The sequence below is a fragment of the Pteronotus mesoamericanus genome, unplaced genomic scaffold, assembly GCF_021234165.1.
Source record: "Pteronotus mesoamericanus isolate MK-2021 breed Mesoamerican mustached bat unplaced genomic scaffold, CSHL_Meso_final contig_702, whole genome shotgun sequence".
Taxonomy (NCBI): domain Eukaryota; kingdom Metazoa; phylum Chordata; class Mammalia; order Chiroptera; family Mormoopidae; genus Pteronotus; species Pteronotus mesoamericanus.
Window position 1 is genome coordinate 3,292,367 of NW_026555239.1, and position 139,443 is coordinate 3,431,809.

Consider the following 139,443-nt stretch of genomic DNA (forward strand, 5'->3'; position numbering starts at 1 on the left):
GTATTCCTAACGACCCTACTCGCTGACTGTCGCAGCCCTTTCCAGGAAGAGATAAAGACCCGTGCCCCAGCCTGAAGCTCACGGGGTCTGTGCTGGTTTTCCCGTTGCAGGCCACCCGTTCTCACACAGAGCGGAGCTTACTCCTTAAGGACAACGCTGCACATTTCCAGCCATGACATTCGCGACACAGTAGTTTCTGGGTAAGTGCTTAGAAATGCCTTGACCGAGACCTTTGCCAAAGGGTTGTGAAGTGAAAATTCAGTCACTGGCAAATTGAAGCTAATTTCTAAGATAAGACCCAGCTCTGGGCTGCCCGTGTGTGCGCGGACACAGGTCCGTGCAGCACAGTCAAGCCTCACTGTCCTCTGCGAGCTGTGGAGAGAAACGAAGACCCACCACAGGAGAAAGGCAAAGGCAACCTGCTCTGAACTTGCTGTGGCAAAGGAGTGGGAAGGCTTTCCCGCGGGGGAAGGGAAGGCTTCTGCTTGCCCTGATTGGAGGCTGAAGGCCTGGGGAAGCCGCAGGCAGGCTCTCTAAAAGCCCGTGTCCTGGGTGGCTGGTTAAGAGGACCTCTTTGGCTTTCCCTGGTTGGTCCTTAGTTGGAAAGGGGGGACAAAATTAGGGGAGTTGTAGGTTATTCATCTAGACCTGGCCATTTTGGCTCCATTGTTATAGGAGTTGGTTAGCTCCCTGGATTGGCGCCCGAGAGAGGAATGAGCCCCCCTGCCAAGTCGGATTGACAATCGGCGGGCTTCCTGGGCTGTTTGATGGCGGTCGGGGGATGGATGGATGCTGTCCTGGGAGGCTGCTGCAGGTCGTGGGCTGGAGTTCCATTTTTAAATGTGGTCTGGCCATTGTCCTCTTGCATATTCAGTCTCTCGTGATAATTATGTAAGAATTGGTCAAGTCCATCCAGCCTTCTCTTTGAAGGGTAAATCGGTCCATTCAGCAAGTTTAAAAGGTGACCTTATCGAGTAGAAATTAATCTGCTTACTACTGTCAGATCTCAAGCAACTTCACCAGAAGCACACGCTGGCGAAAAGCCGCTGCCTCACACAGAACCACGGCTGCATGTGGCAAAGGCACGGGCGCTGCACAGCTGGCCTGGGGAGAAGCCAGGGCCTCCCCTCGCAGAGCGGGGGCTTCGGCTCCGTCCTTCCCGCCTTCCCTGTCCGCGCCCCGCGCGCTGTCCCACCAGGCTGCCGCTGGGCGGGTTCTGGTAAAGGACAGACAGTTAAGAAAAGGGGGAAAAGGAGCTTGTTAATACAATTTAGAAAGCCACAGGCTCTCCTCCTACATTATCAGGGCGAGTACGTGGGCAAAAGACCGCCCGGCTGCCGTGGGGACGCAGTGGGCGCTATGGAAGTCCCCGCCTCAGTCTCCTGCCTGGCCTGACCGTAGCGATGGAGGTGACGCGCCTGGTTCTTCAGCATCTGGCCCACTTCAGCGCCCTGGACACTCTCCTCTGTGACGCCAATTCCAGATCGTTGGTGCCTTCACCTCCTAACCCGGGCACGGCCGAGGCCGTTACTTCACCGTGGTACCACGTTGCAAACAAAAGCAAGAAACTAGACCAAGGACAGGAGGCCGGGAGGCCGTGAACACAGGCCCTGTGCGGCAGCGGTGGCGCCAGAGGACCCGGGCTTTGGCCCTACTTTGCCCCCGAGTCAACCATGACTTCAGGCAAGCCCTTTAGTTCATTTCCTTCGTTTCTTACCGGCACAGTGAAAACTAAAATAACAATTTTTTCCCAGCCATTCTTTCACTGACGATACATTGAACACCGATTGGGTGCCAGGCTGGGTGCTGTGCAAGAAGGACAAGGCCCCACCCTGAGGATCTTCCAGCTACAGAGGGACAGGTGCATAGCTAATCAGCGACCGAAGGACCCGGGAAGTCCGAGAAGGAGGCCTCGCCTGCCCTGCCCTCACCCCATGTCCGGTCTGAAAGCAAATGCTTCCCCGCTGCCTGCAGACTCCCGGCCCCACCTCCACTACGAGGGTTCCTGGGGGACCCTCGGGGCCCTTGCTGGCCTTTCCTTCAGTTCCCATCACCACCACAACTAGAGCAACCCGTTCCAACGTAAACCAAATCACACTGCTTGGCGCAAACTCTCAGGGAAGGTCGCACCAACCTGCCCCTCTCCTCCCCGGGCGCATTCCTCCTCCCACCCCGTCATTCGCTGTGAGCCAGCCACCTGTCCTCGCTGCTCGGGGACCCTGCCGTGGAGGGGTGACCTATGTCCCGGTGTGTGCCTGTTGGTCCCGCTGGGTTATTAATTGTTCCACTTCCACTCTCAAAGGCCCTGGTTCGGATGATGAATTGCGCAGCCGCCCTGGCCTCTACACCTGCTATTACGTTTTCTGTCCTCTGCCTGGTCTGCTCTTTCCCCGGAGAGCTGCCACCTACGCTCATCTGCTCCGGGGCTTCGCCCACAGGTCACCTTCGGCGATGCGCTCGTGACCGTGCCATTCACACGGCGCCAGCCCTCCTCCTCCCAGCTCTGCCTCCCCCCCCTAGAATTTCTCACCATCCGCTACACTGTTTGTGTTTCTTTTTCGTTTACTGTGTCCTCCACCCCTACCCCCATGTAGGCTCTGGAAGGGCGGGGACTTTTAATGTCTCCCGATGCAGTAGCCCTAGGGCCTAAAACAGTGCTTAGCACCCGGAGGTGCCCAAGGGAGGAATGAGATGAGGGTGGGGTGGGGTGCGACTCAGGAGGGGGTGGGCCGAGAAGGCTTCTTAGGGGGGTTGGCATTGAAGTTAAGACCCATGTTAACTTCCTATTGGTTCTATAACAAAGTGCTACAAATGTTGTGACTTAAAACGATATAAATGTATTACCTGATCATTCTGGAGGATTAGAAGTCCAGAATGGGTCTCCCTGGGCTGAAATCGAGGTGTTTGGCAGAGCTGCGATCCTTTCTGGATGCTCGCGGGGAGCATAAGGACTTTGCCCTTCCCACCCACTGGAGGTCGCCGGCATGGCTTGGCCCCCAGCTGCTGCCTCCACAGCGGTCAGTCAAGTCCTTCCCACAGTGCTCTCTCTCTGGTGCTGAATTTTCTGCCTTTCTCTTCCCCATTTAGGGGCCTTTATGATTATTATGTTGGCCCGCTGGCCAATCCAAGATTATCTCATTATTTTATTTGTTTAAATGTTTTATTTATTTATTTTAGAGAGAGAGGAAGGGAGGGAGAAAGAGTGGGAGAGAAACACCAATGTGTGGTTGCCTCTCACGCACCCCCCACCAGGGACTTGGCCCACAACCCAGGCATGTCCCCTGACCGGGAATCGAACCAGGGACCCTTCAGTTCACAGGCTGGCACTCAATCCACTGAGCCACACCAGCCAGAGGTATCTCATTTTAAAGTCCGTTGATGAGCTAGTTCATTCCATCTGTAACCTTGACTCCCCCTTGCATAGAACATAATCCATTCAAGGGTCCAGGGATTAGGATGTGGACATCTTTGGATGGGGGCGCTGCTGAGCCTGCCACACTGGGGGCGCTGCTGTGGATGGGGAGAGCTGGCATTGAAGGCCACATCTGAAGGACAGGAAGGAGCCAACCATGTGAAGACCCAGAAGTTTTTCAAGCAGCGGAAGCAGGATGTGCAAAGGCCCCAGGGCAGGGGAGAGCTGGGCATATCAAAAAGCGGAAGGACGACCAGAGTGGCTACTATATATTGAGCACGGGGAAGCGGCCCCGGGTGAGGCTGGGGAGGGAGGGAGAAACCGGACAACGCAGAAATAAATGTCTCTTCCAGCCCCCCGGGCCGCGGCATGTTACCATTGCAGCCTGCGCTGACCAGGGCGCCGGCAGTGCTTGGCGCTCCTGAGTGTGTGGCTGCATCTGTCTTCACATGGCCGCCTACCCTCACGTCAGGGTCTCTGTGTCCAAATGTCCCTCTTATAGGGATACCAGCCATTGGGTGAGGGCCCACCCTGCGCCAAGTGAACCCCATCTTAACTTGATTCCATCTGAGACCCTATTTCCAAACAAGGTCACGTTCACAGGATCCAGGCAGCTATGACTGTTTGAGGGGCACCTGTAGTTCCGGGGGGCCCTCCCTTACGACGCCTCTCCATCCTCCCGCCCCCCCACTCTCCTTGAGCTGCCCTCGCCCAGAGCCACCTTCTCAGACACTGTTCTTTGTCGTGGGTCTGCACACAAGCTACCCTTCCTCTTCACCCACCACCCTTTCCCTAGCCTTTGATTCCAGCTACAACTTCTTTTTTGAATCAATAAGTCTTTCTACAGTGCGTTTTCCCAGCAGACTGAATGCAGTTTAAATCCTCTAGATACCTTCTTTCAGGTCTAATTCTCTCTGTAAAGTGCTTATCTTAGAAAATCTGGGTAGAATCTGAGTTTGATCTTGATACCAACTAATTAGTATACACGCCAGCTCCCTCGGCGCACTGGTTATAGCTACCGGAATGCTGGCTGGCTTCAGGCCACGGCGCACCGGCGGCTTGGGGAAAGAGGACCCGAATGACAGCGTGTTGTTCTCCTTCGCGCCCCGGCCTCCTGCTGGTCCGGCAGCCCTGGAGTCCCCGGACACCACTGGCCATCCTCCACCGGGAAAAGGAGGTAGTGGGGACCGTGCAAGTTTACAGGTCTTCCTCAAGGCGACAGCAAATATACGATGAAGGGAAGACTCTGGAATCCCTCCCCTGCCTCTCTCTCCACCTCCTACTCCACCTGGGCTAGGCCGTCGGCACCCACGTCTTGGAAGGACTTCCCATCAGCCAGGGCGGTAAGATGACAGCAGCTCCTGGTCGTGCGTGTAACAGCCCAGAGTCCCGCCCCCAGTGAGCTCAGGCCCTAGGAAATGTGCTCGCTGCTTCGTGCCACAAGGGGCCGCAGCCCCAGGGGCATGGCATGTGACCGCCCCTGGCATGGGTACAGGACAACGAGGGGGGACCTTACCAGGTGTTTAAATTACGTGGCACCCCGTCAAACACTGCCAGCTTTGCCTGAGAGCTCCCATTAGTGGGCTCCTATGTTTTAGGTCTTTTCCTCTTTCAAACGACTACACAGCCATCGGTCCCCCTACAGTTGAACCGTGATTTCCTCAGCAGGTGGGTCTAGAACCCTCAGACCCTTAGTAATGAGCGCTTTGCAATAAGCAACTTTTTCCTCCTACTCATTACTGCGGCTTTAAGAGAACACAGGATCCCTGGCTGATGTGGCTCAGTGGACAGAGGTGCCGGCCTGAGAACCAAAAGGTCGCTGGTTCAATTCCCAGTCAGGGCATTTGCCCGGGTTGCAGGCCAGGTCTCCAGCTGGGGGAGCACAAGAAGCAAGTGATCAGTGTATCTCTCGCACATTGCTCTTTCTTTCCCTTTCTCCCGCCCTTCCCCTCTCTCTAAAAGTAAGTAAATAAAATCTTAAAAAAAAAAAACAAAAGGTGACAACGACAAGGGAGCCACCGCTCTCACCCAGCTGCAAAGAGACACTTGGAAACCTTCTGCAGGAGGCCTCTTTGTCACCAGCAAAGACAATAGAATACATTTTGAACGCCTTTCCCCTCTCTGCCAAGCAAAAGCGTTCGAACCCCACAGGAATTCACTCTACAAGGAAAGAAAACATTGCCGAGCGTCTCCGGCCCTGCTGTCTGCGCCAAGTGCGCCCCCGCTGGGGACGCCGACCCTGAGGTCGAGATCATAGAGGCGGGCCAGGATGCGGGCTCCCACCAGCGGCATCACTGGGCTCAGGAAATGCAGTTGTGCTCTGCGGTGGCTCAGACTTTCTGTTTTGAATGCACGTCTGTTTATTCCCATTGAACCCGCCCTCCGCAGAGGACCCACACGATTCAAAGTCTCCGGAGCGCCGCTCAGCGCTCTGTTCATCCCCAAAAGACTCCAAGCGCCTTTGGCGCGAGCTCGAAGGGTGGGTCCCCGCGCTGTCTCCAGCATGGAGTCCCCAAGGGAACGCCCACCTCTCACGCTTTAAAAAATTCCTCTTGGAAAAAAATTAAAAAGTCACCAAAGATTCCAGCCAACAGGTACTTTAGAGATGAAGAGCCTGGAATTACTTGCTCGGAACGTATTAGTAAACCAGCAGGGTCACTCTGGTCGCTGATCTGCACACGAGCTGGGTCAGGAACCACTGCTGCTCCTAGTTCAGATGACAAGGGGGTCTGACAACTAGGCCCACTCGGGGAAGAGGCCAGTTTGAATCACTGAAAAGTCTGAATTAAACGACGTGTAAGAATATGTAAGCGCCTGAAATGATCTCTTTACAATCTGATTTTAAACTATTTAGGCACACTGTAAAGAAAGGGTTTATTATGGTAAATTTCCGGGTAGCCCTTATCTATCAGATGTGGATGAAATGATGGTCTGACTCTTGCTATAGATACAAGTGGGAACCAAAGTAAGTCATTTTAATGCCCATCACTGCTCAGGAGGAGTGAACATGCAGTATTTACGATCAAACAAGACAGGCATGTAAATGAAGTTTTTCTTCCATTAACTAAACGTATGAAACAGTCTAATAGAAGATTTGTGGAAACATGACCAAATGATCGATTTTTTTAAAATAAATTAATATCTGGCTATTTAGAAGCTAAAGTATCCTTCTGTACCCAGAATAGAAGGTTCCTAACATCTAAAAATCATTTTGGCCATGACCTTGGACCATCTCTTACTCAATGTTCTTTGCAAGTAGGACTTTATTAGAGAGTTTACATCTGGACCTAACGTGCCTTTCGGAGTCCTCAGAACAGTTGGCTAAGGCAGAAATCAATCCTGAACTGAGACCGAGACTGAGCTCCCCACTCCGAATTGCAAAATATTGATTAAGTGCCTTTAAAGAAAAATCATTATGTCCTCTGCTCTCATCCATCGCAGGCAACCTATATGGAGCATAAGTTCATGTTTTTTTTCAATTTAAAAAATATTCACATGCAGAAGAAACATTTTTCAGAATCCTTGTGCCTCATAAATGTGTAATTACAGAAAACGTGGGCCAATCTATGCTTAAAATTGTTATGTTCAAAAGACATTTTGGATAAAGATTATGGAATAATTCCTAACTATCTCGGGATTGCATTTTTGGTCCCTTTTATTTTCTATTTGCAAAGCTCTTTGCCAGCACTCATTTTACAGACAAGAGAACTGGAGCCCAGGGCTACTCCTGGAGCCAGCGACAGATTAGGTCGTGAACTAGGAGCAGCCCGCGGGGGCTCCACACCCACCCACTCATCTCTCTGCGGGACTAAGTATTTTAGATGTATTGAGTGTCTAAATGCAGCCTTGTTTTAAAGGACTGCCTAAGGTTCCAATAAGGTTTTTGTCAATCTCATTTGATGTTTAATAGATAATAAATATTGAGTATCAACTATATATTGAGATTTTCATAAAAAGCATAACCTGCGCTCAGACGCACGGGTGAGCAAATGGCGCGCAGGGCATGGAGCCGAGAAAGGCCGCACACAGGTGGGCTCCCCAGGCGGCGTCCAGCGCGCTGCTCACGGATCGGGTGACCTCGTGCGATTCCCTTTCATTTTAGCGTTCAGTAAAGTATCATACAATACTAATAATTACACACATACATGCGTTTAACATTTTTACAAACCTACAATTTCATTAAAAATATTGCTAAAGTCCTTTTTATTTGGGAATACATAATAATATCTTGTATAATATTGCATGAAAACAGTTTGGGAAATGGTGTCTTCACATAAATCCAATGAGTTTTAAGAGTATGAAAAAATGTTTCCTTTTCCTCCAAAGTCTAAAATATTAAAATCAAGAGTACAGTGGGCGTAGTCTAGGAGAAAAATGTCCAGGCCGTCGGGAGGTCCTGGGCACAGCACTTCATTTCTCCAGGCCTTGGTTTCCTGCTCCCCAAGGTCCAGGGCTCAGCCCCCACTGGGGTCTGGGATCTGTGACCCGGCCTCCCCCAGCATTCGCCCCCACCCCCCGCGCCTCACTAGAGGCAGCTCCTTAAATTTCTTTCCTTCTGTGTTTAGAGTGGGCCTCGCGCTATGGGTCCCTGCACAAGGCTGATTCGAGACTGCCCGTCGTGGGCTCAGCGCATTTTTGCTGAATGAATCGATGACCCTAGAAAGCACGTACCGGTTATATGAGTCGGCAGTGTGGCCGTGTGAGGGTGAAGAGCAGGCGTCGAAGCAGCGCCACTAAAGGGAACGCTGGTTAGACATTTAAAGTGCATACTCCACCTTTCTCATTTTTCATCTAACCATTCGCATATTTAGTAACATCCTAGTCGGGGCTGGCTTGCAGAGTTTACGAGAAGCAAAGGAGACAGGGGTGGGGGGAGGTGAAAAACCCACCCTGCTACACAAGCGCTTCTACTGACACCAAAGTTTTAGTGTGAAACTCACTCGCAGCCGAACCTCCGCTTGCCGCAAAAATAAAAGAGCAGGCGCCTGCGAAGGAAGAGGCACGTGAGTAGCTTAAGAGCCAAATACTGACCAAATGCTAAATAAAAGCTGACTTTCCACTCATTCTGGTCTGCATCTAATTCTGCAGGCAGGTTTACAAAATCTCCATCTCGCCCTTTCAAAAGCTGTAAAGGAGGAAAGGAATTAATTATGCGGAAAGTGGAACCATAGGGACTCTCCAGGGGAACAGCAGTGGGGGACCAGGACCAAACAGATGGCTTCAATCTTCCTTTTAAAATTTTACATGTACAATCGCCATTAAAAAAACAAGAACCAAAAACAAGGCTGGCCCAGGCACCCTAAGAGGGACACTGAGGCACAGTCTGGCCGCCCAGCAGCCGGTCAGTACTACAAAGCAGCAGGCCTCAGGAGTGACGCTCTCGGGCCAGGAGCGCATGTCCTGGGCCAGCGGGTCCCTTTCCCCACACGGCCTTTCCTGCCTTGCATCCGCCTGCAGCTCGGGCCTCAGCCAGGCATGGTGCTCGCCGGTTCCCCAGTCAGTGGAGAGAGCGGTCCTGAGTGGCTTCCACACCCTTTCTAGAAGCCTCGCCACAGAGCCAATCAGAGAACAGTTCTACAGCTAAAAGTAGCCCCTTTGGAAGGAAATCTGGAGGTTGATGGGGCCTGATGATGCCGCACAAGGAGCTAACAAGTGGGGCCAAGGAGGAGGTCAGCTTTCGCACGTGACTTTGGGATCTCCCGTCTGGGGAGCGAGTCAGGGTGGGAGACAACCAGGCTCAGAGTGGGGTGGACATACACGGGCTCCACCACTATCACAGTGACTGAGAGTGGGGCCCTGTGCACGCAGGAGCCAACGATACCCGCCCCCGCCCCCACAGCGCATCTGTTCCAAGTAGGGGGGTAGGTGGCAACGCCACCAACCAAATATGGGGCCTTGCCTTCAGAGCATAGGGGGCCAATTTTGAGAAGTTCATTGCCTTTTCTTTAAAATAATTAGTGAAGCATAATTTAGACCCCCAAAGTGTGTGCTCGTTTTTTTTGGTTTTTTAAAATTTTTTTATCCTCATGTCTCAGAGGACATGAGAGCGAGCAAAATATTGATGTGAGAAACAAACATTGATTGGGTGCCTCTCGTATGCACCCCGACTGAGGACCCAACCTGCAACCTAGGTATGTGCCCTGCGCAGGAATCGAACTGGCAACCTTTCATTTTGTGGGGTGATGCCCAACCAACAGCCACACTGGTCAGGGCAAGAGGTGACTTTAATTTCTGGAAATATGCAGAAGTGATTGTAACCTGCCTGATTAATTAGAGAAGTTCCAAAGCATTTTCCTCAAGGGTATGACCAACAGCCCTGGCTGGTGTGGCTCAGTGGATTGAACGCCACAAGCCTGAGAACCAAAGGGTCTCAGGTTCAATTCCCAGTGTAGAGCACATGCCTGGGTTGCAGGCCAGGTCCCCAACGGGGGGCGCACGAGATACAACCACGCATTGATGTTTCTCTTCCTCGCTTCTCCCTTCCTTCCCCTCTGTCTAAAACTAAAATAAATAAAAAAATAAAATAAATAAAAGCCTTCCAGGAACCCAATCTCATTAGTCTGAAATCCACTGAAGTCTGAACTCCTGGGGTCACGACGGTGGGAACCCCGCAGTCCTCTGCGACTTTAATGAGATTAAGTATAAAGTCGCCAGAACCGAGGCCTGCCCCTTCTGAGCAGGCCCTTCACAACTCATGCTGTAAAGCAACAGTCAATTACCTTTCAAGTTGAAATTCGGACCCTTCCTCCAGGATACTTTGCACCGGTAAGTATTTCCTATTGTTAATGAGGAGAGACTGATAGTATATTCACACTTACCATGTGCTGTGCTGTGGGACAGCCTAAGCCTTTATGTGAATTAACCTGCTCAGCACGACTCATCCTCACTCTATGATGAAGGAACCAAGGCTCAGAGAGGTGAACTAACTCATCCAGAGTCACACAGCAAGCCCGTGAGGGAGCAGGATTCAAACCCGAGCCATCCAGCTCCTGAGTCTGAACGCACGCCCCCACGTTGCTCCCACACAAAGCAGCTCTGGACACAGTGGCTGTGCCCATTCAAAGTGGGGAACCAAAGGCAGAAAGGGCCAATGGTGGCTCTCAGGGGGCCGCTGGGCTGGCAGAGGGTCAGCGGCACTCAGCAGAAGGACTCGGGGCTGTCCTGAGCCAGGGGTTCCTAACCATTGTGGGTCACAGGTCCTCGAGGCACCGGTGAGGGCGCCGAATCGGCCTCCGTGGGCACAGCACACAAAGCTTCAGGCAGTCCGCGGAGGGTCTAAAGTGCATGGGACCCCCATCAGAGACGTGCCCTGCTCCCCTCCCGCATCCTAGGGGAATTTCTCCTCCTCCAACCTTTTAGAACGTTTGATTCACTGACTCCAAAAACTGAAATGCTTGGAATAATAAAGCACTTTTTTCTTCAAGACCAAGTGTCCCTACCTCCTTGCCTCCTATCCACCCCCTCCCCCGCAAAACAGAGCCATTCGGGGAATAATTCTGAGAAGAAACCTGTCTGAAACCCAAGGTTTGGTCCTGATAAGAAGCTAGTGCTGCTCGTAGATCAGCAGTGCCCAAGATGGTGAACTGCAAGCGTTCCTTCAGTTGGTCAGTTTACAAAGGGCCTACTAGGTGCCAGGTGCTTGGGACACAGTGGGAGCAAAATGGAGACGCTGCCATCCTTGCCGAGCTTCCATTCCAGCAGAGGGAGACAAAGACAAAGAATAGACAGGAGAGTGCAGCGTGACTTTTAAATCAGATGGTGAGGGTAGACCTGGTACGGAAATGACATGTAGAAAAGGACTTGGAGGAGGTGGTGGAGCTGGTCACATGGACAACTAGGAGAGACAGGTTCAAGGGGACTTGCCGCGTAAGGGCACAGGACAGAATATGCCCGGTGCCTTCTCCAAGGCCGATGTAGCTGGAGGGCAAAGAGTAAGATCAAAGTCCGCGGTTGAGCTGGGAGAGGCACTGGAACAGGTGCCGAGGACCAAGGGTGACCTCAGGCGCATGCAAGGATGCTGGCGTTTGGAGGGAAAGGAGACGCTGTTGCAAGGTTCTGACGGGGCATCCCTCCGGGTGCTGTGTTGAGAACAGATTTTAGGAGACAAAAGGGGGCGGGGTGACAGGCTGAGGCACGATGGCAGTGTTCCCGACGACGAGAGATGCGAGATGCGGCAGCTCCAGCCGCTGGCAGCAACGCAAGTGGCAAGAAGTGAACAGAGTCTGCATTTACTTTAATGCTGAGCCAATGGCGTCTCAGGACAGATTGGTTCTGGGGGGAGAGGGGAGAAGGGAGAAAGGCTAAGCGTAAGGGTTTGGGCCTGAGCGACGGTGGGAGGTGGGGAGTGGGGGGCTGTTGCAGTCGCTGAGCAGGCCTGCAGGCAAGAGACGTGCTGGGGGGACCCCTGGAAACAGATGTCCAAGCTGAGAGCACGCGGCGCTCAGGGGAGAGGTTCTGGCCAGAGATATAAAGGGCAAGCTGTCAGGCATGATCAAAGGCCCGAGAAATTACTGCCAAAGGAGAGAAAAGGTAAAATTAAAAAATTAATTTCTGGTTCACGCAGAAATGTTAATTTCATTCAGAGAGAGAAGATCATGAATATATTCATTAGGACCTCACAGAAAATCAAGTTATCATGTATAAATTTGGCACAAGCGGAACAGAGTAGATGATACCTTCAGCTCTTAGTCGGGTCTCCTTCCCTTGATCCTATTCTGATTTGTATTTCAAAAGTATGAAACAATGATTTCACATATATGTGGAATCTAAAGAACAAAATCAAATGAACAAACAAAACAGAAACAGCTCATAGATGCAGAGAACAGACTGACAGTTGCCAGAGGGGAGGGATTTGGGAGGGCTCGATGAAAAAGGGAAGGGATTAAGAAATACAAATTACTGGGTTTGCCAAATAAGTCCATTTAGGTTTTCCTGTAAAATAAAAGACATATTTTTCATTTTCACGAATAACTTTATTGATTTGCATACTTTGAGTATGTCAGTTATCTCCTGCATGGTAGAACGCTGATTGTTCTCAATGAATGTCTCGATTTGATCTCTATCAACTTCAACTGGCCTACCCAAGCGTGGAGCATGGTCCAGCGAGAAATCAGTCACAGCACCTCCTCCATACACTGCACAAATCTTTTCTTTTAGTGTTTCAGTTGCATTTTTACCTTTCTTGACATAATAAAGTATAATATGCTGAAAATGTTGCTCATTTTCTTCCACCTTCAATATTAAAATGGCTACACAAAAATTCACCAATTTTGGTAAGTTTTTTTAAATGCACAGTTGATGTAACAGCTGGCACAATACAATCGAACAAAATTGCTTCCAATGAAGTTGAAGACAACTAAGTGCTAGGGGCAGCCATCTTACTGAAAAAAACAACTGAACTTTTGGGCAACCCAATAGTAGTTACAAAGTAGTCACAGGGATGTAACATATAGCACAGGGGGGTATAGGCAATAATATTGTAATAGCTATGGTGCCAGGTGGGCGATGGAAATATTTGGGGGGCCACTTTGTAAAGTATATGATTGTCTAACTACTATGCTGTACACCTGAAACTAATATAAAATACTATTAAATGTCAACTATAATTGAAAAATTGTTTTAAAAAGTAGAAAACACTATGTGCATCTTAGATTGTCTCAGCTGCTGGGCTGAGAATTCTGTTGGCCTCTCCAAATAACAAAAAAAAGTTTGTGGAATTTTTGCCATCAAATCAGGAAAGGTAAATATAATGTATTTTAAGAAAAAAAATTGTTTCTGGATATGTTAGTAGGTATCTTATTTCAGAACTTCCACTGATGTAGCATTTAATGGTTTATACTCCTGATCTGATTTGATGCTGAAAACACATGTGAGGTGAATAGGAAACTGCCACCCATGAGTGCTGAGGGGACCCCTTCCATGCTCACGGCACACCTGGCCATCCCCCACCAGGCCCTCTGGCCCTGGGCCCAGTTCTCTCTCCACTTTGCGTGGTTCTTCTCAATAAAAAAGATTGACATGGGGAGGGTCAGAAAGGATGAAGAAAGTCTGAGGGAGAAACGAAATCATAAAGAGAAGAGGAAAAACTCACCAGGTGAGCATAAAGGAAGCAACAAAGGGTAGGAACAGTAGCTCTTAAACACCCATTGCTCACCATGGATCACACGTCATAGATCACCAGTGCTGCAGGTGGGCACATATTAAAAAGATTTTAGCCCTGGCCAGGTAGCTCAGTTGGTTAGAGCATCGTCCTAATACACCAAGGTTGCAGGTTCGGTTCCTGGTCAGGGCACATACAAGAGCAACTACTGAGTGCATGAAGAAGTGGAACAACAAATCTCTCTCTCTCTCCCCCACCTCTTCCTCTTTTTGTCTCTCTATTAAATCAGTTTTGTGTTTTTTTTTAAAGACAGAAATAGGCTAGATATTGCAGACCGAAGGTGCCAAAGCCCAACACGGCAGTGCTTGCCTTCCTGGGCTCCCCTAGGCCTGAGTGTGGGAGGTAATGAGAAGGTGGATTAAACTAGTCAGCAATTATTAATTTAATTAATCACATGAATTAGTTCACTTAATATAAATTAATTAACTTAATTTTTGCAACATCCTTATAAGGTTTTTATCCCATTTTATAGATGTGGATATCAAGGCAGAGAGAGGGCAAGAGTGATTGTCACAACCACTCAGGGTATTAGCGTCAGAACCAGGATTTGAACCCAAATAGCAGGACATAGCATCTAAGTAATAATCTGTTCACCACACACATTTTTACAAAGTTGGTCCTAGGAGAGGGATAAGAGTTCAGAGCCTTTAAAAACAACAACAAAAAAACCCCTCTGATCATTTTTGGAAAAAGCAATTTCTGTTGAATATTTGTTTTTTTGAAAATAGCTTGGGTCTGCCTTGGCTGGTGTGGCTCAGTGGATTGAGCACTGGCCTGCAAACCAAAAGGTCACGAGTTCGATTCCCAGTCAGAGCCCATGCCTGGGCTATGGTCCAGGTCCCTGGTTGGGGGTGCGCAAGAGGCAACTGATCAATGAGATGCAACTGATCAGTGCATCTCTTGCACACTGATGTTTCTCCACCTCTTTTTCTCCCTCCCTTCCCCTCTCTCTAAAACTAAATAAGTAAATGAATAAATAAATAAAATATTTTAAGAAAGAAAATAGCCTGGGTTTATAAAATCTTCATCACACGGACCCCAAGTGGCCATTGAGAGGCCATCAGCCATGCATGTGAAGCAACAAGGTGGCTCCGTGGGGCCGCTGTGGAATGTGACAGACTCTCCTTGACCCAGTTCTAGTCAGGCTCCTCGGGGTCCTCCTCTCCACTAGACCTCAACCTCAGCCTAGAAAGATGGCGCCCTTGGGCACAATGCTGGCTCCCCCGCCCCCCATGACACACACACTGAGTCTCAAGGCCGCCCCTCGGATAAGGACCCCTGGGCCCCTTAAAGCGGCTGCCTGAGAGAGTTCGGGCTGCCCGAGAATTCACCGTGTGCTTCCAGCAACGCCCCTCTTCCAGCAGTCACTTGGGACAGTACACGATTGTCTGTCCTCTGTCCCTTTGAGATCTATATGTGTCTCCCACAAAGCAGGAGTGCCATTCTCGAGGACCTGAAGGCCACTCCCTTGAAACAGCAGCGCCAGGAGGGGCGGGGCCCGTGGGGCCCTGGCTCTGTGGGAGGACAGGAACCTCCCCTCCGAGCCTCCCCAGCCTGCGTCTGCCACCTCCACTCCCTGAGTCCCTCCCCGCTCCCTGCTCCCCATTCCCCCTTCACTTTGTCCAGTCAGAGAGCCCAGCTCTGTCCCTGTGCGGCGCTTACAGAATAAAACCCGTCCTCACCACATTCTCTAACAGCCCGGCTTTGTTCATCTTTGGCGTGTGTTCACGAGGAGACGAGGAGACATGCTGAAAGGCGCAAGGTGTGCTCCTGAGCGGCAGCAACGGCATGGAAGTGACACACTTCACTTCACCAGGTGCCCTTCTGTGCTTGTCAGTGTAGACCTTACTTAATTCCTATTTGAAAAAGAAAGAATTCCCTGGCTGGTGTGGTTCAGTGGATTGAACGCCTGGCTGTTAAACCAGAGTCGCGGGTTCAACTCCCAGTCGGGGCTGGGTCCCCACTGGGGGGTGGCACGTGAGAGGCAACCACACATTGGTGTTTCTCTCCCACTCTTTATCATTCCCTTCCTCTCTCTGAAAAGAGAAATAAATATCTTTTTAAAAAAGAATAAGAAAAACAGCTCAGCCATTCTTCTCACAATCAAGGCGCAAACACTGTAATGACTTTAGGTAGCATTTACTAAGCGCCAGGCACCATTCTACCCAACCTGATGAACACATTCCACCCTCAAGTCCCTTTGAAGAGGGGCTTTCATTGCTTGTTTTACAGATGAGAGCCTGAGGCACAGAGAGGGTAAGCAACCTGCTCAAGGTCACAGAGCTAGGGAGTGTCTGAGCCAGGCCCTAACCTCACACTGTCTCTGGCAGAGCCAGTCTGTCTATAGAGACAAAGACATGGGGACAGCATCTACAGTGACTTGGCAACAAATCTGTTTATGTTTGAAAAAAGAGCACATAGGGGCGCTCTCCCTCTCTGGCTTTCTCGTCCTCTTTCCCTTCCCGCTTCTCCTCTCCTTCCCCCGGGCCCCTACCGGTGGCTTTCCCTCTCCTCAGCTCCCAGGGCCCTTCTTTTGCTTCGGTGGCTTGTTTCCTGAGCCCACACGGCCCAGCTGGCCCATTCCTACTACCTCTGTAACTTTCTAAATAAACTTTATCTTATAATTTGAAAAAATAAAAATAAAAAGGCACATAGGCATTTTAAACTAAATAGAAAACATTCATCACTTGCTTATGATTTTGTAGATGTATTTCCAAATAAAGAGAATGAAACAAAAAGAATTGTACAGGGAAAGAGGGTGAGGGAGCCAGAAATACCCCGGGGAGGGAGGGAGGGCGGCAAGCAACGGCGGGAGACAGAAGGGGAGACACAGACACAGGCACAGAGCCCTCTCTCGTGGGCTCCAGCGTAAGATCTCAATGGTTTTATCTTTCTCCCGAAAGGAAAACAAAAACCCCAACCCATGGAAACTGGATACATTTGGCATTTAATATCCTTCCTTTTTCATAATCAGATTTACCTTTCATTATGAAATTTCTTAATTAACTGAAGCAAAGCATCCATAAGCCAACTCACTCCAGCCTCCAAAAGAAACTAACCTTTATTTTGGAGATAGGAGACTTCTTGCATTTGCGAAATTTAAAATCCTGAATTCTCACTCTATGTTGTTATGAGTATTACACATTTTGAAGCATTTCAGATTATTCATTTCAACATGTGCTTAAAACACAGAAAGCCTGGGAGGTATCAAAACTAAATACACAAATTTTCCTAAGAAGGAGGGCCTGGCTCTAGAACACAGTAGCCACGATGTAGCAGATTCCTCCTGAGCTGACAGGTGCGCTGTGCCACCTTTATAAAACAGTCAGACATTTCTTTCGGAACATTCTTATATTGAACAACAAGGAAGCTGGTGTCTCCCATTTCATGATTCACCAATGTACTTACTGGCCCTAATTCAAGAATATTTTAAATTAAGTTATATCTCTCATGGAGTTTTAGCTGTTTATTTCAGAGGTCAAGCAAATGAGAGTGAAAATTTAATCGCTGCCATATATTCAGCCAGCATATACTACTACATCACAACAGTGCTATGTCCTGACTGCTGTGGCTCCGCTGGCTGGATGTAGGCCCACAAAGGGGAAGATTCCCAGTTGGATCCCCAGTCAGGGCACATGTGTGATTTTCGGGGTGCCGACAAGAAGGAATCAATCCATGTTTCTCTCTCACATCCATGTTTCTCTCCCTCGCTTCCCATCTCTCTAAAAATAAATGAATAAAACCTTTTTTAAAAAAACTGCACTAAATATTGTGTGTATATATATATTATTTTACTTACAATAATTGTTAGATATTTAGCTCAATTAGAAAATACTGATGCATTACAAATCAATAATGATAAAATATAAATATTCAAATAAAATTTATGCAGCTTGATATACTCTTAAGCTTAAACTACATCGCATCAAGAAGCCTAACAAGCAGTGACAACTGCAACCTTTCAACATTATGTATCAGTTTTCATCTACACAGTAAAGCAGAAGAATTTTCACTGTTTAGATAAATATTCTTCCAACAGGCTAAAGTCACATTAAGAAGTTGGTATCTACAATCTCTTTTCTCACTGGATAGTTTTTTTAAAAAGCTATTTTCATCTACTATTTATTTTATGCCAGACACCGAGCCAGGCACCCTCCTGGCATTATCTCATTGAGTCAATGATTCAACACAAGGTTCTGAGAACCTTGAGGGACATAGCAAGTACTCAACGAACGTGTCTGTTATGACCTCAATCTTCACATCCCTAATAATTCCTGCTGAGGGGAGGGTTACCATAAATGAGGACACGGTGCTCGGTCGTGAGTGACCCAGCTAGTCGCAAGGGTCAGGCTCGTCCCTTCTGACACTGCCATTTCTCAGTGCACTCTTGATTTCAGAACATTCTTGGAAAGGATTTGGTGCTTGTGAAAAACTACATGCACTGAGTATAATGCAGGTCAGACATAGATAAGGCACAATGTAGATTCCATGTGGACTGGAGAACACTGTCTCATTCCGTCGGAGACATGGCCTGGGGTGCAGAGAATGCCAGAAAACCAAATGAAAATGCTACCATAGCTTCTGGTGGGAGGGGTCCTGCCTCCAACGCAAGTTTGCTGAGAGCCAGATACGCACCAGGCCCAGGACTTGACACCAGGGAATCAGTCGAAGGTGGGCAAGTCAGTGGTGCTGGCAGACTAGCGGCAAAACAGCCCGAAGGCAAACAGAGAATAACTGCAAACTGGGGCAAGGGAACAAAACAAACAGGGCTCCAGGTTAGGGACTAGGATGACACCTTTAGGTGTTCAGAAAGCAGCTTCGTAGAGTTTTCCTATTAACTGTTTTATAATGGAAACCTATGGACAAGAGAAGCTCCTTAAGACCATGTAAGGTAGAAAGAAAAGAGATGTTCTTTAGAATCTTTGACCTCGAGGTGGTCCTTGAATCAAAAACGTTTAGAAACCCCCCCACCGAAGTTTCTGGATATTTCTTTCCATTTCCTCACACAAGAAGGGGGAAAGGGCCCTCCTTCTCTTTAGTTAAGATCAAACCAGTACCAGCCTAAGTGCAAAGAGACGCCGGGCCCTAGAACGTACTGGACGCTTTGGTAGCGCCTGCCCGGGTCCCCACGGCGGCGAGGGCTGCAGTCAGGCGGGGCGCCGACAGGTGGCGCTGCAGTCTTCCCGGGGCCGGCCAGCAGGCGCTCGGGGTGGCCACCGCCCAGGTGTGCGCGGTGCTGCCGGCTTGGGGTCCTGCCGCGCACGGGCAGCGCGGACAGTCGCGCCCCTCACCGCGTTTTTCCCTTTTTTGTGGGTATTCCTTTTAAACTCTGCAACTCCCGCCTCCATTCTCGCACCTGGCCCACCGCCTGCGCCGCCCGAGCCGCTCACGAGGGGCCGAATTCGGGGTCTGCGGATGGGCGGGTCTTCCTCTAACTGCCCGCAAAAAGCCTCCAACAGACGCTTCCCTCCGCCGTCTTATTAGGAAGCTCTGTTTCGCCAAAACAAGTCTCACATGCCTCGACTGGGATGGAGATGCGCCCACCCCGCAGGAGTTCTAGAAGGAAGGAGACCAGGTTGGGGGCTCCGTGAGGACGCCTCGAAACACAGGGGCGCGCGCGCGCCGCTCTGCTCAGTCACGGCCTCCAGTCCCGAGCCGCTCCTCCTGCCCGCTTCTGCCTCTCCGGGGCGCGTGCCCGCCTGCGCGCTCTCGCCTCGCCCCACTTGGGACCCCGCCGCCGCCCTGGAGCGCGTGCCCGGCCTCCCGTTCCCCACGGTGACCACCCCCCCTTCCCCGCGTCCCCTTGCTCGCCTGGAAACAAATCAGCGCTACGAAACTATCCAAAGGGCAGAAGGGGCCGGTGGTGGGCGGTGGGAGGATCGAGTCGAGCTGATTGAACCTCAGCCCGTGAAAGCCTTTCCCTCGCCCCTCTGACCCGGGCTGCGGGATTGGATAAAATACTCACCTCTGTTTCTGCAGTTGCAACGCTAAGGGCTCGGATGAAATCTTTCCCTGGAGTCCATCTGAAGGCATCCGAGAGTCTATGTCGCCTTCAGCCTAGAGACTCTTCCAGGCTCTAAACGGGGAGCAAGCTGCTGTCCCGCCTAAGGGGACTCCTGAAGACCGGAAACAGGAGCCCTTTGGGGTGGCGAATACACCATACAAGACACAGACGACGTACTATAGAATTTTACCCCTGAAACCTATATAATTTTATTAACCAGTGTCGACCCAATAAACTCAATAAACGAAAACAACCGGAACCCAGTGGGAGGGAGCATGGCTAAGGTGCCGCTGGCGGGAGTTCCTGCACGTGTGCTTCGCTGGTCGCGGGGACTGGAATGGATGGGACCCAGGCCAGGACACTGCGACGGTGAGAAGGATGAGCGATCTGGAGCCCGGCTCGCGTGGACGCTCAGTCCGTTGAATGAGGCAGAGCTGGATGGGGCACTTCCCATCTCGTCTTCAGGGTAGTGGAAAATCCTGCGTGAAGGAGATTCCGAAAGAAAGACGAGGTGCCAAGGCCAAACTTGACCTCACAACATTGCCCGGACCTGCCCTGCTAGCCTCGAGGCCGAATTGATTACTACTCTGACTTCCACCGGACTGTCTTTCATTTCGTAAACATTAATTGAGTGAGGCCCAGCAAGGAAGAAGAGGTGCGCACTGGCTGTAATTACTGGCATCATCATAGCAACCATAGTTGTTAGGCCCCCAGCCCCTTCGAACTGTCAGCCTCCTGCTTTAGGTTGGGTTCCCTGGGAAACAAACGGAGTCTCTGAGATGCGCATGCACAAAGCTTACTGGGCAGTGCTATGCTGTACCAATCCCGGAGGGAGTTAAGAGAAGTTGGACTGGGCTGAAGCTGAACTGTGATGCATCTGGGAATGAAAGCCAATTCCATAGGGCGCTCAGGAGCTGGGGCGGTCCTTCAGAGTTGTTCTGAATCAAGAGAAGGGAGCCAGCCTTTTGCAGCCCTGCATGGACGTGTCACTGGCCGTGGATCGCCCTGAGAAGTGCAGCTCCCTTCAGGGAAGGGACACGTCTCGGGCAAGAACTCAGCTGTGAGCTGTCACAGCGACACTCGCTGGCAGCTGGAGGAATGGAGCCTCAGACTTAGCCGGATTCTGGGTGGCGCCCCACCGCACCCCCTGCAGGGCTCCTTGAGGGCAGCCTATTTCCTTCACCTCCGCTCTCTGCACATCTGGTTGTTTTTCCCACAATTTAGGCTGCTGGGATGGATGATGGTCTGATCACAGCTCCTTTTTCTTTTTAACTTCCTCTCCTAAACATAGGCCCAAGGATGACAAGAACAGCAACAGTAACAAACCAATTTAAAAACAAAGGACTTGACATTTCTCCAAAGAAAATATACAAGTGGCCAATAAACACAAGAAAAGGTGCTCACCATCATTAGCCATCAGGGAAATCAAAATCAAAATCACACAAGATGCCACTGACACCTAAAGGAGAGCTATGACCGAAAAGAGAAAAATAACAAGCGTCGTCAAGGATGTGGAGAAATTGGAACCCTTGTGTGTTGCTGGTGGGAATTTAAAATGGCGTAAGCACTGTGGAGAACAGTTTGGCCATTTCTCAAAAGTTTAAACTCAGAAGTACAACTTGACCCCGCAATTCCACTGCTGGGCATATATCCAAAAGGACAGAAAGCAGGACTCAAACCCATGAAACTGTACTTGTGAAAGGTGCAATGTTCACAGCACCTTTGCTCACAACAGCTTTTGGCTTTCACAAACAATACCACTTGTACACATATCTTACCAGCTTCTCTAGGTTTTATGCTTAGAAGAGGAATTGCTGGATAATCTTCAATTTTAATAGTTGATGCCAAACTCTTTCCAAGTGACACAATTTACAACCCCCACCAGCAATTTCTTTTTTGTTTTTTAAGATTTTATTTATTTATTTATTTTGAGAGAGGGGGGAAAGGAGGGGAAAAGAGGAGACAAACATCAACATGTGGCTGCTTCTCGCATGCCCCCTACTGGGATCCTGTACCAGGCATGTGCCCTGACTGGGAATCAAACCTGCTACCCCTTGGTTTGCAGGCGGGCACTCAATCCAGTGAGCGACACCAGCCAGGGCCCCAACAGCAGTTTTGATCGCCCCATCTCCTTCCCCATACTTTGCAATCTGGTGGATATGTAACGGTATCAGCCAGTCTCTAGTTCATTAAACAAAAAGGAACAGTAGGTACTATTTCAACAGAGGGAATATGGTATGACAAATTGGTTACAAAAAACGTTGGCGTGGAAGGAAGAGTACACTAAGAAAGACTGCAAAATTAGTGACTGCAAGAAACTGACACAGCTCTTAGGACAGAAGCAACAACAAGGGGGCTTTCGGGAGCTCTTTGAGACACACCTAATGCTTGGGGCAACACCGATGGGGCTCCTCCCACCCCGTTACTACAATTCCAGATATACATTCACTACAGCTTCTGAGAGTAACCCCCCTGCAGCCTCGGGCTCAATGGAGTGTACCTTTAGCCCCCGCCCCTTCCTTCCCTCACCCCCATCGGCAGCACACACCAGTTCCCACCCTCTCCCTGGAGTCAGGATCCTGGGAGTCAGCCTGATGCCTCCTCTCCCAAACGGCTCCCCACTCCTCAGCCGGCCCAGACCCTGCCTGTTCTACTCCTGCATCTCTCTAACCTGTGCCCTCTTCTCCCTCCCGCCATCATGGCCTGCCCCATGACAGGGACACCTGACATGTCTCTCTATTCCAGGTCCCGGCATGTGGTCTCAAGCAACTGTCAACTCAGAAAATGGCTCTCTGATGAATCTGAGAACATAAGGGTTGGAGGACAGATGAACCATAGGATCCCACGCAGTTGGACATCTGGCAGGAGGAGAGAAAGCGGCCTCCCTTCCGAAGCGGAGGCGACAGGAAGACAGCGTGGCTGTAACAGTTGTCCCCCCAGGAGTCCTTGCACCCCTCCCCAGCAATGACAGCAATGACCTGAGTTAAGGATCCCCCGGCCCAGCGAGTGCTTGCCGTTTGACTCTCACTTGAAGGAGAAGGGCCAGTTTGGCAGGAGAGTTGCTTTCATTGAGTCAAGAACTGTTGGTTTGGGTCACCAAGTTCTGAACATGTCCCCCAACTTTTCTCTTCTGTAAAGTTTCTTTTCCGCTTGGTCATGAATAACTAACCTGTGGGAAGATTATGTGCAGTTATGTGAATACCCTATTACTTGTAGTACCACCAGGGGAGCGGTGGGCAATGGCGTCGGGTCCTGGGCTCACCCTGAACCTGCGCCCAAGGCCCCTTTCCTCTGACTTCTCAGTGAGCCAGAGCAACCCACCTAGGCTCACATTTTTTCCTCTAACATGCAGAAAGCCAAAGCCGCCCTACTGAGGCACTCTCCTGTTGCTTCTTCGGTGCTAAACACATCCATGTTTCACTGACCCCAGCTTTAATAAACACGCTCTCAAAATCACCTGGACTCATGTTGTGAAATCTTTCCGACACGAAACCAAGAAGCCACACGGCGGCGGCGGCCTGAAGCAGAGCCGCTCCAGGCCCAGCTTCTGTCTGGTAACAGAGGGACACAGAGGATGGAGCGGGTGTCCCCCGTGTGTGGAGGGGGCCTGTGGGATCAGGGGGGAATTTGAGGTTAAGATGGGCTAGAGGCCGCCACCCAGAGGACAGGCTGCAGCCTCCTGCCTGGTCTAAATGTGGCATAATCCTTGAGATGTGGCAGCGCGTCCCCACAGCTGAAGAAAGAGCCTCTTCACCGGGGTCACGGCCCCGCTGCCCTATTACCCCAGGATCTGTGACACCCTTCACAGCTCCCCGAGGAATCCGAAGCCTTTCTGGAACCAATGGACACCACTGTGCATGAGCCCCTCATACAAATTGCCTCCTCACCCCCAGTTCCAAGCCTCCCCACTCCCTCTGCTCAGAACAAGGCCTCAACTTCTTAGCCCGCACTCAGCGCCTTCCCCAGGTTCCCAGCCACCACCCACTCGCCTTGCATCCTGGCTCCCCCTGGAACTTTCCTCCCCACGCCCTGTCTTCAGGACCTGGCTCCCCTGTTACGCCCCAGGGAGAATTCTCTGTCCCCAGCCCGCAGGCCCGCTGGACTGTGATCTCGGAGGGACACACCAATTCACGCCCACACCTTCCAATTAGCAAATGGTGCTGAATGAGCAGGAAGTATTTTCTTTATCTGTCCTAGCCTTGCCTCCTTCAGGGACTCAGAGGGCGCACTTCAGTGCCTTTATTCCGCTGTTTAGGACCCAGGCATCCCCATCATGACGTGGCCTATCGTCCCTCCGCCTCTGGGATCGGTCAGCAACGTCAGTTTCTCCACCACACAACAGTATCAAACTTGGCTCTGCCAGGGCTCCCCCAGGACGCGGTGAGAACACGGTGGATGCAGAACGGGGTACGTGAAACCATTAGACAGAAGTCACGCCACCTTTAGCCCTAAGGCGCAGGCCGCTGAGGGCCAGCGTGTGCACGGCTCCCTAAGGCTGATCCACCCCGCTGCCAGCTTCTGGTCCCGCACGGAGGTGGGCGGCGGTCACGGACACAGCGCGGAGGTCGGGCTACCACCGCCCGCGGGTCCAGCAGAGCCTTCTGCACTCTCTGCGACACCGCCTGGATGGAGCCCAAAATTTGGACGTCGTTTGAACAGCGACCCGTAACTCCCCAGCCGCTCCGCTCAGGGCGGCGGGCGCGGGGTCGCCTCCCAATGAAGGCGGGGCCTCTGGGTACCTAGAGCGGAGAGGGGCGGGCCCCGCCCGGGGCTCGCGGGCGTCCTCCGGCCGGCGGGGCGGAGCCCGGGCCGTAGCGTGGGCGCTTCAGGGTGCGGCGGGCTAGTGCTTCCGTGGGAGTGGGGGCGCGGGCGGCAGCGGTCCGGGCCCCGGTGTGGGCGGGGCCCCCTGCCGGGCGCCGCCCCCTGCCGGGCACCGCCCCCTGCCGGGCGCCGCCCCCTGCCGGGCGCCTCTGTGGGGACTGAGCGGCAGGGGGCTGGTTCTCTGAAGGGCCGGGGCTGGCTGGCTGGGGCGGGGGAGCTGCGGGGTGGGTTCGGGGTAGGGCGGGGTCTCTGTGGGCGGGGCCGAGGTGGCGGGGCCGCCCTGTGAGGCCAAGGACGCGGGCGTTTTAGGTCTTGGTCTGGAAGTTTTGGCGAATACTGACAGCCTCCGTGCAACGAAGGGACGCGAGCTATGGGTGAGGACGCCTTGTTCAGGGCCTCTCAGACCCGAGTGGGAGGGAGAAGCACCCCGCCCACTCACCTACTTGGGGTCTCGGGGGTCAGGAAGGCTGACGGAGGGACGATCGCCGTGCCCGCCGCCCTCCTGGGGTCCAATCTACTTCGCGGTCAGTTGGGAGCGGGCTGAGCACGTCCGGCGGAAGTGGGGCGGAGGGGGACACGGTCGAACGTGGCCCCTCTGGGTTCTGGGAGCCGCAGACAGGGTAGGAAGCGCACCGGCGTTTGGGGGGTGCGGGTCTGCAACCGCGCGGGGAGCGACAGCGGGGTAGGTCAGATGTGGACAGTGAGTTGGCGCCCTGACCAGAGTAGGACACAGCGTGGTGCCCGGTGTCAGAGCTGGGGTTGCGCCAGATCGTCGCTCCAGATCTCCCTCCCTGCGCGACCTTGGGCCTGTACTGCCCCTCCGTGTGCCTCAGTTTCCTGTTCTGCGACAGGGGAAAATGCTGGTCCACGTAACTGGGAAGATGTGGGGAACGGGAATAACTCAGTTCGCCCTCAGTAAAGCCCGAGAAAACGTGGCAATTATAATTCTGTTCACTCCAGTTTTACAAAAAAGAAAACCGATGCTGGGTTTTGTTAACTTTGCCCAAGGTCACACAGCCAGCAAGCGTCAGAGCCCAGACCTAGCAAGCCCCCAGGCTATTCTAGAAAGTTCCGTGGTGACGCCCTCCCAAGGCTTCCCTCACCTGTGTATCTTTCTGTCCTCGGGGGTCCCCACACCCGCGCCTGGCTCTCTCCACGTAGCTACCTGGGGGCCGCGCGGGGATCCGGGCCCCTGGGGAGGGCTTCAGCTGCCCTGAACACTCGGGGCCCCATGAGGGCCTGGGACGTGCTGGCCTCAACCGAGAGCGTTGCTCTGTCTTTCAGGTCTGTTCTCAGAGCTGAAGTTGGCTGTGCCCTGGGGCCACATTGCAGCCAAAGCCTGGGGCTCCCCCAAGGGCCGCCCGGTTCTCTGCCTGCACGGCTGGCTGGACAACGCCAACTCCTTCGACAGACTCATCCCTCTTCTCCCCAGAGGTGGGGCTGGGGCTGAGGGAAGTTGACCGCCAGGGGGCAGGGTACAGGGGGACAAGGAGAAGGAGATGGCCGACTTAGACGCCTTCCCCTCCCCTCTCATCCCTGTCCTAGACTTGTATTACGTTGCCATGGACTTCAGGGGTCATGGGCTCTCGTCCCATTTCGGCCCAGGTCTTTGCTGTCACTTTCAAAACTTTGTGAGTGAGACCCGAAGAGTCGTGGAGGGTGAGTAAGAGGCTGAGTACCAGCGTGCGGGGGGTGGCACCCCCTCTCACCGCTGGAGTGGGGTGCGGTATCACGAGCAACGGGGCCTGGCAGGGGCCTGGAGCGGGTCCCAGTCCTGCCAGGACCCCGGGTGACGCTGGGCGAGGTGCGGAGGGCGGCCAAGAAGAGCGCGCTTCCTCCTGTGGCTTCCACCCCTGCAGTGCAGCTGGCACCCTCTGATCTGGTCTCCTGAGGGGCGGCCCTGATGCTGGGGAGGGAATTCCCAAGTCCAGGGCCTGCAAGACCGAGGGAGGGGATGGCTGGGCCCCTGCCGACCTGGCTGTGTGTGCTTTCAGCCTTGAAGTGGAAGCGTTTCTCCATCCTGGGCCACAGTTTTGGTGAGTACACTTCGTCCAGGACCTGGCTGGGGTCCTGCAGGGGGCGGCGAGGGCGGGGCAGGCGTCCGGAGACAGGTTCCCTTCGGCTGCACTTCTGCAGATTTTAAGGAGAGATGAGGGTGTTCCTTAGACACTGACATTTGGACCCTGTGGCCCCGGGCCTCAGGCAGCTCCCCTGAGGCACACAGGGGACACTGGGGAGCCGTCTCCCAATTTGACGTGGGAAATCTGCCTCCTCGGTGGTCAGGTCTGATGAAGGGGCCACCTGGCCCAGCGGGGGAGCCCCAAGTACGACACCACATACTGGGCCCCATCCACTGGTGGGAGAGGGGAGCCAGGCCCCCTGCCTGACGGTGGGTCAGCCCCTGGAGGAAGTCCTAGTCGGGCTTTGATTTCAGGGGCGCGGTGGGGATATAGTGCCACCGTTGTTTTGTCTCCTAGGTGGCTTCGTGGGTGGAATGGTGAGTGGACGGCTCTGCAGTGATCACCTCTGGCCACCGTGGGTGCTCCTCCATGTGGGGCGGGGAGAACCGGAGGACGAGGGGGAGTTACCTGGGACAGGAAGGGCCTCCTCTCAGTCTCGAGTCTCAAGTGGGCGTTTGGTTGGCTAGCACCAGCGCGCTTTGTAGACTGCAGTAGTAATCACTGTGGCGAACAGGTTCCCCAGAATCCCGCCACTGCCGGGGTTTGGAGCAGCTGCTGGGCGAGGACTAAGGCGGAGAGGAGAGGAGGTGCCCTGAAGGGACAGAGGAGTCTTGGTCAGGCCTGTGGGTCAGCCCGCCTGCCCCAGCCTGAGAGGTGTTTCAGGAAACAGCAGAGCCAAGTCTCAGTCCCTTTCCTTCCAGTTTCTCTCCTCTTGATCCTGTCTTCTGGTAGCTTTTTTTTTTTTTTTAAGACTTTATATATTTATTTTTAGTGAAGGGAAGTGAGGCAGAAAAACAGGGAGAGAAAAATTAATGTGTCTTTGCATTTCATGTGTCCCCTACTGGGGACCTGGCCTGTGACCCAGGTATGTGCCCTGACTGGGAATCGAACCGGCCACCCTTTGATTCGCAGGCCGGTGCTCAATCCACTGAGCCACACCAGCCAGAGCTCATTCTGTCTGCTTTGTTATCCGTCAGTTTTCCTGTGTCTTTCCTGAGATGGTGGATGAACTTATCATGTTGGACTCGTTGCCGTTTGCCCTGGACACTAATGTAAGAATGGGGACTGTCCCTGGGGGAGAGCCAGGTCCCAGGTATGGCCCAGGACAGTGTCTCTTTTGGTGGATACGGAGGTGCCGGGAGGAGGTGCAAGACAGTTGTTGAGGGGAATGAGCCCCCCACCAACACAGGAAACAGACTTTACTGCTTACACCCCTCAGAGTTCGCAGGGAACGGGACCCAGGGGCCAGCTCCAACATCCTGTCATTCTGTTCCCGAGTGCCCAGCCTTTCTCGTTGTGACGCCACTCCTCCATCAGTTCCTTTTTCTCATGTGTGAAGTGACCACATATCCCTGAGGGCAGGAAGCATGGCTGTCCTTGCTATCACCACATGCCCACTCCTGGCACACAGCAAGTGCTCCGTAAATGTGGGACGAACAGGCAGATAATCCGTGGGACGTTACAAGGACCCAGTCAGAAGCGTGGCTGCCACTCTCGCTTTTTTATCTGTTTCACCACTGAGTAGAGGACTCCGTGCCGCCGGGGCGGGGGCAGCCCTCCAGGTGGAGGGGTCGATCTGTGTGTTTGCTCCTCCCTGTTTTCTGTACTCTCTGGCAGTGGACCTTGGACAGGTCCCGGTCATCCCAGAGTGAGCAGGGCTGGAAAGGGGCACATGCGGGGGTGAGCGGGAGACCCCTGAAGGGCACCCCCTCTGCCAGTCTCCCTGCCGCCTTTTGGAGTCGTGGCATTCGTTAAACCAGATGAAATGGGCAACCCCGGATGGTTCCTGACTTATGGACCCTAATACCGCACCTTTGCAAGCAATTGACCATTGTTGGAGGGTTCCTTTCTGCTCCTTCGACCAACCTTGCCCCTCCAGCTGTCCCCCAACAGGCAGGGCTGGGGTGGCTGTGACTGAAGCAGACATCAGGCTCGGGGCCCCGGGGCTAAGTAGCAGGGCTGAGCCTGTGCAACCCGTCATTGGGTCCACTGGGTCGGCATGGATGGCCAAGGGCTGCTGAGGGCAGAGCCAGGGGCTGGGGGAGGGGCCGGGCCCCTTGGCCTGCAGCGGGGAGCCCCACCCACCCAGCAGCACCTCGAATACTTAGGAAGTGGACAACCTGCTGACCTACAAGCGGAAAGCGATCGAGCACACGCTGCAGCTGGACGCGGCTGCCAAGAAGCCCCCCCGCGTGCTCAGCCTGGAGGAGACTCTGCAGAGGTGGGTGCCATGGGGGTCACCGGGGAAGCTTCGGTCGCAAATCCACACCGAAGCTGTTTCTCTCTGTGCCCACCCTGGGCATCAGGTTCCCTGGCAAGATCGCAACTTTATCTGATTCTCCCTCTCAGTCTCCCCAGTGTGTACCACGCCCTTCGCCCGTCTCCTCGCCCGCTCCGGCCCCCTTCCCTGCCCTTCCCCAGCCCCCTCCTTCCAGCCCTTTGCTTCCCTCTGCTGCTCCTGCCTGTACCTCTCTCAGGCACCTTGCTCACCTCCCCCGCCTCCTTGGACCTCAGCCAGCTGGCACGGCCTCTGGACGCCTGTCCTGGCGCCCCGTCCCTGCCCTGTAGGTAATCTCAGGTCTGCGGGTGGCGAGCACAGCTGCTTCCCCTCATCTGTCCCTCCAGCACCTGTCAGTGCCTGGTAGTCAGGGCTCTATAAATATTCGCTGTGTAAAGGAATGAAACACCCGCCGACCCCACAGATGTGACCATCGCTCCCACTCATGCCTGCGTCCTTGTGGGGCGGCCTTCCTTCTGCTGCCCTCCTCTCCTTCCCCTCTGGCCCCTCCCGACCCGGGCATTGAGCACCTTCCTGTCTCCCCCAGACTCCTGAAGGCCAACACCCAACTGGGAGAGGAGTGTGGGAAAATCCTCCTGCAGAGAGGAACCACACGAGTGGCCACAGGTAAGAGGTCACCGTCCAAGGTCCCGCTCGTTGGCACTGTTCTTGCTGAGGACGGGAACGACTAGGCTTGCCCTGGTGCAGCATTGACACTGAGTGCCTTGCAGTCCGTCTCTCGTTTCATGCTCCTCCTACGCTCTCCTCAGCCCACTGAGTGCAAGAGAAACAGAGGCTCGGAAAGGCCAAGGGACTTGCGTCAGGGGACGGTGCTGCCCGTCCCCGGAACCGTGTCCTGTGGGAGCTTGGTCAGGCGTCTTGGGACTAACTGTGGGGGAATGTCGCAGCCTTGCTTCAGGGCAGCGTCAGGCCCGGCCCTCTGTGCTTTGCTTCCCGAGACGTGCAATCTGGAAGCCTTTTGCAAGGGTGCGCTCTGTGCCGACCCCGAGGGAGGCTGACTGTGACCTCGGTTCATAAAGTGCTGAGGAGGTAGGGGTCAAAGCCCAGCTGCCAGCCTGAGGCAGAGGGCAGTGGCGGGGACTGTGGCCCCGGCAGCCAGGGGTTGCCCGTGTGTACACGGGTCTAGTCTGGCCAGAAGCTCTACGTGCTCAGGAGAAGCCAGAGATCTGCTGTGTTGCATCATTTCCCTGAAAATGGCAGCACGCTATGCGGGCAGATGCACCAGATGGTACCCTTGACTGTTTGAGCCTCAGCGGCCTGTTTGGGACGAGCTGGGCAGGACAGTCTTATCGTCCCTGAGCTTCTGTCTGCCCCTCCCTGCAAGTCTGTCTTGAAAAGAGGAGGTCCAGGGCAGGGGGCTGTGGGATCAGGCTTCCTGATGCCCCGACACAGGGGGCAGCCCAGAGGGGCCCCAGGAGCGGAAAGAGGTGGGCTAACCCAGAATAAGGCAGGGCCCCAGCCAGGCATGGAGGCCCATTAGGCCGGGCCTGGTCACGTGCAATAGGGAGCGCAGACCCTGAGCCATGTGTCTGGGGGAGTTGGGGAGAATGGAGGGAGGGTGAAGGTTGGGGTGGGCGGAGCGGGCAGTTGGCTAGGTCACTGTGTTGGCCCCCGGGCTAACCTAAAAGAAGAAGAGCGGGCTCCCTGACACTACGGGGCGTGGGGTGGGTAATGCTGGCAGAGCCGGTGTCCCGGGCTGCCCCCAGGCCTTTCCTTGAGGCCTCCCAGCCCCCGCTGCTTCCGGAGCAGGGTGGTGGGCTGGGACACACGCCGCAGTCACCCAGCCAGCCTCCCCCCTCCGAGCCCTGCACTCACTTCCTGGGGCTGCCATTATAAAGTCCCACTGACGGGAGGCCTGAGTCCCTCTCAGACCTGGAGGCTACGGAGCCAGGCGGGGTGTTGGCAGGACTGTGACAGACGCTGTTGAGGCATCTTTCCTAGCTTCTGGTGGCCTCAGGCGTTCCCCGGCTTGTGTGCACTCTCCCCCGTCTGCGCCCAGGGCGAGGGGAGAGCTAGCCCGGTGGACGGGGCGGGGCAGGGAGGGCTCCGGCTGTGGGCAGAGCTCGAAGCTTAATCTTCAGTGCAACGGGCTGGCTGGGCCTGGTGGAGAAGGTGACTTTTGGGCACAGCAGAGTGGCGCTGGTGAGGGAGCTGGTCTCAGCGCAATCCAGGGGGACGGTGATGCAGGTAAGGGAGCTGCCAGGAAAGGCTGGGAAAGGCTGGAGGCTGGTGCTTGATCACTGGACTCGACTGGGGTGGCAGAAACCAGCAGGCGGTGAGCCAGGGTGGAGAGGGGCCAGGGCCTTATCTGCTCTCTTACCTGCACCCTGTCTCAACGCTGGCCTAGGCATCTGGAAACAAGGGTGATGTGTTGGCGTGAAGGTGTGGGAACCCAGCTCTCGTTGGGGTTCCCAAATGGGTGACAAAGGACAGTTGTGTGTCGGGATCCAGCCCTGCATCCTGCCTACTTGGGGGTGCAAGCAGAGTTTCTTTGGCTTGTCAAGTAAAAAAGTCTGGCTAGTGGGAAATTGAATAGGTTGTTCATCCTTAAGACTTTAATTTTTTTAAATTGATTTTCACGACGGATAGGAAGACAGAGAAACATCCATCTGTTCTTCCACTTACTAGTGTACTCATTGGCAATCTTCTATGTACCCTGACCCAGGGTCGAACCTACAACCTTGGCATATTGGAACAACACTCTAACCAACTGAGTTACCCTGCCAGAGGCACCTGTTCATGTTTAAAATAGAAAAGTTTTATGTAATAGTGGAGATTTCGGGTTTCTTTTGAAAAATGGGAAGACCTGGCCACACATGGTGCATGTCCCACAGGCAGCTGGCAGGCACTTGACCGCCATGCGCTGGCTCTGCTGGCCCTCGCACCCCTGAACTTGCGGGCCCCAGCACAGGACATGGGAGCCAGCAGGTTCAAGTGCTTCCTGAGGTTTGTTCTCTTCCATTGGAGCTTGGGCCTCCTCTGTGGTCCCAAAGCCTCAGTGCTTTCTCAATAAGGAAACCGGGGCCAGGGCAGGAGGACCCAGGCCCTTCCGTCCCATTTCATAGGCCCATTCTGGACTCATGTCACCCTTTCAGTCACACATTCGACAAGTCAGTCAGGACCGCGGTCCCGGGCAGGCTGCGTGTTCCTGCTGGGACGAGAGGGTGGGCGCACCAGCCCTGCACCCCTGGAGTGGGCCTGGGGCTCGGGGCACACACGGTAACCAAGTCACCACTCACATGGTTACCTCGCCTGGGAGAGGGGCCCAAGGAGAGGGAATCACGGCCAGCGCAGTGACGCGGAGGTGACGGCATGCAGACCATTCCAGACCCAGGGGCGGGCACTCCAGAAGTCCTCCCTGTGGACAGAGGGAGCCCGTGCAGCCGATCCATATCCAGGAGCCCTGAGGGAGGGGAGAGTGGCTGCCCAGGAGGGAAGGGGGTGCAGGCGGCATGTGGCAGGGCCCGGTGACCTGCTGTTGGTTGATGGTCGGTTGTGGCGTCTGTTCCAAAAGCAGAGGGATGTACTTGGAGGGTGTTAGCGGGAGGGTGGGGTGGTGGGGAGGCCCCGATCAATTTGGCATTTCCAGACGCACCCAGCCCACCTGACTGTCCCCACTCCTGGTGAATTGAGGGTTCAGGTTGCCCTAGTAGTCTGACCAACTGGCTGTAAACTGGGCTCCCATGACAACTCTCGTTTTCAATATGCTAGAATGGCTCACAGAACTCAGGAAAACCATTTCTTTTTATTTGCACGCGTTGATTAGGAAGGACACAACTGGGGACCATTGAGATGGAAGATGCCAAGGGCAACGGCATGGGGGAAGGGCACGCGGCCTCCATGGCCTCCTGGCGCCCTCCCCCAGCACCACCTTCCCAGCCCCTCCGGGTGGCTCCCTACCCAGATCATTTCCCGTAGTTCAGGGATTTTTATGGAGGTTTAGTTTCGCAGCCTTGAGTGATGTTTCAGATTGACGGTTAACTCAATCTCCAGCCCCTGTCCCCTCCCCAGAGGACTGGCTTGATATTTCTGGTGACCACCCCCATCCTGAAACCAGAACATTTCAGAAAATATTCGGGGCTTTGTGTCAGGAACTGGGCTCAGAGACCAAGTATTAGGACAAAAGATGCTCCTAGTACTTGGGACCATTTACACAATTAACACAGTTTTTAGGAGCTCTCTCCGGGAGACACAGACAACTACCATGTACATTTCTTATATCACATTATCACAGCCTCTAAAAATCGGCTGTGGCAGGAGAGAGGGCAGTCTAGGGTTCCGATAGTAACTCCTGTGTCCAAAATTATTTTCTTACACAATGAACTTTTCAGGGATTTTGAAACCCTTGGCGTCCAGCAGGGCTGGGGCAGAGCCCCCATCCAGCCTGGGCCCAGCCTGGCCTCCCTCCTCCCTGCCTTCTCAGGAAACAGGTGCTGACACCTGCCCCCCACGTGGGCACTGAGGGAATTACAAGGCGCGCCAGTGGGCAAGGCCTGCCGCGCTCAGTTCGGGGAATCAGAAACTGAGGAAAGGACTGAGCACGAACAGCTTCCCCACTTGCCCTGATGTCTGGTAGACTGCTGGGCTCCTTAATGATGTCTGTGCCGGCACACTGGTCTCGCAAACAGTTCCTGCCTCTCACAGGGGAGGCACATAGGAAAGAAGTAAAGCGCTGGCCAGTGGGGCCCAGGGTCCCCTCACCCAGACAGGAGACGCTGAGGCCACTGTCTGACTTCTCTTTCAGGTGTAGTGATGAACAGAGACCGAAGGATGGATTTGGTGAGTGCCTCTGGCTTTCTGCTTCCTCCACCAGTCTCTTTTTTTTCTTTTTGATGGTGGCAAAATACACACAGCATAATATTTACCATCCTAAGCCATTCCTTAGTGTACAATGCAGTGGCACTATTTATGCAAACATCTCCACCCCATAAGTTTACATTGTCCCCAATATAAACCCGTTACCCAGGAAACACTATCGCCCCATCTCCCTGCGCTGGGCCAGAGCAGCCACCCTCCAGCTTTCTGTCCAACTTTGCCTGTTCTAGGGACCTGATACAGTAGGATCATGCAGTGTGTGGCCTTTGTGTCTGGCTGCTTTTACTGAGATCATGTTTCCACGGTTTCTCCATGTGGCAGAAGTCACTTCTTTTATGGCTGAAAAACACCCACTGCACGGCCGTGCCGTTCATCCCTCGGTGGACACACTCGTTTTACCTTTCGGCCGCTGTGAACACGGCCGCTGTGAACGCAGGTTGCACGTTACTGGTCTGAGTCCACCTGTCAACTCCGTTGGATACAGAGCTCTTGAGTGGAATGGCTGGATCTCATGATAACCCTGTTTACCCTTCTGAGAAACCACCCACGTTTCCCAGGTGGCCGCACCATTTCACATTCCCTCCACAATGGTCACGCGTTCCAGTTTCTTCACATCCGTGTGAACACTTGTTTTTTCTGTTTTTAACTTTCATTGTGTTGGGCGTGAAGTGGTGTGTGGCCTCTTTGGAATCATTGGTCTCCTAGTGGCCGGGGCTGGGGCGGATTCCTGAAGTCCAGAAGTGTCCCCACGGGGGCGGGCTGGCGCTGCCCCTGCCCCTGCAAGGAAGGCAAGATGGCCATGGCCGGGCGCTGGCCCCGCTGCCCATGCCCCGCTGCCTCCAGTGTGTGTGCTCAGTCCACACTGTAGCCCTGGAGGCAGGAGCTCTAGTCCCCCACACGTGACGGCGAGGAAACTAGGCTGACACACCGCGGCCTGCGAGGGCTTCACACCTGCCTAACTGGAAAGACAAACCCCTCTGCATGCAGGTGCCCGAAGAGCAAAATATAAAAGTCCACCCGTCCTCAGCCCGCTGCAAGCAGACTTGCCTGTGAGTAGAAGCGGAGACTCTTGGTTCAGGGACCCCTTTTTTGGTCGTTTCTTTAGGTTTTTGCATACACGGTTGCAAATGCTTAAATGGTTTCGGTGCAAGGGCAGTGGGAGCCCCTACGGCGGCTGGCAGCAGGGAGGGGTGTGCTCAGTAACAGCGGTCCCCAGCCTTTTTGGCACCAGGGGCCTGAGCTCAGCAGGCACTGTGAGCAAAGCTCCCCAGCTGGACACTCCCCTCCAGCTGCATGGCCAGGTCCCGGTCAGCAGTTTCTGAGAGCAGGTGGGAACTGTGCTGGGCCCAGGGCTGGGGAAGGAGGTTCCGCCGACTTCCTGCCGCTTGCTGCACAGGTAGAGTCTGGGTGGTGTCTATTGATGGAGCTCCTTTTGTGAAGACCAAAGGGGACAGGGGCTGGATAACAAGGGGCCTTTGAAACCAGCCGCCAGCGTGGAGATCTGGAGGTGCAGAAACTCAGCCCTGTCTCCCTCACAGAGGCTGTGTGACCCTGGGCAAGGCGCTTACCCTCTCTGAGCCACAGCTGACGTGCATGCAAAGGAAGCACATCCCATCATTCCTTCGTTGTTCCCCCGTGATAGTAACAAATGAGCTGCCTCTGTGGGGCTGCTGTGAAGACTGGCAAAGTGCTGTCACCTCAGGCGCCCACAGACGGTGCTATTGCTCAACTGTTCCCGAGGGTGAAATGCTTTGCCCATGCGTGACACTGTCATTACAGGCAGGCATCTCGGGACATCCAGAGCTGTGGCCCTGAGCCAGGCTTGGCCCTGAGGCCTGGACCACGGCATCAGCCAAGGGGACAGGAATGTCTGAGTTTTGTTTTTGATCCAACTGGGATTTGTTCTTAACAGTGGTGTCAGGTGGGAGCATTTCAGATCTTGCTCCTCGAGAGACATCTTCAGTTTGGCTCAAATAAACTTATGAAACTTAACAAACAAAAAACAAAAACCAAACCCACAAAAACAAACACAAATCGTGTGAGGTAGGTGTGAGGTGCCAGATGAACAGCCGGCAGGTCCTCCCAACCACTGAGGCCCACACGCTGCGGTCTGTCTTCTGCATGCTGACCCAGGGGCCGGAGCTTGTTGCAGTCCCAGCCAGTGGGGTCGTGAAGGTCCCTGGAGGGAAAGCTGTCCTCCGGGAGCGTCCCTGCAGGGCCCCTGGCCTGACCCACGTCACTCTCCAGGCAGCAATGTGGTTGGTTTTTTGGTGGTGAGGGAACATTCGTAGATGCTCATTCCACCTCCTGGGACGCCGGTGAACCACAGTGCCTGACAAATGTTAACTGAGGGTCTGACTGAGCCCTAAAGCCAGAGAGCCCAGTTCTGGCAGAAGGTAGTAAAGCAAGAGACCGAGAGGCCCAGAGCAGGGGTGCAGAGCACCAGGTTGGGAGCCAGGCCGGAGGTCCATCTTGGCGCCACCTCCTGTCAGCTGTTGACTACGCATTCACATGGCATGTTGATGTCCACTCAAGGCCTTAGAGAGGGGATGGGAGGATGAGACGACCGCAAAAACACCTCTGTGCAAGAGATACATCGACTGGTTGCCTCTCGCCTGCCCCCAGGCCAGTGCCCCGACTGGGATGCAAACCAGAGACCTTTTAGTTCGCAGGCTGGCGCCCCACCCACCGAGCCACACCAGCCTGGGGGCCGTCCAGTTTAATCCGGACATGACCACTGGCCCCGGTGGGCCACTCCCACCCGGTAACCAACCTCGGGCTGGTCTGATCTTTTCCTTAAGCTGTGTGCTCAGCCCTGAGGGGCGGTAACAGGGAGCATGTCTGTGTCTTTGGTAAATCTCAGTTCATCTGGCCTCCTGGACACGGGAACCTGTTTCTGGCAGAGCACCCAGGGTATTTTAACCTGAGGAACAGGAAGGGACTGGGAGGGGTTCACTTTTAGAGAAATGGGAAGGGAGGGAGAGGTAGAGAAAAATAGATGATGTGCAAGAAAGAGATCCATTGGTCGCTTGCCCCTCGCACGCCCTTAACTGGGGGCCTGTACTGCAAGCCACGCATGTGGCCTGACTGGGAATCCAAGCAGAGACCTTTCAGTTCGTGGGCCGACACTAAATCCACTGAGCCACACCAGCTGGGAAAGTCAGTCTTGAATTAACCCACTGAATACGACTGACCCTCCTGTCAGGCTGCGAGCTGAGCCACGGACACAGAAGAAATTCTGCTGCCCTGGGTGTCCTCAGAGCAAGCAGCACAGCTCAATACAAGGACAGTGGGAGCCTCATGTAATTTCAAATCTCCAGTAGCCATATTCAAGGTGTAAAAATGGAACAGGGGAAGTAACTTTCGACATTTTTAACTCAAAGCATGCAAGATATTACCATCTGAGCTTGAAATCAATATAAAACATGCGAACCGAGGGGTTGCAACCCAAATACCAGCAGGGGCGTTTGCCTGGTGTGCATGCCAAGGGCCCGGCTGGGGGGGTAGGAGAGGCAACTGATCGATGTCTCCATCCCTTTCAGAAAACAACATGATTAAGATAGTTGACATTTTTTCACACGAAGTCTTCTAAGTCCACCATGTGATTTACAGGGCGGTGCCTCCCAACCTGGACCAGCTCCTTTTTCAACACTCAATAGTCACGTGTGGTTCCCGGTCACTGTGAGAGACAGCAGAGACCTGAACTCCCTAAATGGTCATAAAACAGGGAGACGGGGTGCTCAGAGGCTGATGAGTAAAGTGGCCCAACCAGGCTCCAAAGCCCGCAGGAGAGGTGGGCCCCGCCCCTACAGCAGTGCCTTGTGGTTGGAGTTCACTGTGCTGTCTCCGCAGCTCGAGCATTGCATGGAATTCGTCAGCAGAGAACGGGCTGTCCTCTTCATCAAGAAGCTGCAGGCCCGTGTCCTCCTCATCAAGTAAGTCTGAACCCAGCACCCGAGGAGCTGTGGGCACTGGGGATCTCCAGGTGTCCCTGGCGTGAGGTCCCTAGTTCTCCCAGTGCAAGACCACACTGCTTTTGGGAAACCTCCGGCAGCAGGTTGTGCGGAAGGAGGGCAAAGCGATGGGAGGGCGTGGGCAGCACCGGCCGGGGAGGACTCCACGCTGTTCAGCACAGGACAGTGGAGGGCACCCCAGCCCTCCAGCCCTCCTGGGCCCCTCATGTTCCCAGGCCCAAGCTCCTCCTCTGCCTGCCTTCCCCGCCAGGCCAGCACGCAGCCATTACTATTCCACCCACTCAGGGTCCCTCACAGCCATGAACGTCCTTTAATGTGGCTCAGATGCCACCGCCACTCCACTGCAGCATTCTGGACCATCCACACCCAGGCGGGGCCTGTGACTCCCAAGGACACACCCGTGTTCCTGGTGCTGAGCTCAGGTTTAGAAAACACGGATTCTCTAGGCAAATCCAAACCACTGCACGCCCACGAGGATGGCTGGACTCCAACCGCGAGACACGTGTCGGTCCACAGGTTGGGGAGGAGTCTGAACCCTACACGCCGCTATGGGGCCACTTTGGCAGAGTCCGGCAGTGTCTGGAGCCAGGAAGTCACCACTAGGACCCTCCGGCTCAGCACTTCCACTCCTAGGGGGAGGCCCGACATGTGCACACAAGCGCCCACGATGGCTCAGAGCCACATGGTCATAAGGACCAAAGGTGGAGGCAACCCAAAAGTCTGTCCACAGGACACGAGCAAATGCAGTCTATGCACAGCAGACACGATTCGGCCTCGAAAAGGAGTGGCACAGTGGTACATGGCTGCACACAGACAGACCTTGGGTGCCCGGCGCTCCGTGAGAGCCGCCACCGAAGTCCACACAGCACAGGACTCCGTTCCCGTGCAGGCCCACGCAGGGGAACGGCAGGCAGAGTCCGTCAGTGCCTGTGCGAGAGGCAGCCGTGTGCAAGAGGGAGCGCAAGCGGGGGGTGTGCGCTCTCAGGGGATAGAAAGGTCTGAATCGACGGTGGCTATGGTTGCACCACCGACTGCGCTGCCATGGAATCACCCAGTTAAAGTGGGAGGACTTATCTTGGTTATGCTATTGTTTTCGAAAAGGAAGAAAAGGCGTGGAGTCCGGCCAAACACTGGCTCTGCCCCTCAGTGACAGTGGCCAGAGGAGGCTCCCAGGAGTCTGAGTGTGGGGGGCACCACATGGCTGAATCCCGAATTAAATCTGGGCGCAAGGCACCCGGCTGTGGGCATGGCCGAGGGTAGCCCGGGCCGGGTGGAGGGCGCTGTCCGGAAGCACACCAGAGGTGAACCCTGATTTCTCGTTTTCCAGAGCACTGCAAGGATATTACGATGTGAGGAGAGAGAACGACAATAAAAAGGAGCCTGTGGTTTTCATGGTTGACACGCTAAAATCAGTCCTAAAAGAGGTAGGTGCGGGGCTCACGGTGCCTGGGGCCCAGAGGGGGCAACGGGCCCGCAGGGCTATGCCATGCCGTGTCTGTTCTTGCATTAGGATCCTAGTCTGGCTCAGCCACGGGTCTAACAGGTGACCCCTGGCCCCTTCACCACCCTCCACCCCCAGGAGCTATGAGGCCACACTCAGAGCTGAGGTCACAGGGAACTCAGTGCAGGCGCTCCCCGGCTGACGCTCCCCGTTTCCTGTCCTCACACACCCAGTGGACCAGGCCCTGCACAGCCAGAGGCCATCCCACAATTTTCTAGGGTCCCAGAGGACACATGACCCGTCCCCCGAGTGGGTGTTGGCTGCAGGTCCGGGCGGGCCTCCACGTTGGAGGGCTGGGATGTGTGCTGTCACTTCATCGCCGGGGAGGAGCTGTCATGTTATGCTCTTCATCCACCTGAACACCTGAGCCAGGGGCCTCCGGAGGCACCTCGGCGACCTCAGGCAAGGGAAGCCTGGGCGTGGCTGGCCAGCCAACAGGCGGTGCCCGCCCATCCCGTGGGCGCCCCCCCTGCCCCCCACAGGAACAAGTGTGACCAACTCCTCGTTCTTCTCTCAAGTGGACCTTATGCAATGATCGGCGCTGCCAGCAGCCCCACCACCGGCCCTGAGCTCCGAACTCAGAAAGGCGCAGAGCCCAGGGGTGCACATGGCCCCCCCCAGACCCGGCCTTTCTCACTGAGAGCAGGGGTCTGAGCCGCCCACGGGGCGCAACACAAAGACTGGGGCCCTGGGAGCTCTGGGTCAGTCTGTCACCGTCCCACCACTCACCCTGGGGACACTCCTGCACCAGGGGCAGGCAGCAGAGCCCAGGAAAGCCCCGCCCCCTCTCTCTGGGCCACACCTCACCACCGTTCCCTCCCTTCTCCAGCGGTTCCAGTATGTGGAAGTCCCAGGCAATCACTACGTGCACATGCAGCAGCCCAACCGCGTGGCCGGTGTGGTCAGCTCCTTCTTAGAAAGCGAGGACAGGCTCCAGGCCCAGCTGGAGCCCTTGGCATCAGCTACACAGACACCGAGTTCCCAAGGCCCCTAGCCAGGCCAGGCTTGACAAATCATGACCTGTAAAAGCTGGCAGAGTAGAGGTGCAGGGTGACATTTTTTACTCCCATATGTGGGCAGGGAGGACTGTGTCTTACTTAGGGGTCGCTCTGTATTGCTGCGGATGATCTGCAGGGAGCTGGCAGTGGCCGCAGGAAGGAGGAGCAGGATAGACCCGCCCCCCGCCTGCAGCCCTGCATCCTTTTCCTGCTGAGTCACAGGGATTAAATTGCTTTCGTGTCTCCGTCTCACTGGCTTTGAGGCTCTCACTGCAGTGGGGGTTTTCCATCCAGGGACTTAAGAGAATAGAGGAGGCACTTAGCTTTCACAGTGGGATCCGGAGACATCGGGCAAGAGACTAGGATCTTCTGGGAAGGTGTCCCTTCCTGGGGCCATGGCTTCCTGAAGCACAAGGACCGAGTGGGGACGCTGTCCTCCATCCCGCCTGTGTGGGTTCAGGTCTTTGGTGCTGTCTGATCGGTAGCCCCTCCGCCTGGGCAGTGTGGCGACGTCCTGGCCCTCACACCCTCGCTGGCCGTCCACCACCCACCTACTGGCTCAGTAGGGACGGAACTTGCGTTGGGCCCGCATCAGTTCAATCCTCTGCTTGTCCTCCTCGAACTTCCTGCGCAGCTGTGCTAGATCTGGGGTGTGAGGGGCAAGGGGGACACGGCCTGGATCAGACAACGGGCCTGTGGAGGTCGCACCCCACCGCCCCTCCCCAGGGCTCCCCTCCCAGCTGGGGGCTCCGCAGTGCCTCCCTGTTGTGTCTGGGGGCTGCAGGCCCAGTCAGAGGGCAGGGGCTTAAGGGGAGAAAACGGCTTGCCCGGTTGTGAGACCCAAAACGCACCGCAAGGCGGACAGCAAGCTAAAAGTCCCTCTCTCCCTTCCTCGCTCCTGCCCCAAAACACCCGAAGGCAAGTGAAGAGGACACTTGGGGTGCGGGGAGACTCCCGGGGACACCTCTCCCAGCCCCTTTCCACCGCAGCGATCAGACTCGGGAGGAGTAAAGGGCCCCAACTTCAGAATGCCACCGAGTTCAGAGGGCAGCTCTGGTCCCTGGGTGACTGGGTCCGAGGGGCTCTGTGGGGCCCAGAGGCCCACTGCCGGGTGAGTCTAGAGGGGCAAGGGCAGGAACGGAGAGGCAGGAGGACGGGCAGAGTGGAGGGAGCAGCAGTGGCCAGGTGGTGCGTCACGCATCACCACAGGGAAGCTGTGTTGCAAGGAGGGGGACCAGGCGGCTTTCCCGGCCTGGAGCCGGCAGCAAGCCCTCAGGTGCTCACCCCAAGGCACTCTCCACACGCGGGTGCCTCCCACATGCACCCACGCACGCAGGGCAGCAGCCCTCTCTGCACCCACGGGCAACACCTGAGGTCCACCCTCTGCGATCCGGCACCGGCACTGACTGCTCAGGGGCCTGGCTGTGTGGGTCCTCCAGCCTAGGTTCCGCCACAGCTCCTAAGTAATCCAGGGGCCCCCAGAGCAACCTCCGGGGAGAAACGGGGGGACCAGCACACAGGTGCTGCTGCGCTGGGACCCCAACCCCAAAGGCTGTGGGGGAGTCGGGGCCTAAGTCACCCTGGTCCAAGCCCCAGGTCCAGCGCCTGCCTCGGGGCTCTGGGCCTTGTCCACGGTGCCGGGGGCCGCGGGCACAGGGGCTGATGGATGGACTGGGGGTGCGTCCTTACGCTCCATCTTGGTCTCGCGGTGCTGCCAGGCGTAGAAGTTGAGCAGCTCCTTGCGGGCGCGCTTCCTCTTCTCCCTCTCCAGCACCCGCAGGCTGGCTGCCTCCGTCCGGGGTAGCACGGGCCGCCGGCCACGGCGGGTCACCTTCACCCAGCCCTCGTCATCGGGGACCCCTTCCTCCTCCTTGGCCTTGGCTTCCTCCTGTGAGGAACGTGACCCTGTGATCGCACCTGGGACCCACCCTGCAGCCTCAGGAGCCCCTCTCACCCTCCCCTCTCTTCAGGCTCCCGCACCCCACACACAGAGAACCCGGCACCCAGTGGCACCTGCTGCTCCCATCCCCCAGCCCCTGCACAGCGTTGGTGCCCAAGCTGGGGTGGGAGGGGCAGACATTCCAACACTGCCTCCTCCTCTCCCCTCAGAGCATTCCTTCCCTACAGACCTAGCGACTACATGTCACCAAGTCAGGTGGCCCAGGACTCAGCAGGGAAAAGGGAAGTCTGGACTGTGGAAGACCAGGACAGGCCGTACCCCCACGGCCCCTCAGGAGCCATACCAGGACACCTGTGGCCCCACCTTCCCTGCAGCGGCCACCCCCCGAAGCCCTACCACGGCTATCTTCTTGTCATACGCCTCCATGAATGTATCCACTTCAACCCGCAGGGCCTCCGGGTCCAGCACAGAGTCTGTGTAGTCACTGATCCACTCTGTGGAAGAAGGGGGCGAGGGAGACGGGCTTCCTCAGGCTGACACTGCGGCCCCACCCCAGGACCTGCCAGGCCAGCTGGGATGGCCTTACAGCGGCCGCAGGCGCAGAGACTACAGCTCAGGCTTCAGGAGGTGAGGCCGGCCCCGGTGGCAGCACGCCGGTCCCTCAGCTCTGCCTGCCCTGAGTGCCAGGCGTGGGCCTCCTTCATGCTGCTCTCGGGACCCGTGAACATAGCGGGCGTTGCCCCCACAAAGCTCCCCGCCAGCCCAGGGTCCAGGAAGGAGGCGCCCACACCTCCCGCAGTACTGACTGTGAATGCCGCTCTTCACGGGGTGACTCTCTGTAGAGGCCAGCAGAGGGCCCTTCAGGGCTAAGGCAGCTGACACCCCACCGGGCTTCTGGAACACCACGTAGGCTACCTGGAACCCCTGCAGGGAGGCAGCGACGTCACAGTGCTGGGAACGCTCCCGTTCTTCCAACCACCCGCGCCTAGCACAAGGGGTCGCGCCTACCCGCAGCCAGACTTGGCCCTGGACTGGGGAGGCATGTTAGGCTGTCCCCAAACTGTGAGGATAACCAGGAGGCTGTCCCGAACCCAGGGGTGGGATGGCTGTGCTCCGAGTTACCCTCCTTGTGCTAGAAGGGACCTGTTTCCAGCAGAGGCCTGCATCTCAGCAACGGGAGGCACTCAGGAAAAGCGCGCTCACCCTAGGTCAGGAAGGGATGGGCATGCTACCCCGGGAGGAGGTGTGGGCTCAAGGGACACAGGAAAATGACAATGGGGCCACGGAGCCCGAGAAGCAGTGACTGCAGCTGGGCGGCTCAGGGAGGCCCTCGGGGCAGGGGCAGGAATGGTCTCTGAGCTTCGACCCAGGACCACGGACGGAGCCAGCGGAAGCTGAAGGATGAGGTGAGCCTGGGGTAAGGCGTGGAGGCTGTTTACCTGCCAGCCCCCCTGAAGAGCGCAGGGAATGCTCTGGACGTCCCACTGCCACCCGGCACCGCATTCCCCTCCCATGCCCCTCCCATGCCGGGGACACCAGCCCAGTCCGACCACACGCCCCCAGTCTAGCAGACCCCAGCGCTTGGGGGCTTACCGGAACGGGCTTGGGGTGAAAAAACTTCGACTTTGGCTCCTTCGGGCTCTCGGCGAGCTCAGGCTTCCCACGTAACTCCACTGACTGGACGGGGCCACACGGCGAGAGGAGGCGGGACAGGCACTCCTGCCACAGCCCAGGAAGCACAGCGTGAGCGGCTGCAGGGCCTCCCAGGCGCCTCCCTCCACATCCGCAGGCCTGCGGCCCCACATCTGCGCCCAAGTCCAGGCCAGGGGTGTGCAGGGAGGGCCTGGGCAAGCCACCGCCGCCTCAGCGGGGAGGTGAGAATCCTACCCTCCCAGGACCCAAGGCAGAAAACTCCTCAGTCATCATGATAAAGCCTGTGGGTAAAAAAGCACAGCTCCGCGGGCCAGAGTGAGCATGGAATTCAGGGATCGGTTTTTTGGCTTTGAGACAAGACCGTTCGGAAAGCACGTGCCCAGGATGCACTTGGTTTTCTCACCAAAGTGAAAGGGACTTCTCACTCTGAAACCGCATCCTGCTGACAGATCCATCTCTCCTATCATTTTCTCCAGGTAAATGATCCCAAAAGTAGGCGTAGGTCCTCAATGTTTTAAGAAACATCATTACAAGACTAGGTGAGGACATTTTTAGTGTTATTCTGAGTATTCTGACTTTATCAGGTAACCAAGTAAGTTGTACCACCTGAATCAGCCACTTCCAAACCAAGTTAAATCTATCCTGTTGGAATCAGGATGCTGCTTAGATGGACGGGGGAGGGGCCCAAGGGGATTCTCGGGTGCGGGTGATCATGTTTCTCCGTCTGGGTGCTGATCACACGGGCGTGTTCAGTTTGTGAAATGCTCAGGCTGTACATCTCGGCCCGGACCCTCCTCCACACATACACTGCTCCAGAGTACAGGTTAAAAATGACACCCTAACCTCTTCGTGGCTTTTTCTCCCTTTAACTGCAATCTTTTATTTTTAAATTTTTAAAACTATAATCTTATAGACACTGATTTCTTTTTTGAAAAAAACTAGTTTCTGTTAATTTACATAATATTAAATTTAACAGTTTTGTGAAAAAAAGTTTGTATGTCTGGACAGATTTAGAAGTAATTTTATTTTCTTATACTTTTCCTATTGTTTGCTATGGACTTGCACCACTAGTGTTACCAGGGAAAAACAACATGCATTGTAACAATTCTAGGTAATCATAAATAGCTTAGCATTCCTTAGATTTGTATTTTTAAAAAGATTTTATTATTTTTAGAGAGAGGGGAAGGGAAGGAGAGAGGGAAAGAAACATCCATGTGTGGTTGCCTCTCGTGCGCCCCCTACCAGAGGCCTGGCCTGCAACCCAGGCAGGTGCCCTGACTGGGAATTGAATTCCTGACCTTTTGGTTCGCAAGCTGGCAGTCAATCCACTGAGACACACCAGCCAGGACAGAACTGTATTTTTAAAAACACATCTTTCAAAAGCAAATTCCCTGTCAAGAGAGAGCGACTGCCCTCTGGCCACCTTCCTTACAGCCTTTAGTTATCGTCCTCTGTGTCAGACTAAGGTCTTGGTGGTGGCCAGTGGGAGCCACACTCTGCTTAAAGCCCCACCTGAGCATACAGACTCCCTCCCAGACACCACTCACCTCTGTGCAGTACGGGGGCACATTGAGGACAAAAAGGGTCCTCTTCTGAGGCCAGGAACACTTGGTGCCTTCCCGAACTCTGTGCTCTCTCATATACAGATAATGAGAAGCCTGCTGCTTTTCGGAGAACTTGATCGGAACGGCTGGAAGGGAGAAGGAGCAGGGAGGGATGGCATGAAAATCAGGCGAGGGCTGTCCCTTTCTAGTCCCTTCTCTCTGTCCACCCACCCATCCTTCACCGAGCCCTTTCCCTAGGCAAGGCCTGTGCACAGAGCTATGCAGGCTATTAGAGTGAATGAGCAAAGAGTTTGCCCAGGAGGGGCACCCACGCTGGTGGAGGAGACAGAACATAACTTGGCAATTAATACAGCAGGGGACTGAAAGGAGAGGAGAGGCAACCCCTGCCGCTCACGGGGCAAACGCCAAAGTCCTTACCGTCGCTGGAGGCCCAGCTGACCCGGGCCACCTCTTCGCATATCATCCTCCCCCACCACTTGGCGTATGTGCCAGGTTAGACCCACCTGCTCTGTGCCCTCATAATTCCCCTTAAGGTCTTAAGTCTGTATTTGTATTATTATTTGGAGAGTCGACCATATGCCATTCTTTTTTCAAAGGGAGACAAGAAGGGATGGAGAGAGGGAGAAAAACATCAACGTCAGAGAGAAAAATCGCTCGGTTGCTTCCTGTATGCCCCCCCTCCCCCGCCCCCCGACCGGGGACAAAGCTGAAACCTAGGCATGTGCCCACACGGGGAATCGCACCTGCGACGTTTCAGTTTAGGAAAGACCGCTCCAACAAGCTGAACCACATCAGCCAGGGCATCATAACGTTTTAATCCTGATAAAACTAGGGGTGGTTTTCCATTTCTGTCACCATCTTCTTCAGAGTGCAGTGGGGATACAGCTTCCCTGCATTCAGGAAGCTCACAGGGTAATGGGGGAAGCCAGCGAACAGGCAGGCATGAAACGAGGTGTTACCAATACGAAAGGAACAGGGAGAAGTAGTCGGAGAGACAGGTGGCAGAGGCCTTTAGAGACCCATCCGGAAGGCCCCTGTGAGGGAGGCAGCGACACAAAGCGGGCAAGAGTCAGGGCACAGCTGGGGCAGGAACTCGGGGGGAGAGGGCACCGGCCAGGACGTGTGGGGCCACGCGGGTCAAGGGTAACGCCTTCGGATGCGGCTTTAGGTGCTACCGGGAGCCGCTGGAGGGATTTCAGGGGGTTTGGGTGGGGGGACAGAAATGGGCGTGTGAGGCCAGATCTGATTTAAATCTCACTTCCCAAAGAACCCTGAGGCGCCTGCGAGGAGAACAAAATCGGGGGCAAAAACAGAAGCCGGGGAAGCAATGAGAAGGGAACGTCCCGCCCTGGAGGGAGCTGTTGGGGGCCGCACTAGGAACTGCCAAGACGTCAGGAGACGCACAGGCGCTCCCCGAGGGGGCAGGGGGAGCAACACGCCCTGCGCACGGTGTGGACAAGGCAGTGCTCCCAAGGGCAGCGCTGGCCTAACGGGCTCGTCTCCGGGGAGGCCAGCGAGATGACAGCACGGCGCGCCGTGGGTCTCCCGGGGGAAACCTGGGACCTCACAACCTACCGCCGCCGCCGCCGACCCCCAAGCCGTCTCTCGGCGAAGCCTGCCCGTACCCGGCCCCGCAGCCCCTCACCTGAGTAGCCCGGAGGGCTCGGAATCGCCGTCTCAGAGCTTCGCGGCACACGCTTCCTCCTGCGCGCCACCATCTTGCCGACCGGAAGCCGCGCGGGTCGCTGGGACTTGTATTTGGAAGCTGGGAGCCGTCCGTTTCCATGACGACGGCGGCGCGTGTGGTTCCCGCCCTTTTCAGGACAGGCTCGCCTTTCTGGCCCGGGTCGCCCCAGAGCCCAACCTTCCTTTGCTCAGAATAAAGTCAGCACATAAATGTGCAAGTAAGTGAAGGCTAGGATGGCGGCCGTTCTCGGGAGAGAACTCACCTTTCCATTCATTCATTCATGGATTCCGCCAAATAAATGAGCTAGTGTTCCAGGCACTGTCCTAAGCGCTAGAGATACAGAGGTGAAATAAAATCCACCCATCCTGGAGTTTTATTGTAACGGGGAACAACAACTACTCAGAGAAGCAAAATAGAAAGCGTATGCATCAATGGACAGTACTAAACAGAAAAGAGGCAAGAGGGGGAGTGTGGTGAAGGGATGTGAAGGCTTCAATGAAGTGATGTTTGAACGAGTATTTGAAGGAGTTGAGGGAGCAAGGCATTCAGGTGTTGGGAGAAGGGTATATCTGAGCAGAGGGAACGGCGAGAGCAGAGGCTCTAAGGCTGGAGCCTCCCCGCGGTGCTAGGAAACAGCAATGAGACTGCGCGGCAGGGAGCCAGAGGAGACCCCGAGGGGCAGAGCCTGGCCGACCCCGGCCGACCCCGGCCGACCCCGGCCGACCCCTGGGATCCGGTAGACCACCAGAAGCACTTGGTTACTCTGCCTGGGCAGCATGGAGCCACCGTGGGAGTGGTGACAGGTGATGTTTAAACAGTCATTTGCGGGGTTACATTGCAGTTAGGCTTGGAGGGCAAGGGCGGCAGCAGGATCGCATAGGACGCTATAGCAATAATCCAGGGGAAAGACTGAGGCTTGGTCACCAGGGAAGTGGCCGTCGGAGTGATGAGAGCTGGTCAGATTCTGGGTATGTGTGAAGAATTCCAATAGGATTTGTCCACAGATTGGATATGCAGTGTGAGAGAAAAAAGAGAAATCCAGGGCGACTGCAAGTTTCGCTGTCCTTTCAGCTGGAAGGATGGTGCTGTCCTTGACGATGCTCCGCCTTCCCAGCTGTGCTCCATCTGCGTGCAGAAGAGATGTCCTACTGCTCATTTGTGACGACTCGGCACAGGGGTTTGCACCACGAGCTGTTGCTCCAGGACTGAACTGCTTCAAAAGAAACTAGTTCTCGTATCTCCAGAGGTTGTGGCTCAGGGGTTTGGGCAGCGCTCACCTAGGTGATTCCTTTGCTCCACAAAGTATTGACTGAGGTTACTCGGTATCCAATTGCCACATAGGCTGGTCTGAAGGATCCAAGTCAGCTTCACTCACACGGCTGCCACCTTAGCTGCATGGCTGGAGGCTGGGCTCGTGTGGGACTGTCGATGAGAGAATCCACCCGTGGCTTTCCCAGCATGTGGGCTCAGTAGTCAGCCTCCTACCTGGTGGCTCTGGGACCCCAGAGACTCTCCAGGGGCAGGAAGTCGGGATATTGCCGGTCTCAAAGTCCGGGCCCACAGGCGGGCTGAGTCACGTCTGGTCAAAACAGTAATGGAGCCCACTCAGATTCGGAGGGGCACAGACCCACCTCCCAAAGCAAAGGATGTCCAGTAACCTGCAGCCATCTTGATCCACCACACCACCCCAGTTACCATTGGCTGCTGGGTCTCTGTTGCCACGTGGTTGGCGAGATCTTCCAAATCCAGATGCGAATTCCGAGGATCTCCCAGGCTCCCTTCTGGTACTAGCTGTTCGGAGTGCATTCTCCCACCAGCGGGCAGACCTGGGGACAGGGATTCAGGCACAAGGAGGGGACTTGGTAGGTGATCCCAGCAGGCACCACTAAGGGAATCTGATGCACGGCTACAAGTGCCAGCACTGCTCCTGTGTGGGCTGATAGCCTTGTCACCCATCCCCTCTTCAGCCTTTGAAATCCAGTATTTTAGTTCTTGCGACCAATACTGCTAACTTAACATTCCAGTGTCCAGATTCTTTATTTTTGTACCTGCACCATTCTTATTTTCATGGGTGCACTGCTGTGGAAGGAAGGTTGTTATGTGAAAAATTTCTAGGTGTTTGTAAGGGGAAGCTTTCCCATATTACCTAGTTCTGCTTGTTGTTGGAAGCAAAGGTCCAACGGTTTCAGCTTTGAATGGTCTCTGTTGGAGATTTTCTCCCAAAATGGCCACTCCTCTCATCAAGAGCTGCAGTCTATGTGCCCTCTTGAGTATGGCCAATCCTGTGACTTACTTTGAGAACAGAATACAATAGAATTCATACTCTGGGGTTTTCAGGCCCAAGACTTAAGCTTTTATCTTCCACCCTTTTGGAATCCAGGTGTATTAAGAAAATCATTCTAGAGTTCTGAATGACAGACTGCATAGGGGGAGAGATGCTGAAGTGGAGGCGGTGGTCACCTGAGTTAAGGCATCAAATGTTCTAACCCCAGCTGAACTGATGAAATTAAGCCACATGCATGACCCTTTGGAATAGAGATCAGCCATCTCTGCTGAGCCCTGCTCAAATTGCAGCACAGTAAGAAAACAGTTTTGTTGTTTCAGTTTTTTATAGCAGTTTTATTGAGATACAATACAGACAGGAAAGTAACTGTTTGAAAGAGTACATGCCCTGACTGGTGTGGCTCCCTGCGTTGGGCATTGTCCTGCAAACCGGAAGGTTCCATGTTTGATTTCCGGTCCAGGCACATGGCTGGACTGCAGGCCAGGCTCCAGGTTGTGGGCATATGAGAGGCAACTAATCCATGTTTCTCTCCCTTTCTCCTTATCTTCCTCTCTCTCTAATAAATAAACAAAATTTGCCTTGGCCAGCAAGGTTCAGTGGATTGAGCACCGGCCTGCAAACCAAAGGCCACTGGTTGGATTCCCAGTCAAGGTACATGCCTAGGTTGTGGGGCAGATCCCCAGTGGAGGGCGTGGAAGAGGAAAGTGATTTATATCTCTCCCCCATCAATGTTTCTCTCCCTTTCTCCCTCCATTCCTCTCTAAAAAAAATAAAATGGTAAAAAAAAAAATAAAGTATACACTTGAGTGGTTTTCAGGTTATTTACAAGGTCATGTCATTGTCACCACTATCTAATTCTAGTACATTTTCAAGTATCCTGAAAAGAAACCCCAATCACTCCCCATTCCCATCCTTGGACCCCAGCCCCTGGTAGCCACTACTCTCACTTTCTGTCTCTGCGAATTTGCCTATTCTGGACATTTCATATATATGGAATCATGTAATACATGTTCATCCATGCTGTAGCTTGTATCAGTACTTCATTCCTTTTTAAAAAACTGTAGTAAATATACACAAATTTACCATTTTAACTATTCCCAACTGTAGGATTCAGTAGCATTAAGTACATTCACGTTTTTGTGAAAATGTTGCCATGGCCAATCTCAGGAATTTCTTCATTGTCCCAAACTGGAACTCTTAATGTTTCCCCTCCCCCAACCCCTCGTAACCACCATTCTACTTTCTGTATCTATGAATTTGACTATCCTAGGTATCTCATGTAAGTGGAATCATACAGTATGTTTCCTTTTGTGTCTGACTTATTTCATTTAGTATGTTTTCATTTCTTTTAAAGGCTGAATAACGTTCTATCGCATGTGTGAATGAAGCAGCAGCTATGAAATAAATATGACAAGCTCAGTGACCAAAAGTAACTACACAGGGTAATCTCATCAGAAGTCCCCTAACTAGCATGCCATGGTGGGTAGTCACTCTCCAGGCCTACAGCTTCCTAAGTAAAAGGTTTATCTTTGCCTTAAATAAGCCCTGTCTTGGTTAACACACTTTTGAATGCGACAGTAATCCTTTTCATTAGGCCCCTCAACGGAGCATATGGTCTTGTTCCCACTATATCATCCCTATTTACTGTGTATGTTCTCTTCATTTGATTTTTTTTATCCAATTCTAGAAATTTCCCGCTTTGCTTTCTCCCTCTCCTTCATGTACCACCAATGGATTTCATGTACTCTTCTTGTCTCCTCCTTTGATTCCAAATGCATAAAAAGAACTGCCAAACTGCCATTCTCTGGAGCATTTTCTCAATCTGCTGAGAGCTTACCTCTGGGCATATCCGCAGTTTGGCTCAAATACCTCTAAACAACTCATAAAATTTGCTATAGGCTTGGATGTTCTTACGCCCACACATGTACAGTCCATGTTGCATTTATCCATTCATCTGTCAGTCAATGGACATTTGGGTTATTCGTAATTTTGACTGTGATGAATGTTGCTATGAATGTTCCTGTACAAGTTTTGCGCAGACATGTTCTAATTTTTCTTGGGTATCGTGTAGGAATGGAATTTCTGGGTCATATGGTAATTGTTTAATTTTTTGGGAAACTGCCAGAATGTTTTCCAAAGTGGCTGCACCATTTTATATTTTCACCAACAATTCATGAGGGTTCCACCTTCTCCACATCCTCACCAATACTTGTTATTGTCCATCTTTTTAATTATCTCTATCCAAGTGGCCACGTTGCCTCTTGGGGTTTTGATTTGCATTTCCCTGATGAGTAATGACATTGAACCTCTTTGCATATTCTCATTGGGCACTTGTCTTTTTCTTCTTTCTCCCTACAAGTGTCTACTCAAATCCTTTGCCCATTTAGGTTGTCTTCTTATCATTGAGATGTAAGAGTTCTTTCTGGATACAATTCCTTCAACAAATTTATGATTTGCAAGTATTTTCTTGTATTCTGTAGGTTGTCTACAGAATAAGACACTTCACTAAATAAAGGTGTTCATTAAAGTATTTTTAATTTTGATGAATTATTTTTTGTGAGTATCCAGTCATCTTTGAACCATTTATTGAACAGACTATTCTTTCTCCCACTGAATTGTCTTGGCATACTTGTTGAAAATTAAATGACTAGGTATGTGAGGCTTTATTTCTGGACTGTCCATTCCATCCCATTGATGTGTATATAGGTTTAAGTTTTTTAAATTGATTATTTTAGAGAGAAGGAAGAGAAAAGAGGAACATTGATTTGCTGTTCTACTTATTTATATTCCTTGGTTGATTCTTGCATGTGCCCTGACTGAAGATTTAACTGCAAAGTTGGCGTATTGGGATGACACTCTGACCAACTGAATTTTCCAGCCAGGACTTTTTTCTTTTTTCTTCAAGTCCTCCACCCAGCCAATCCCCCCGCCACCCCCCGCCACCAACACACACATACAGCTGTCAGACTGCTCTCTATCCACGAGTCTGTCTCATGCAGGATTTCTTGAGCCATTATTTCAGGATAGGTCTGCTGGCAACAAATTCTGCTAGTTTTCCTTCATGTGACAATGACTAAATTCACCCTAATTTCTGAGGGATATTTTTTGCTGGAAGTGGAATTAGTTGACAGTACTTTTCTTTTACTACTGAAAAGTGTGCCATTCCTTCTGGACTCATGGTTCCTGATGAGAACTCTGCTGTCACTCAAATTTTTTCCCCCTACAAATAAGGCATCCTCTCTCTTGCTGCTTTCACGATTTGTCTTTAGTTTTCAGAAGTTTAATTATGATGTGTCCTGGTGTTACTTTCTTTAGGTTTATCTTGTTTGGGTGCCCCTGAGCTTCTTGAATCTTCAGTTTATCTTTTTCCTATTTCTGGGGAGTTTACAGCCATAATTTCTTCAACTTCTTTAGCCCTTCCCTTTTTTCTCCTCCACTGGGACTGATGCCAGATTTTAGATTGTTAGAGGTCCCTGAAGTCCTTTATTTCTATTGTTCAACTTGTGTATTTTCTATAGTTTTCTCTCTAGTTCACTGATTTTCCTTTTTCTCCATTGTTTTTTTTCTGGTTCTTAATGTATTTTTCAACTCTCAATGGTTCTTTATAGTTTCAATTTCTTTGCTGAAACTATTTTTTCACTTGTATTGCATGTAATTGCCTTTTTATAATTACTTTTAAATCCTTGTCAGAGAATTCCGACATTTCTGAGATTTTCGTGTTGAGTCACCTTTTCTCTTTCAAGTTGACATCTTCCTCGTCCTTTGTATGAGTGACTTTCAACTCAAATATGGTCATCTTGTGTATCATCATGAAAACTCCCGATTGACTTAAAGCTTCTGCATAGCACACCTTCTCTGGTGGGCATGGAACGGCACCACTTCATTACTGCCAGCTGCGGAGAGAAGTTCAGGTTCCTCATGAAGTCCGCTGATACCCAGGGTAGGAGTGTCTCCTAGTGAATGCTGGGTGCTGTGAGGGGCATCATCCCACTACACATCTGCCGGTAGCACCTGGGATGGAAGAGGTTAGGGTGCCTCACCCCTCCTCATGGGGTGTCCACTGACACGAACTAAACATCCCAGTTCCCCATTTGGCCTTCTTTGATGCCATTCCAGCGGAGATTTTGGGGTACCCTCACACAGTGAAGTGAGGCTGGAAGTCAGGGCTCCCAATTTGGCCTTTGCTGGTGAAGCTTGGGGCTGGTTTTCAGTCTCACTCTTTTCAGGCCCTTGTTTTTCTTGTTGTAGTTTTGTTTGCTTCTCCAGCATCCCATTTGGGATACGTGAAGCAAAAAGAAAACCCAAGGAACTCAGTGGGAGTCATTCGTTGGGTTCTAAGGTTCCCAACCAGTTTCCTCTTCCCAGAAGTGGAAATGTCAAATGGTGAAGCTGCTGTGGAAATTGGAATGATGATTCCTCAAAACCTTAAAAATAAAATTAATGTATGACCTAGGAATTTCACTTCTGCATAAATGCCCCAAGGAATTGGAACTAGGGTCTGAAAGAGTTATTTATAAACCATGTTCACAGCAGCATTATTCACAATAGCTAAAACGCAGCAGCAACCCAAGTGTCCATCAATGGGTGAACGGATAAGCAAAATGTAGTATATACACACAATGAAATATTATTCAGCCTTAAAAAGAAAATTTTGACACATGCTCCAACATAGATGAACCCTGAAGACATTATGCCACATGAAAGAAGTCATCAGAAAAAGACAAATACTGTATGACTTCACTTATGTGAATGGTTAAAATCACAAAAAAGGAAAGAAGAATGGTGCTTGCTGGGGCTGGGGGAGAGGAAGAATGGGGCGCTAGTGTTTAGAGGGTACAGAGCTGCAGCCCTACACGGTGGAAGCATGGCAGGGATGGACAAGGGCACGGTTTGCACACGACCACGCGTGGATTTACCACCAGTGCACTATATACTTAATGAGTTGTCAGTACAATTTCTGTGTATCTTACTACAAGAAAAAGATTTTTTCCTAATGCACAGTTGATCTAAGAGGTTAATTTCTGAGTTTAACTTCTTCAAACCAAGCAAAAACCATCTGTCAGGCTCACCAGACCCAACGCTCCGCCAGAACTGACCATGTGCAACATCCAGCAAGACACATGGGCCCCAGAGGCTGTGAGCCCCCATGCCTGGTGCTCCCACAGTGACGCTCCCTTTCTCAGCTGTGGAGACTCGGGGGTGGCGTGTGCTGTGAGGAACTCAGCCCCAAGCTCAGAGCTGGTGAGCGTAAAGCAAAGGCCACTGCCTGTTTCTGGTTCCAAGTCCCACAAGACCACTTAGTAAAATCTTTGAAGAAATGACAGCTCAGAGGTAGGAATAACAAACATTTATTCAGAAATGTCTTAAGTAACAGAGTCTCCTCCATCCCTTCATGCCTCTTCCTCTTCTTTTGAGAGACACACAAAGTAGATGGAGAAATGTAGGGAAGCGGGAAGTTGAGAGGAACACAAGGATTGGCCCACCACCGCCTTCTCTCCCCTCTCCCAGGATGCCACCCGGCAGACCGGGGGAGGCGGGCAGGCTTCATTCCACAGCGCACCACAGGCTCTCCTGAGGACTGGGTCCGGGCGGCCAGGGCTGCAGCTGGCCCCACAAATTCTGGCAACAGAGTAGCTGGCATGGGACTGGAGGGGGGGCAGGGTAGGACCAGCGGGCAGGAAGGACGCTTCCCACTGCCACTCAGAGCCAAAGCTGAACAGTGGCCAGAGTGGCCTCAGGACCCAAGAGAACAGGTCCTACTGTCTTCGGTGCTCTCTTGGGCCAAGAAATTTCAGGGACGCGTAGGAGGAATGTCTTCCAGCTGCTGAGAACTAAGTATGCACCCATTCAAAGGGGGAAGAAGGGAATAAAAACTGCGCTCTTTAAGAACAGGGAGGTGGAGCACCACCAGGCAGATTTCTTGGACTGGCCAGGCTTGTGCAACCTCGGAGCTGGAGGACTGAGCTGGGTTCAAACCCTGGGTCTTTCCTGCTTGACAGATTTAACTCTGTGGAAACATGAGTGTCCCGGTTTTTCTTCACTGGGCTGGCCCCAAGCAGAGGCTCTTAGTGCTTCGGCCCCCTTTCCTTCCTAGGCTTGTGCCTTTCACAGAACTTGCTGCTGACCCTGCAGAGCTCCCAGAATCCTGCTCCCCAACTCTCTCTGGCTCTGTCAGCCTGGGCTCCCTTAAGCGTCCCAACAAACCAGTGGCAGACTGACGATGACTCCAGAGTGATACTGCCGGGACTGCCCCCGGGGTCTGCAAATTTGCCCCGGCTCCCTCGAACCATGCTGAGGGACCAACCCCCCACCTGCCTGAAAGGGCTGTTTCACTCTCTCAGTCCCTCCTCACCACCCACCATTCCTTTCTCCCCCCATTGCTAAGGCAGGAAAATCTCTCTCTGGCCACAGATGGACGGGTCACTTATAATAGTGGAGAATGTGCCCCTTGGTGGCAGCTGCCCATCTACTCCCAGCATCCCTAACTACTGTCCTACGGACATCTGAGGCCAGAAAGAAAGTGCCAGGAGCAAATCAGTACCTCCCTTTTCAATAGTCCTCCAAACCCCGTGTCACGGAGCTACGGAAAAGCGAAACCAGGGTGTGATGAGCCCTGGGCTAGTGAGAACCTGAAGGGCCAGCAACATAAGCCCTCTCAGCAGCGATGACCAGAGGCCACGAGAGGTGGCGGAGCCCTCCTTGGCATAACCCAGTGGGAAAGGGAAATGTGACCTTGGGATTTACTCTGCATTGCCTGAGGCGGCACAGACCCTCCAGCCAAGAGTTGGGGCGCCCTCTTCCCAGCAGAGTAGCAGCCCCCCACCCTTGCCAGCAGGGTCCTCCCCAGACCACACTGTGTCGAGGCCTGTGAGCCGATGCCCACACTGGCCATCTCCGCTGGCCAGGCACGTGAGTGGCACATCTCTGGAGCTGACCTGGCCCCCTTTAGGATGGCAGGGGCTTCCATCCTCCACTCTGTTTGCAAAGTTTAAAAAAGAAAGAGGGGGGGCAAGCCCCTCACCCCTGGAGAAAAGAGTGTCCTTCAAACAGCCCCTGCCCTGTGTCTTGTGTGCCATGGAGCCACAAGAAAGCCACGCAAAGAATTGAGGACATATTTCCAGATAAGAAATCAGCTTGGGGCCGAGGTCAGTAGGAGACACTTGGAGCAACACAAACCTACCTTGGTGAGAAGGTGGAGGGAGAAGAAACACACTACAGGAAATGTTAACGTACAATGAGCACAGGGTAGAACACATCACAGAAAGGCGGTCCCGTCCAGCGAGGAAGCTCTCTACCCCCCGCCGGGGGCTCCAGCCCCACGGCCTACTGGTCACCACCGTCACTTTGGGAAGCAGAGCCGCCCTCCTCTGCCCCCGCTCTGGCTGCCTCACTCCCCACTCAGAGCTTGATTTTGAACTCTGTGGGCTGTGGGGTGGCGGAGGCCCCTGAGGACTTGAAGAGCGCCTTCAGGATGGTGTCTGGGTCCACTTCAGCAGGAGGGTGGGACGAGGTGGCAGAGTTCACCCTGCGAGGCAGCTCACTCTCCTTTTTCACTGAGGGGCTGTCACTCAGCCGTCTGTGGAGAGCAGTGAAGAGTCAAAACCCTTGTGAGTTTTCCCGGAGATGAGGAGGGACTCCCATTTATTGAGCATCTGTTATAAGCTTTCTGTATCCCTTTATCACATTTCATCTGCAGCAAGCCTACGATCAATGAGAAAACTGAGATGCAGCCTTTTGTGGGCTGCAGTTTTAAGTTCAGAAAACAATGCACGTCCCTCTGGGGACATTAGAATATTAAACACTCTGAAAAGTCCTGAAGAAATCAATTTAACTCTGCTTAGCCCAGTGGTTCCCAAACTTACTAGGCCGTAGGAGACACACTTTTCAGAATACAGCTTAGTTCTGGAATACAGTTTAAGAAACTTGTCCAAATCACACAATTCAATACCCGGGGTTCACATTTTGGTCTTTTTAAATTGCAGTCTATTTCAGGCCTGCACTGCACTACCCCACCCACCTTGGCGAGTCTACTATCCTCCCTGAGTCTGTCTCCTTATCTGTAAGGATGTCCTGCCAGTCTAGACATTTTATGCATCTCAGTCCTGGGCCAGGCACGCATGTCCCGGTGTGTGAAACAAAACAAGGGGCAGCGACCAGCACCGGCTCCAGCAGAGTCAATCACAGGAGGTGGAGTTCTCCATTCCCTCGGACAGTGCACCCAGTTTTGCAAAGAGGGACACATCTGTGATGTGTTTCTTCTCAGGTGTTTCTAAATTATTAGGCTGGGAACAGGTCTCAGCACTAGCCCCTGCGAGGCCAATTCCCTGTGGACATAACGAGACAAGCCACTTTGCACAAACCTAAGCACCCTGGTTGACCGCCTGCCACCAGAGCACAGGAAATGGACGGAGTGGGGCTGTGATGCACGCAGTTTATCCCTCAGGATAAAGAGGTGATCCTGCAGAGCAAGTGGGGAGAAAGCCCCACCCGGCCCACAGCACCGCTGCCTCTGGAACTTACAGCAGGATGGGCTGGTCTGAGGTGATAATGTTCCCATTCATGTGAAGGTTGCACTTCATCGGCTGCCCTGAAAAACCAAAAGAAAAGGGCTCTGCCATGAGACCACAGCTCCTCATACAAAAGGACAAAGCTGCAGCTCTAGAGTCAACACACCCACCACTGGCGGCTCTGGCTCCACAGTGCGGATGTGGCTGCCAGGTTCCAACAAAGCCCAGGGACTAAGAGAAGCCCAGGGTGTGAGGTCCATGACACCTTGGCAATGACAGCACCAAGAAGCAAAGTGGCAACAGACCTTGCTTCACAGGAGGGGAGGAGTGGGAGAGGAGGGAGAAAGTGGACTCATTGTAAAGGCATCTGACCTTATTTGTGTAGCAATTAGTAAGGGGAAATGTTTATGCTATGAAATCAAGTGAAAAGAGGATCCAAAAGTATATGTCTAGACTTCCACTTTGGCCATGAAAGATTAATTGTACTGAGTACTGAACTCCTGCTGTACATAAAATGTGATTGGGAGAATAAGAAGATAAATTTTTTAAAAAAAATTTAAACATTAAATAAAAACAACATAAAAAAAGGGGACAGAAATAAAGAAGTAATGTTTCTATCTTTCATTGAAACTAAGTTAGTATTAATCTGAAATAGATTCTGATATATTTTAGCTATAGAAGATACACTTTAGATTCAAAGACACAAAAAGGTTGAAAGTAAAAGAAGATATAGCACCCAAATAGCAACCCTAAGAAACCTGAAGTGCTGTATCAATATAAAATAAAATAGATTTCAAAACAAAAAATGTACCTAGAGATAACGAGGGACATTTTGTTACTGATAAAAGGGTCAAATTCATGAAGAAAACATGAGAACAATTATAAACACATAAGCAACTAACAACAGCCTCAAATACATGAAGTAAAAGCTAACAGAGGTGAAAGGAAAAGTAAACAAATGACAGTTCAAGCTTTTAATGGTTCACGTTTAGTAATGAACAGAACAACCAGGCAGAAGATCAACAAAGAAACAGAAGACTTGAACATTATAAACCAACTAGGCCTCACAGACATTTATCCAACAGCAGCAAAATATATATTGTCCCAAATACTCAGAAGAATATTTGGGAAATTCACAAATATATAGAAATTTAATAAAACAATCCTAAATAACCAATGAGTCAAAGAAAAACAAAATCACAAGAGAGATTGGAAAATACTTCAAGATGACTGGAAATAAAGACAAAACATATCAAAACTTATGGGATGTGGCTGATTCAGTGGTTAGAGGGAAATATATCACTTGAAATGTATATTTTAAAAAGAGGAATGAAAATACAAACTATATCATGGGAGAAAATATTGACAAACGGTTTATCTAAGGTACTCATATCAAGAACATACAAAGAACTTCCAATATGTCAAGGTTGTGGGTTCGATCCCAGGTCAGTTCACACACAAGAATCATCCAATGAATGCAAAAATAAGTGGAACAACAAATCGATGTGTCTGTCTGTCTGGCTCTCCCCCCCCACCTCCTCCTCTCTGTAAAATCAATCGATAATTTTTTTAAAAAGAATATATAAAGAATTCTTAAAACTCAATAATAAAAGACCACTCAAAAAAATGAGCGAAGAGCCCTAGCCGGTGTGGCTCAATTGGTTGAGTGTCATTCCGCAAACCGAAAGGCCATAGGTTCGATTCCCAATCAGGGTACATGTAGGATGCAAACGATCAATGTTTCTTTCTCACATCGATAATTCTCTCCCTCCCTTCCCCTCTCTCTGGAATTAATAAAAGAAAATAATAATAATAAAAAAAATTTTTGTAAGTGATCAGAGATTCTGAATAAACATTTCTCTGAAGAAGATACACAAATGGCCAAAAAGCATATGAAAAGATGGTTAACATTGTTAGTCATCAGGGATATGCAAACCAAACCCCCACTGACGGTATTTTATTAGTTTCTGCCCTTCCTTGCTAGCAGAGGGCCTTGCTCCACAGTAGGTACTCAACACTGAAAGAACAAATGACAGAAGGAGCATGGCAGACAGAGTTCCTCTGCACAGGCTTTCCTGAGATGAATAATGGGAATCTGAATTCAGTGAAATTTACTCACCAGAAGCAGAGCTCACCCAGGTGCCAACATTCAGACAAGGCTCCAGGCCATTAAGGAGCCTGTGTCCTAGCACTGAGCAAACCAACATGTGGAAGGCGGAGGCTACGGTGCTTGGCATACCTGCCAACACTCCTTAAGAGAACCATCCACGGAGAAATGGTGCTTCCCTGCTAGCTAGCTAAAGTGCTAGGGCAGGGTGACACCCAGGGCCCTGTGGGACAGGCAGCTGTCCAGATCAGCACTCAGACGGCACCTCCCTGCCTGGTCTTGGTACACAGAAGGCCCCAGCAGGGCGGCTGCACCTGGATGCCTTCCCACCCACTGCAGAGGAGGGCCTGTTCTGAAGGCTGACACCTGACAGTCAGCAGTGAGGAGTGGGAAGGTGAAGCAGCTGCTTGCTCCCGGACTTACCGTCTAGACACCGGTTGTTATATTTCTTATATGCAGTGATGGCATCATCCTTCTTCACAAAGACCACCTCCGCTACCCCAGGATGGACCAGCCGAGCCCGCTTCAGGGCTCCACATACACAGAAAAGCTCCTGCAAAGAGCAGAGGGGTCAGGGGTGGGGGAGAATTTGGGGCCATCATCCTGCCTGCCTGCCTGCCTGCCTAACATCCCTTCTGAGGGCTCTGGGATGACTGCTGCCCACACTACAGCTGAATGTGCCCAGCGTCCAAGATTTCAGGGAGGCTTCACTTTAGGTGGTCTTCTTGGGACATCCACAGGCCTCAGCATGGACTAGAAGAGGGGACAAGCTGTGCTACCAGTGGGAAACAGGCCTGAGCTTACAGTCCATGGATTCCCTGTGACCTTCAACAAGTCACCCTTGAGGTCCCCCTGCCTCAGCGACCACTTCCTTCCTTCATGGGGTAACAGTTTTGGAGAGCCTCTCAGAGGACTCTACCAGGAGAATGAATGTGTAGGCTTACCAAAAAAAAAAAAAAAAAAAAACCCACCAAAAACCAAAAACCAAAAAAAAAAAAAACACAACAAACCAAAGAAAAACCAAAAACAAACAAAAAAGAAAACCAACCAAAAACGACAGTGGCTACTAGTACAGTGCACAGCAATCTGTTAGAAATAAATTCTAGAGTTCTACACAGAGGGACCAACTGTGCAGCTCGAGGACATTCCTAGAACATAGGGCTTTCAGTGCTAACCAGGAGACAGCAAAACCAGGCCAGCTAGACCAGCCTGGGTTTGATCTCTGCCTCTCCTCAGCTGTATGGCCTGCAGTTCTAGCAAGCTATTAACTTCTCTGACAATGTTTTCTCTCCTGAAAAGGACTGGCTTAGCCCACCTTCCAGGGTTGCTGTGAAACTTAACTGAGATCATTGTTAAGGGAGTGCTTTGTACACATATCATCCTCCTCATTTACTCGAACCCCTCTTCATTTTACGGACCAGGAGACTGAGGCCAGAAAGGAAATACAATGTGGAAACAGATCACAGAGGCTGACGACTACCCAACCCATTTCTTCACCTGCAACTGCCCTTTGCAAGGCTGTTAGGAGGACAGAGACTCAATTTGTTTTTAACAATAAAGGGGAAAATGTCAAATATCAAAACCAAGATACGGAACTGAATATTAGGTGTGATCCCAATTTTATCACTATTGTTCTTTTAGCATTAACTATTTGGGTAGAAAAGAAGTGAGGGCAACTATTATTGGCAGTTTTCACTGAGTGGTCATTAGAGATAATTAGTTTTTCTACTATTCTGTATTTTCAAAGATCCTGCAATCTATGTACCTGGTACATAGTAAGTACTCAATAGATGGTGCCTAATATTACTTTTACAATCAGGAAAAAATTGTTTTAGTTCTTTAACATCTATCAAGTATTACACAAAACTGGCTGCAATTTCCATTCTCATGTGCACTGCTCAACGGAGTGCCTGCGGAGTTCTGAAAGCAATCACACAGCACCTGTGCGTTCCACAAAACCATTAATGGACTCAGTGGCCAGTGTGGCCTGTTCCAGATCCTGGGGTTCGGCTTCAAGGAGAGGTTGAAGTCTCTAGTTGCATTCTTTCTGTGATCTCACTGTTCAGTTAAAAGGATACTTGAATTTCTAAACTAATAGCTTTTTTGGGTGCCTGAATGAAAACGGGGTTGAAAAGAAGTCCTGGCTGGATCTGGGTCTCTACTCAGCAGGCACCTGCACTGGGTTTTGCCTGTGACCGCCAAGGGTGGGACAAGCTGGACTAGGGGGGGCAATCCAGAGGGGTCAACCACAAGATGACACCAACCCATCTCACTCCTTTTCCTCCGGACTCATCATGTGAAACCTCTGGAGGAGGCAGAAGTTCTGAAGACTCACAGAAAAATAGGAGCCACTGGTGATGCACCATGGGACAGAAGGAGCCCACTCAGGACCTGTCCCAGCATGAGCCCTGGGCCTTGGTGCAGAAGCGGCACCAAGAGCTCACACAGTCCTGTCTGACTACAACCCTCTGAAAGGCCTGCTTCCAAGGCTGGCCCGTGGCTGGTGTCTGGGAACCCAGATTGTGGGAGGGCTCGCACCATCCCGACTGACAAGGGCGGCTCACCGTGCTGAGCTGTCTGTGGTTTATGCTGAACGCCTGCTTTCCTCCTGGAGTCTGGAATTTTGGCATGTGCCAGGCAGAGGGTGCTTGTGTGACCAGTCAGCTCCCAATAAAAACCTTGGGCATTGAGTCTCTAATGAGCTTCTCTGATTCACACGCATCATCACAACTCATTGCTGGGGGAATAAAGTACGTCCTGTGTGACTCCACTGGGCGGGGCCTCTGGAAGTTTGTGCCCAGTGTCCCCTGGCTTTTGCCCATGAGCCTTTTCCCTTTGCTAATTTTGCTTTGTACCCTGTAATGAATCTTAGCCCTGATATGACTGTGCAGAGTCCCGTCAGAATCAAGGAACCTGAGGGTGGCCTTGGGGATCCTTGACTCAGAAGTCAAATTGTGGCAGGGCAAAATACTCACAACAATGTCCTCCTCGGTGACTCTAGGGTGCAGATTATTCACAGTCATCTTGGTGCCTTCCAAGGGGCTGAGGATAGGCTGCCACAGACAAGCGTGTTACCAGAAGGCAGAAAACAGCTGTGTGCTTCAACAGCAGAACTCACTCCAGGCGAATGACCCAGAGGGCCCACTGCCCATCAGAGACCCCAGCACCCCGCATGCCGCACCCCCCCATGCAAAGGAATGGAGCCTGTTGTTTCCCAAATGTTCTGGGGTACCTTTCAGGCCTCTGAGCCTCTGCCACTCCCATTTCAAGACCCACCCAGCCCAGATGGCATCCTCTCCCTGACGCCTTCCCAGATGTGCCCAGTGGAATTAGCTGCTCTCTCCTCAGTGTTCCGGCAGCTCTCCTCTGGGGACAACTGTTGCGTCAGCAGACACAGCGCTCTGTCCAAGGCTCCATTTCCTCCACTTGCCTGCAAATTCTTTGCATGCAGGGGTCTTTGTTTTGCTCATTTGTAAAAGGAGGGTGGCAACGCCTACCTCAGATAGGCGCTGTGAATGCCACAGGGCACATACAACAAGAGGAACTGCCCACCCAGCATTCCTCTCCTTCACCTTCACCTCACCTCAGCAGGCGGCAGCTCTTTGGGGGAATCCTCCTTGTTCACTAGTGTTCGGGACATGTTGGTCAAGGCTTTTGTTCGAACTGAGGAGGGGAGTGCAGGCGCTGTGTACGCATCATTCTGAACCACTTTGGTGAGAGGGGGGGCCTTAGACACGGAAAGCTTGGAACTGCTCAGCCCAGCCTAAACAAAAAGGCAGACAGTAACCTAAGAGGCAAGCAACCTGAACGCCAGCTAGTGGCTGACAAGCCCCACCTGAGGTCTCCCAGTTTCCCAATTCCATTAGTGGCCTGAAGCCAAAAAGACTGCCAGTGACATCCCACAGGGAAGGGGCAGGAGGGGAGAAAAACACACAACCTGCACATGTGCCCACAGAAGCCGATTTCCAGGACTGGAAGGCCTTACCAAAAAGCTACCATGCAGCCCTGACCAGGATCCGCAGGCTGACTCATACCTAAATGGTGTGACTTTATAAAAACCCAACAATTTGGGGCTGGCAGAAGGCCAAAGCTTGGGATCAAGTGTGCTCCCCCATATGCCTCTATGGACTGATCATCAGCTCCAGGCCTAACCCCCAGCTTTGTGGTCCCTGTCTGGCCATACGGAGGCACCACGCATAGGCTGGGCCCCAGCAGCTTCCAGACTGTCAAGGACATGGAGGCAGAACTGGCACATAGAGACCAGCTGACACAGGTCCCTCCCCCCGCAAGCCCTAACTGGGGACGTGGTCCCTTGGAAATATAAAGCAGTGAAGTCCCTGGTATTAATGTGTCTGAGGAAAAAGGTACACGAGGCAGCAGTGGCAGGTGGTCTTGCTGACTGAGGGTGGTGTCCAACAGGCACTGACTCAGGGAGGGAAGAGGAACACGTCAGCTAGGAAGACAGTATGGCACAGGGTCGATTCACCAGCTTTTCTGCTTTAAGACGAACTGTCCTCCTCAGCTGGGCTCCGCTTTCCTCAGGTCACTTTCTCAGTTTCAAGAGCCAGTGCAGCACAGTGGTTAAACCCGTGGCCCAGGAGCAAACTGTTTATTCCTGAATCCTAGATCCACCCCTTACAAGCTGGGTGACAATGAGCAGGTTTATTTAACCTCACTGGGCCTGGTTTCTTGTCAGTAACACAGGGGTAATGATGACATCCATCTCACAGCGAGGGAGGGCGGTAGGGAGGGAGGAGCCGTCTTAAATGAGTTAAGAGAAACACCACATTTTAGGGTCTCAGTTAGGGTTAGTTACTGAGCCAGCTCCCTCTGCAGCAGACCTAGCAGTCTAATTATTGGAAAGGCCAGCCCCTCTGTAGGAAACTGGCATCATTTGGCTTCACGTATAGCTTGAAGAGTTTCACTGGTAACCAGGAGATTGGTCCACACATTCAGTGCAGTGACCAAAATTGAATCTCTGGGCCCCCTGATGGCAAAACAAAGGCTCTTGGCTTGGATGCCCATTGGCTTCCCTGTCTGTAATTTGGCTACAACCACTGAGCTGAGCTGCACAGACCTCCCTTATGCTCCTAATGTTGTTTTTTCCTTTTCTGCGTGGTATCTGACCAGCATTCTAGTCTATCAAGCTTTCCTTGCAAGCAGGCTGTACCTGGTACAACCCACAGGTAAGGTTCAGATATTTTGCTAACATACTAATCAAGGGAATCCAGGTTTAAGAACGGGGCCAGAGCTGCTGACCGCGGAGGAAAGTGGTAGCAGGGCATAGAAGGCCCTGCCGCAAATAAAAGAAAATAGGGTTTCCTCCCGGAGAGTCACCACATTTCTCCAGAAGGGTCTCAAACCTCACTAGCTGTGGGACCTTGAACAAGTCACTAGATACCCTGATCTCAACACTTAGAAAATGAGGAATTGGACTAGTTTGTTCTGAAAATCTCAAGACCCAAATAAAGAAATATTTCTGAGTTGAAAAGCCTACTTCCACCACCTCTACCATCCACCTGATCAGACACACAACAGTGAGCATATGAAAAACGTAAAATGCCCTACCATGTGGTGGAGAAAGCTGCCTGAGGCTGCAAACTTCATCTTACTCGGAATGGGAGCTGCAGTATCGTCGTCTTCATCCAGGTCGTATAAATTCTGAAAATAGAGAAATATAAGCTACTGTGGCATAGAGGCTGTCAACAGAAATTTGGAGCGAGGACAGCAGGGAGAAGGCTGCTGGGGTGACTGAGGTGGAGGGAGAAGCGGGGGGTGGGGTGCGGGGTGCCTGAGGAGGCCATGGCTCAAGCCCTGACAGGCGGGCCCCTGCCCACAAGGGCCTAATGAAGCGCTGCAACTCCGGGTACATCAGAAGTATCTTTCTTAAAAAAAAAAAAAAAAAGTTTCTTTCTACAAGTGGATGATGCCTAGGAAGAGTCCCCAAAATTTCTTATATCCACTGGCTTGGAAAGCCTACCCCAGGCAATCTGATCTACAGAAATAAACCCAAACCCTTAAAAGAGCGTTATCCACAAAGACGTTCAGAGAATTTTTTAAAAGTGAAAAGTATAATAAAATGATTTAAATCAATTGGAACGTCAACTCTATGGATTATGCAGTTATTACAAATGCTGTTTACAGTAAATGTTAATCGCAGAAAAATGCTTGAGTTATAAAGTGAAAAAATAACACAAAATTGGATTAAGAATATAGCCACAAATACAACTATGTGTTAATTAAATAATAATGACATTTAAAAATCGGGCAGGAAAGGAACATGTATAAAGGAATCATGGACAAAGCCAAATGGGGGAAGAACTGAGGGTGAGAGGTGGGGGTGTGTGGGGCAGGGGAAAGTGGCGGCAGGAAAATGGAGACAACTGTACTTGAACAATAACAAATTTTTTAAAAAAATAAAAATTTAAGGGTGCTGAGAGGCTGTTCGCAGACTACGCTGAAAATGCACACCAGAGGAATTGGCTCTCAGCTGAACGACAGCATTCCAGTGACTGAGCTTTCAGCAAGTGGACCTTTTGAAAGTCATGATCTTCTTCGAAAAGGTTTTACTTGAGTGAAAAATGAACTTTTGCCCAGTCATCCTCCTCAATTATCAGAAAAAAATTTTCCAGCTCAACCAAGATAAAATGAATATTTCCACACTGAGAAACACCCAGGGTCTGTTTGCTCCACTAAAATTGTGAGTGGAATTCAAGGCAGCGCAACAGGTTCAGCGTCTTCCGTGTCTTCCAAGCTCGACTCTTTCACGGGACATTTTGAGGGGTAATGACGAGACTACTGGATTCGAAGATATTCTTAATGACCCATCACAAAGTGAACTAATGGGAGAAGCACACTTGATGGCGGGACATAAACCTGGTTTTCTGTAATGCAGTGCGCTGATCATGGGAAGGGAGGGGCTACATCTAGTTTACAGTCATCTTTTTATTGTAATTGTGTTCAATATTAAAAGTACTGACACATGAAAAAAAATTAACAAAAATCTAATAAATAAATAAATAGATAGATAGATAGATAGAACAAAACCAGGAAAGAACCAGGGCAGAATTTCAACAACAGCTGGCTTTGGAGAACAGGAGCATAAGGAACTTATTCTTAATCTTGCTCTATTTTATAAATTTTCTGTATTTAGGCACATATTAATTAAAAATATACATTTTTTCAATTTTCCTCTCTGCCCCTCTCCCATTACGAAACTTCTTAAAACTTACAATATACAAAAAGTCAAACGTATACCGCTCCAATTCTTCAAATTGTGAACCTTGGGCTAGGCATCAATTAATCCACCCACGAGGCCCAATCACACTCATGCCTGTACACACCATCTGTACACATACACACACGTGTAGGACACACACACTCACATTCTACCTGTTTGGCCTGGTGATGATTGACGACATTAATTCTCATTCCAGCAGGATGGGCATGGGGCGGGGTCACGGCCTTCTGCTGTGGAACCTAGAAATACCCACTGGTCATAATTCATCCCACAGAATCCATGTGCATGATCACTGAACTTGACATACACGGGACACTCAGTTTTGGTCTTTGGTAAAAGGCCCTACAGAGTGCCTCACACCCAAAGCAGGAGAGTGACAGAAGATTCACCGTCTCAGAGACCATGTGGTAATGCATGTCTAGGGCTCAATGAACCTGGCTCAATAAATGTTCCCTGCTGCTGTTCCTACTACCAGCATTGCTGTGAAGATTAAATGATACTGTTTCCATTCCCTTTAGGGCGGTGGCTGTGCAGGCGGCCAGGGCACCATGAGGTGCCAGGTCCTCCCAATGACACTGGCTGTGTAGCCCTGGGCATAATAGTTCACATCTCTGAGACTGAGGTTCTTTGATAAAACTGGGGTAATGATGCCTGCGTTGCAGTGACGAATACATAAGGTCACGTATGTTAAGTGCCTGCCACGTAGTACATGCTCAACAAATGTTGTCCTCCTCCCTCTCTTCCCTCCTCCACCACCTCACTTGGGAAAGTCACTTCATTTCTCTGGACCCTCCCCTCTTTTATATAAAACTGGGTAATACCTTGCCTTCCTTATATAGTTACTGTACAAACACTTGGGGGAACTGTCACTTTGCCCAAATATTACCGACCCAGCTCCCTGCCAGAATCTACAGTTGTTACTGGCTTCCTGGAATTCATGCCAAGAGGCACGCCTACCTGGATGGTTTTAGTGAGCTTCAGAGCTGGGGTCACTGTCCCAATGGGGGGACTCATGAAGGTGGCAGGAGAACTCCGCTTCAAGCTGAGCTTCTCTCGGGCATCAGCCACCTGGTGGGGCTTTGGGGGCACCGTGCCCTGCTGCTTGCGGGAGTTCAGCATTTCTCTGGCATCCTGCATTTTCCCTTTGATCCGGAAACGGGCATCTTTTTGCAAAAGCTTTTCCCGGGCATCCTTGACTCCCAGCTTGAGCCGCGCATCCGAAAGGCCAATCTTCTGCCGGGCATCAAACCTCTGCTGGAAGGTGGCTGTGCGTGCTGGCTGGCTGAGAAAGCTCTGCTGGATCCCAACATGAGATCGAACACCTCCAACTCCTGGCCTAACATTGAGCCTACAAATAAAAAGTGCAATATTAAGTGGACATGGACATCAACAGCAGTAATATTGAGAAGAGAGGAGGCCGGAGAAACCAGAAAGCTGCTCCCTGTCAGAGGAAACAAATATTGGGTCGGCCAGAAAGTTCGTGTATTTTTTTTCTGTAAAATAAAAGACACATTTTTCATTTTCACCAATAACTTTATTGATTGGATATTTTGAGTATGTCAGCTATCTTCCATATGTTATAATATTGACTGTTCTCAGTTAATGTCTTGATTTGATCACCATCAACTTCAACTGATCTACCCAACTGTGGAGCATTGTCCAGAGGGAAATCTCTAGCACGAAACTTCACAAACCACTTTTGATACGTTCAGTCCCAGCACCTTCTCCATTCGCTGCACAAATCTTTTTCTGCGTTTCAGTTATGTTACCTTCCTTGAAGTAATAAAGCATAATATGTCAAAAATGTTGTTTATTTTCTTCCATCTTCAAAATTAAAATGGCTACACAAAAATTCACCAAGTTTTCTTTAAAATGCCCACTTAGATGATAGCTGTCATGATATAATACAATCTAACAAAATTGTTTCAAACGACATTAAAGACAATTAAGCGCTACCCTAACTGTTTTATGGAAAAAAACCAAACGAATTTTTTGGCCAATCCAGTAAGTAATAGAGGCTTCTTTCCTAGCTCTATGGCTTTTAACCTTGCAATGGAAACAAAATTAGGAAGGCGGGCCTAGTGATTTCTATCACTAGGTGAAAGTGTTTTGTTCCTGCCCTGACTGGTTTGGCTCAGCGGGTTGGGCACTGTCCCAGGAACTGAAATGTTGCAGGTTCCATCCCTGGTGGAGGCACAAGCCTGGGTTGCTAGCCCATCCCCGGTTGGATGTGTGTGAGAGGCAACCGATCGATGCTTCTCTCAGGCATGGATGTTTCTCTCCTTTATCTTTCTCCCTTCCTCTCTCTGTAAAATATAAATAAATAATATATATTTTTAAAAAAGTGTTTTGAGATACCATTAGAGACAGAGAGCATTCTAGGCAGACTGGAAAATACCCATCCACAGCCCAGCTTGAGGCTTCTTTGCTCTCGCAGTTCTGGCAGCAGGAGGCACTGAGCATCCCCTCCCCATTTCTACATCTCTCATTCTTCCACTTCTCCCATATAACTTCCACAGCTGGAGGCTCCCTCCTAGGAGCTCGCAAGTGCTGGACAAAGCTCCCATTAAAGCACGTACCCTGCTGCATCACAATGATCTGTTTACAAGCCTGCATCTCCTACGGCACTAAGCTGCTCAGGAGCACACCCTATAGCTCTTCTCCAGCGTCAACTGGGCTTCAGGAGAAAGACTACAGCTCCAAGAGTTTTGTGATCCTGAGTTCCTGCTAAGTGCTAAGGCCCCTACAGGCTCCTATAAATCATTACTCTTCCAGGCTCACAATCTGTTAGTTGCCACCACCTCCACCGCCTTTGTGTAAGAATATCATAGAGCTAGTAGCATGGCTGGGACTGGACCCCAGAGCCCACGATCCTTCCATTAGAACAGGCTCCCCGCTTCCCTCCTTCCTACTCCAAGCCCGAGGAGGTGAGAAGCGGGGGAGTGGTGGAAGCTCCTGCAAGGGCTTCTCCTGGAGAAGCCTGCCTCTGCAAAGGCAGCCCCCTACCTGGCCCCATCGACCGGCGCAACACCCTGCTAGGGTCCTAGTCACCAACTGCTTCTCCGGCACCTACGCAGACAGCCAGGGCATATATAGGGTAGCCCTGGCCCTGCCCCTGAAAGTCAACCCACCAGGATCTTGCCTCCCCCAAGTAGGGTGAGATCCTAACTCTCTTGCAGGAGCTTCAGGAATTAAGGACATTACAAATGGGATCAGGCTGCATAACCATCAACAGTGGAAGACTTAATTGATGAGCACATGGTGGGGGGGGGGCATGCGGGGAGGAGCAGACACGTCCTAATCCAAACCTGAGCCTGTCCTGAAGATTTCCTACCTTTGCCTATCTTCTCCAAATCTCACCGCCTCTCATCACCAGGGTACCCTCATTACCAAGAGTTCCTGATATTTATAACTAAAGGAGGTGTGATGCTCTATTGATAGGGGAACTCAAGAGTTGGAAAATTTTAATTTTAGGTAATAGTTAATAAGCTTAGTAGTTAATGCATGTAAAAAGCTATTGTTTCAGGAACTGAATGTGTGGCCCACCCTGACCCCAGAAGGCCACAAGCATTTCAACTTCTGTGCTCCAGAAGAGACCATAAACAATCAAGATGGTAACTGAGCCATTGTGCTCCAGGCAGAGACATCCCACTGCCAGAGAAAATCACCCAGGACTCAGGACACAGAAAATACCTGGCTGACAGATGAAAGGATGTCAGAGAAATTGCCTGACTGCAGCTTTTATCTGATTAATCTCTTTCCTTAATTCCAAATCTCTTACCTACACTTCTCCTCCTTACAAAAAAGGCTGGCTTGAAAGGAAATGTAAGACCATCTGTTAGGGTACATACCTGCCGTCTTCTCAGATTGCTGGCCATCTGAATAAAGCGTGCATAAAGATTCAATCCCTGTCTCTGTTTACTGGTTTTGGTAGTGACAGGCAACACAAACACCGGCATTTCCAGTTTCATTATTATGGGATACTCCATTGGTGTTTACAACACTATGAAAATAGGACAAATCTAGGCCCCATGGCATCAGTTATGCATTCAAAAACTAAAGCTAGCCCTGGCTAGTGTGGCTTAGTGGGTTGGGGCTTGTCTCGCAAACCAAAGGGTCGCAGGTTCAATTCCCAGTCAGGGCGCATGCCCGGGTTGTGGGCCAGGGGACCAGTTGGGGGCATGCAAGAGGCAACCAATCCATGTTTCTCTCGCACATTGATGTTTCTCTCCCTGTCTCCCCAACTCCTTCTAAAAAATAAAATTAAAAAAAAAAAAAAAAACCCAAAACTAAAGCTACCCCATTTTACCAAACATTCAAGAAAGAAAACACTACACATAAAACAGAGGGACCCTGACAGGTGTGGCTCAGTTGGTTGGGCATCATCCAGCAAAGCAAAAGGTCACTGGTTCAATTCCCAGTCAGAGCACATATCTAGGTTGTGGGTTTGGTCCCCAGTTGGGGGTGCCTATGAGAGGCAACTGATTGATGTTTCTCTCCCTTTCTTTCTCCCTCCTTTCCCCTCTCTAAAAGTAAATAAAATATTTTTTAAAGGAAGTGCAGGGGGACAGATAACCAACTGAAAGTGATTATTCTGTGTAACTAAAGAAACAATGAGATTCTTTTTTTTTTCTCCCTGAGCTTTATCCATAATCACGAAAATCTGTAAACACAGCAAATGCCAATCATCATGTAAATGGATATGTGTTCTGGTACAACCATACAATGAAATACTAAAAAGAAATGAACTATTGATACACAAAATAACACAGATGGAAACTCAAAACACGTTATACTGAGTAAAAGAAGCCAGGCATAAGAATTCATACTGAAAAGACTCCATTTCCATTAAGTTCTAGAAAAGGTAAACATCTATAGTGATACTGATCAGATCGCTATCAGATCACTCAGTGGCTGCAACAGACAGCGAGATTCTTGAAAACAAATTTCATCTCCCTGAACAGAGAATGGAGAAAGGTGCAGATTAGTGTAGCAACGTATGAGGGGCTTGGGAGACGAGGCCTCTGTAACCTTAATTTATTCTTATTCCTCAACCATTTCCCTCTCCGAAAATCAGTAATGGCCGTTAAGTGCTCTCCTGAGAACCCACAGGAGCCTATGGTTGATAAGCAATGTCTGCCATGGCCACACAAGGGCCCTTGGCCATCAGGGTGTCTGAAAGATTTTATAAAGAAGGTGACCTCAACATTTTGAGCATTTACTAAAGGTCCATAAACTTTGACATACCTCCTACAACCCTCACAACTCAGAGAATTAGGTAATTATCTGCATTTTATAGAGGAGAAAACAGAGTTTCAAGGAGTATGTCCCAAGTAACAGAGCTATAATGGTAAAGGCTGGATTTGAACTTCACCATATCTAGTTAAAGTACCAATAAATTAAGTATGGGTCAAAAATAAAGACCTGAGGCCTGGCTGGTGTGGCTCACTGGATTGAGCACTGGTGTGCAAACTGAAAGGTTGCCTGTTTTGATTCCCCATCAGGGCACACTGTCTGGGTTGTTGGCCAGGTCCCCAGTTGGGGGCATATGAGAGGCAACTGATCAACGTTTCTCTCTCATACCACTATTTCCTTTCCTCTTTCTCCCTTCTTTTCCCGCCTGCTAAATATAAATAAATAAAATCTTTGGCGGGGGGAGGGGTGAAGGACCACAACTTGAAGGATGAGTGCTGTCCCCAGACTAAGGGAAATCTTAGGACTCCAGTCATGTCCAGGGAGAAAGCACACTCTCTAGTGACCAGAGGGTGAACACATCCATCGAGGATGGCCACACATTTGGGACCCACACACCATACTGCGTGTCAAGCAAGAAAGAGCACCAAAAAACACCAGCCTTGCGCTGCAGAATTTCATCTACTGGAACAATGTAAAAGGTACACTTGGGCAAGGGAGGTGATGTAGTCGTGGTGAGTAAGCTACTTTCCCTCAAGCCCATGCATTCAGTTCCCTGGCCACACCGGCTCTTTCTGACTGCTCTCACGAACAGCTTTAGTGCATTTCAGTGTTCAGGCTGTTTATAATCACTGCTCCTGTTCCTGCATGAAAAGACAGCTATTCATCCCAGCAGGTTTGGTTATAAAGCAGGCGTTAGTCATCAAGAATTTCTCAAATAAACATTCCTGCTAGAAGTAGGTCTCTAAAACAGAAAGTCAATTATGTTACCCTCCTGCCCCAAGAACTGTTGTGGGTTCCCTAAAAAAGCCCAACCCCTCAGTGGAGCCCCTGGGCTGGCCCCAACTTCTGCATGCAGCCTCATCTCTGACTGTAGAGTATGTGTTCCCAAAACACATTCTGCACTTCTGGCCTCAGTAATGTTTGGGAGGAGGGAGAAGGGACATTTTGAGCAGCCTCTTAATTGTCCCACCCTGTCACACCCCAAACAGTGCAGCACCCCACGGTCCTGGGAAGAGTCCTGCGGGTGAGAAGACCAATGCCCCACTGGAGCCTGAACACATGAAATGACTGCAAAGGGGCTGCGCAGGGCGAGGAGCGCCTCGCCATCTTGGCTCTATCTGTGGAGGGCGGAGTGGCCGCTGGCTCTTGACCTATGTCCAGTCCAAAGGATTCAGGCCAACAGCAGCGGCCTAGGTTATTATAAAGTGGATTTTATCCTTGGGGTCTCTGGGTTAGAGTACATGTGTGTTGAGGTCATCTTTACAGGGAGAAAACACAGTTTGGCTCTATTACTGAGGGTCAATTCTCAATTAGGTACTTTAGACATATTAAGAAAAGCAACCCATTACCCTTCAAGGAGGCCTTGAGCAGATGTTTCATTTTAAATCTTAATTCTTCCCCTCTAAGTTATGTAAGAGCTAATTTCCCTCTTCTTTGTTTTAGTTACATACCTCCTCTATCTCATTTCAACTGGGAACCAAGCAATGAAGACCCAGACCCAGGCCCTGGCCTGCGCGGGAAAGCTACCCAACCCCCTCCCTAACAGAGGGGTGCAGGACTGGGCCGCTCGGCTCCAGCGCACTCAAGGCCCGCCTTTCCCGTCTTCATCCAGCTGTATAAACGGAGTGAAGGGAAAGCTGCCCTCTGAGAATGAAACTGATGGAATCAGAGAGTTCTTAACTAACTTAATCAACAATGCCCTCATAGCAGAAGGAAGAAACTGATCAGAGGGACAGGCTTGCACAGCAGCTGGTGCCCAGTGCTGTCCTGAGGACACTCATCCATGTCTTGAGCACATGAAGTCGCTAGAGATGTGCTATGCGTGGGAAAAAAACAATGCCTCGCCATGGCCTAGATGAAGTAGCACGCAATTAACTGGGACCTACACGATAATGATAATGACGCATTTCTTGACTTACAAGGCACAATGAATATGAAACAGAATGGTCCCTCTAAAGTACATGCACATTCCATGCCCTGTGGGGAAAGAGATTATTTACACTTCCACATGCTCAGTCCTTTGCTATTTCCACTTTTCTGAGATAATCACAGGTCCTTCCCAAACCATTAAGATCAAAGTTCCTGAGACATCCATGCAACATTACACCAAAATTTCCAGTAAGGACTCTTCTAGTAAGCATGAAGACAGACTATATTTACCGTAGAAAATGACATTTGTTCAGATCTTTTTACATTTCTTGACAGGGACCTCAAGATCAAATTTTTCTCTTTGTTGGCTGTGCAAGTAAAATAAAAATGGAGTTCCCAGAAGGTTTAACTCAAACATGGCATGCAGTCCAGCCTCTTCCACACCAGTCTCTTTGCCTGCACTTTCCCCCAATCCAATCTGCACATAATAGCAAAGCAATATTCTCACACTGAAAACTGGTTGTTACTTCTTTTCTTAAACACCTTTGGTTTGACAAAAAAAAGCTAACATAGCCCTGGCTGGTGTGGCTACGGATTGAGCACCAGCCTGCGAACCAAAGGGTCACTGATTCAATCCCCAGTCAGGGCACACGCCTAGGTTACAGGCTAGGTCCCCATTTGGGGACACATGAGAAACAACCACACATTGATATTTCTCTCTTTCTCCCCCCCTTCCCCTTTCTCTAAAAGATAAATAAAATCTAAAAAATACAAAAATTAAATTTAAAAAAAAGCTAACATCTATTGAGCACTTAGTACTCATCAGATACTTAAGTACTTCAGATGTATTAATTCACTTAGTCCTGACAATAACCAAGTAAGTACTGTCTACAGTTTATAGGTAAGGAAATGGTTAAGCAACTTGCCTAAAATCAAATGGAAAGGAGAAGCAGCAGGGAACTGAACAGCTAGCAGCTTGACTCTAGAGCCCCAGTGCTTACCCAGCATGTCCCCAGGGGAGGGTTTCTGGCTTCTACTCTTTTTTGTTTTTTAATCCTCACCTGAGGACATTTTTTCACCGCTTTCATTTCTTTTTGAAGATTTTATGTATTTAATTTTAGGGAGGGGAATGGAAGGAGAAAGCGGGAAAGAAATATTGATGTGTGAGAGAAACTTCGCTCGGTAGCCTCTCACCTGCCCCCAACCAGAAATCCACCCGCAACCCAGACATGTGCCCTGACCAGGAATCAAACTGGTGGCCCTTCAGCTTGCAGGGTGAGACCCAACCCTCTGAGCTACACCAGACAGTGCTTCCCTCGTTGCTTTTAGAGAGAAAGGAAGGGAGAAACACTGACAGGCTGTCTCCCGTGTGCAACTGGACCAGGGATCCTCTGTGTCCGGACCAGGGATCAAACACGCATCGTTCCGATTACGGGACAATGCTCCTACCAACTGAGCCACACTGGCCAGGGCAGGCTTCCACTCCTTTAAGGAAGGGCCCATGATAATTGCCATCACTTGCTGAGCACTTACTACCTGGTACAAACTTTAAAATATACATTCTTATATTTAACCCTCTCAACCACCTACTATCAACCCTTATTACAAATGAAGAAACTGCCCAGCTCAGAAGTCCTCCGGCCCAGGAGGCACACGGCCCCACAGAAGCCCACAACGGGGCCCGCCTAGGCTGCGAGCAGCCCCTGCTCTCCCCACCGCCCGCCCCTCCCGCAGCCGCCCCCGGCCCCGCCCCGGCCCCGCCCCCGCCCGCACCCACACCGCGCCGCGCAGACCCAGCAGAGGGACGGCGCGCAGCGCGCAGTCAGGGACTGCGGGGCGGGGCTGCGGGGAGCCCTCCTGCCCCGGGACGTCGCTCGTTCAGCAACCGCTGACCAAACCTCTGAAACCCGGACAGTGTAGGAGCGGCCAGAGGACCCCGCGCCCACTCCACGCCAGTTACCAGAGGAAAGACCTAGGAGCGAACTCGCCTGGAGAGATGGCCGAGGGCACGGGCACCGAGCGCCCGTCGGCCACCCGGGGCGGGGGAGCGCCGGCCGCCGACCTGCGTGCGCGCGGGGCCCTACGTTCCAGACGGCAGGGAGTCTGTCTTCCAGCCCGAAGCCCGGGGGGGCGGGGGGTTCCCGGACACCTGCCGCGGACGGCTGACGGAGAAGGCGGTGTGTAACATCTGTTCGGCCAGCGGTACACAAACATTTAAACTAATTTAACGTGTGCGGCAATGCCATCGGCAAAGCTCCCAGTCGCCCACGCAGGTGAACCGGCCTCGGGAAGGCCGGAGGCGACTAACGATATTTGAGGGTCCTGAGGAGGTTTGGGGCACATACCGCAAATCACCCCCGAGGCTCCCCGCTCAGGCCGCGTTTTCTCAGAGAACCGCGCTACAACCCTCAAGAATCGGCCCACGGAGGCCGGGGGGGCCCGGAGGGCGGAGTTCGGGGAGGGTGAAGGCAGCAGAGATGGTGACGGAAGGAGGCTTCACTTGGGGCGGTGAACACACAATACAATGTACAGACGATGTACTACAGAATTGTACCCGTGAACCCTGTGTAATTTTATTAACCGATGTCAGCCCAATACATTCAATTGAATAAAACAAGAGAGAAAGAAACGGCCAACCCCCAGCCCGTCCCACGTTTCCTGCCCACGCCCGAGGCCCCCTCGGCCGGCAGCGTCGCGCACCCCGGCCCGCCCCTCCACTCCTCCCCGCCGCCCCGGGCACACCTCCCTTCTGCTCCCAGCCTCGAGCTCCGCGTCTGCAAAATGGGGACTATGTTCCGAACTGGCCGACAGGACTGCGAAAGAGCAACCGAGAGGGCGTGCACACGAAAGCGCTGCCCAACACGCCGCACGCAGAGAGGCGATTGTTAACAGAAGCGGCTCGGAGAGGGGAACCGGGCGCAGGGTGTGGAAATTAAAGGTCCGGGCAGAGGCACAGCAAGTCACTTCCCCACTGAAGTTGAGTCGTCCTCACTCTAAGACCGCACGGAGAAGCGGAGCCCAAGTGCCGGTCTTCTCAGGGAAGGGGCCTGAGCCGGGGAGACCCTGGGGACCCGAGGGCAGCCCCGCCCCGCCCTGCCCTCCCGCGAGGCACCCCGGCCCCGCCGCCGCCGCGGGCAGCAGCCCCGCCAGCCTCCCCCGTCCCACTGGAGCGACTGTGCCTGCAGCCAGTGGGCGGCCGGATGTCCAGGCCTGTGGCGGCGGCGGCGGCCGGGCCAATGAGCAGCGCGGCTACGGCAGGGGGCGGGCGCAGGCCCTCCGCGTCTCGCCGGAGCCTCTCCCTCATCAGCCCCGATCCCCGCTAGGCCGCGAACCCTAAACGCCGAAGGGAGAAAACACCGCTCACCGTCCCTTTGCCGCAGCCCCGCGCTTCCGGATAAGCTCGTCCAAGGAGATGTCCGCCATCTTGAGCCACAGAGCGGCTTAGATTCCCCCCACGCCTGGATCCCGCCCCTTCAGCCGCTACTGCGCGACTGTTTCCGGCCTTAGGTCGACGAACTCTCGCGACAGCTCAAATGAAGCAAGAACCGGAAGGGGCGGAGCGCTTTCCCATGAGCCTGGCTGCTTATCTGCATACGAAGGGTTGGATGATTATTGTTCTCTATTCTCCTCCGGAGAAGTAAAATGAAAAACGACATAAAATATTAACTAGTATTAAGACTAACTTCAAAGGAACGGGGGTCTCAGTTCAATGATCAACTTTCATAATCACCGTAGGACTAATGGGATTAAGATTCATTATGTAGGAAGTAACGGGAGTGTCTCTTTATGCCTTAAACTTATGAGTAAGGAAAATAACGATTCGGGGTGACGCCCGAATCCTCACTGCTAATGTGAGACGAATTTTTGAGCGGGTAAAGGTTGCCCCTAAGGTGACCCGCCTACTTTGCGGGATGCCTGGGAGTCGCGATCTGCCCGTCCCTTTACGCTTTAAAAGCAGACGGAGTTGAAAATAAGACACCAGTGAAAAGTGGTCGGTGTTTTTTATAAGCCGGAAGTGCCGCTTGATTGGGATCGAAAAACGTAGAAAAGGCTTTGGGTTACTCCGTAAGTCAACACGTGGTGAGACTACAAGGAAATAGCTTCATCTCCTTGCTCCTGTCTCATCTTTAGAATTGGGCGAGTAACACAGGTTGTTGCGAGGGTTAAACTGATTTTACGTGGAATTCCCTTGATGCGGCTTGACGCGTTTGTCGAATCAAAAAAAATACACGTGACGTCTATAGAAAAGCGCCCAGCATGGATTTAGTGTTCTATGAATTTTATGTTAATGTTATTACTATTTTCTTAGTCCAACACTGCGAGTGGAGTTAGGTACTCTTTAAAAAAAATATTAAGGTGAAATTGGTTAGTAAGGAGTCATGTACTCTTGACAGAACATCACGCTGCAATTAAAAACCTGGCACCAGAAGCTCCATGGAAAAACTGGGCGATGGTAGAGCCATGGGGTCTGAGGTTGGGCACCAGACGGAGTAGGGGAATCCAAGTCCCACCTGGAAGGCGTGAATGGGTGCTTGCTGGCTGGGCCTCCTTTTCTCAGCTGCGAACAGCGACCACCATGCCCTTCCCTCCTAGGAGGAGAAGCACCCAGGTTCGGTCTCAGCTGCGGGCCAGCTGGAGCGTGGCGACAGGTGTGGAAGAGCCAGGAAGTGGGCAGAGGATGAAGGAGTTAAAGCCCTGTGTAGCCTCTTAAGTGAAATATAAAAAAAGTCAGTTCAATGATTTTTTTGAAGCCAGCACAATAGGACCGTTAACTGAGATGAGCCTATTCTGAGTTCTCAGCGAGGTGGCCTTTCCTCGGGGGCATTTCCGAGCTTTCTTGGGTCATGTTTGGCTGTCTGGATGACAGGGGTTCAGTCACGTGGGGATGGGGACAGTCTTCCATACCTGGCGACATCCCCAGAGCTGAGAGGCCTGCTGCGATTCTGAGGCAGGCTTCACTCCATTTCTTGTATGAACACGCAGGACTTCGTGCAGTGTGAAAAAACATGGAATTGCCAACAATGCAGCTGCGCAGTAGTCAAGGAATTGGGTGCCGTTTTGTTTGGAAGTTGACTAAGGATTACATCCCGCCTTGCCTGCCTGGAAAAATTTGGCCTGCACCAGCAGTGCCTGGACCATAGCCGCATTTGGGGCTGTGCTAGTTCAGGGACATGGCATTTGGGCCCTGCCGTACCTACCTTTCTGGGATGACTTGGGCAGCATCTACAGGCTGAAATGTGCATCATTTTATAAATTCTTCTCCTTCTCTTATAATATAGTTAGAGAGTTGTCTGTGTGTAGATTGGTGGTACTACCTGTGAATTCACTTCAGGAGGTTAAAGGGGCTGTTATAAATGTTATTTTAAAAAGGTATCAGATCTGAGAGGGTGGAGAATCACCAACCTAGTTCACACACTCATTTTTGCAGATGGGGAAACAGACCAGGAGAGAAGAGAGACCAGGTTCAGTTCATGCCCTTCTCCCCTGCTCCTGGAGACAGCTACTAGTGGACTCAGGCAGGTTCAGAACCCCCTTCCCCCCCAGGCCTCTTTTCTCTTCCTCCAGATGGAGACAGGAGTGAGGAGACCTACTGTATGTCTATTGCTCAGCAGAGCCCAGCACACAGTAGGTATGAAGAAGGGCCATTGGGGCCAGAGATTCCCAAGCTCAGGTCCTTTTCCAGATGTTGGGGACCACTTTGTGTGGTATCGGGAATTGTAGCCCCACGTATGCCAGGCCTTGAAAGGGGCTGTAAGTTTCCACCAGAAAACTGGGAATGCTGGAGGCAGGCATGATCCGATGTTAACACCGAGGGTTCCCATGGGAAATGTGGCCTAAAGAATGCATTGTATCCACGGAAGCCTTGCTATGCTTTGCACTGCCCTGATAAGGAAAAACCAGATGTTTAAGCTCCAAAAAGGAATGAATTCCTAAATTCAGGAGCATTACCACCTGACAAAAGCATATCTAACAGCCCCTGACCTGAGGCAAATCTGTGTTCCTGCAATTGTTATCTATGATCTCTGTTTTCTGTAAATATAGCCTTTAGGCATTGATTGATAAGCTTTGCATGCATGCTGTATTTCATTCTCAATAAAAGCCACTTCAGAGAAGGGCTCCGGGCATTCTCCTCTAAAGGGAATCACCTTTTCTTGACAGCACTTGGTGTCTGGAACTACTCATTATTTCATCAGTGGTAAATTGGAGGATTCCACGGGATGGGGTCTGCCACAGTCCAGACCACTGGGGACAGAATAGGAGAGGAGAGGAACAAAGGGGCTTCTCTGGGTTCCGAAGCTCAGCCTCAGGTTTCTTCCTGTGAGCTCCCCGTCCCCTCCTCTTCCCGCCTCCACTCCACCCACACAGGCCTTCACTCTGTTCCCTGAGCCTCCCAGGGTCCAAGCCCCTGGCCCAGCCTTCTGCCTCCAGGAATCTGTCCTAAAAGAAACAGCCTGGAAGGAGAGTAAAGATGCCACTGTTATTTACAAAATCCACAAACTGAAAAAAGCCTCACTGTCCAACAGTAGGGGACTCGCTATAGCTAGGTTTATGGTGAGAGCTCCTCTGACATTCGGGGTAAAAGCAGCAGCTGTAGGATGGATCTGTGGTTTCATTCAAGTCATTAATGTTTGCCTCCGCACATCTGGCCTTTTCCCCCCATGTATACTTCTGTACTCTCTAAATGCCAGGCCCTGCTCAACCCCATGCTGTCCCCCTTCCGACCACCCCCATAGGGACCCACACTGAAGCCTCAAGTAGCCGCAGCAGGTTAATACTAGCAAAGTTTTATTTCAACGTTTTTTTCTGCTCATAAATGACTGAAAAAGCCGATATGCAGAGGCTAACCCACTGTTGTCTAAAGGCAACGGTTGAGGCCACTGAGAATGTGGCTCAGACAAGAGGTTCTGCTCAAAATCTCCCCCATGCTGGGGTGCAGGCAGCAGGACGGGTGGGTTTGGGACAGAAGAATAAATAAACATTAATTCTGCCTTAGCTCTGCCATCAGGGTTGGTGGCCCAGGACGCTAAAGCGGTTGAACCAACCACCGAGCTGACAGCTTGGAACGCCCAAAGCTGCCGGGTGTTTGGGTGTGCTGGGGAGACCGTGGAGGCTTCGGGAGGGCCCATGTGCCAGTCAGAGGGGCCCTTGGCCAGCCCCCTCCTCCCTGGGCCCTAAGGTGGGGGCAGCCTCTCACGCGCAGTAGTCCCTGCCAAGAGGACTTTTGGGTGCTACCTGTATGTAGTGTCAGGTGCTAAGGCCTGGCCTGGCCCTGAGGCAGGCAGTGAGGGGCGGCAGGCGAGGCGAGGGTCCCAAGGTGATGGCAGGGATCCCTTGGCACCTGCAACTCTGGACTGCCCGTATGTTTGTTTATTCCCAGACAGTGGCCTGCTCTGGGAGGGGCGGATGGAACACCGTGCTGGTGGCCTTGGCCCAGTAGTGTGGGGGGTGTGGGGATGAGGGAGGAGCAGGACCCGGGCCGGGCATCACTGGTAAGAACCAGTGAGGGTCGGGCAGGGACCTGCCCCGAAGGTGGCTGTGGTGGCCCACTGTAACAGAGCCCTGTTCCCAAAGGGGCCCCTTGGGGGCCAGCCCAGCAGAGGGCCACCCGGGCATGGGAGGGCCAGGCTGAGCCTGAGGCCACAGTGTGAGATGAGGGGGAGGTGACATCACAGGTGGCGGGAAGGGGCGGACGGGGGCGGGGCACATGAGGACGCGCAGCAGGCGGTGGGGTTGGGCGGGCGGGCAGCCAGCGCTGGCCCTCAGAAGGAGAAGCAGCGTTCTTTGGGGTGGCCCACGCGGTCCAGGTTGGGCAGGCAGGCGTACTGGATCATGGGCGGGGGTCCGCACATCAGTATCAGCGGCTCTTCCTCCGGGGGCGGCAGGTGGTCCCGGATCATCTCCTCGTTCACAAAGCCCTCGCTGTAGTCCCATGCTGTGGGGCAGGAGACCGCGTGAGCCCAAGGACGGCCCTGGGGCTGACCGAGGACTGCCCGTCTGCCCAACACCCTCCCCCGCCCCCGGCCGATGAAGCTCCCACACGGGAACACCTCCTTCCTTTCAACAGTGGTCGGAGCGTGACGAGGATAACCGTCCCTCTGATGCCCTGGCCCAGCCTGGCTCGCCCATGACCCAAACGCAGCCCTATCACAGTTTCCATGTGGCCTTTCAGGTGGCCCTCAGAACCGCCCTATGAGTGGCTGATGATCCCATTTTACAGACGTGGAAACCGAGGCCCAGAGGACCCCGAACTGAGTACTCTAAGGTCACACAAAGGTCACACAATAGGACATGCACTCAGCTAGGGATGTGAACTTCAGGTCCTGGATGTCCGTCCCCAAGCCAGTGTCCATCCCCAGGCTGGTCAAGGTGACATTCTCTGCTGATACCTCTCCCACACGCCCACTGTCTGACTCTTGCCCCCAGCAGGGCATCGGCCTGTGAGGAGCCCTGTCTGGTTCACAGCTGTGTTCCAAGTGCTCAGACAGCCTCGCCTGTAGTACTTGCTCAATCAATAATGAAGGAAGGCATAGTCCCAAACAAGCAGCTGGTGAGCCTGAAAATAGCCAGATCCAGATACAAACTAAAGCTCCAGACGCAGCAGCGCCGACTCCCTCCCGGTCCTGCCTGCCTCCCTGTCTCGCACATGCACACACATGGTGTCTTTCCAGGTTTCACCTGAGATCTGGAACTTTCTTTCGTTCCTCCTAGTGACCGACAGAGCCCGTGGTGAGGCTGGCAGGGGCTCTAGTCCAACACGGGCCCTCAGGAACTGACGCGCTGCCGGAGCTGCTCCCGGAGGGGACTGCCCAGCCCGGGCACACAGTGGACTCACAGGGACAGAGGCTGGCAGGAGTCTAACAGGAGAACGGGGCTCTGACGATTGGGGGCCGTGTCGGGGACAGAAGAGATGAAGAGGAGCGTTACAGACGCCCACCGCTTCTCTTTAGCTCTGGCTTCCAGGCTGCTGGGCAAACAACCCCTCTGTGCCTCAGTTTCCACATCTGTCCTCACAGTGCCATCTTGCCTACTGCACAGGGTTATACGGTCCAGTGAGAGGGGGTCTCCTGCCTTCCTTCAAACGTGCTGTCTAACAAGTTGCCCCTTCTTTTGGATGAGTGAGGAGGGGACCCAGCATGAAGCGCTCCTTCCTTCACGGTTCTTCACCATTCAGTTGGGACAAACACTACTTGGGGACTGAGGGCACATGCTGGCCATGCAGCCACGGTCCTTTCAAATGGCTCCTGTGCTGAGCAGCTCAGCCCTGGAGGGACAAATGGAGGGACCAGCGGATGCCCACCATCGGCTGCACGCGACCTCCCCTCTGAGGCGCCATAGCCGGCTACCCCCTGATCCCACTGTGGGTGCCTGAGCCCAGGCCAGCCCCTGAGCTCTGGCCAGTGGCTGGGACGATCACCCAGACAGACCCTCCAGCTTGACTCTGTTGTGGGCGGGGGCAGGGGGCAGGGGGCGGCAACGGGGATAATGAGAGAGGCAGCAGGCGGAGGGCAGGAGGGCAGGAGGGCAAGACCAAGCAGGAGTGTGGGTAGCCGATGCGAGGGGAAGGAGAGGCAACAAAGGGACACCGCCCCTGTCAGAAGGGCCCAGGGCTCTGCCAGGACTGGATGAGGCCCTCCAGCCCCAAACACCTGATTATCTGGCTTGTCTCTGTTTTTCACTAAAGCCTTTGACACCAACTGAAACACAGCTCTCCAAGCCCAAGGTCAGGAGGAGGTGACTGAGGGACCTTGCCTATCAGATGGACAACACTCACTGCCCCGCCCTCCATCCGTCCTCTCCATCGGGGCCCCTTGGGAGGCAACAGAGTGCTGAGCGATGGAGCATTCTGTGTCTCGTGGACACTGATCTCAGTAACTGCCACGTCTCCCTTTTCACTCTGGCTGCTGGGAAGCTCAGAATGACACACGTGGCCCATCTGCAGCAAGCACGCATCCCAGTCCATGTTTTTGTGCAAACCTCATTCCTGATCCCATTTTATGGCCCTGCCCTTGTTTTTCTCTCTCTCCTATTTTCTATTTGTGCCACTCTGACTCACCCTAGGAGTCTTGTTAAGCTGCCCAAAATCCATCTGGAACAAGGCAGGGCATGGACACATAACATTTTTATAGCAGGGCAACAGATCTGAAAGGACTTTGTAAAAAACTGCACGGAACAGAACTGTATTTGCTAACGTATGAAATGTGCAGGTCTGTGAGACACATCTCAGTTTTACAAGGACTTTTAAACGCAGTGTATTTTTTTTTTACACGTGTACTGAAGGCAGCTTTGCGGGGGAAGCATAAGTCAGCTGCATTTGCCACGTGAGCTGGCCCCTCGTCTGCTCCTTCGCTTCGCTCCGCGACAGCCAGGCTGGCCAGTTACCATTTTCTTTCTCAACATCTAGAAGTTCAGCTTATACCCCATGCTACAGCAATACCTTAACTGCTCTTGAAATGTGGGTCAGGGTAACAATAAACATAAGTGTAAAATGATAGGAGAAAACCCATGATACCTTTCTTGGCCCGTAACTGGTTCTACTATTAAAACGACTAGTCCCTAGGAGGTAGCGCTTTGGTCAGGGCGTTCCCAAGTGCCACCAGCAGGGGTCAGCATCGGTCGCCCTTCCTGTGCAGGGGGCGTTTCACTGGCAACAGGCAAGGCGGGTCCTATCGTGGCTGACAGCCTACCCCACCGCACTGTTAGAGCCTGTGACCAGAACAGAGGTAAACTGCCCCTCTTCCTCCCCCTTTTGAGACCTGGGTATAAGATAAATGTTCTTTTCTTTCCTAGAAGAGCAGCTCCGATCCAACGCCCAGAACCTGTGCCCCCACCAACCCCGCCCCCCCCCTGACCTCCACTCCAACCCCCTGCCAGACTCCACTGTGTCTCCTCTGGGCCTTGCTGACCACGTGCTACTACACTCGGTAATTGACTAAGAAACCTGTTTCCTGTTCATCCCACTCGAACATCAGCCCACGGGGCCAGGCTGGCCGGTCCAGCCAGAGGCCTCGGGACACGGCTCTCAGGTCCACCCGTCCATGCAGGCCCAGGTCTGGCTCTTAGCCAGGAGGCCCAGGACTGCCCTGGGCACTCCAGAGGGACGCTCCTCTCTCAGGAATGGGAGCCAGCCCCCAGAGCCTGTCTGCTCATTTCTGGGAGCAGCAGAGGGTGCTGTGTCCCCCCGACCGTGGCTGAGTCCCAGGGAACCGTGGGGCTGTGTGAGGAGCAGAGGCCAGGCAGGGGCAGCGGGCAGGCCATGAGCAAGACGACAAGCTGGTGCCTACATGGGTACTTCGAAAATGTCTTTTCTAACATTTAGAAACTTCCCATGAAAACGCAGACTCAGCTTCCCTTAAAAAGTGGAAAGGCCTGGGCTACAGGACTGAGTTCCTGCAGAGCCGATTGCCTATAGCTGAGGGGGGCTGCCCCCTCTAGACAGGGCATATGCTCGCCCACTTGCCACACTCTCCACCGCTCCCTAGTGTCTACTGACCCTGAAGCAAACATCTCCAGTATTATCTACCAAGAAGCCTGACCTGCTGCTTTCCTCCCAGCAAAGCTGATACTGTTTTACATGCACATCTCCCTAAGGCAGGAGAACGAACCAGGTTAGCTCCCAGAGGGCAATCTTGTGTCATTGGGGGCAGCCCCCATTCCCTGCCTCCTACATGGTTTTAGTTCCTCCACAGACAACTGTGTGACCTTGGCAAAGAGCCTAACACCTGGACAGGTAGGACCATACGTCAGCCCTGGGTGGGTGACCAAAGAAAAAATGGGTGTAAAGTGCCTAACAGGGTACAAACTGCGCGGTGGGAACAATCAGCCCAGGTCCCAGCACTGGCCCTGGACACCAGCCCACAGCGAGCCCCAGCCCAAGCAGGGAAGGCCGCCTCCTTTGTCCAGGAGGGGGCAGTGCAGCCTGCGGACGGCCTCAGGCCCTGGAGGAGCACGTGTGAGTTGAGTCCAAGCCCTGTCTCTGATGTTCTCTAGCTGTGCAACGTGGGGCACTTCCTCCCCCTCTCTGGTCCCTCCTTCCACATCTGTGAGGTAGGGTCACACCACCTCCCCATCACGAGGCCACAGTGAGAACACGCACCCCAGGATACCACGAGAGCAGAAGGCTCCACGCAGGGGAGCGCTCAGCACAGGTGAGCTGTGGGCCAGCGTTCCCGCCCCCGCCCGCCCGGCTCATCCGGGGCTTCCATCGCTCACCTTCAGGGGCTTTGTCCACCGTGTACCAGAGCTTGAAGCGCGCAGAATGCTCATTCCTCAGCTCCTCCAGCTCAGGCCGCAGCAGGATGTCCTTCTCGGTCTGTGCGGGGGACAAGCCAGCGGTCAGGAGGGACGGCGGCAGGGACTGCCCTAGGAGACACTCATCGCCCACCTGCGGGCCATATGCTCGGCAGCTTCCAGGAAAGCGGTCTGGCTTAGCTCACCAGACTCCCAAAACACTCGCCCCCTTCTCATCTTGCCTCGGGAGTAGATCAGGCTGCAGACAAAGATGTTCACTACAAATGCAGTTTGCAAACGGTCTTTTAACGTCTCAGGGAAACGCACACGATGTAATGGGTAGCGGAGAAAGTGGCAAACGAAGCTAAAGGTGGGAACGCTCAACCCCAGAGGAAAGAGACAGGAAGTAAAACGTACCAAAACAGCCATGGGCTGGTCCCTAGGGGGTGGATACTCTACGTAAAATAATGAGTGGTTCACTTAAAAGGATGAAGTTCACACCCTCATCCCTTGGACAAGCCTTTGGGTTATACATCCATAAATTAGGGAATAATAGACAGCTGGCAGCCACAGAGCTGTAGAGTTCAGCCACTGCCCTCTCTTCCAGGAAGCCTTCCCAGACGTCCCAGGGGATATGACTGAGACTGTCTATCTTCTGACGCCTTTGCCCACACTGTCGTAATTTTCTAATCTATGCCAATCAGATGCATTTAAAGTAAATCTCGTTTTATTTTTTATTATTAATAAACAAGTCTGTCACTGGTCTAATCATATCTTCTTACTCATTTATAAAACAATATTAAGGATATTAATTTTTATTGGTGATGCATTATATGTTTTGTTCCTTGTTATATATCTTTCTTCATTATGTTTTCCCCCCATATGAAAATATTTGTGTGTGTGTTTTTATCCTCACCTGAAGACATTTTTTCACTGCTTTTAGAGGAAGGAAGAGAAGGGAAAGAGAAACATCAGTGGGAGAGAGAAGCAGCCACTGGTTGCCCCCCGTACCTGCCCAGACCGGGGATCATACAAATTCAGGCTGAGGTTCCGGAACTAGGCTCAACCCGGAACTAGGAATGTGCCTTGACTAGGAATCAAACCCGCAACCTTTTGGTTTCGGGGCAATGCTCCAACCAACGGAGCCACACCGGCGGCCAGGGCGAACACACTGATGTTTTGAATTTCCTAGCAGAGGACTCGCGCCATGAGTCCTTCCCTCGGTGGGCTCTCCACTGCTATCTGGCTTAGCCTGGCCATCCTCAGTCATCCATTCATTCAACAAAACTTCTTGTAAAAATGCTCCGCCACTACTTTTAAAGCTTGGGGTCTTTAAAATTTTTACATGTACATCTTTAACCTAACCTTCATTGTACTCTAAGGTAAAGAAGGAATCTACTTAGTTTTTTCCCAAATGCAACAACTAACCCAACATCCACTTTCTTTTTTTCTTTTTTCTTTTTTTTCCTCTTTTGTGCTTCTTACTCATTTACTTATCAGGAGAAACTATTCCTTAGCTCAAATATGCATGTTTCATAGTTCAGGAACACAGGTCAATGACAAACTTCCATGGAATTCAACTCAAAGAAATACTTTACATTCCAAGATCACTTTGCCCTCTGAAAGAGACCAGCCTTTCGGCTTCATGTCCTCAAAATCTTTCATGGGCTCATAATTTCCGCAGAAGAACACGGAGCGCTCCAGGGATGTGGGTGTCACCCCTGCGCAGGGGCCATGCTGATCTCTGCATCGTCCCAATTTTAGTGCACGTGCTGCCGAAGAGGCACCCAACGCCCGTTTTCATCTGTCCCCTCAGGTCTGCGATGTCCCCTGCATCACGTACAAAGTCTCATCTGTACTCAGGCCTGCTTCTAGGTCAGACTTGTTCAGCAGAACTTTCTGCACTGGGGGGAACGTTCTAGCTCTATGTCATCCAGCCTGGTAACCACTGGCCACGTGTGGCTGCGGACCCCACGCGATGTGGCCAGTAAGACTGTGACCGTGAGTTTTTAACCTCAGTCTCGATTAATGTAAATGTAAATAGCCACATGTTCTAGCATGTTCCAGTACAGTCTGGACTTTCATTGTGTTACCCAGAATGCAGTAGGTCCAGGAAGCCCAGGTCTCACGTGCGTCTCTAGAACCATGTTTTTAGTACCGATGCTTTTTTGGGTATGTTGTAACACCTAGGATGCTAAGCTCTTCCTTGTTACTCCTTTTTTAAAACTTTCCTGAGTGCGCATATATACTTTGTCTTCCAGACCATTCTGCATTATTTTGTCATATGTAAGGGGGAAAAATACCCCACTGGGAATGTGAGCTCTACTTTATCAGGAACCACCACCTTCAGGCCTTCCGTCCCTCTGTCCAAGAACGAGGTGCGCCTCACTGTTACTACCTCTCCTTTACTGTCCTTCTGGAAAGTCGTGTTTCCTTTAGGTTGAGGCTTGGTGTGGAGGCCCCGCATTGTCTGACTCAGATGAAGGAAGGAGGCAGGGACAACAAGCCACCTGGGGCAAAGTGGCAGTTCTCACTCGGAGGGTTACCTGCCAACCCCTGGGGTCCTGAGGACCCTTTAGAAGGTCCGTGAGGTCCCAACGGTTTTCATGTAATACCAGGACTTCATTGGCGCTCTTCGCTCTTGTCCTCCCGCGAAGGCCCGCAGAGCACCCAGAGGCGCCACGACCTGAGCCACCGCGCCGACAGAACACGGACGCAGATCCAGAACCCACAGGCTTCCCCTGAACCAGGCGTTAAAAAGGCTCCCAAAAGTGTACAAGAAAACAACATTCTCTAAAATATGCAGTCATTTCTCATAAAGAATGCTCTGGTTCGAGTCCTGGTTCCACCACGTCCTGTGACACACTCAGGTCAAGCCCCTCCGTGGGCCTCCGTGTCTGGAGCTTACAGATTCCACGCCCTGCACAGGTGACGGGGGCGACGGCCTCCACCGAGACTAACCGCACAGACAAGTCGAGCGGCTGCCTGCCCTCCTGCGCCGCTGTCCCAGCAGCAGCTTGGGATTTCTGGCTTTTTTGCACCTCGGAGCCTCGTGGAGGCTGCCTTGGGTGGTCACAGCAATTTTCTGTAGCTGTGTGCGAGTCCAAGACCTTAGGCGAGCCCCTGTCCCTCTCGGCTGTTCCCTCACAGATGGATGGTGCCTGGCCGGGGCGAGGGGCATCGGATCTGAGAGGCACACGCGCTGGGGCATGGCCCCGACACCGCAGGTGAGGAGTGTCTCATCTTGGCCTCCCTCTAAAGGGACGTCACTTTATAAAATCCACGTAGTAAGTCATGAAACATTGAACCAAGAAAGACCTGTGATGACCTTGCACATTCTAGCTGCGGGCTCAAAGCCCAGAGAGGGAAAGTGATTTGTCCAAGGCCACACAGCAGGCCAGGGCAGGCAGGCAGGCGGGCAGCAGGTGTGGGGAGAAGGACGCGCGCTCGGGAGTGGGAGACCAAATCCAAGCACCGCCCCAACACCCCCAACCCAGGGACCTCGTGCACTGGGGCTCTCGGCACCCCGCCTGTGAAAACAACCCCCGTCTCCAGGGCAGCGCCAGCCCAGGCCGGCTTTTGCCCACTTCACTTGTGGGTTCTGAGCGGTTCATGGAGGGAGCTCTGTGGTTCGGAGGAGGTAGCCAGGGGAGCAAGTCTCAGGTCGGGGGTGCTCCAGGCGCCCGGCTCCTCTCCACCCCCAAGTGTCGGGTCCGACACGGGGCTCGGCGCTGTGAAGCCCGCCCCCGCCCGCTGCTGCACAGGCCGCCTGTGCGCGCTATGCCCGGAGCACCCCCACCACGCCGGCTGCCCGAGCGTCCCCACAGAGTCGTGCACGGCCCTGGACATCTCACCAGGCCCCGCGTCCCCTGTCAGCAGGAGCCGGGTCTGTATGTCTTGGAACGTCCACTGACCTGGTTGGCAAAGAGCAGGTGGCACACGGTGTGGTCGTCTGGGTCCTTCATGATGGCGCGAATCACCTGCAGCATCGGAGTGATGCCTGCAAAACAGCAGCCCCCGCAGGCAGAGTGAGCGCCTGCTGTGTACACACAGGCCCGGTGCCGGGCCGGCCCCCGACCTCGGGCAGCTCACAACGGCTCGTATCCGTGCCCGTCCCATGCCCGGACACCCACCCACACCGCCGCCTTCCAGGGACCCGGGAGACCCGGGTCCACACACCTGTTCCTCCTGCGATCATGCCCACACACTTCACCGTCTTGGTGGCTGGGTTGGATTTCTTGTCTGGACGGATGGCAAACTTTCCTGGGGAAAGGAAGCGGGGCGAGGCCCTGTGTTTGGGGGTCGGATGGGCTGGAGAGCCTGCTCCGCTTGGGGGTCCAAGATGCAGGCGGCAATCCCAGCTGGTTAGGGTGAGGGAGAGGATGGTGGGATACCAGGACCAACTCAGATGCCAGAGGGACGCAGGATGCATTTCTCATGCAGACGGCGTGGGGAGCGGTGCACATGCTGGTGCACGGCGGGGGCTTCCCGCACAGCCCTTCTTCCCACTCATTTTCAGCCAAATGAGGCTGGTCTGTGGGCTGCGTGGGGCCCCCAAAGGCAGCCAGCCTGCAATCCCTGCGCCAGCCAACTTACCCCCCATACAGCTGGGGAAACTGGGACCCCCGAGGGGAGACAGCCTGCCCAAAAAGAGTCGCCCACCCAGACAGCAGCAGCGTCCGATCCTGCACTCAGCATTCAGCGGCCTGCTAGGTCCTCGGAGGATTCCGACCCGACTCACCTTTGCCCTGATAGACCAGCAGCCCGTTCGGGCCCCGGAACTCAATGGTGTCTCCAATCTTCATGCTTTCCAGGTACTGGGACATCTTCCCTCCTGCGGGAAACTTGGGATGGGTGTCTTTGAAGTAAACCTGCAAGACACACCCACAGTCCTTCGTCCCCTGTTCCTAGGGTTGTTGGGGTGAGCTCTGGGTACAAGGGGAAGTGACTCTTAGGGGCTCTTCTGCAGCCTGTGTGTGGCCTTCTCACACAGTGCCCCGTCTACCCATCAAATCTTACCCCTCGGTGCCCCATACCCCCAGGAGTCTGCCCTCCCAGTAACGTATCCTTGGAATGCAATGTGTCAACATGGTGCATACAAGGAAACCCTATGGCTTGATTTGATGCATTAATGCTCCACCAAGAACCCTCCCTCTCTGACCCCTTCCGGCTGGGAGGAGCTGACAGCTGTCAGCAGAGCAAAGCTGAGGGCTCCGGGAAGTTGGCCGGCCACGCCCTCCCGGTGGATGTTCAGTTCTTCCCATTTAATGCTGTCATAGAAACATGGCTCTTAGAACAATTTCCTGCCCTCTGTCCTCGGGGATTTCAGCTTGGAAAGAAGGAAGTGCTACAACCCTCTGAGAAAGAGATGGGGAGACAGAGGAGCAGCCTCTCACCCAGCCCAGGGCTGGGAAGGCCCCCGGGGGGCATTTTCACGGCCTTGAAGGGCCAGCAGGAGCGTGGGCAGAGAAGGGGAAAGACGACAGGGGAGGATCGAGGAGGGCGACCACAGCCAGGCAGCCGGAAGGGCTGTGCACCAGGGGAGGGCGGGCCACTCGATGGGGCTGCAGTTCGGGGAGGTGTCTGTGTGGAAGGGGATGGGGACAGGGAGTACGGGGGAAGAAGGAAGGTCAGAGCACACTGTGTGCCAGGCCAGGATTCTGACCTTTATCAGGAGCCAACTGCAGCCAGCGAGGTCTCCAAGCCGGGAGGGGCCTGGTTGTGCTGGGCTTTTTATCCTCTACTTGAATCTCTCCGACAGCTCCACACCCAGCTGGTGTGGTGTCAGTGAGGACGGATGCCCGAACCCTCACCTCCTTCCCTTTGCTTCTGGACAAAGCCCCAAACCTTACCAGGGCCTCCGAGGCCCTGCCTGGCCCTGCTGACCCACCCTGACCCTGATCCACCACCCTGTGGCTGCTTTAGGCCTTGTGCTTCCTTCTGACCGCAGGGCCTTTGCACCTGAAAATCCTCTTCCTCCCTCTTCACCCAGTTTCTGCCTCCTCAGCTGCCAGCCCTCACCTCGCTGCTGCCCAATCGGGGAGCAGCTCTCGTCACCACCCTGCTCCCGCCCCAGGTCTGGGGCCTGTTCCAGATGCTCAGTGCCATGTGCCCGTCCCCTGGAGTAAGCACTGACCTCCGCTGGATCACACGTTCACTGACAGCTCTCCAGCTGAGACAGGGCCCCGCGACCAGGCCTGGGCACCCCGCAAAGGGTCTAAATGACACTAGGCTGGGAAGGGACCCAGGACCCACAGGCCAAGCTCCCTTCCTGCCCTCACAGACCCAGTGCCTGCCCAGGACCCAGCGGGGGCTCAGCCTCGGTCCTGCCACCTGCGAACAGGCAGGGAGGGGCCCCCAGGGGCGCACACAGCGGAGTTCAGACAGTAACCCTGGGCCCCGGGGTGCTGAGCCAGGGTGGCCGTGGGGCTCTGGGCCCTGACTGGGGATGGTCTCTAACAACCCCACGCCCACCAGCCTGGGCGGGTCCACATCTGTTGGACGTGCCATCAGAGAAGGGGGTTCGCGACTGTGGAGTCTGTGTTCCCGACGGTTGTGAAAATGGCCCGGGGCACAGTCGGCGCTTCTCTTCCCATTCAGCGCAATGTTTCCAAGACCCTGGCTGGGTGCTCTGTGCCTCCCTGGTCTGCTGCCTCTAATGGCCGTGTCGTCCCCCCAGCACACCCCCTCGCCTCAGCACCCCGGACAATGCCCCGCGAGCTCCTCACACCGCACCCCTAACACGTCTGTGGCACGTTCCTCAGGAAATGTGCCCAGGAAGGGCCCTGCTGGTCACAGAGCTCGTGAGACTGAACGCGGTGGACCAGGCGCCCCGGCCACCGTGCAGGCACCAGCGGTCGGCCTCCCTGGTCCCCCTTCTGCAGGTGACCTGCCCTGTGTGAAGACGCTTAGCCTGGGCCCCAGCCCCTGCCCTCTGCCGAGACCTCCACACGTGGCTTTTGCTGACAAAGTACAAATGGCTGTTCACTCAGACACCAGGCCTAGGAAGCGCCGGGCCTTCAGAGACCAGGCTGCGGGGAACAGGGGCCCCCTGGAGGCCTCGGCTATGAAGGGGTCATCCCCACACTTGTCCCCACGTGGCTGTGGCCCCAACACCTCACCTTGATGACCAGGTCCACGAAGCCCTTGTCGTCGTCACTGGAGACGGGCGTGTAGGGCCGGATGACCAGGTTTCCGTCGATTCGAGCCGAGAGGTAGATGTGCTGGCCTGCAGGATGCGGGGAGGGGACCCTGGGTCAGGGACCATCCCAGCAGGGGCTGCTGCGTCTTGGCCACCCACTGCCCTACACCCGCCCCGCAGCACCCAAAGCCTGCCCTGCCTCGCCCTGACTTGGCTCCCCCCGCCCCCGTCAGCGATTCCCATCACGTCCTAGCTTCCTGCCACCACACCATCACTTGTGCCGGTGCCACCGCCAAGGACACCAGGGCATTTCCTCTCTCATTCTGACACTCAGCCTTGAAGGCCCACGGCACCTGTCACCTCCTCCTTGAAGCCTTCCCTGATCTCCCTAGTTGAAGTGCTAAGCTCCCCCCTCTCTGACCAGCACGCGCCTCCGTTCAGGCTGGGCTGGGGCCACACTTACCAACAGGGAGGCCCAGGACATGCTGGGGTGACGGCAGGGCAAAGCGGAACCGCCGCGTGTCATGGCTGATGACCTACGAAGAGGCCCAGAGCTGTTGGATGGCACCCAGGGCAGAGGGGCCGCCAGACCTCAGAGTCCCCACCCTCCCCAGGGGGCCCAAGTCACTGAGAGAAGAGACACTGATGCTGTCACATGTGGACCCAAAACCTGCACCAACATGTGCGTGGACAGGTCAGGCTCACGCTGGGTATGACTCTGCTCTCCCCGGCCCCCAGGAGGGCAGCGACGCGCCCTGGGCCACACAGCAAGACTGGCAGAGCAGGAAGTGAACTCAGGATCCCAAAGGGAGGCTGCCAGATGGCCCAGAAAATTCCAGGGGCAACGTCCTGGGGTGGCAGGAGGAACCCAGGGACCGGACTGGCAAACTGGGGGCAGGGCTGAGACAAGGTCCTGCGGGCCCGGGCCTATGTTCAAGAGAGGGGTTCTAGAAACCGCTCCGCTCAGAGCCACCCAAGCACCAGGGCAGCTGCGGATGGCAGCAGAGGGCAGGGCGCAGGGTGGCCTCACCGCCCGGGTCTGTGGGCGGGAGGGTGGCAGCCATTTCCCCTCCAAGGCTGGGGCAGAGGCTGGCAAAGAGGGAGAAGGCAGACTTAAAGCCCCAGAAACCCCTCTGAGTGGCCTTAAACCGAGGCCAGGCAAGCTGTGGTCAGAGCTGGGAACCCAGCCCGGCACCCTGACTCCTGACCGGGGCTCCAGCAGGCGGCCAGGGGGTCGGCCAGGAGGGCGGGCGCGGAGGGACGGTTTGGAGGACAGGTACGTGTCCAGCACATGTTCAGACGAGGCTAGGTCACACGGCAAGGTCCACGACAGAGACAGAGTTCTCACTCGGAAGAGGGTGGCGGGGACACAGACTTCTCCAAAGAACAGCGCAGCGCACTGCTCATCACTGAAGGGTGTGAGCAGAAGCGGTGGCCTGGACCTCAGGAAAGACGGCGTCCGGCCACCACTCGGACAAGGCCTTGCTGGCGGCCGGCGGGTCTCTCTCATCCAGCAGCTCAGGCCCAAAGCTGCCTCCCCTGGAAGCCTCTGCACTTTGGGCAACAGAGCCCGAAGGCTTCTGGGAGCAGATTCCAGGATGATGGACCGGTCCTGAGTTCAAGGTCAGAAACCCACAAGCCAGGCAGTTTTGGGGAGGAAAACAGAAGTCAGGGAAAGACACTGATAATGACCGTGCCGACCAAAGCGGCATCAGGAGGCTAGATCTGTGCCTGGCTCCGCCTGGGGCTGGATCCAGGAGGCCGCTCGCTGTGATGGTCTGAGCACTAGACTGACTCTCCGCGATTCGGGCGACCTTGCCGTCCCCGGGCCCCATCCAGTTCAGAGAGAAGGGCAGGCCGCAGGGGCCCTCCCCCCGCCCGCGGCGGAGCACAGCGGAAGTATCAAAAGCACCCCTGACCTGCGTGGCCCCGTGGGTCGGGCATCGTCCCGCAAAGTGAACGCTTCTCTCCTCTTTTTCCCTCCCTTCCCCTCTCTCTAGAAAAGAATAAATAAACTTTTTTAAAACCCCCCCAAAACAAAAACCCTTATGATTTCATTTATTTATTTATTTTCAGAGAGAGGGGAAGGGATGGAGAAAGAGGAGAGAAACACCGATTGGTTGGTCGCCTCTTGCACACCCCCCGACTGGGGACCTAGCCCGCAATCCATGCTGTGCCCTGGCTGTGACTCACACTGGTGACCCTTTGGTTCGCAGGACACCAGCCAGGGCAATGGGTTCATTTTAGTTAGAAAAAATTGTGCCTAAAACATATCTAAAGAATAAGCGTGATCTCATCTGGAAGAAAGTGAGTTTTTGTTCTTTGGGTTTTTTTTTTTTTTTTTTTTTTGCCTCTCTCTGGTTTTCAACCCTCCTACGAGCTCCTGGTATGATTACAGACACACACCCATCAGCCGCAGGGGCCCAGCTCTGTGCTGGGGAGATTTGAGACTTGGGTGGAGACCAGGGCAGGTGACTTTCTGTGCTCCATGACTCAGTTTCCCCTGTAACACCCTTCCTGGGGTAGCTGCAGGTGACCAGAAATAGCACCAGGGAGAGGCTTTGATAGGGGAAAGTAAGGGGCACAGGGCAAAGGAGGGAGGGGATGGTTCTTAATGAGGATCAGAAGGTTGAAAAGGGAAATGTCACACAAGGCGGCAGGAGCGAGCCTCTGGGAGGGGCACATGGAGCCGCCCTGTGAGAACAGGGGACGGTGCAGGGAGGCAGCTCAGAGGCAGCAGGCGCCAGGCCCTGCGCTGAGGCCCCTGGGAGCGGAAAGGAGGGGAGGAGCCCTTGCCTTCAAGGAAGGGACAGTGCAGTTCGAAGCACCCAAGGCCCCTGGGAGGCCTGAGCCTGGGCCCTGGCTCTCCCTCTACCTTACGGTGTGACCTAAATTCCGCCCCCCACCGTCGCCCTGTGTTCCCATTTATTAAATGGGCGCCTGGACCCAAAAGTCCTGAGGAGCCCCTCCCCCTCGGACCTCCTGTGGGATAGTGAGTGTGGTTCAGAGAATGCGCTCTGTGGCCAGAGACCTGGGTTCAAATCTCTGCCGCTTACTGGCAGCCATAGAAACGGACATCTCCTTGCTTTTCCTGTCTGTTACAGGGGCAGATAACAGGACCTACATCAGAGGGGCCGTGCCCTGCGCACTCAGGAGGCGACTGGGAACGGCTGTGGTGCTGACAAGGAGAGAGGCGCCCCGGGGGCCGCGCACGGCGACCCCCGCAAGGCCGGCACTCACCTCCTTGTCAATGAGCCGCAGCGGGTACTTGATGTCCGGGCTCTCGAGGGTGATGGCCGGGGTGGAGCGCTGGAACATCTTCATGAGCAGGTTGTAGAGGAACCAGACTGGGGAGAGGACCACGTGGCCCAACTGAAACGACAGGGACAGACCCGCCAGGTCAGCGCGGGCACGGGGAGGGGCCGTCGCCTGCCCTTCCCTCCAACGCACCCTGCGGTGGACAGCTTCGTGCCCCTGTCCTGCTGTCCCCTCTGTCGGGAACGCCCTCTTCTCACCATCCTCAGGCAGGGAACTGGCTGGGAGACGTTACAAAACCCAGACCCGGGAGCCCATCAGGGCCTTACTCTGCAGCTGCTTGGCACCAGGCTGGGCCCTGCCCCTGCGTTACCCCATGACAACCCTGAGATCCTGAGTGTCTTCACCAGCATCTTACAGGCGGAACAAGTTCAGAGAAGTGAAGCAACCCACCACAGCCACCTGAGGCCACCTGCCTCCGCAATGACACACTGCAACTTCCGGCCCTCGCTCAGGCTCTTGCGTGGCCAGAGAGCCTCCTCCTTGCCACGCCCTGCCCCCCAACAGCTCAGTCTCGCGCGGACCCTAAGGGGTGGTTTGGATTTTTCTATAACAGAGAAAACCCACAATCCATGGCAGGATAGCTCATTGCTCAGAGTGACCAGGAGGGAGCCCCTTGGCAAAGACAGGCGACAGGCCTCCTGCCCTTTCCAGCTGTCTGGCCCTGGGCGGATCACGGAGCCTTCTGAGCTCAGTTTCTCCATGTGTGAAATGGGGACCATAAGCCATACTCCTGGATTGCGAAGATGGAAATAAGCCATGGAAGATGCCTTACCCAGGCCTGGTCCCCAGGCAGGCCCTCGACCCCACAGGGCCACCTGGAAGCCAGGACCTGAGCAGCCTCGGCTCTCTGGACGACAAGCGAGACTCGGGGAGAAAACCAGGAAGGCCTCAAGACAGCTCACACCTGCAGTGCAGAACCTGGCAGGCAGGCGCTCTAACTAGCGAGCTCCACAGGAGACGGGCCAGATATCGGGCGCCTCCTGACGCAGCGTAAGAAGGGCCCGCCGCTGCCCCGTGGGCTTCCTTCAGGGGCACACAACCTGCCTCCAACCACGAGGAAACAGGGAGGGCCGTTCCCCGGAATAACTGACCAAGACTCTTCAAAACGTCCATGCCGCAAACAACAAAGAAAAGTCCGAGAAGCTGGTCCACACTAACGGAGGCTCTGAGTGGCTGAATGGCAGCCCCCAGAAGGTATGTCCACCCAGGTCCTGGGAATGTGACATCTGGAAAAAGGGTCTTTGCACATGTGATTAAACTCAGGGTCACCTTGGATTATCCCAGTGAGCCCTAAATCCCATGACAACTGTCCACACAAGAGAAAGGAAACTCAGAGACAGCCACGCAAAGACGGAGGCGGACCGGAGCGATGTGGCCACAAGCCAAGGGAGCTGAGGCTGCCAACAGCCTCGAGGGGAGCGGGAAGAGGCAGGGAGGGCGCCCCGGGGCCTCCGGAGAGCGCAGCCCTGTCCACACTTGGGCTTCTGCAGACTTCTGGCCTGCAGAACGTTGAGAGGATAAATTTCTGTTGTTTTATGCACCTACTTTGGGATCATTTTCATGCAGCCCTAGGTAACGAATAATGACGCCAACAACTGAAAGTGGGCTGTGGTTTTGGATGAGATCTTGGCCCAGGAGGGAAAAAAGTTACGAAGGACAATACTGAGACCGTGGTGAAGTATGAATTTGGCCCTGAACAGATGTTGACATTGTATCCACGTTACTTCCGTGATTCGCTCACTGCCCTGTGGCAAGGCAAGAGGATGTCCCTGTTCTCAGGAGAAAGACATTGAATTGTTTAGGGGCCAAGGGGCATCATATCTATAATGTTCTCAAATAGTTAAAAAACATATACACACACACAAATAAAGCAAATATAGTCAGTGTTAACATTTGGATGAAGAGTGTGCAAGAACACTTTATATAGTCTTGCAACTTGACCATAAGCTTGAAATTATTTCAAAATAAAAAGTGGGGGCTGGCGTACCAAAGAGTGAGGTTGAGACGCAAAGGTTCCCACAAAACAGTGGTTCTCAAATCTGTTTCACAGCTGTTCACTCCCCCTCCCTGGGATACCTCCCCGACTTCAGTTCCCTCAGCGAACGACTGTGTGTGTTCTTCTTATCCTAACCCTGCAAGTTCCCCTTTTTTGCCTTGGCTGCCAGGAAGCTTACAGCTACGTTCCTTGCTTCCATGGGAGCCTCTCTGCTTCCTTGGCGGGGCTCTTGAAGTAGCGCATTCTGCAGAACACAGCCGTGGAGGCGGTCCCTGCCCTGTGCAGGGCTGGGCGAGGTGACCTTCACCTCTCAAGGCCGAGCCCTACTGCCCCCCTCTTCCTGGGGGACCTCCCCACTCTCCACCAAGCCAGGCAGGCCTCTCTGAGCCTGGGCGTTCTCTTCTGTAGGAGGAAGGTGAGAGCCACTACCCCACCCGCCTCCTGGGTGCGGGGAGCTGGAATATGAGATGGCGGTGGTGGCTCTATAACCTGGGAATTGTGGGTACACACACAGGAGCTTTTCCTGCCTCCCTCACGGGGCCCGTACCACTGGGGAGTTGGAACGCCCAAGTGAAGGGAGGGCAGAGCCACCAAGATCCCGCAACCGGCCTGGCGCCCAGCCCCCAAAACCAGCCCAGTGACTTCCAGGTGCCTGGCTGCGGCTGAGGTGACAGGCCCTTTGTTGGGCTCAGAACAATGGGCGTCTCTCCCTGGCTGGGTGCAGCTGAGGCCTTGCCCCACGGGGCCCCTGGTCGGTGACGGAAGGGTCGAAGGGGAAGGCTGGCAGCCTACCCCGGGCCACCTGCCCCTTTAACCAGCACCTACCGTGTCTGGGTATCATGTGGGGCTTCGCCCCACCCAGGTCTTATTTAAGGCCCTGGCTTGCAGCCCTGGACTCGGGGGGTGGGCCCCAGCTCAGGACTTCGGGAGAGAAACTGCCTCTCCAGTCCCTACCTTCCTCAAGTGTGTGAGGAGGCTCCCATGGACAGCTGGGGAGGAAACGAGGCGGGGAAAGGCCATGCACAGAGCAAACATGGCCAATGTCCCCAAGGTACAATGCCCCAGGTATGAAACGGGATAATCCTCACTTCAACCCCAGGCCATAGGTGCTGTGAGGACACTGAGGCCCAGAGAGGATCAATAACTTGTCCCAGTCACACCAAAGCCAGTCCTCAGAGGACCACACTCACGGCAAGTGACAGCGTTGTCCCTGTTGCTCAGAGACCGAGCGACTTGCCCATGGTCACGCAACAAGTCGGTCTGGAGCCAGGACGCAACCCCAGGCCTGTCAAGCTCAAAGAGACCTCTTCCCGACCCGCCCTCTCTGTGCCCAGCGCCCCCCGCCCACTGCAACCCGAAACCCTGCCTCCCAACCCGCGAACTCCTCTTCATCACCCAGAGGCCAGCTCAAATGTCAACTCTTCCCTGACGGGCACTCGCTAGCTAGTCCGGCCGGGGGTCGGCAGCCTTCCACAGCCTCCGCTCCTCTCTGTGAGTGCCCTGCGGATGAGGACCAGTCTGCTCTGAGCCATTCCCAGGTCAATATGAGAAGCCACATCCATGGGGAACATTGTTTAGGAAAACACTGAGTGAAGTAACATTCGCAGGAAATCACCATTGTTGGGAGCCCTGGAAATGAACTTAGATGACACTGAGAACCAACTGGGGCTGTGTATGGTGCTCCCAGGAGATTACTCTTCCCCCAGCACAGCTGTTTAAGTGCACAGCCAAGTTCAATAACCAAAGACCCTTCGGCCTGCAGTTGCTTCTGTCTGCAAGGCACCTTCCCTTGCATTTCTTCACTGACCCACAGTAATGGGAGACAGGCCAACTGCGTTCTTCACTCGACAAATGGGGAAACTGAGGTTCAGGGAGACCCGGGGTGGATCCTGAGCTTTGGTTCTCGATTGTCGGTCGCTCACCCCACATTTCTTGACTGCCCCAAGCCCACAAACGCTGGCCTGTGCTAAGTGCTGGGCCTTGAGACAGGTTCTTATGTCAACAGCTCCGAGGGCAGGTCCCGCACACGGGTCTCGGCCCTTGCACAGCCCTTCTGGACCCCAGGCGCCAGCCTCGCACGCCCTGGATGCCAGCCCTGGGCAGACAGCGGGGCCAGCTCCCCGTGTGCACGGTCACAGTCACCACACAACAGCAGACCCTGTGGCATCAGCCCAGAAGGGCAGGGGACCTGTGTGTCTCCCCACCAGTGTGTCCCCAGGGCTCAGAGCAGGGACGCTCAATGATTATTTGTGGGTAAACATGCGAGGGGACAACAAGCCCTACCCCCCAGCCTCTCTCTGACTTGTCTGGAAGTTTCAAGAACAAGGGCAAGAGGCCAGACCGCTTGGGGAGGGCGGGGCGCACATAGTGCACACTATCTTAAAAACCCATGGCCATCCGTCCGGGGAGCACAGGCCAGGCGCCTAGGGCCCTTGCTCCCTGGCTGTGTCCTCACCTGCCAGGCAAACCTACCTCCCAGAGCCCTGGTGGGACGGGGGCCACTGCTGGGCAGCTGGCAAATGTCAGTCCCCTCCCCCCACAACGGGGGGCTCTGCAGGGCCAGTCACCCGCAACCCCGGGTGGCGGAGCTATTACAACCACTGTGCCAGGTGAGGACACTGAGGCTTGGGCGGCAATCCCGAGGGTCAGGATTGGAGTCCAGGTGTCTGGCTCGAGTCCGTGCACCGGGCCCCGATCCACGCGGCCTTTCTGCGCCCATGGGCACTGCCTGGCTGTCGAGAGGGCAGAGGAGGACTTCGTATGCCCACAAATTCCTATCCCAGGAGGCAGCTGTGGGCAGGCCCTCAGTTCTTCAGGCCACCCGTGCCTGTGGGCACACCTGCCAGGGCCTGTGTTGGGCTTGGGGGACACTGGCCTGGGGACCCCACCCCTGAGCAGCTCAGGCCAGTGGGGGGACACGGGCGAAGAAAGGGGTGCTGTGGAGGGGCGAAGGCTTGGTCTCCAGAGTCGGAGGCTTTACCAGATGCACAAGGGGTACAGAGGCTGTGCCCATGGCTTGGGGGAGGAGCAGCGCTGAGCCCCCTCCTGTCCACAGCAACCCCCACCCCTGCAAGCCGCAGGCAGAGGAAGCAGGAGGCAGATGGCCGAGGCCGAGGCCTCCCTGCCAGCTCCTCCTCACCATGCCGCTCGTACATGTAAACACATGTATGTACAAGTAAACACAGGCCTACACACACATACACACACATATACCCCCACCCATCTGGGGGTCTGGGAAACGGCTGCCTCCTAGGCCTTGACCTGAGGCTCTGCAGGCTGGGCTCTGCCCCATCAGGGACCAACCTCCCCCCCACCGCAATCTGCCCTTCCTCATCTCAGATAACACGGGGGGTAGGTAGGGCAATGGGGTGCCAGAGGCCCTGGATGTCCCTGGCTCACCCACCATACCTGAGGAGCCGGGGGCCCTGCTCCCGGCTACAGGGTGTCCTGCCCAGCTGTTTCCCCCAGGAATTCCCCGCTGGGATCCTGGCATCCACTCTGCCCAGGTCAGGTCGGGGTGAGCAGAAGGATGTGCCAGGACCCCCACCTGGCAGGTCCGGGCCTCCCCAGGTGTCGGCTCCCTGCACTGAAGCTCACCTGCCTGCTTGCCAGCTGTCCCGCCGGGGTGTGTGTGGTCACCTCCCTCCTGGTCCCCTTTTTAGGAAGTGGGAGGGAGTGGAGGAAGTTCTGCAAGGGCGGGGGGCAGGAGCTCCCAGCTTGCAACTGCAGAAGGGGACCCAGGAGGGGCAGGTGGACAGCAGTCGCCCTCTACAGGGCGCCCTGCTTCCCCGGGGCCACAGAAGAGGTCTAGGGTGCCCGGGGCCGTGGGAAGCCTTGCACCCTACCTGTGGTGGTGGGTCCACAGAGCACTCGCAGCTGCGCTGGGGGCCGAGGGATCACCGTCCCCAATGTTCCCCCCAGGTAGGCAGGCTCAAGTCCCAACCCCTCGGTGCGGCCCCACTGGAGTGTGGGAGGAGGCTTCCTTCAGAGCCTGCACATTCCAGATAAGATGCCTGGCAAAGCCGCCCGAGCTGGCCCACTGCAGACTGCGTGGAGCCGCTGCCCCGGGTGACCTGGCTGGGGTCCGCTGTGGGGATTCTGGGCCGAGTCGGGAGGCCAGCAGGGCGCACGAGGAAGGGGCAGTTCCCACCAATGCTTGGACGGGTGAGGTCTCCTGACTCCCAGACGGGGCTCTGCCCCTCACACGGCGGCTGCCACAGGGCCTTGGCTGACAAGGTGTGGAACAGCCACACTCTGGGAACAGCAAGGGATCCAACTGACACTGGCTGGAAGGTGAGAAAGTGCTTTGGGGTTGGGGGTCAGGGGAAGGCAAATTCTGGGAACACGGTCAGGACATTACACTGAGGAGGAGGTGCGCAGGTTTGCCATGGGCAAGGCTGCCCCTTGGTCTGAACGACCAGAGCCCTGGACTGGGCCACTCATTCCTGAGCAAACAGCCTTTGGCCTCGTTCGAGGGAGCCTCACCATCAGAGGGAGGAGGCAGGCGCCCTCCAAGTCCAAGGCGCCCGGGCTGGGGCTGGAGGTGCAAGGCCTAGTCCTCCCAGTGCCAGCCTCCGACCCCCGCCCCGCCAGCACCCTGGGTGGGGGCTGCCCCCTGGGTACAGTCTCCACGGGAGCACAAGCCCCCAACCCCCACACGGGCGGCTTCTGAGAAATCCCAGACAGGAGGTGGGCCTGGGGGGAGGGGGAGGAAGCTCTGGGCTGACCCAAAAGTGACAGCAGGACAGTGGACTTCGGAGCCCACAAACTCGGGCTCTGCCACAAGCCGCTGGCCAAGTCTGCGTCCACGTTCATCTGCAAAACGGCCAACAGCACAGGCCTCTCGCCGCTCTCAGGCGACTGCAGAGCTTGGCTGGGTTAACAGGAGACGGGCCCAGGGGCGGTGGCTGCTAAAATCCCTTCACTCTAGCGACATCACACACACTCTCACAAATACTCAGGCACACACACCCTCACACTAGAACGCCATTCACACGCGCAGACGACCCAGCCACATTCACGCTTCCCCACAGCCGCTCGCCCAGCCGGCCACACACGCCCCGCCTCCCTCAGTCTCACACCCATGCTCACCCTTCCCACCCAGTCACCCTTCACACAGCCACAGAGTCGCACACATGTGCACGCGCACTCACATGCACTCACTTTCACACACGCTCACACTCACATCCACCTTCACGTTCCATTCACACTTGCTCAGGCACGCTCACTCTCACAAGTTACATTACAAGTCACACATCACGCACACTGTCCCAGTCACACACAAACTTCCGGATCACAGATTTCTCTCTCACGCGCACGCACTCCTCCGATCCATTCGCGGGACCGGGCTCTATGCGCGGGACAGGCAGGGATGAGGATGGCGGGCAAGGCCGCCCCCTTCCCCAGGGCAGGAGGGCTGGGTTCCGCTCCGGACGCCAGGGCGTGAGTCACTGCGGCCACCGGCACGCCCACGCCAGGGTGGGGACGGGTGGGGCGCCGCGGGCCAGGGCGCGGCCGGCCGGGAGGGGTGCCGCGCCCCCGCGCCTCGGCCCCGCCGCCCCGCCGCCCCGCCCCTCGCCGCCGGGTCGTAGTCGGCACCCCGGGAGCCCGAGGTCCGGATGCCGGCCGGTCCGCAGTGACGCCGAGCCCCGCGCCCGGCGCCCCTCGCCGCCTACCGTGCTCAACTGGGCCCCCATGGTGGCGCCGCGCTGCGCTCGCTCCGCCGCCGCCGCCGCCGAGACAGAGGGGCCGCCGCGCGATGGGCCCGCCCCGCGTTCGCGTCACCCGTGGAGGAGGGCGGGACCCAGCGGGGCCCAGTCCGGGCTCGGGGACAGGAGGCCAAGCGCGGACCCGCCCCGTCCGCCTCCGGGCGCACGTTGAGTGGGCGGCCTGGCAGAGACGCACCGCGGGTCCGGGGCTGCACGCCTGCTTGCGTTGCGGTGTAGGGTGCGACGCTGGCCTCCTCTGGGCCCTGTTTGCCAACGTAAAGGGAGGAAGATGGCGCCCCTTCACCATGGGAACTAAAATAAAATCCGGAAACTTCGCCGTAGCCTCCCAGGCCCACCTCGCCTGGCCTGGTCCCAGATGGTGCTGCTGGGCACGTGGCTGAGCCTCAGGGTCATTCCTGTGCGGAACTCTGCTTAGCTCGGTCCCACCTCCAAGCCTTTGAACAGGCCATTCCCTTTCAGGAGCACTATCCCCAGCTGCCTCGGGCCACCTTCGCTTATTGTTGGGTATCACATCACCTGTTCCCTCCTCTCAAGACCTGCCCTGACCCCCTATTCAGGCAGCCCCTGTGGTCTTCTGACACTTAGAAGTGAGCAGAAGTCATCCTGCCGTTCCCTGGGGGATGGTCTGGCCCCAGCTTCACCCATCCCAGTGTGCTATGGGCCCCGCGAGGGCTGGACTCAGGGCTGGACTCTGCTTTGAAGTCCTCAGCTTGTAGTAGGTGCTCAGTTAATACTTACTGAATGAGTGAACTTAACAGGCAGTGGATACCTTCTCTGCCTCTGCCCATGTTGGCCCCAGAAGTACTCTCTGGCCTTACCCTCCTAGAACGATGGTTTTGGACCCAAATATGAGTTCCGGGTACTCTGACCAGCCAGCCTGCGGTGGGCGATGTGTCCCTGCAATGGGATGCTGGCCGGGCAGAAGGAACTGGGAGGGCCTGGAAGTGGGAAACGGGGGGTCAGACACAGGGTCAGCAAAACCAAGAGGACTCATGCGGCCAGAGCTGGGGGGCACAGCGCTGTGATGTGAAGTCAGGTGAGACTGTGGGGTTCCCAGGGGCGGCAGCGGGGAATTGGGCTGTGGGGGAACGTGGGAAGTCCTGGAGGATTTAGGCAAGTGGGGAGCGACTGCTGGCTTTGAAAGGGAACTGGGGACAGCATGGAGGGAGGGATTGGGAGAGGGACCTGCTACCATCGTACACAAGGGTAAATGAGGCAGCAGATCAGTAGGATTATTTCAGTTTTCATGATCACAGTTTTAAAAAAGTTTTTTAAAAAAATTGATTCCAGCACTGGCTGGTGTGGCTCAGTGGACTGAGCCCCAGCCTGTGGGTCTAAAGGTCGCTGGTTCAATTCTGTGTTAGGGCACATGCCTGGGTTATGGGCCACATTCCCAGCTGGGGACGTGCAAGAGGCAACTGATTTACGTATGATGTATCTACCACACATTAATCTATGTTTCTCTCTCTCTCTCTTTCTCCCTACCTTCCCCTCTCTCTAAAAATAAGTAAATCTTTTTAAAAAATTCCAGAGAGAGGGGAAGGGAGGGAGAGAATCATCGATGTGAGAGAGAAACATTGATCAGTTGCCTCTTGCACACACCCCAAGCAGCAGGCAGTCACCAAACCCTCAGCCCAGGCATGTGCCCTGATGGGAAGCTGAGTCAGTGACTTTTTGGTTTGCAGGACATGCTCAGACAACTGAACCACGCCTGCCAGGGCACACAATTCTAATATTTCAAAGGAAGTAAACAAATCAGAAAGCTTGACTTCAGCACACCTGACCGTAGCTTCCCATGCCAGCTGCTGCTAAGGCCGGCCGCAGCGCAGGCGCCCTGGCCTGCGGAGGCCTCCTCGTTGCCCCGATCCCCTCTGGTTTTCCTCATGTTCTTGTTACCCCTGGGTTGATGGTTATCACGGATGTAAGCATCAGAATTAGAATGAAATTTAGTCTCCTGCCTTGTACTGTCAGTTAACTTACATGTAATTGTGGACTCAAAAAGGAAATCGTTTTCCCCCAAAGTTCTGTATGCTATTACTGCCTCTCTTAAGATCATATTAACTGTCCATTTCTTTCCTTTATCTGTGTGAGTTTCTTCATAATTTTTTCTGTGCTTAAAATTTAGCATCGTTCACAACATTGCTCTTGCTGTAATAGATCCTGCCTGCGTTTACACTTGAATCCACTGACACATTTCACCGAGTAAAGCCCGAAAGGAGATTTCACTCCTGGTTATACCTGGAAGCTTCCCTTGAAAGTGACCGGGTCTGGCCTCGTCCTGGGGTTGGCTCCTGCTTGGCTGTGTGACCCAGTCCATGGCCACACATGCCCTTGGGGAGGCCACACATGGTGCAGAAGTGGACAAAGGCCGAAAAAGAAGCCGAAACTGGAGATGGGTTTTCTGTGCTTGGACAGTTGCTTAGGAGCTCTGGCGTGTCACGACTCCAGTGTCACTGGACACCCCTTGCAGCCACACCCTCCAGTCATCTTGGTCCCTTGCCCAGCAATCCTGTCTTACCGCTGTCCCTAGCCCTGGGGAGGGACCGGCCCCGGGACCTTTGTTTTGCCCAGCTGTTGATCTGGGCCTCAACTCCCAGGCTTCTTCCTGGGTTTTGGACCTGCTTGCAAGAGCAAGTGAGATCCCTTTTCTCTGGACCTCCCTCTTTTTAAAGATTTTATTTTTCAGACAGAGGGGGAGGGAGGGAGAGAAACATGGCTCTGTTGCCTCTTGCAAGCCCTCAACAGGGCCCGCGTGTACCCCGATGAGGAATTGAAAAGGCGACCTTTAGGTCCCAGGCTGACCCCCCCGGAGCCACACCAGCCAGGGCTCTGGGTCTCCCTCTCCTCTCTGCCTATCTTATCTCGCCTGCACCTTGGAAGGCAGGGTGTCCCCTCCGGCATGGCGGGCAGTGCAGTTGGAGGGAGCGGCAGTCCCGTTTCTTTGGAGAGGGAGGAGTAGGCTTTTTCCTGGGCCCCTTGGGGGCTGCTCACCTCCCTCAGGATTGGAGGGCGGCCTCCGAGGGTAGGCCTAAGGGCGGGAGGATACCTGGGACTAAGGTGCGGAGTTGGCTCCTGCTTGCTCTTGGGACTCAAACCAAGTGGGGCAGGTTCAGCTGCTACCCACTGTGTGACTGAAGGCCAAGGCCCTCTGTTCCCAGGCTCCTCCTCCAAGAAGGGGCGTTGGGGCTGCAGGGACTTTAAGACACTTGTACTTCTGATAGTTTACTCTGGGTGTGTGTTCCCTCAGACTTTGTACTTGGAAAAATGGCCCTGTACAGAGAAGTTGCAAGAAAAGTACAATGAACTCTCAGATTCAGCAATTACTATTTGACCTCTCTCTCTCTCCCGCTGACTCCCTGTCAATCTGTTTGCTTTTGCTGAACTAGGGAGGGTTAGCGGCAGTGTGTGACCCTTCACCTCTAAGCTCTTCCCCACGTGCCCCCTGAGACCAAGGCCACTCTCCTGCCCACCGCTGTGCCAGGATCGATTTCAGGAACTTCAAGCACGGGCACAGCCGTGACCTCATTCCCGGCCCGCTTTCCTCCCACCCCAGCTGCCCCAGACTTCCTTTCTGGCTATTCCTTTTTTCTGGTTCAGGCTCTAATCCCAGGTCAAGCGTCACGTTGGCAGGGCAGGTCTCTTTGGTCTCTGTTGATCCGGAGACTTGGACCAGAGGCCAGGTGATGAGCCCTCCCACGGCGGGCGCCCCGCAGGTCTCCCCACTGGCATGAGAGCTTGGATACGTTGGGAAACTCATCCGATGGCTTTAGCATCTGTTGATGATCCTTGCCTGAGTTATGACTGAGGTGCTTAACAGGTTTGCAAGGTGCCTCGGGAAAATAAAAGACCTTTGTCCTGCTTCCTCAAAGTCCTTCAGTGAGACAAAGCAGGGCTGCTCAGCTGCCCCGGCCTGTTTGTCTTCTGGGCGTGTCCTGCTCTCACAGAAGCCCCTGATCCCTGGGGCTGGGAGGCAGCAGAGAAACCACTGGTTCTGTAGTGGAGGAAACTGAGGCCCAGGGGGCAGAGACGGGGATGTGGGAGGGGGTGGCGCGTGGAGCAGCTCCCACCCAGGGGTCTTAGGCTGCAGCCCCTTCCATGGACTGGAAAGGGGCCTTCCAGGCCGACTAGAGGGCAAAGTGTCGGGGTGCAGGTTGGTGCTGTGTGACCCCTGGCAGTTGCCCTGTGTGTGGGACCGAGGCTGTCTGATTTAGCAAATAAAAATACAAGGTTCCCATTTCCATTTGAATTTCAGATAAACAATGAATAATTGTGTGGTATCTGTCCCGAATATCACACTTAAATGTACTTAACTGAAAAGTTCTACTAAAACCTCACGATGTCTGAGGTGTTTGTACTGACACTAGTGTTTCCGGGTAAAATATAGGACACCCAGTTCAATTTTAATCTCAGGGAAATGAAGAATAGTTTTGTCACCCAGACGCGGGGAATTAAAACGCATGTGGCAGGTGGAATCCGACGTGAGAGACGAGGCTGGGAGGGGCCGGGAGGGGCCGGCAGCCCTGGCAGCCCAGGCAGTTCTAGAAAGCTCCCTCTAGGTATGGGATGGTATAAGGAGCATGGACAGAGCAAAGGGCCAGAAGGAGTAAAGGACAGGGACCAACCAAGGGGTGGCTGCAGTGGCCAGCACAGGCCACGAGGCTCAGGCCAATGGTCAAGGGGTAGGAAGAGCATTCAGGAGGAAGGACTGAGGCGGCCTGGGGCCCAAAAGCTGGGGAGGGTGAGCAGAGGCTCTGGCCCGGTGTGGGGGCAGGTCTAGGGGGACGGTGGACGTGCGCATGGAAGCCTGGGAGGCAATGGAGTCCAGAATGTGCAGCTCTTTTATTTTTTTTAAAAGACTTTACTGATTTATTTTTAGAGAGGGGAAGGGAGGGAGAGAGGGAGAGAAATCAATGTGTGGTTGCCTCTTGAGCGCCCCCTATTGGGGACCTGGCCTGCAACAGGACTTGGCATGGGCCCTGACTGGGAATTGAACCAGCGACCCTTTGGTTCACAGGCACGTGCTCAATCCACTGAGCTACACCAGGCAGGGCCAGAATGTGCAGTACTGAAGGGGCCAGGCCCACGGAGAAGAGAGGCCCTGGGTCAAGGAAGGAGGGACACAGAGGCAGGATGGGATGGCAGCCTGTGCAGTGTCATCCCAGGAGGCGTTTCGGCCCCAATTACTGCCCCCACCTCATTTTTGCTATGTGAGGAGCTGGCTGAGCCCTGGAAGGCGAGGGCAGGGTCTCCCCCACCCGCGGAGGGGAGAAGCCAGACCAGCCAGTCCATCCACCCACCCCTAGCTGAGTGTCTGCAGAGGCCCAGGGAATGATTTATTGGGAGCCAGTGAGTTAATTCTCTGGGGCATTTGCAATATGAAGAGGGAACTTGTTTAAAAAAAAAAAAAAAGATGAAAAAGACAGCAGCTTTTGGGCAGACACTAAAGCATCAATGAGGAATCGCAGGCACCTGCTCAGACTTGGGAGGTGCTTCATGGGAGGGGTGCTGGGGGGGCGGCGGGGGGTTGGCAGGGAGACGATTGGCTCCAGTGTCACCAAGCCTGTTCTGTTGAGGCCTCTTTGGAAGCCGCACGGTCTGCTCTCTCCATGCTGGCAGAGCTGGGACATTGATGTAACAGGCACTGGTGACAGGCATATTCTATGTGGCAACCACATCGAGAGCTCTCCTGGGAAGTATTCAAAGCAAACACAGTCCTAGCCTGGGGGATCCAAACCCCGTGGAGCCAGTGGGATCTGACCAGGGCTCCGGAGCGGGCAAGGAACTCGGCATCATCCCCTACCCAGGACGTCCTGCCCCCACTTTAGAGAGGAGAGGCTGTGGCCCAGAGAGGGAAGAGCCTTGCCCAAGGCCACACAGCTGGCTGGGGTCGGGGGGTGGGGGGGAAGGCTAGAGTTTGAACCCGGCTTATCTGCCTCAGCTCTCGCCATGGCAGCCTGGCCCTGGGACTAGCTCCAGTTTCCTCTTGGTTGTCATTGGCCTGGGCTGCCTTACAGTGGGTGGCAGGGACTGACTTGGGGGTGGGTGGCTCTGTGTTGCTCTCCCAAATCCTGCTTTCCCCAAACAAGAGATTTTCAGGTCTTGGCTCTTAATGTCTGACGTTGGGCAAACCACTCCCCTCTCTGGACTTCAGTTTCCCTGGCTATGAAATGGAGGGGCATCTAAAATCCAGGTAGAATTTAGCCAGAGTAAAGGTTGCAAACTGCTGCCAAGGGAGGCATCTAGCCCCTAGAAAAGTATGTTCTGGGTTTTGGATTCATTTCTATCAACTGTCAAGTTAGGACTTGCAGCCTCTTGTACACATCTGAGATTCTTGTACCAGCTCTCAGCTGGGGGCTGATTTTGCCACCTCTGGTGGAGCTGATTCCTCTGAGATCCTTCCAAGGTGCCCACATGCCTGCCCCCCGACTCCCACCCCACCCCTGCCATGTGCGTTGCCCCCTGGGAAGCCAGTCACCTGGGGTCTAGGCTTGGCTCTGCCCCTCCACCCTCCAACAGCTGCTTGACCTTGTCCAGCCCCCATTTCTTTCCTGGGGGGTTGAAAAGCTTCGCCAGAGGTCTCACAGCCAGTTAGTGGGAAACTGGCATTTGAAATCAACCTCTTAAGGTTGTATTTTGATGAACAGAAGTTCTTCATTTGAATGAAGTTCACCTTATGAGTCTTTTACTGAAGATTAATGTTTTGTGCAGGTACACAGATTTGAAACTTTTGGCCCCGCACCTGCATGATCTCGCTACTGCCATTCCGTGCATAACGGTCTTGGTGTTCCGACGCGTGGAGCCCTACCATTTATTTGACCAGGCTCCGTGGAGAGGTATTTAGCTTTTTCCTCATTCTTCACCATTTTGGACAAAACTGTGGGGAATATCCTTGTAGGTACATCTTTGCATTGTTCCAATCACTTCCAAAAAACAAATGCCTGGACACGGAATTTCTTGGGCAAAGAGAGAGCGAAGGTTAACGATTCCTAGTAATACAACCCAACAGCCAGTGGGTACCCCGTGCGAGCAGCTACTTTCTAAGGACGTCACAACAAATCACGACAAACTGGCTGACTTCACTAAGCAGACTTTTATTCCCTCACTGGTCAGGGGGCTGGGCGTCAAAGGGCAAGGCCAACCCCGTTTGCTACTGTGGCGCCATTGGCCCAGCAGGCCTATGACCTCCATAAACACGACTGCCATTTTTACTCTTCTGAGCTTGCCCCCAGGACTGGAAATGACTGGAAGCAAGAACGGAACTACCCGCTCCCTGCAGCCACCGGCAGAAGGAAACGGCAGAACAAACTGCAGCCTCGTGTTACAGCGCCCCCGCAGCCCGGAGGCCGCACTACAGCACCCCCTACCCTCAATCCAATTACAGTCCAGTAAAAGCTCAAAGCCCCCACACCTCGAGGCAGACGGATCTCTCCACACCATGTCCCTCTCCTTTCTGGAAGAGTAAATAAAAACTATTCTTTACACGTTCTTCTCTTAGTGAGTTCCCCAGCCCGCCCAGCGTCGCCGACCGCCCTAACAAGAAGTCTGAAATCGAGGTTGGTTCTCTGAGAAAACTTCCGGTGCTTCTCTGCGGGCTCCTGGGGCTGCCAGCTGTTTGTGCGAGGGAGGGTGCAGCCCCTGGGAGGGGGGCTCTCCTTGGGGACAGGAGCCGGGCAACTGGGCGGGACACTTCTGCACTCACTGAGAACCTCCCAGCGCTGTTCCAGGTGCCATGTGTGCTGAGCTGGAACCCAGAACAGAGGGAGCCGCCGAGGGAGGAGGCATTCTGAAGCTATCTCCCAGTGTCCGTCACTGGCCTCGGTGGGCCACCCCCGGGGCCTGGCATCCTGCTTTGGAAGGCCTCTGAGCTCTGCCATCCCCCGCAGCCCATGTGAAAACACAGCCTGAGCAGGCCAGTGAGGGTGGGACTGGCCTGTGCGGCCTCGTCGCTGGGGAAAGCCCATGTCCAGCTTTCAGGAGGAAGGAAGCAAACCGGAGCCAGGCTACTCTTGACGGACAGACTGGCTGACTGTGGGCGCGTGTGGGAGGCGCCAAGGGTCGCAGAAGGTGTAGGGTCCAGAATGCTCCTGGTTGAAGAGCTGATGTTATCGAGGGCTTCCTGGATGATGGGTGCTGTTATAATTCATTTAATCCCCACAATAAGCCAATGTGGGTTACAGTCGGGGAAACTGAGGCACCAAGCTATTTCATGAGCGCTGGAGGGGACACAAAGCCAAAGGGGCTGGCTCCAGAGTCTGTGTTCTCATTGTGATACACTGCCGCCTGGGGCAGAAACCTGATTCAGACGAGCCAGGCAGACAGGAATTTCCTGAAGCGCCCTCAGTAGCTCACCAAATCAACCAAGTGGCCTTGGGAAAGGCTGGAGAAGGACCAGGGTTCCCCTCTCTACCTCTTTGCCTCTCTGCCAGAGATGGGTGTTTCCCCACTTGGGTGGGCCTCCCCGGACCCACCAGGGGTGGTCTAAGTAGAGAAATCCTAGGGAAGGACCCCAGTGGTCTGCTATTATTACGCGTTCATCTTTGGACCAATCAGTGCCGCTGAGAGGCTGGCACTCTCCAATTGGCCCGGTTTGGGTCAGGCGCCTACCCCTCAGCCAATCACTCTGTGAGGGAGGCAGAGTCAAATGGGGCGAGGTTGGTAACTCCCACCGGGATGACAGGGCTGGTTGCGGGGTGTGTGCAGGAGGATCCCCAGGAGAAAGGACAGCAGTCTGTGACCTTGGGGAGTTGAGTGAGCTCGTTGCTCCCCATTGGGAGTCACCACGGGGTTCCAGAGCTGGAAAAGGCTTCACTCCTGACTTGCTGTGTATATGAGGCAAGAAGAAAGGAGGGTGCTCTGAGAACACCAAACGCTGCATAACTGTATGCAAACGAAAGAGGAAGAGAGCCACCGTAGAACACAGTACTGTAAGAGGTGTTTTGCCTGTGTGGAGAGATAGGATCAGAGAGATTAATCTGGGCTTCTGTTTTCCCTGTATTTTCCTCCTTCTCTTCCCTGCGCTCACTGCCCCAGGGGACAATCTGGGAGCAGAAAGCCAACAGCCTGCCTGTGTCTGGAGTGAGGAGAGGATTCCCAGCTTGGACAGAGCTCCCCGAGGACACACACAGGAAAAGGGGCTCCTTCCCTGACCAGGGAGGTGGGCCCCGGGATGGGGCGCGTGGGCAGAGGCCAAGGGAGGCCTGTGGATCCCGCAGTCAGCACTAGCGAGGGCCGGAGGATGTCTTGTGCAAGTTAGAGAAAGGTGTCCCCTCGGGCTCGGGGAGGTGCCCCACGCTGGGATCCCTTGGTGCGTGGCCACGCTGGGTTTCTGCTCCCACCTCTGCTGGGTTCTTGCTCAACAGGACAAGATGGTTCTGACTGTGCTGCTTTCTGTGTGGGCCTTCCCTGTGTATATGGGTCACGAGGTCCTGGACAGTCTCCGCAGGAAACCCTCCTGGCCCCGGCCCAGTAGGGCTGAGGAGGCAGCAGGGAGCTGCTCAGCATCCGCCGCCTTGTGCTCATTTGTGAAAACAGAAGACCAGCAGGACTAGCAGCAGCCAGTCCCCTACCTGAAATTCTTCTTCTTTTTTGAAGATTTTATTTATTTATTTTTAGACAGAGGGGGAGGAGAAAGAAGAGAGAAACATCAATGCGTGGTTCTCTCTCTCACACCCCCTACTGGGGACCTGGCCTGTGATCCAGACATGTGACCTCGACCTGCAGCCCTTTGGTTTGCAGGCCGGACTCAATTCACTGAGCCACACCAGCCAGAGCCCCCACCTGAAATTCTTAAGATTCTGGTGCTGAAGCTTATTTCCTGCCAGCCAGGCAGAGGTGGGGCTTAGAGGCTGAAACTCCCTTTTACACAACAGTGTTCCTTGCACAGCTGTGTGCGTGGAGTGAGAGTCCTATACGTACACACCAGGGACCTCGTTTTATTCTCACATCGACCCTATGAGGCAAGAAAGCCAGCCCCTGTCTCAGACGAGGAGAGTGAAACAGCCTCAGAGAGGTCAAGGAGCCTGCCCAGAGTCACACAGCCCCCCACACAGCGGTGGCACCAGGAGGCACCCAGCTGTCATTCAATCTCTCTCTCCTTTCCGTTCCTCGCCTCTCCTCTCCTCTCCGCTTTTTCCTTCTTTCACTCATTTGACAATTTTAGTAAGTGCCAATTATACCTCTCACATCCTGTGAGACCAGGGCATCCAGAGTGGACCAGGCAGGAAACAGGATTGGGAAGCTGGAAAGCGCGACGCAGAGCTTGCCTCTGTGAGGCTTCATTGCGTCATCCGTAACACGGGGATAACAACGGTGTGCCTGGCCACCCTTCAGTGGGGGTCCGCCCCGCCCCCTGGAGAATGGAGTGTCTATGTGAGTTATTTAGAATTCTTCTGCATGAGACATTTGTCTCCTCGCTCCACTTGAGGCAGGATAGTAAGAAGCTAGGAATATTCCGGCAAGTGGGATGAGAACACTGAGACAAGATCATTAAACAAGGCCAAATAATTTCAACAACTTATAGCCAGCTGGTGAATCGCAAGACCTCACCTTCCCTAACCGAGGACGCTTAAGAGCAAATGGTTTACACCTCTCTTCCCTGACCATAGAATGCATAGCTTAAATCGCCCTGGTTGGGGAGATAGAGGACAGAGACCCAACTAATGCCATTTGTGCCAGCCTAACCCAAGGACAGATGAAGTCCAGAGAACAAATAACAAAAACCTGGTTAATGCCAGACGGACCCAGGATAAAAGTAGAGCACTAAAGCTGACCAGAGAATCATCCCAAACTCTCCCATATGCTCATTTTGATGCAACAGCATATTAAAAATTAAAAACAGCTGAAAAGCTGATGAATATTCTACTGAAAACCTCCCCTAAGATTCTCACTCCCAGAAGAGAGATACAATCCTTAAGGCCAAGATCCGAGGCAGGTTCTCTCTAGAGCACACCTGTGCCTGGTCTCATTCTCAGGCATGAACTTTCTCCTTTCTCTTAAACTCTAAAGGACCCATGAGACTTGCAACCAAGGGAGCAGTGGGCAGCAGCAGCTTGTCCTGGGCTTACCCCCGGTCCTGTCTCCAAGGCCCGCTGCTTTTCCTCTGACTTCCTGGTGAGCTCACGGCAGCCCCACCGTGGCTCACTTCTTTCCTGTAATGTTTCTACAGAGCCACAGCTGACCACCACCTAGGCTCTCTCCTGTTGCTTCTTCTATCCTAAGTCCATCCTTTGTCTCACTGTCCCCAGCTTTTTGTTTATTTTTTTAAGATTTTTATTTTCATTTTTAGACAGAGGTGAAAGGAGAAAGAGAAGGAAAGAAACATCAATGTGCAGTTGCTAATCATGCGACCCATACTGGGGACCTGGCCCACAACCCAGGCATGTGCCCTAACTAGGAATTGAACCTGCAACCCTTTGAATGAGTAGGCTCAATCCACTGAGCCTCACCACCCAGGGCGCCACTGTCCCCAGCTTTAATAAACATATCCTCCAAATCACCTGGATTCCTGTAGGGAAACCTTTCCTGCACAAAGTCAAGGACCCATGCACTGCAGACCGGCCCAAGGCAGACTTGCTCCAGGCCCCATTCCTTTCCGGTGACACATTTATTTATTCAGTCATTTATTTATATCAGCACACACTCATGGGTAGATTTTTAATTCTCACTTTTGATGGGTATGTATTTTAGAAACTTTCCTCCTTTGGGATATAGTCCCGTTCTTTCCTCCCCGCCCTCACTGTTCCATCTTTGGGCATCAGCAGCTTTTCCCCTTGGCTGGCGTCCCTTTCCACGGCACACGCGAGTGTCAGCACCTCCTCCGCGTCCGGCTTCTGGCACCACACAGTGCCCCAGGCTCACGTTGTGCATTTCCTGCCCCAGCCCTGGAATCCACCGTTTCTCCAAGGAGCCTCGGTTCCTTTCATTCGAGAGTGGTGTTCGAAGCCACTGCCTGGCTGAGTAACATCCTACCGTTCGGGTCGGGTGGACTTGTAGACTTCATTTGTCCATCCATCTGCTTATGGACATTTACGTTGTTTCCGCTGTTTGGCCATCACAAAACATGCTGCTTTGAACATCTGTGTACAGGTTTTTGTGTGGACAAGCTTGCATTGCTCTTGGAGATAGACCTAGAAGTGGAATTGCTGGGTCATAGAGTAATTCTACGTTTACCTTATTGAGGGACGGCCAAACTGTTTTCCACAGTGGCTGCGCCATTTGACAGGCCCCTTCCCCACAGCAGGGCATGAGGGTCCTGATTTCTCCGTATCCTGGTCAGGGCCTGTCTTTTTTTTTTTTTTTAATCCTCACCCAAGGTCATTTTTTCCCTCATTGCTTTTAGAGAGAGAGGGAGAGAAACATCGATGCAAGAGAGAGAAGCAGGATGAGTTGCCTCCCTATGTGCCCCACTCTATTATGTCCTTAAATTGATTCAGTTTTTCCTTTGGAAAAGAAACTTTATGTCCTCAACACTAGAGAACAAGCACTGTTTGCCAGAAATAGAAAGTAACTACACAAATAAGCACAGCGGAAATAATGTGATTAAACTCTAGCTGGAGGCTGTTGCCGGCCAGAGGCCTGAACGGGCCTGTTGGCCCCCAGGGGAACACGGGGCTGGCTGGTATCCTAGCACCGAACTGAGGCTTTGTCCGCGGCCCAATCAGAGGGCTGAAAAGACAGGAACTTGCTTTCCATGGGAATCCGCGTTAGTTAGCACTAAATGGTCCAAGGACCCTCCCGCAGCCCCAGCGGCACACTGGCTTGGTGAACCCGGAAGTGCCTCACACACAGTGGTGCTGGGCTTGTGGCTAAAGGCCTCCCACTGCCGCCAGCAGCTCAGCTGGGCAGGTCACCCGACCAGGGTGTCCACTTGTGTGAATTAGGGCCTGGCCACCCTGGGTTCTTGGTCAGGGTCTTGGAAGCTGGTCAACAGGAAGCTGAGTCCCACAGCCTACTTGTGCTGGGAATGCCAGGGGCAAAGGACCCAGCCACAGGCTCCCTTGAGGTCCTGCTCCCCCTTGCAAGCCCTGTCTCATCTGGACACACCCTGTCCCCGCAGGAGGCTTTGTGCAATTCGTCCTCTCAGCACACTGCAGGGAGGCCTCCGTGGGTGGGCCTGCCTTCAAGGAGCTGAAGGTCAGGGGCGTTGCGGGGGGGCATGGGAGGGGCATGGGAGGGGCATGCGAGGCTCAGGCCCAGAAACAGGCGGTTACAGAGAAAAAGACAGGAGAGTACCAGGGAGGAGGGAGGTCTGAGGCTCCCCTTCAGTACCCCCCAACCGTGAACCTGTGAGCAGCCCCATGAAGTCACAGGCACCCCCCGCCTTCAGAGTGAATGGGGACGGAAGAGGAGCGCTGTCAATGGCCGAGGGCCCACCTGGCCAGGGAGAGGCTGCCAGACGGCAGCCCACACTCGGGCTCCAGGACAGTGAGCCAAAAATGGCACGTGGGGGTCTGCGGGGGCTCCTGGGTGGGCGTGGAGGAGGTGCAGGTGAGTGGCACCGGGAAGGAACCGTGGGGCCCTGAAGGGGCGCGTCCTGGGCCTGCGCTGTCGGAGATGTTTGCGCCAGGCTGGTCACAAACCTGTTATCTGGCGCCCCCAGGTGGACAATTTGAGAATGGGCAAAAACACTGCAAAAGAAAGGAAAGCACTGTCTTGACTTCCCAGGTGGGGGTGATGTCACCACATGGAGAAGCGCCAGGTAACCCCGCCTGAATCTGTCCTCCACCACTGCCCTGCTGCGGGACCTCAGGCAGGTAGATGCGAACTCTCAGTTTTGTCATTTGTAGATGAGGTGCAATCCCAGGAGGCCCTCAGCTAGTTGGAGGTCTCCCCCGCCACCGCCCCAAGCAGTTTGTTTGCACCAGCCTGGCCAACTGGTGAAAAGATGCCAAAGCCACACAGTGACCTTTCAGGTCCCAGAAAATCTACACAAGGCCGAAATACTAACACGGCCATCCAAGGCAGGGGACCTTGGCTCTGACGGACACCCCTGCCACCCCCAACCCTGAGCCACGCTGGGTAAGTTATGTTCCCTCCCTCAGCTTCAAGCTCCTCACCTATAAAATGGGGTAAATGAGATGGTGTGTAAAGCACCCACCATGGAGAAGATCCTGTCTTCTTCCACGTAGGATTGCTCAGACTTTCATTACACTAAGTTCATTTCAACGTCATGAGATAACGCGGGCAAAACGTGTGGCCTACTGCAAAGTCTTAACAATAAATGCTGATCCTTCTGCGGCTCTGAGACGCCTCCAGGCCCAGCTGTTCAGGGTGGCGGCCAGGCAGGCGGGGCCCGGAGGAGGCACCCAGACCTGGAAGCCAAGCGGGCCAGCTCCTCCCTTGCTGCCTGCCTGGGTGGCAGCTCGGACCCCCGAGGGGCTTCCTCACTGGCCTCCACCTCTGTCGGTGAACACACAGAGGCCCAAGGCCCTGTCTAGGTCACACAGGGACCTGGGGTGGCCAGAATGAGCTTGAATCAAAGCCTGAGGTTCTTCATCTGAGCCCAGGTGCCCACCAGCCCTGTCTGTGCCCAATTCAGACCCCCCGGGGAAGCCCGACCTCGGCCTGGAGGTGTTCCCGCGCACCTCCCCCCTCTGAGTCCTGGAGAAGGGAAGACACGTGTCTGTTCTCCTACCCGGATAGGTCTGTGACCCAGGCCTGCCTAGCACCCCCGCCCAGCCCAGCCCAGGCCTGTCTCATGTGGCTTTAAGCTGTGTGCATGGGGGGCGGGGGGCGGGGGGGGCACATGGGCAGCTGTTGAGCTGAGCCAGCTTCTTCTGCCTGCACATGGAGGCATGGGGGCCACAGACGTTACGTGTCCTGGGAGCATGGGCTGTGTAAGGCCTGGCCTGGGGCCGGGGGAGGGTGCGAGATGTCCCAGGAGCTGCAAGGTCACAAGCATTCAGAGCAGACAGCACTGGAGACAGGGACAAAGAGCTTGGGCTCAAAGAAGGAGACCGTACTCTGTTGGCTGCCCACTGTGTGACCCTGGGCAAGTGCCTTGACCTCTCTGAGCCTCATTTGCTGAATTGTACAGAATCTTATCTTTCACCAAATGTATTGATTGTATGAAAAACAGCAAATGAGTGTCCAATAGATGCTGAGCAGGTATTTGATAAAATCCAACATCCATTCCTAATTTTAGAAAAGAGAGTTGTTGTTATTATTATTTTTTAGAGAGGGGAAGGGAGGGAGAAAGAGAGGGAGAGAAATACTAATGTGTGGTTGCCTCTTGAGTGCCCTGGGTCATAACCGAGGCACGTGACCGGGAATCGAACCAGTGACCCTTTGGTTGACAGGCTGGCACTCAGTCCACTGAGCCACGCCAGCCAGGGTGGCATAAATCCTATCTGAAGGAAAGACGTAATAGAAGACTTACAAGGACAGGCTTTATTCTTGGATTAAAAAACCCCAACATTATTAAAATATCTGTTTTTTCCTGAACTACTTATGAATTTAATAAAGTCCAAAGAAGATATTTAAAAACTTAATCAAATGACTCATCTAGAAGAGTAAATGTGTGAAAATAGCTAGGAAAATTCTGAGAAGGAAGAGTGACAAGGAAGGACTGAATCCATTAAGCTATTAAAAGGTGTAGTGCTTATTATTATAATTATCTAAGGTAATTGAGCACTTAATACGTTCCAGGCCCAGTTCCAAAGGCTTTATAAAGACCAACCCATTTGGTCTTTATTACAACACTTCAGGTAGTAGGTATTAGAGCTTTAGAGGCTTAATTCATGTACCCTTTTCCCCTGGTCAAGTTCAAACCCACAGAGAAGACAGGGAATTGGAAACATGGAGATCAACGTGTCCTTCCTGTCACTAATAGAAACTGAATCAGAGGGTGAGGTGACATTTTAAAAGGAGAACTTCACCAAGAGAATGAAAAGGCATACTCCAGACAGGAAGAAAATATTTTCAAAATGTATCTGATAAAGAACTTGTATCCAAAATACACAAAAAAACTCTTATAACTGAACAATAAGAAGACAAACTACTTAGTTTAAGAAAGGGCAGTCCTGGCTGGTGTGGCTCAGTGGATTGAGTTCCAGCCTGCAAACTGAAAGGTCGCCTGTTCAATTCCCAGTCAGGGCACATGCCTGGGTTGCAGGCCAGGTCCCCATTTGGGGGCGTGTGGGAGGCAACTGTTTCTCTCTCACACAGTGATGTTTCTCTCCTTCTCTTTGTCCCTCCCTTCCCCTATTTCTGAAAATAAATAAAATCTTTTTAAAAAAATGGGCAAAACATCTACATAGACGTCTCACCAATGGTGACATACAGATGGCAAATAAGCATGTGAAAATATGGCCGTCATCACAGGTCTCAGGGAATTGCAAACTAGAACAGCAGTGAGACACCAGTACACACCTATTAAAATCCAAATGGCCAGAATCCAAAAAACTGAAATTAAAAAAAAAATCCAAGTGCTGGGGAGGGTGTGGATCAACGGCTGCTCTCATCTAGTGGGAACGCAAAGCGGTACACGACTTTGGAAGACAGCTGGGCAGTTTCTTACAAAGCTAAACATAGTCGTCCCGTACAATCCAGCTGTTCCACTCCTAGGTATTTACCCAAATATTTACCATACAAAACCCCGCGCATTAAATGTTTATAGCAGCTTCATTTGTAATGGTCAAAACTAAAAGCAGCCAGGATGTCCTTGAATAGGTAAATGGATAATGAAATGCATATCCAGACAATGGAATATTATTCAGAGCTAAAAAGAAATGAGCGACCAAGGCATGAGAAGAAACGGAGGAACTTTAAATGCGTGATGCTTAGTCACAGAGGCCCGTCTGAAGGGCCACACACTGTGTGATCCCAACTGTCTGACATTCTGGAAAAGGCAAAACTACAGAGACAGTTAAAACACCGGCCGTTGCCAGGGCTCCCAGGAGGTGGGGGAAGGGGGGGGAGCGGAGCACAGAGGCTCTGGGCAGTGACACTACTCTGGGTGACACTGCAGCAGTGGCTACGTTAGGCACTGGTCAAAGCCCATAGGACGTGCAACGCAAAGAATGGACTCACGCCACTTAATGTCAGTTCATCAGTTTGAACAAACGTATCACCCTAATATAAGATGTGAATACAGAAAGCTGTGAGCAAGGAAGAGAGGGGGTATATGGAAACTCTGTAGAATCTACTTAACCTAAAACTGGTCCCCAAAAAAATAAAGTCTATTGATGTAAAGAAAAAACCAACCCAGAGATGGACAGACTTTCTCCACGCAGTCACAAGCAGCTGTGAGTGCCACCAGCCCTCTCAGGCAGGAAGGGAGGGTCCCTCTGGGGGCAGCAGAACAGGTACTGGCTGAATGGCCAGGTCCTCATCCCAACTCACCAGGCAGGTGAGCGCCTCTCCTTCCCCGGGGCCAGAGACCTGTGTGTTGGGAAACCGTGCCAGGCGAAGGGGTTCAGAACACGCCTCCCCAAATGCGCTGCTCTGGCGTGCTGATTACTCGTGCTGAGCTGGAGGCCTGAGAGAAGCAGCAGGTGAAGAAAGGGCTCTCTGCCCTCCTGTTCCTGCCAAAAAGTGGGTCGTTAGCTTTCCCAGGAAAAAGGTGTCCCCGCCCCCCCACGGCCCAGCGTTAGGAACTAAAACATTCTTGTCACCAGGGTGAGGTGGGGGGTTTTATGACAAAGTGGATTTGTACAAACAAACCTGCAAAGAGAACCCTATGTTCTATTTGTTCCCCTCTTGTATTTGCTGGTCACTGTCCCACAATTTCCTGTGCACACGGGTTAGGAATTGTCACCCTAGCCCATGATCAACCTGCCTCTCACAGCAACGCTGGCTAATTCCATCTTCTTTCACCCCAAGGTCTGGTCGCTGAGTGGGTTATGGGTGAGTAGGTGATCGGGGAGTAGAGGGGACTGGTGGGGAAGGTGAACATCACCTAGGGATTCTGGGAAGCTGGGGAATATTACCTGTGCCCTGCAGCTGACCGGAGCAGCCAGAGGGATTCGAGGGTCAAGGCCCGGCGGGGAGGGACACAGCCGCCAACCTCCGGCGATGGGGAGCACCAGCAATCCTGGTGCTGAACCGGGTGAGGTGAGCTGGGCAGAAGGGTGGACCACGCTCAGAAAGGGCAGTCTGCGTGCACATGCACGTGTAGGTGTGTGAGTGCGCATGCGTGCGTATTCGTGCGTGCACAAGTGAGTGCGGGTTTGCTTGCGGTGCGGTGGGCCGTGCGTTGCGTGCACAGGTGCTCCGGCATGCTTGTGTCACCCAGCGTGGGGAGAGGAGGAGGGATCCGGGACAGAAAAGTGGGGTCCATGGCACATTCGGACCTGCTGGCGGTAGACTGCTCCGGCCCGCTCCTTCCCTTCGCCCCATGGAAGCATCCTTGGAGGAAGCGCACAGTCCTCCCAGACCCCCAGTTGGTCCTCCCAGACCCTGAAGTTGGGGAATGGTGGGGACAGGGCGGAGCCTAGGGGTGACACCGGGCCCAGGGGTGTCAGGAGGCGCCCCTGGCCCTGAGATCAGATGTGGGGTCGCGCCTGCTGGGGGTCGGGTACTCCAGGGGGCGCCCTCCAACCAAGAAAAGGCTCCTGCAGCTGTGAGGTCAGGAGGTCACTTCCATCCCAAGTACCTACCCCTGGGAGCCGGTGTGCGTCGGTGGGGGCTTATTCACTCGCCCTCATCCCCGCGGCTCCAGGAGATGTTCCAGTTCATTCGGGGCCTGTTCACCAGCGTCCTGCACCGACGTGCTGTACATGGGGCCAGGATGCTCCGAGGAAACCCGACGACGCGGAGTTTCCTGGGTGGAGAAAATGTTCTGTACAAGGGCACGGCTGGAATGAAGGCCCGGAGATGGGAGAGATGGGAGAGCTGAGGCACCGGGGGCATCGGAGCCCGGGGTCGGGGAGGCCTCTGAGGCCGGGGTCTGCCTGCGGAGAGCTGTGTCCCTACCTTCGCGGCTTCTCATCCGGGGTGTCCTCGCGCGCCCGGGCCGGCTGAGGGGCGTCCCCGGAGTCTCCAGCCCGCAGGCTCGGTCCCCCGTGCAGCCTTGAGGTGGCAGCATCGAGCCTTTTGCACTCACGATGAAATCTACCCTCTTCACCTTACTACGTGGATTATTTCTCCGCAGCACTCAGCACTTCTCACCTGCTCCCCGAATCCTCCAGCGCCCCAAGGGCTTGGTATATTGGTGGGAGGAGGTGCCTGAATGGCTGGCAGGGCATGCGGGGAGGGGGGTCCCCAATGAACCTGATGGGTTCAGTGAGGTCCCGCTGGTCACTGCTGAGGACTGAACCTGAGACGAAGAAAACGCTTAGTAAACGTGAGCCCTCCTTAGTAACAGTCTCCTTCCAAACCCGGATCGGTGCCAGACACGTTCGCTCCAGCTTTCACACTCTGGAATTTCTTCCACGCCTGTCTGCCTCCCCGCCTTCAAAACAGACTCAGCTTCCTTTGACTCAAAGTCAAGAAGTACACCCAGCCCCTCCCTTTCTGTCTTCTACCTGACTCTTAAGAACTCTTAATGGTCTCTCCTCAGGCTAACATTTCTATTTTATGAGAAAGTTCAGGCTAAGTGGCACCTTAAACCCGGAGGGAGCAGTCGGGGTGGAATTGCAGGCGCAGCCCCGGAGTCAGCCCAGCCAGGTGAGGGCAGGTCCCCGCGGAGCGCAGGTCCAGCCGCCCTCCACTTTCCTCCCGGCCGGGCCGGGCCGGGCCCAGGCCGTGAGCCCCGTGTGGAGAGGGGCTCTCCTGAACCAGCGTTCCCCAGAGGGCTCGCTGCAGAGCCCACGCAAGTGAGGCCTGGGCAGGTTCGGAAGGAGGGTGTGAGCTGCTGCGGGACTGCGCCCTCCGAGGCGGCTGGTCCTGCTGGGCAGCGGTGATGGGGGCCACCCGTGACATCTGAGCGTTCCTTCCCCATTAGCGCAAAATTCCAAAGAGGGCGGTGCTGCCGAGGGCACCGGGGAGGCCTGGGTCTGGCTTTGACACTGGCTCTGACTTGGGGCTTGTCACTTACTCCCTGAGCCTCAGTTTCCTCCTCTGTAGAATGAGAACAGTTGTACCTGTTCGGCCTCTGGCAGCCTTTCAAATGCCTCCCTGAGCTTCAATGTCCTCACCTATAAAATGGGGATAATTAGAGCCTTTCCCGTCTACCTTACAGTTTTGCAATTAAATCCGTCCATCCGCTCATCAAATAACAACAATAATAACCGTAACAACAATACTAACAAACGGAGAGTGCTGGCTCCATGCGTGGCGCTGCGTGCATGCCTGAACTCGCGTGCTCCTCCGGGCCACTCTGGGAGGCGGATGTCTGCATTACCGCCGCTCGGCAGACGGGGTGGCTGAGGCCAGTCATTCACTCGCTCAGCCTCACACAGAGGAGTGTGATTCAGACTCATTCTGTCTGGCCCCGCGGGTCCCTCTCTGGTCACAGTCCACCGCGCCGGGACTGTCGCGTGGTCACCCCAATAAACAGGGGCTCAGTGAATGACACAGCAAAGTGCCCTGTAGGAAGAGGGCACCCAGATCAGACTCGGGGGCAGGAGGGGTCCACACGCCACCCTGCTCATTGGTACAAGTGAGTGTTGTAGGTTTTTGCATCAAAATATGCAAAGGATGTCATTTGCCACATGGTCTCATCCCCATCTGAGATCTGGGACTTTTGGGGGGCTCCCTGGTAGGGTTGAAAGCGCATGAATTTTATCCTCAGAGAGACTGGAGTTCACATCTTGACTGTGTGACTACCTCTCTGAGCCTCAATAGCCTCATCTATAAAACGGGAGCATATACGACAGCTTCGTCAGGTGGTGATGTAAATGAAACAAGGAGTGTTGAGGAAACCTGCAAAAGGCACCAGGACCCTGGCGGCCCGAACAGATCGGTCCATTTGCCACGTGCCTATTGACAGCCTGGAGGGAGATCCCGGAGGCCAGCCCCGGGCCGTCGGTGTCCCCTTTTGACATTATGGACCATTTTCTCTGGGGCAGAGTACTGTGGCTGTACCAGAAAAAAAAAATTAACTCTGCCTGGAAAATACCTTCTTGGGAGCTTTGGTCATCTCGGCTTCCCAAACGGCCTGCTTTTTGCTGGGGTCACTAGCTCTGTGTCATTAAGCTTTTAGAGGAAACAGAGCTTAATTTGCAGGTAAAGAACTTGCCTAATGGACCCAGGACCACAGCAGGAAAGAGATTTGTTTACATATCAAGGCGGATGAGTCCCATGCCAGGCTCTGTCCTAGAACAAAGAGCGTCAAGATTTCAAAAAAAAAAAAAAAGAAAGAAAAAAGCTTTCATTTTATTCCCTGGCGGCTGTGGACCGAGTGCCTGCCTGCAAACCGAAAAGGTCACCGGTTCCCTAGTCAGGGTGCGGTCTTTTCGGGGGCAGGGGGCGTTCTCCCTCCCCTCCCCTCTGTCTAAAGAAATAAAAATCTTTTTTTAAAGCTTTCATTTTAATATGAATTATATTATAAAAGGAATCAACCCCATTGTTTAAAAAGATGAAATTACATAATAGTTTAGTTTTGAAGACAGCAAGTCCTGGCTCCTTTATATTTCCTCCTCATTCTACTTAGAACCTGAACAGTTCCTTTTTGAGTTCTTCCTTCTTCTTGTATTTGGTGACCGGCAGCTACGAGAGTGCAGCTGGCATTTTTGAGGCTCTGCTTGGAAATCACTTTAACTGGTGATGTTCACGTTCACTGCATAGCTGTCCTCTGTCTCGCCTCACCAGGGCAACAGTTTTGCTGAATATTGTGGTCTAAAGACTGAAATGAAGGCCCTATGTTATATACCGTCTTGATTTCTGGTGAGACCCGAAGGGCCTCCGTCAGCCTAAGGCAAGCGCCCCTGGTTCCAGCTCCGGCCCTGGCACGGATGTCCCCTCGCTAAACGCATGCCTGTCTATCCCTGCACATAGGTGTTGTTCCCTGCCAGCCGGCCGAATTACACATACAAACCCACCACGTCCTCCCAGGCGAACCCGGGCGCCGCGCCCTCCGGATACTAGCCTGCCTCCCGAGCCCCAGCTGCCCAAGCCGTCCCCCAGCGCAGCCCTGTGTGGCCTTGTGTGGCCCGCGGTGCCCTCTTTCCCAGAGCTGTGAGTATATATGACTCATAAGCTGCTCTCCATGTCATCTGTCGGCCATTCCCACAACCCTAAGGTGGGGATCCCTCTCTCACCAACGCGGTGAAGAGGAGATTAAAACAGGTGCTTGCTTTGTTCTAAATCGGGTTACAGTTTCTTCCGCATTCCGCTGAGTTACCGGCGGCTCCGCAAGCCTATGAATTTTCACTAACAGTTTCCTCAAGGACCCCAACAAAAACGACATGTTTCACACTTCCCGTTTCACAACATCCCACTTCTCCATATCCAGCTGCCCTCTTGGTCACCGTCCCCCCAGGACCAACAGCCTCCGCGGCAGCAGCTTCAAACAACGGTCTCTTACTGGCTCACAGGTCGCGGTTCCGCAGGCTCGGCAGGCTCCTCCCGCGGCCCACGGGGCGACGGCCGGGTCCGTGGGCTGTCTGGGAGGCCCCTTCCCGGATGCCTGGGAGCCCCGTGCGCCCTCCACGTGGGCCTGTGCCGGCAGCTGCGTGGGCTTCCTCACAACGTGGCACTGGGGTTCCGAGAGGGAGGAAGTGGAAGTTCCTTGTTCTCTTGAAGGTCAGGCGCAGAGTGTCCCACTGTCACTTGGCCCTGGGTCTAACCCTGTGAGCTAGAACTAAGCTCTCCATCTTGACAGGAGGGGCTGGTGTGTGTACAGAGAGGGGAGGGACCCTTTGCAGCCATACGCCCCTGATTCCACAGGTGAGGAAACTGAGACTCAGAAATGAGACTGCGGACTCGGGCGCAGGGCGGTAACAGAACCGACGGTGTTGACTGAGCTTTGCCTCCGCGCCCCGGGCGACGCTGGATGTGCAATCTCACAACGGTCACACGGGGCAGGAACAGTTGCTACCCCCATTTTACAGACAAGAAAATGGAGGCACGAGCTGGTAGGCGACTTGCCCAAAGCCATGTGGCTTGTAGGAAGGGAGCCTAGAGTCAAACCTGAGTAGTCTGGCTGCATAGTCTGGCTGCATAATCTGTCCTCGGAATCAGCAGAAAAGTACCCAAACCATCAGATTTTTGTCTTGGGACGTGGCTTTGGACTAGCGACAAGGTGGAGCCATGTCCAAGATGCTTGCGAGTTCCAAATAAAACAAAATGCGACCTTCTTTATAACTCAGCACAGTACATTCTGGAAAATTTACCACAGAATGGCCTGCGTTTTCCCACAGGAGCCTTATGTGGAGACACGGCAGGTGTCTCCCCAGTACCCACCTCTCTGCCTTAACACAGCAATAGGCTTCATAGCTGGACACCTGGTTCCCCACCGAACCATTGTTTTTCCATGCTCCCCTTCCAATTAAGGGGAGTAAGATCTAGCCAGCGGGATAATAGCAAAAGTGATGAGCAAGATCTCTGGGCCAGGTCTGCCGGCTGAGTGTGGGTGCCATGGCAGGAGCTGGAGCCGCTGTTTTGGACCGTGGGATAAAAAAAACTGAGTGCTGAGGAACAGAGCAGCGTAGCAGGAGCTGGGGTGTTTGGATGACTTTGGGGAGCAGCTAAGTCACTGAGCCCTGACTGTCCATCTCTGACCTCTTGCCTGAGGGAAGAAACAAAATTCTTCCTTCGTTAAGCCAGTGTTCATTTCAGTATTCATTTCTGCATCTGAAATTGCATCATAACTTACAGGCTCTCTTTAAATGGAAGGGTCAGTGCCTGTCCAGTGATGTAGCAGCTAAGCTAGTGGGGCTACGGTCCCTCCCAGTCTGAAATTTGGTGGCTTTGTGGTGGGAAAGGGTTAGGCTGGGCGGAGGGCTTCCAGTAGTTTCTACGCTCTGGACTGAATGCTGATCTAGTCCTCTTTCTTCATGTGAACTATTTTCCCTCAACCTCAGTTCTGACCTTCTGTAATAGAACTGGGGGTTGGGCTACATTTAAAACCGAAATAGAAAGAAACTGTTTGCAGATGAATTTTCCTTTCAGTCTTTCTGGAAGTCAGGACAGTTTATGATCATTTTGCAACGGCCAGACATCCATTTGGTGAAATGCTGTTTCTTGAGAGTGTGTGTGTGTGGTTTTTTTCCTCCCCTTACCAAAACATCATGGAGTCCTCGGGGGGTTTTTCCCCCTGAGTCTGATTTTTTAAAACAGCATTGTTTTCCCAGCATAGCTAGGGTGTAGAGTTTCCTGGTGAAAAAATATTCGGTTTTATTTGGCTTCTCTGGGCCCATTGGGCATGTGGGGACTTCCCTGGGACAGGGAACAGGAAGCAGAACGGAGATGTGAGGGGGAGGCGCGGAGCCCCAGCCATCACAAGGCTCAGGGAGAGGCAGACCTGGAAAGGGGATAGCAGGGCAGCATCAGCTGAGGACAGAGGGCAGAGGGCAGAGAGCCAGACAGCTGGTTCCAGGGGCACAGCCCCGATGCCTGGGGCTCTCTTGGATGGGGCATTACTGTCCCAGGGCGCAGGCATATTATGCCTCACCAGGGAGTCAGGAGCCAGGCTGGCCAAACACAGAAGAAGAAGTTGGTAAAATGACATCGACCATAAATGAATCATCCTGACTTAGAAGGTGCTTTGAAATCTTGTAAAGTAGCGTTGAAGGAGCCATTCTTCAAAGGGCGAATGTGAAGGATTAAGTGAGTTAAACACACACACACACACACACACACACACACACACACACATAAATAACGTGCTTAAGAGAGTGCCTGGCTGAGAATAAGGCTCAAAAAAATTTATTCAATATTGCCATCACCATCATCAGCATCAGCAGCAGCAGCCTCATCATGTTTTCCTCTGTTGTTTTCTCCCAGACTCCAGGAGAATGAACTTTTCCTGAATACCAGGGTGGGCAAAAGTAGGTTTACAGTTGTTCCTATGGAAACTAATACAATAACTAATAAATAATACTCACAACTGTAAACCTACTTTTGCCCCCACCCTGCATTTGAGGTTGGAAGAGGATCATATCTTGGGCCTTTAGAGCAAGGTAGGGTCAAAGCTGATGCTCCCCCACCCTGTGCCCAGCCCCCTAGCCCACCTCTGCCGCTGGATCGCATGGTTGTGTGGACTTCACCCACAGTTCGGTGGGAAATCTCCTAGGGCAGAGTGGGCCTTTATTAAGCTGTGGTCTCTAAGATGCCCCGGGAAGAAAAGAATGGGATGTAACTGACGACTCAAGTTATGTGCCCGGTAAGGAGGCAACACTTACAAAGGTGGGGTTCTCAACTTCCGGTCAAGATGGAGGCGTAGGTAAATACAGCTCACCTCCCCATACAGCCATAGCAAAAAGTACAACCAAAATACAAAACAACTATCACCCAGAGTCATCAGAAAATCAAGCTGTATGGAAGTCCAATAACCAAGGAATTAAAGAAATCACATACATCCAGACAGGTAGGCGGGGCAGAGATGCAGGGACATGGAGCTGTGGAACAGGCGGTCCCACACCTGTGTGTTTTGGGTAAAAATTGGGAGGGGTACCGCGGGAGCCAGGGGTACTGTGGGCGCCAGGGATCCCAACCCCACACCAAACCACCCAGCCCAGGGTTCTAGTGCCAGGAAGACATGTCCTCACAACTTCTGGCTGTAAAAACTAGTAGGGCTTGGGGCAGAGGAAGAAACAATGGGATTCCCAGAAGGCTCAAAATAAACTTAGGACTTACACAGACTCACTTCCTCTAGGCTCCAGGACAGGGACAGCAGCTGGAAGGGCACCAGCAGCATATGGGGAGAAAGTGAAGTGTCTGGGTGGGGTGAGTACCCGGGGACAGCTTCCTTCTGGACAAAACCCCAGAGGCCAGGCAGCAGCCATTGTCCTTTTCGGGAGCTCTTTCCCACACAGAGCCACAGAGCAGAGATACCATATCTGAGACTCCATCAATCTGGTGCAAGCAGGTTGCCCCCCTGGAAATTACCTAAGGCTCTGCTCCACCCAATTTACAGGTGTGCTTTTCTACAATAGGCCACACAACTAAGACAGGGAGTCAAAGCCGCTCTACCCAATACGTAGAAATAAACACAGGGTGGCTGCCAAAACAAGGAGACAAAGAAATATGGCCCAAATAAAAGAACAGAAAAAAACTGAAAAAAAAAAAAAAAAGAACCAAACAAAATAGAGATAAGCAATCTGTCAGATGCAGAGTTCAAAATACCAGTTCTTAGGATGCTCAAGGAACTCATTGAGTACTTCAAAAGCATAAAAAAGACACAGGCACAAAAGAAGTTTACACTAAGTGAAATAAAGAGAAATTTACAGGGAATCAATAGAGAAGTGGATGAAGCCAAATATTAAATCAGTGATTTGGAACATAAGGAAGAAAGAAACATTCGATCAGAGCAGCAAGAAGAAAAAGTAATTGAAAGAAAACGAAGATAAGCAAAAGAGCTCCTGGGACATTATCACATGTGCCAATGTTAGAATCATGGTGGGGCCGGAAGGAGAAGAGAAGGGATAAGAAATTGAAAACTTATTTGAAAAAAAAAATGAAAGAGAACTTCCCTAATTTGGTGAAGGAAATAGACATACAAGTGCAGGAAGCACAGAGAGTCCCAAACAAGATGGACACAAACAGGCCCACACTGAGACACGTCATAATTAAAATTCCAAAGTTTAAAGATAAAAAGGGAATATTAAAAGCAGCAAGAGAAAAGCAGATAGTTACTGACAAAGGAATTCCAATTAGACTGTCAGCTGATTTCTCAAGAGAAGCTTTGCAGGCGAGAAGACACTGGCAAGAAGTATTCAAAGTGATAAAAAGCAAGGACCTACAACGAAGACTACTCGATCCAGCAGAGCTGTCATTTAGAATTGAAGGGCAGATAAAGTGCTTCCCAGACAAGGTAAAGCTAAAGGACTTCATATCACCAAGCTATTATTATATGAAATGTTAAAGGGGCTTATTTAAGAAAAAGAAGAAGAGCAAAATTATGAACATTAAAATGGCAATAAATTCACAACTATCAACAACTGAATCTAAAAAACAAACTAAGCAAAGAAGCAGAACAGAAACAGAACCATAGATATGGTGATCATTTGGAGGGTTATCATTTAGGGGAGAATAGGGGAAAAGGTGCAGGAATTAAGAAGTACAAATTCATAGGTATAGAATAGATGGGGGTGGGGCAGGATGTTAAGAACAGTATAGGAAAAGGAGTGGCCAAAGAGCTTATATGCATGACCCACAGACATGAACTATCGGGGGGATTGCCAGAGGGAATGAGGGGTACCAGATGGAGGGGAGCAAAGGAGGAAAAATCGGGACAACTGTAATAGCATAATCAATGAAGCATGTATTTAAAAAGAACTACAAAAATAATAACATGCACATGAAAAAGAAAAGATGGGGTTCTGCCTTAGAGGATATAGTGTCTGTGCTGAATCAGAGACTAACATGTCTCATCACAGAACACAAGCCAGGAATCCTGACAACACCCGGTATAATCACTCACAGATTTTTGTTTCCGATTCCAGAAACTCAAAGTGGGCCGGGCTTCCTCCAGTGGACACAGCAATGGTTCCACTGAACTGAAGGCTGAGCCTGAGATGGCCACGCTGGGCTCCTTGTCCACTGAACCAAAAAAGAAAAGTGTATATTAACTGTTTAAAAAATAATAGCATTCTTGAGATACCATAACATTTGCTCAGTGGGTTTTCCATGTACTCACAGAGTGGTGCAACCATCACCACTAAATTGAGGACATTTCATCTTTCCAAAAAGAAACTGCGCCCATTAACAGACACTCCCGTTCCCCCGGCAACCACCAAACTGTCCGTCTCTATGCATGTGTCTATTCCAAACATTTCCTATACATGGAATTGTGCAATACGTGGCCTTTTCTGTCTGTCTTCTTTCACTGGGCATGTTTTTAAGGTTCATCTGTGTGGTAGCGTGTATCAGAACTTCAGTCCTTTTCATTCCTGAATAATATTCCAGTGTATGGATAGAGCCATTCACCAGTTGATGGATATTTGGGTTGTTTCCACCTTTTGGTTATTATAAATAATACTGTTATGAACATTTACGTTTGTGTGTTTTGTGGATATATGTTTTCACTTCTCTTGGGTGTATACCTAGGAAGAGAATTTCTGGGTCATAGGGTAATTCTATGCTTAACTTTCTGAGGGACCACCATACTGTCTTCTAAAGTGGCTGCATCGTTTTACATTCCCACCAGCCATGCATGAGGTTTACAATTTTTGACATCTGTTTTTGAAAAAAGATTTTATTTATTTACTTTTAGAAAGAGGAGAAAGAAGGGAAGATGCGAAAGAGAAAAACATCGATGTGAGAGAGAAACATCGATCGGCTCCTCTCGTACATACCCCGTCCGGAGCCTGAGCCTGCAACCCAGGAATGTGCCCTGACTAGGAACTGAACCTGCCCCCTTTCATTTTGCAGAGCAATGCCCAACCAACTGAACCACACCAGTCAGGGCAATTTCTGACATCTTTGCTGACACTTGTCATTGTCTCCCTCTGATGACAGTCATCCTAGCGGATGTGAAGTGGTAGCTCACTGTGGTTTTGATTCACATTTCCCTAATGCTTAATGATGTTGGCGTCTCGTTATGTGTTTGTTACCATTTGCTTATCTTTGGAGAAATGCCTTTCAAAGCCATTGCTCATTTTTCAATTGGGTTGTCTTTTTATTTTTGAGTTGTGAGAGTTTTTTATATATTCCAGATACAAATCCCCTTATCAGAGATATGATTTGCAAATATTTTCTCCCATTTTCTGGGTTCTCTTTTCACTTTCTTGATGATATCCTTTGAAATACAAAACATTTTACTTTTGATAATGTCCAATTTAACTATTTCTTTCCCTGATCTGTGCTTTTGGTATCATATTTAAGAAACCATTTCCTAACCTAAAATCATAAAGATTAATTCCTGTATTTTCTTCTCAGAGTTTTATAGTTTTAGCTCTTATATTAAGCTCTTTGATACATTTTGAATTGATTTTGGTATATGGTGTGAGAAGGGGGTCCCGCCTCATTCTTTTGCATGTGGATACCCAGTTTTCCATCTCTGTATGTTGAAAAAATGATTTTTTCCCCATTGAGTTGTCTTGGACCCCTTGTCAAAAATCAGTTGACTATAAGTGTGAGGGCTGATTTCTGGGCTCTTCAGGCAACAGCGACACTTAGTTCCAGTTTCAAATTTGTCTCAAAAATTGTTTTTGTCTCCCCACTCAGAGAACCAGCTGCACCCACTACCTCAAAGGCTCTGGCACCGGCCGCTCAGAGGCAGCAGCTCGCCTGCCAGCGCCCAGGCGCCTCCTCCCAGCTTCTAAGTTCTAGTAACTCCCGCCTTTCCCTTGTGGTCCCATCTGTAGATGTAGCAGCTGTTTGCGGGGCAGGGTGGGGCGGGAGGAGTTGGTGGGGGTTAAGGGGGTTGGCCGACTCTGCTTACCTCAGGGCTCCCTTTATGACTTTTTAGTTCCTCTTTAACCAATGCCTGAAACAAAATTCTTTGAAAAACTTTTCCTGACTGTACCCTGGCAGAGGCATGGCAACTTTGCTTCCTTTCTCACTCATCCACTCATTTCACAAACAGCCGCCTGTTACAAAGCAGGCGGCAGGGCCCAGGCAGGGGGGTGCTCGGGCCTCATGGGTGAACCAGGCTCCTGCTGTCTGTCCCCTGGAGGAGCTCCCCATCGAGGGTGAGGGAGTGCAAGCGCAGCTGCAAAGGGAAACCTTGAAGGGCCACACCTTGAAGAGCCACAGGAGCCTTTGTGATTCCTTCCTCCTCCCTGTCCAGCCCCAGGGGATACAAGAGGCTCAGGGGACTCACTAGGCTGTGAGACTTGCATCAGCCCAGCTGGCGTCCTCTGGGGCTGCCCAGGCTGTTCCGCTCCAGCCAGCGCACGATAGGCTATGGGATCCGGAGGCCCTGCAGAGTCAGGGCGAGGCCTCTCCGAGGAGGAGCGAGGAGCAGGGTGCTGGGCGGGCGCTGGGCCAGGCGCCAGGACGGCTGCCAACGGGGGAGGGGGCTTTGCTCTGCCTGCACTCTCCCATTCGAGAGTCAGGGTCCTGGCCGAGGAGGGATGCGCCTGACAGTGGGCTGTGCCTGAGAGCGGAAGGAGGGAAGGAGGGGGTGCTGCGAGCCTCCCCGCATCCCGTCCCCATCCCCGTGAGCTGGCCCTTCCGGGGTGTGTGGAAGGGCGACGCAGCAGTAACGCAGCGCCTGGGCTCGGGTCAGGCAGCCTGGACGCCGTACTGGCCGTGGGCTTCGGGCATCAGATGTCTCCTCGGTAAAGTGCATTTGCCTCTGCCTCGGGGACTTCTCGTGCAGACGAGAGAGGGGGTGCTTGTGGGATGCAAAATTCTGTACCTGTCAGAGGGGTTGTTCCGCCACTTTGTCCTTGTCCTGGGCTCTCCCCACCTGCGGGGGAGTCAGAGGTGATCCGTGCCTGAAGGGCTCGGGGTGGACAGTGGATTCGGGGAAGGAACCACGGGGTCAGGCCGGAGGTGGGGGCGTTTCCACGCTCAAGATCGAGCTGTTCCTGTGGCAGGAGCTGGCTGTGTGACTGGGAATACATTTTCCCTCTCCGGGCACCCATCTCCTCTTTGGCAAAATGGCAATCGTGATACTCGTCGCAGAGGCCTGGGTGAGGTGGCACGTGGCCTGTGCCTGCCATCAGGGACGCCCCTTGGGCATCCACTGCCTGCAAACTGTGAGGCGTGCGCGGTCTCCCACATGGGGGCCCCCGCAAGGGCTCCGCGGGCTGTGCCCGGAAGCTGCCTCCCAGGTGCTGACACAGCTGCGCTGCCCCTCGGGGCCCGGCCGCAGGGCCACAGCCCCCAGCCCAGCCAGGCCTCCCAGAGGACATGTGGCTACGTCCAAGCTCTAGCCCCCAAGGTACCTGGTGATCCTCATCCTTTGGGGATTTTAGGGCCAGAAACTAATTAAAGATTCCACAGTTCTCTGCCCCCACTTTGCAGATGAAAAAAACTGAGGCCAAGGCAGGGTGTGGTTTGCCCAAGTCTTAAGAGGAATTTGCGGTCTGGCCTGTCGGCCCGGAGGACAGTCTTCTCTCACGGCAGGGCAGCCTTCCAGGGGGTTTCTGCTGAGTACAACTTGCACAAACCGAGGTAACCCTCAACTTACTGAAGTAACGTTGACATGACTATGCCAAAGGCCCTGAGGCCCTAAGTCCCTGGGCCTGACATGGTCCCTCCCCTCCTGGCTGGTCCGGAGGCCTGTCCCACCCCATTGGCCCTGTTGTGGGGGCCCTGCAGTCTTCGGGGCAACGCTGCAGGGGCCTGAGCGGCCAGAAGAGGGCCTGAGGCTCATGGGGTTCTAGGAGAGCTAGCCCCGCTTGTAGCAGGTTCCCTGGCTTTTGGGGGACGTGGGTGTCTCGTTTATTCAACCCTTGGCAAGCGTGCACGTCCTGTCCAAGCCTGCATGGGGCCGGGCCAAGAGCGGACCCCAGCCCGGGCTCCCAGAGGAGCTCGCGGTCCAATGGCAGAGGCAGAAAGTCTCGTTTGTCCCTGAGTAGGGACATGGAGGCCCAGAGAGGAAAAGAGCTCCCCCGGTCCCGCCCTGCACCCTGGGCAGCCCGCCGGCCTCTGGCCCAGATCGCCGTGGCCCCTGCCAGTCCTCTCCTCTGAGCATGCGGACCAGGCTGGCAGAGACCTGGCGAGCCTCTAGCCGCCCCGCCAGCACCCCACCTGCCTGGAATCCCTGCAAGGCCCCCTTGGTTGCCGGCAACCCCCTTCTATAAGCAGGCAGGTGCGGCCTGCTCGCTGTCTGAGCCCAAAGGGGGCCCCAGCGTCTGATTCTCCGACTGAGGCCCCCTGTGGGCTCCAGGACTCTCCGGCCCCGACCCCGGCGCCCTTCTCACACGCAGCCCGCTTCTGGTCCTCTCTCCGCCTCCCCGCAGCTGCTCCTCCAGACCGTCCCCAGGGCAGGCGCCCCCTACTGCAGGTCTCTGACCTTCAGTCCTCATCTGCTCCCTCGCCCAGGGCCAGCCAGCCCTTCTGAGGCATCGCTGGCCATGGCCTTGGGGTCTCCTCAGCCCAGGCTCAGGGAGCCCCGAGCCATGTCTCTAAGGGTCCCTTGCATTCAAGTCTCCACTGCACTTCTCACCTGCGCATCCTCCCATCACCGGCCTGAAGCCTCGCTGCACCCCGGCTCCCCCACGCCCAGGCGGGCACCGTCGCCCGGCAGCCTCCCAACCCTGTCCCTCCACCCTCACGGTCCCCGTCTTACTGTTTTGAGTACGCGGTATTGACACACACGAACCGTCATTGTAAGGTCAGTGAACGTTCACAAAGCAACACCCCCCCGGTATCCAACACCAGACACGGAAACGGTAACCGGAACCCAAAGGCCCCCGTCCCAGGGCAGCCACGACCCCGACTCCTAACACCGTGGATGGTTTTGCCTGTCTCTGAACCTCACATAAGTCGAATCTTACAGTATCGGGGTGGATGCTGTGCTGAGCAACCCAGGTTCCCTCCCGGAATGAAGAGTGTTCCCGGCTGCTGAGTATGCTGCTGGAATGTGGCCCTCCGTTCTAAGACCTCTTTAGGGCTGCCTGGGCTGAAGGGCTGCCTTGCCCAAGGTCATATCTTCTTCCAGGCACAACCTGCATCCGGTGACTGATCGATGTGGCTATAAAGGCCCGGCCATGCCAGCTCCAGGCCATCTTGTCCTGTGAAGAGGCCGCATCACAGCTTAATTCCTCCCCTGTGGCTCAGCTGTCCAATGACTAAATTCCTGCAAATGATGTATGAAGCACAAATATTCCATGCCATTTTTGGGAACTCCCGCTAACCGGCAGAGAGTGCTGCCCCACTTCCATCCATCCGCCTTCCTTCTGGCTGGAATGCAAATGTGATGCTGGTCCTTGAGCAGCCATCTTGGGCCATGAGGCAGAAGCCATGGGCTGAGGGTGGTGGAGCCATAAGCTAATAAGAACCCTGGTTCCGATGATCCTGTGGAGCTGCCACACAAGCCCTGGGCTGCCCACCTCTAGGCTTCTACACAAGTGAGAAATGAACTCCTGTCTTGTTTAAGTCACTTTTTTTTTTTGTCAGTGCTATTTGCTACTGAAATAAATCCCAAGTGATAGCCCCACAATAAATGGCGTCAGCACCCACCAGTTCCAGGATGAGCAAGAGGCCAATAAAACTGTGCCCTCATCCAGTAAAAAGAATATAGAAAGATGATTGTGCAAAGAGCTTTGGGGTACTGTGAACTGTTGACTCAGTTTCATGTAGAATAAAACTTGCGTTTCTCCAAAAATACTCTGCCAGCTGCACCATCATGCAATATTTCATAGGTCTACTTCTGCTGCTGGTTTTAGAACTAAAAAGGGCCAGCCACAGTACTTCCGCTAGGGGGTCCTGCAGCCGGAAGGAGCCTGTCCTTAGAGTTCAGCACACCTGCACTGGCTGTGTAGCCTTAGGCAAGGCCCCTAACCTCTCTGAGCCTGTCCTTAGAGTTCAGCACACCTGGACTGGCTGTGTAGCCTTAGGCAAGGCCCCTAACCTCTCTGAGCCTGTCCTTAGAGTTCAGCACACCTGCACTGGCTGTGTAGCCTTAGGCAAGGCCCCTAACCTCTCTGAGCCTCAGGTTTCTTCTAGGTAAAGTGCAGGTGGTGTCCTCTTCACAAGCGTGAGCTGAACAAAAGCATGTGCAGGAAAGAGTCTCCTGCTGGGCTTGGGGCTGTGCAGGTGGGCAGGAAGTGCCAGTTCCCATAGAGGCTTTTTACCCACAGTCATTCCGATCCTCCTCCTTTTTTGGTAGAGGAAACCTGATTTTCTTCAGCCCTCAGTTGACCTTGTGCTATAGAGAGAGTGAGGCCCTTCCCACCCCCTGAATCTTATGCCAATATCAACTGGTATAAACCAGCCCTGGCTGTTCCATTCCCTTTGCTAGTCATTGGAGTACGAATGGGCCAGTGACAGGGGAAGTCAGGTGGACAAGGGGGCTTTTGAGAAAGTTTTCGTAGACACAAAAGAGGGACAGTCTCTTTTCTGTCTTTTTGCATCAGCGCGTAAGGCTGTGATGCTTGGGGCAGCGACAGCCATTTTGAGGTCAGGAGGAAATAAGCCTGAGACCAAAGTCAACACACAGGATCCTTGAAGATACAAAGATGTTGATAAGCTGCTGATTTAACCTATGTTGGAGGCACCCTCTCCCCAGATTCCTTGTTCCTGGTGGCAGACTCTCTTAACCATCCTCTAGTATCCATTCTTCTTGTCATCCACTTAGTAATAGAACATACTGAGTTTTAGCTGGATATTTGGCCCCCTGATGCACACTATACTCCCTATCATCCTTGGCAGCTGGGTGGGGCCATGTGACTAAGTCCAGACCAATGGGATGTGCACGTCAGCGAGGCCTGCAACTTCAGGGTTTATCTTCCTAAAGACATTTGCCTTGAACACTCTCCCCGCCTTCCCATGACCTGGAAAATGCAGCAGCTGGAAGCTCTCTCTTGGGGATGGCAGAGTGGTCTCATGGGTCTCGGAGAACACCTCGGGGCTGTGAGGTGAGAGACAAACAATCTCCTACCTCCTTTAAGGGGCTCCATTTGGAGTCTGTCCGTAGAGCAGCTTCCCCATGCCCTCGCCAGTACCTCACGGGGGATAATCATGCCCTGAGTCTTCTGGCGG

General features: G+C 53.4%; 4 protein-coding genes, 2 non-coding genes and 1 pseudogene across 9 annotated transcripts; 3 read left to right on the plus strand and 4 right to left on the minus strand.

The window, feature by feature from the left end:
• The first annotated feature begins 24,655 nt into the window (after positions 1-24,655).
• On the plus strand, positions 24,656-40,206 carry SERHL2 (serine hydrolase like 2). Of its 3 annotated transcripts, none has more exons than XM_054582475.1 (12): positions 24,656-24,770; positions 25,681-25,830; positions 25,942-26,055; positions 26,391-26,432; positions 26,874-26,893; positions 27,554-27,628; positions 28,685-28,797; positions 29,402-29,481; positions 33,620-33,654; positions 37,543-37,625; positions 38,992-39,088; positions 39,995-40,206. In XM_054582475.1, exons 1-12 carry the CDS (start codon positions 24,767-24,769, stop codon positions 40,157-40,159), a joined length of 978 nt encoding a protein of 325 aa, XP_054438450.1. In that variant the 5' UTR covers positions 24,656-24,766; the 3' UTR covers positions 40,160-40,206. The 3 variants fall into 3 exon arrangements, with proteins under 3 accessions (XP_054438450.1, XP_054438451.1, XP_054438452.1); XM_054582476.1 differs by lacking the exon at positions 39,995-40,206 and adding an exon at positions 35,752-35,948 and having other exon boundaries at positions 38,992-39,082; XM_054582477.1 differs by lacking the exon at positions 25,681-25,830.
• Positions 40,207-40,386: 180 nt separating this feature from the next.
• On the minus strand, positions 40,387-47,006 carry RRP7A (ribosomal RNA processing 7 homolog A). Of its 2 annotated transcripts, none has more exons than XM_054582478.1 (7): positions 46,927-47,006; positions 45,264-45,406; positions 43,657-43,782; positions 42,870-42,987; positions 42,460-42,557; positions 41,853-42,051; positions 40,387-40,808 (listed from the first exon to the last, which is right to left on the minus strand). In XM_054582478.1, the coding sequence occupies exons 1-7, from the start codon at positions 46,997-46,999 to the stop codon at positions 40,723-40,725; spliced, it is 843 nt and encodes a 280-aa protein (XP_054438453.1). In that variant the 5' UTR covers positions 47,000-47,006; the 3' UTR covers positions 40,387-40,722. The 2 variants fall into 2 exon arrangements, with proteins under 2 accessions (XP_054438453.1, XP_054438454.1); XM_054582479.1 differs by lacking the exon at positions 46,927-47,006 and adding an exon at positions 46,025-46,283.
• Positions 47,007-54,597: 7,591 nt separating this feature from the next.
• POLDIP3 (DNA polymerase delta interacting protein 3) lies at positions 54,598-77,859 on the minus strand. Its single transcript, XM_054582480.1, has 9 exons — positions 77,755-77,859; positions 68,064-68,454; positions 67,259-67,345; positions 65,435-65,527; positions 63,450-63,629; positions 62,842-62,919; positions 60,290-60,419; positions 57,773-57,839; positions 54,598-56,828 (listed from the first exon to the last, which is right to left on the minus strand). Exons 1-9 carry the CDS (start codon positions 77,811-77,813, stop codon positions 56,651-56,653), a joined length of 1,263 nt encoding a protein of 420 aa, XP_054438455.1. The 5' UTR covers positions 77,814-77,859; the 3' UTR covers positions 54,598-56,650.
• On the plus strand, positions 66,297-66,781 carry LOC129077883 (proteasome maturation protein-like; annotated as a pseudogene).
• A 317-nt stretch (positions 77,860-78,176) lies between the features above and the next one.
• On the plus strand, positions 78,177-78,326 carry LOC129077986 (U12 minor spliceosomal RNA). Its single transcript, XR_008529919.1, has one exon. It is a non-coding gene; the product is annotated as a U12 minor spliceosomal RNA (small nuclear RNA).
• A 2,833-nt stretch (positions 78,327-81,159) lies between these two features.
• On the minus strand, positions 81,160-104,841 carry LOC129077884 (NADH-cytochrome b5 reductase 3). Its single transcript, XM_054582481.1, has 9 exons — positions 104,749-104,841; positions 97,000-97,131; positions 94,223-94,295; positions 93,740-93,846; positions 91,360-91,489; positions 90,798-90,881; positions 90,533-90,618; positions 86,601-86,700; positions 81,160-82,323 (listed from the first exon to the last, which is right to left on the minus strand). Exons 1-9 carry the CDS (start codon positions 104,767-104,769, stop codon positions 82,151-82,153), a joined length of 906 nt encoding a protein of 301 aa, XP_054438456.1. The 5' UTR covers positions 104,770-104,841; the 3' UTR covers positions 81,160-82,150.
• LOC129077989 (U6 spliceosomal RNA) lies at positions 88,303-88,405 on the minus strand. The gene has a single exon (XR_008529921.1). It is a non-coding gene; the product is annotated as a U6 spliceosomal RNA (small nuclear RNA).
• Positions 104,842-139,443: the final 34,602 nt, after the last annotated feature.

Bases quoted from the DNA above. Each gene is read 5' to 3' on its own strand.
- POLDIP3 (XM_054582480.1), bottom strand. From the start codon at position 77,813: ATGGCGGACATCTCCTTGGACGAGCTTATCCGGAAGCGCGGGGCTGCG. The intron at 65,528-67,258 runs GTAGAATGTGAG...CTCTATTTTCAG, and splicing joins ATCATCACCAGGCCAAACAG to AATTTATACGACCTGGATGA. The intron at 57,840-60,289 runs GTAAGTCCGGGA...TTGGTTTTTCAG, and splicing joins TAACAACCGGTGTCTAGACG to GGCAGCCGATGAAGTGCAAC.
- RRP7A (XM_054582478.1), bottom strand. From the start codon at position 46,999: ATGGTGGCGCGCAGGAGGAAGCGTGTGCCGCGAAGCTCTGAGACGGCG. The intron at 42,558-42,869 runs GTCAGTACTGCG...CTTCTTCCACAG, and splicing joins CGTGAAGAGCGGCATTCACA to AGTGGATCAGTGACTACACA. The intron at 42,052-42,459 runs GTAGGGCTTCGG...CGTTCCTCACAG, and splicing joins ATGACAAGAAGATAGCCGTG to GAGGAAGCCAAGGCCAAGGA.
- LOC129077884 (XM_054582481.1), bottom strand. From the start codon at position 104,769: ATGGGGGCCCAGTTGAGCACG. The intron at 94,296-96,999 runs GTGAGTGCCGGC...GCCTCTTCGTAG, and splicing joins TGCGGCTCATTGACAAGGAG to GTCATCAGCCATGACACGCG. The intron at 86,701-90,532 runs GTCAGTGGACGT...TCCCCCGCACAG, and splicing joins ACCTGCTCTTTGCCAACCAG to ACCGAGAAGGACATCCTGCT.
- SERHL2 (XM_054582475.1), top strand. The intron at 26,433-26,873 runs GTGAGTACACTT...TTTGTCTCCTAG, and splicing joins CATCCTGGGCCACAGTTTTG to GTGGCTTCGTGGGTGGAATG. The intron at 39,089-39,994 runs GTAGGTGCGGGG...TCCCTTCTCCAG, and splicing joins TAAAATCAGTCCTAAAAGAG to CGGTTCCAGTATGTGGAAGT.